Here is a 121,896-nt window from a genome sequence, read left to right as displayed (position 1 = left end):
GGCCTTCCCGTCCTTCAGGAGGTGGGGGGGCGCCGGCCCGCGGGCCCTCTGGTCCAAAATCCGGCTGCCGTCCTGGGCTCGCGGCTCCGCGGGGAACCTTGTGCTGCGCGGACAGCAGGAGGAGCCAGAGGGGAGGTGGCCTGGAGCTCGGGGACGTGCCGTAGTCTTTGACAAGGCATTTTCACCCTCTTCCCAAGCTGGGCACAGGAAGAATATACTTTGGCTCCGGCGTAACCAGTTTCAGAGAGGGGTCCTCGCCAGCCTTTTAAGCTTTCGTCCTCTTGCTGACGCGGTACTTCTCTCTACTGTGTATTTTTTGCAACTAAGCTTCTAAGTTAATTGCAGGGAGAGAGCAGGGAATTTTGTGACTCCCCTTTGCCAGGCAAAGCAGTAAAGCTGCTCATTTCTGGTTCTCCCAGCTCTCTGTCTCCGGGTCTGAATTCCTCTTTCGGGCACAGAGGCGGGTTTCCCAGCAACAGAAGGAAGTGGGGAGGGGAAAGATAGGGGTAGGGGGCTGAGAGGTTATACAATTACTGTGTATAAAATAAATAAGCTACGAGGCTATACTGTACAGCACGGGGCGGCAGCCGATAGTTTATAATGATTATAAAAGGATTGTGATCTTTAAAAATTGTGAATCATTATGTTGTACACTTGAAATTTACACAAGATTGCAAATCAACTATACCTCAGTTTAAAATGTATGTTCACTATGTATTGAAATATTTCTGATATGTTGGGCTAAATAAAATACGTTATTAAAATGCTACCCTTTTCTTTTTACTTTTCTTAATAGCGCCACGGTAAGATTTGAGGTTCACGTGTGGCTAGTGTTACCTTGGACGGCCTTGCTTTAGACTTTCAAAGAGTAGGACTGATTTCTGGGCTCCAGAGTGCATTCCCCTTGTTAAATTCAGGCAAATCCAACCATTCAGGGCACAGACTGATCAACGTGAAGTGTGTTTCGCTCTCCGTTTCTCAGGAAAATCGTCTCAAACTGCTCAGGCCTAATTGTTGTCAATTGTTGTGGACTTTCGAGGCCAATGAAAGGTTGTAGGACAGAGATTCAATTAATAATATTGAAGAAATGCAGCTGGGAGAAATAAAGGACTCAGTGAACAGACTCATTCTTTGGGCACTATTTCATATGAATTAAATGAAACCCATGAAGTCCATCCAAACCGACTCCCCGGCCTGGGAAAACACTGTCACCACAGAAGACAGAAAATACCATCATTATCCATCTCTGTGTGCTGGAGGGACCCGGAACCAGTCATCCAAACAGAACACTGAACTCTTGTTGTGCCCCAGACCATCAGATCTGAAAAAAAAAAAAAAAAGAAAAAAAAGAAATGCAGAACTGCTTCTGACGGTGGATTTCTTTTCTTTCCTGAGTGAGTCAGAGAACAGTCTGTGGTCTAAACCAGAAAGAAAGAAAAAAAAATCAAGCCTTCTGCAAACAGGCAGAGGCATGTGGAAGCGTGTGGAATTGCTCATGAAGCTGCAAGGAAGTGACCCTCCCTTTCTCTGGCTGGAAAGGCTGATGATACATAATGCTTGCAGGCCAGGTGGTCTCTAATTTGACAGCCGCCTTCTTAAAGTCACAAATAAGAGAAGCAATCGCTTGGCACAGTCTTTTTAATGCTGTTTTTAAATAAGAAAACTAATTTACATGAACACACAAACTAAAAAGTGATTATAAAAACTAAATGTCTATCAGTTTAGATAAGTCTAGACATTCCTGGGGTTACCATTTACCAGTATCTGATTATTCTGTTGATTATAAAGTATTTTGGGGTTCAGATGGACAGCTGAATGATCTCTGCATATTCAATAGCCTTCCTAAAACCATCCTCTCTTTTTAAGCTTGTTGAGGGAGGGTACAGCTCAGTGGGAGAGCATGTGTTTAGCATGCACGAGGACCTGGATTCAATCCCCAATGCCTCCATTAAATAAATAGATAAACCAAGTTACCTCCCCCTTCAAAAAAAAAAGTTAAAATTAAATTAAACTTGTTGAAAGTTAAGTGACACAAAACTCTTTCATCCTCCCCTTTAGAAAAACTGCTACAATTCTACTTGGAAGAGTTGGCAATGTTTTTAGCAGGATGTCAAAAATGACCTTGGGCCATGTTGGCAAAGCACAGAGGGGAAAAGGTAGCTGATCCAAGGTCAAACTTGGCCTTTTTAAAAAGTTGTTCTTCCTAAGTGCGCGGCAGAGCTCCTTTATGTAGGAACAGGTTACCCGGTAGGCTGTGGGGCCCACAGCAGTCCTAAATCTTACTAATCTTCTCTGGAATGAAACCAGCAGGATTCAAAGAGAAAAGGGCGTCTGGGACATTTCCTAATCCCTGAGTCCTTTCCCTTTTCTATTAAAAAAGGATTACTAGCTTAATGTCATTGTTTCTTTTTAAATTCCTGGCAGTGTTGCTAGATGTACGCAGGGTATGTCACTGAGTGATCGTAAAGATGTCATCAGCGCATCAGAAAGCACAGGCCTGTTGCACTGCCTGCTTCTAAGACCCTTGATCTAACGTGCACTCGAGGTTAGAAAGAAAATGCAAAATATGACAGATATCAAGCTACCTTTGTGTTAGTTTAATCTTTGTGCTAACCACAGGGCCACAGAAATTTGAGAACCAGACAGAATCTTTGTAAAGACCACAGTTCAGGGTAGTGACGCAGAACACGGGCGATGGCGCCCAATTCCCTGAGCCCTCAGCTTGGCTCTGTGACTCAACAGGCCGGTAATCCCAGGCGAGGTAGCCAACTGCCTGGAAACTGAGTTTCCCTCGTCTACAAAACAGCAGGAATCACAATAACTGACCCTGTCTTATGGGGGGCTGGGGGGGCTGGGGATTGAATGAGAGGATGTGCGCGTCCTGCCTAAAGAGGGGACTCAACAGCAATGGCCGGTTTACTGGATTACTGAGTCCCAAAGCTGAGGTTCCCGGGTGAGGGAACTGCACTGGGAGCCCCGCCGCTGTCCCTGCCACCGAGCTGCGACGCAGCCCGGCTCTGACGTCTCTCCTCCACTTCCGCTTTGGACTTCAAATTAATGTCCATCATCCTGTTGCAATTCTTTGTTGTGGACCCCAAAATGCAGCCGAATATAACACCTACAAAGTGGGAAAACAATATGCTCATTTCAATAATTCAAAAATTATGAAACTGGATAAATTGTAATAGATTTGTATCCTGAGACCAATAATTAGAATGAGTTCATCATTTTTAAAAATCTGAACATAATGGAAGGCTTGCTTGACTGCCAAACACTTTCTACATTTTCTTTTGGTTTGTCGCCCTCTGATGGATCAAAAAACCACTTCGTTTTATTTCCAGAATAACTGGATTATTTTGGATAGGTTTTGCTCCTGTTAGGAGCTTATCTGTTGTCAGCCTGGTTCATGTGAAATTTCTAGAAAACTATCTTTCCTGGATGGGAATCTCTGCAGAGGCTCAGATTCAGGGAGGGCAGAACATCGGCTCTCTGGCACTGAGAAGAACATGCAAAGACAGAGGAGGCGTATTCAGAAAGGGACAGGGGGTTTGGATGGCTGAGAATAAAGTACAAGAGACTGGGGGTGACAGGCAGTGGTCAGACACCAAGTGGAAGAGTGAGCAGCAACCCAATCACAGGGCCTTTTAAGTTATGTTTGAATCTCATTTTGTAGGTAATGGGAGTTGTATTAGTTAGGATTAGGCAGCAAAAACAGGAAACTCAAATAAGTGGCTTTTAAAACAAAAGGTTTATTTCTGTCTATGTAATAGAAGTCAGGAAGTAAGCAGTCCAAGGTCTGATATGAAGCTCCCTGGCATCAGGGATCCAGGCCCCTTCCAGTTCCTACTCCATCCCTAGGATGTGGCCTTCATCCTCATGGTCCAAAATAGCTGCCAGAGCTCCAGCCATCATTTGCATATATCCCATTGGACATGTACATCTACACACTAATCTCAATTTTCCCAGGAAATACACTAACTGATTTCTACCTCCTAGCCAGTATTTCCATTTTGTTCCCTAGCTCCCCATTTCACAGAAGAACAAGCAGTGAAATGAGGCTGAGGAGGTGCAGAAGACTCTGAAACTGAGGAGAGAGTTCAGAAAACACCAGGAGAGTAATTTAAAATGGGGCGGTGTCCGGTCATCTAAATGCTGCACAGAGCTCAATTCACACAAGCTTGGCAGGTTGGCTTTTATAAGAGCCAATTTTTTTTTCAGATGAGAGAGATGCTGAAGTGGGGGGGGGTGCCGCAGGGAGGTCTCCGGGGGATGTGGAAGATGGATCCAGGATCCAGGTGTGGGGCCTGTCCTGAGGAGCAGTAGGGACACCTGTTGCTCCAAGGCCAAGGGAGACAAGAGCTTAAATGAAGAAAAGTTTGCAGCTGATGGTGAATGAGATCTCAGACTAAGAAAGATTACCAACAGCATTACCTTAGATGAGAGAAGCATAGTTGGTTCTGATTTTATTCCCATTTAGGGAGGCCTTATGTTCCAGGCTACATGTGTTCAAGTTTCATACGCATGATCTATGTTAACTCACAAATATCTGAGTTAACTACGCACAGTCAAACCATATAGCAATTTAAATTTACATTCAGTAATGTGCCACATTTAAAACTGTTTCATGTGCATTTCACATGCATTACCTAATTTGATTTTTCTAGCTATTACTGATGTATCATCTCTTCAATTTACAGGTCAAGAAGCCAAGAGTCAGGGAGGTAAAAGTAATCAGAGTGGCAAGCAGGTTTGATGACTTTAGATCCCCAAAGGAGCTATTGTTTAATGAGTCAAACATGAAAACAGGTTTGAACAATCGGGCATTTAAAAGAGCTGCCGCATTAGCAGTAAGGAAGGGCTCTCTCCACCTGAGCTGGAGGGCAAAGCCCAGATGTATGCGTGTGGGAGGGGGCGTCCCGGGCTACAGGCCCCCAAGCTCGCGATGAAAGGAGGTTCATCCTGGCTGCTCACCCTTCAACCTCGTGTGGCTGAATCTGCATTTTCTAGATTCCTTTTTCTTCAATCAAAAAGTACAAAAGAGCGCAGTTCTAAGAAAGTTCTAATCAAATTGAAGTAAAATGGAGATTAGGACTGCTGCCCCTTGGAGATAGTTTTTTCTTGCTCTCTCTTGATTTTTCATACAGTCCAGTGAGTCCAGTACAAAAGGGCTCCCCATTTCATCTCGTGGTTATTTCTGGGGATTAAATCGTAATCCTCAGCCTTCATAAAGTCAGCTGTGTCATTACCATCGTTGACAGCCTATCAAATGCATGATCGCAGCCCCTCAGCGCTGGCCGTGAACAGGACTTTGCCGCATTTTGGAGGTGTTATTAGGCGATGCAGTTGCGTGCGTTACATTCACTGAGTGTAACCCCATGCCTGGCTCTAAGCTGAGCACTTTGCATTCGCTGACTTAATCCTCATGACAGCCCTAGCATGTGCAGTCCCCAGATGAGGAAGCTGGGGTCCCCAGGAGTGACTCCTGCCGTGGGTCAGCTGTGGGCAGGATTTCAAGAAAAACGCACCATCTTGGTGTAATACATAAAAGAACAAGAGATACCGCTTTGGGGAAGACCCCTGGTTCTCCTTGCTTGCTGCAAGTAATAAATCCTTCCTTCACACACACACACACACACACACATACACACACGCGCGTGCGCGCGACAGAAATCCCTCTTTTGTAATCTGGAGGTGGCTCACAGACAGCCCGTGATTCTGTGCAGTATTATTCCTTTGGCTGGAATTAAATTGGGAGTTTCTAACAGAAAGAATGAGAAGAGGGAAGTGAGGCTGGTGCTCTAAGAAGGTCCTCTTGAGAGTTCTGTGTGGGGCCTGGGGAGACGGGAGGCAGACAAGGCATGGCTCCACCTAGGGCTCAGAGTCTGGGGCAGGGTCTGCTCTTCAGGCCACGCACTGTCTGGTTCTAGTTCACTGGTAATTGTAACTTTAATTTGTAATATTTTAAACAATTGATTTGTAAATTTAATTTAATGACCCTTAATTGTTGTAATAGAATTATTTTTCCTTATTAAAAAAAATTCTTGTTTTCTTTGCCGAAGACACTGGGGATTGGGCCCAGGCCCTCACGCGTGCCAAGCATGTGCTCTGACCAGGGAGCTCGCCTCCCCCCAGCTCCTGCGGTTCCGTGGTTTCCCTCATTTTGAACCATTTAAAACATTCTCTCAGGGTTGGCCATTGGGAGCTTTTTCCAGTTGGGGGCGAGGGGGCAGGGGCTGCATGCTTTTTGGTTTACACTGAAATATTTTCCAAGAATAAATTTTTGTAGTGCAGTTACTAGGTCAAAGAATATGAGTATCTTCATGGCTCTTCCAATACAGTATCATGTTGCTACGTAGGCGGATTTGCTATTTACTCAACAAATATTTGCCGAGTGTTTTTTCTATATCAGGGCTTACACTAAGCAGGCGGGGTCCACTATGAAAGGGTGGGGTCCCTGCCCTCGAGAATCTCATCCATTTCTGTCACTAGAAATGTGTACTTTAAATTTTGATGCAACATCACCAGCACCAAAACTAAAAAGCTTTTTTTTTTTACTTGTACCTAATTTATTTTTTCACTTGCATTTAATGGCTGGATTTTCCATTCTATTTTTTCTGAATTATTTTTGTGTGTATTTTGTCCATTTTTATATTTTATTTATTTTATTCTTCTATTTGTAACTTTATTTTCCTTGTGTAATTGAAAGAGATCTTTGCATTTTCTGTCACATTTAGTGTATTTTTCTAGTTATTTACTACATTTTAGTTTTGGGGGGGTAATTAGGTTTATTTATTTTTAGAATTGGTACTGGGGATTGAACATAGGACCTTGTGTAGGCTAAGCATGTGCTCTACCACTTGAGCTATACCCTCCCTCCCCTACATTTTAGACATTTTGAACTATACATGTGTTTAAAATATTTATGTATTTTGAGTTTGTCAGTCTTTTCTTGCCATATTTTCTTTTGCTTCTAGACTTGATTATTTTCCCATAGATCTGATACATTCTTTTTTCTGATGGTTTCTCTATAATTTAACTTTAATATTTTTAGAGTGATTTTTAACAGTGACGTTTCGCACAAGTACTTTATCATCCATTCAGTTTTTCCATCCAGTTAGAATCAGTTCTGGTTTCCCTTTCCATCCCATTGAATACATTTCCATTAGCTGCCTTTTTGCTGTTTAAAAAGTAAAGCTGCGTTATGATATCTGCTTGAGTAGAGTCCCTCTCACTGACCTGGTTTTTTTCAGCATGTATTATTATCATTTTTTCATGTTTCAAAATCTTACTGGAATATTTTTAGAAACTGAGTGATATTTGACCATGCGCTCTTTGGAATTACACTTACCACCACTTGCTAGTTGCCGATTTTTTGAACTTTAAGTCTAAACCTCAGTCCCTCATCTGTACTGGGGATCATATTAACATGTACCTCGTAAGACTTTCAAGATTAAATGAGAAATTCCATGTAAGGCATTTAGCACCCTTCCCAACTCCGGGTTTTGCACAAGAAATACTGGAAAAGGGTGAATGTGGTTAACTTGGGGGCAAACAGCCATTTCCGCACCAAGAAGTCCTGGAGGTAAGGCGGTAAGGTGGACGACTGCTGGTTTCATCCTGAGGCTGGACAAGCGCGTCGCTGTCGCTCTCCTGGTTCCAGCACACCTGAAAGGCGCCGGGGATGCTCCGCGCCCGCAGCCCGGAAGGGCGGGGCCCGTTGCCTAGGAGACGCGAGCGCGGGTCGGGGCTCGGATCCGCAAGACCGGCGGCGCGCTTCCGGGAGGACGTGCGTGCGCGGCGCCCGGCAGCCAATCAGAGGGCGGGGCGCGCATTCAAACCGCGGGCCGGAGGCAGAGGCGTGAGCGGCGCGGGGCGGCCTGGGGGCTGCGAGGTGGGGCCTGTGGGGCCTGCGGGGCCGGGGGCGGAGCGCCGGTGCGGGGGTGGGAGCGGGGAGAGCGGCCGGGAGTCGGGGCGGGTCCCCGAGGAGGGACAGGTCCCCGCGGAGGGGCGGGGGCGGTGAGTCTGTGTGTGTGTGTGTGTGTGTGTGTGGAGGGGGTGCTCTCCAGGAAAGGCGGGGTCCCCGAGGAGGGGCTCCTGGAGGAGGGCCGGGGGTCCCCGAGGAGGGCTGGGGGCGGCGGGACCCGGGCCTCGCCCTCCGCGCGCGTTGACCCCTCCGGGCGGCCGGCCGGCCTTAGGGGCGGGTCGCGCGCGGTCCGGGCCCCGAGGTGACCGCTGGGAACACGTCGCCGCGTCTGCGCCCTCTTCCCTCGGGTCTGACCGCGACCCCCGGAACAAGCAGCTGTCTCTCTCCGCGGAAGTAGCAGACGGCTTTCAGCTGCGGAGCAGGTGCCAGGGATCTTTTCTTGCCCTCCTATTTCCACAACGGGAAGGTTGCTTGCTTTTAGTGGCGGGGTTGCCGGGAGATGCTTAGATCCTGGCGAAGTTTTTGGTAATGGTTGTTACTGATTTAGAACTTTAAAAGGCTTACCTTTTAAAGTGAACCTCGATTATTTTGTTCCTTCAGAGCAATAATCTCTGGTGTCGACTTTAAAAATACAGTAGCCACTTAATTATATTATCAAAAAGAGTTTAGGTGGAAATAGCAGAGGACTGCAGTTCAGGACCAGCTGGAGGAGAATGGGCGGCTCAACAGAAGAGGGGCGCCCCTGGATGGGCACCTCCCAGATACTGTGGGCTGGGTCCAGATGCCTGCAGTAAAGCTAGACACATGAATTTTGTTTCCCAGCGCATATAAAAGTTATGTTTGTTATATTGTAGCCTGTTGAGTGTGCAGTAGCGTTATGTCTGAAAACAATGTATATACCTTAATTTAAAATACTGTCTGATAAAAATGCTGACAATTATCTGAGCCTTCAGCGTGTCATAGTAGTAACATCAAAGACCACGGATCACAGATCACTGTAATGAGAAAAATACTAATGAAAAAGTCTGGAATATTTTGAAAATTAGCAAAATATGACACAGACATGAAGGGAGCAAATGCTGCTGGAAACTGGCACTGACTGACTTGCTGATGCAGGGTGCCCACGGACCTTCAATTTGTGAAAAACGCGGTGTCTGTGAGGGGCAGTAAAGCAGAGGTCTGTGTGGAGAAAAGGAGAGAACTGCACGGAAATTCAGTGAAGGAGAGGGACCGTTGGGGTGGTGGCGACCTCCAGGTGACCGGGTGCGTATTTCCTCAATGGCTGAGCCATTGCTGGGCGAGGAGGAACTCTTCCTTCCTCTTTGCCCTGGTATGTGAGGCAGGTTCTTCCCAGTCTGTAAAAAATGACAAGACATAAAACATGAGTGCTCCGTGTGGGGCCTCCCGACTCCGTTTTAAATGAGTTTTTCTTTATTTACTTTCACAAGGAAATAGTTTGATCAGGTGTCTCTTTACAAGTTAGAATCAGGTATGCAAGTTTCAAATCAACAGAACCAGTTTGAGAGAGAGCCGACTGGGAGCCCGCCCTCTTAGCTGTTACCGCGGTTCTCATTTCTTTTAAATGTTACTGCTGGGTAGGTATTGTTGACACACATTTGCATGTGTACCCGTCTCCCTGCTGTCTGCCTGCTAGAGGGCCGGCTGTCTACTTAACTAACGTTCCGTAACTGTTCTCAGCACAAGCGATTACTTACAGTGTGTTTCATGTTTACTGTCTGAGGTTCTTACGTGGGAACAGTCTGCCTTGTGGCGCCTCTCAAACTCCCGTCCACGAGGCGTTGCTGTGTGTAGCGTGCGTTCCCAGGTGTCACGGAGATGCTCCACTGCCACCTTTGGCCTCCCTGCTTGGGCGTCTGTGAGTCCCCATCCTGCTCCCCAGCTGGAGGTGCTTAAAAAGGGCTGCTGATGAGTACTCCTTTCTTTTCTCGCTGTGTTAAAATACACGTGACATTTACCATCTTACCCACTTTCAAGTGTACATCTTTAAAATATATTCGTGTGTTGTGCAGTCATCACTACCACCCACCCCCAAAGCTCTTGTCATCTCGTACGTCTAACTCTGCAGCTGTTAAACAGTGACTGTCCAGGTCCCCCCCACCCCAGCCCCTGGCAACCGCCAATGTACTTTCTGTCTGTATGATTTTACCTGCTGAGTACCCCAGATATGGGGAGTCATCTCTCATTTGTCTTTTTGTGGCCGGCTTATTTCACTTAGCATAATGTCATCAGAGTTCATCCGTATTGTGGCATATTGCAGAATTTCTTTACTTTTTAAGGCTGACTAATCCCATCGTGGGACTGTCCCTCATTTTGATAAGCCCTTCATTGGTCATGGACACTTGGATTGCTTCCCTGTTTTAGCTATTGTGAATAATGCTGCTATGAACATGGGGTACAAATATCTCTTTGAGACCTTTCTTTCAATCTTTGGGGCATGTACCTAGCAGTGGAATTGCTATGTCATATGGTAATTTTAATTTTTTGAGGACCGTCCATACTGTTTTCCATAGTGGCCGCACCATTTTACCTTCCCACCAACAGTACACCAGTGTCTTCACGTCCTTGTCAGCACTTGTTCTCTGTTTGTTATTTTTTTTGTAGCCATGCTGATGGATGTGATGGTGTGATGCTGATGGATGTCTCATGGTGGTTTTGATTTTTATTTGCCTCATGATTAGTGACATTGAGCATCTTTTTACGTGCTTATTGGCCATTCTGTGTCTTCTTTGATATGTGCTTTTTATATCTTTTAAGTCTCTTGGCGCCTTTGGTCTGATATAAGGGTCACCTGTGCACTCCTTCTAGGCTAACGAAATGAAAATGTCTTTGAAATTTTCAAAGTCAGTGGGCCTGGCACGTAGTGGGAGCCTGGTACGTCCTTGCTGGGTGACGGCTGTAAGCTCTCTAGGTCAGAGATCTGTCTGAGCACCTCGGGAGCAGTGTCTGACTTGGAGAGCGCCCTACCCTCATATATTCCTCTGGGAAGTTTCTGTCACAGTGGAAGTTTCTCATATTTTTAAAGCCTGTTTGTAGTCTGTGCAATGTAGATTTATTTATTTATTTTAGCAGATAATTTTGGAACCTGATGCATAAGAAATGGCTGGAAGTCAAGTGAACATCCAGAGAAGAGCTTAAAGTTTCTCCAAAAACATCCTTTCTACAAACACCGTGCTACCACGATGTCTGTACACACCGTGTGTGACCGGAGCTCAGGCGGTGACCTGGGGCTCCCTGCCACCCCGGGGAGGCTGGCGCTGAGCATCCTCGCCCGCAGCCGCCAGCTGCAGCCGGAGTCGGAAACGTCAGCACCTGAGGACGGGGCTGCGCTGCTGAGACCTGCGGGGAAAGCTGGAGGCATCGACAGCACTTACGTAATTTCTGCCTGTGAAAAACCAGAAGGTGCTCCCCTCCCGCCTCACCCTGCGGGCAGATTGACACTTCAGAGGAGAGTCACAAGGAGCAAAGACTCCTCCTTGCTGGGGGGCGAGCGGGGAGGCGCGGCTGAGAAAACAGCAGAGCCACGGCTGATGCCACGGCGTCGCGCTGAAGCAGCTGCTGCGGAAAAGCAGGAAACAACAGAAAGTAACCATTCTTCGCCAGAAACTAGTATAAACTGGAAAGTTGTAAATCATGATAAAACCTTTTTTGTTGCACCTTCTGTACCTCCAGCTGCAGACCCCAAAGACGCTGACGTGCAGGCTGCTGAAAAATACCAAGGAACGTTTCCTGCCCGCAGTGGGGCGGGCGAAGGCGTCGCCCTTGGGTCCTCGAGCGACAGAGCCCCCGTTGGCTCCCGGGGTCAGACAGAAGCTGTTAGATCAGGGTGCTCGGCCACAAGACCTGCTCAGAGCAAGCTGGATGTGAGAGCGTCAGAAACAGGAAACTTACATCTCAGGGGTGCCGGGAAGGATGTGGCGAAACTTTCAAATAAATATGAAAGCTTGGAAAAAAGAACGCCCTCGAAGAGCCTTACAGAACACAGGTGGACACCGAAGCGAGGCCTGCCTCAGCTTAAGAGCCCGGCTGCGTCGGTGCCGAGAAGCAGAGTGCCCAGCCTTCAGGTTAAACAGATGCCCAAAAGTTCCCTGCTCGCAAATAAGAGGGAAAGGTTGCAAGAAAGTACGTTCCTCCTCGAAGAGGAGCCTGCGCTTCGGAAAACCTCTGCAGAAACAGACCCCTTAAAAGTGGAGAACAGCCAGGTGACAGTGGCGGTCCGAGTCAGGCCTTTCAGCAGCAGGTGCGTCACCCCTGATTAACCCTGGGCCCAGCAAGTGGCTTGGGGTGTGTCTGGTCCCTCTGCGTGGAAGGTCAGCGTGTTGGTGCATCTTCAACCTTGGTGATGTTTTAATAGAGAGAACTTCTAGGTTTGGTTGTAGTATGTTGATTATTTTTGATGACTGGCTGGAAACTTAAAAAAATCACAGTCATCACATTGTGCAAATGGAAATTTCTCTAGGTATGTTGCTTTTAAGAAGTCTGAACGAGTTAAGTGCCTAACGCAGTCTGCTTTCAAATCTGTAATGCACAGCGAGATCTTCTAACTTTCCCTTAAAAATGCCGTAGCAGGTCCCTCGTTCCCCAAGATGTCCTTCCAAAACCCAGTCTGGAGTGGTGGCTGTCCTCATCGTCCCTGATACGCAGTGGTTATCAGTGCACTCGTTTATAATGTCAGATTTTTATGGCAGAAAAGTGTCTCCAAAAGTGCTTGTGGGTGAGACCGTCACAGGTTGTGGGTAGAGGGCTGAGAGAGAGGGGCACACAGGCTGTGAATATGGCATCTTTACATAATTTAAGAGATGACTGGAAAACGTCACAGTCAGTACGTTGAATCTGTTGTGACTCAGTGAGTGGCTGGAGGGCACAGTGACCACTGCCGTGCAGAGGGGCCTCCGGTTCGACCTGCAGGGCCAGCAGTCACAGGGTGCTAGAAGCCTTTTAGTGGAATGTGGGGTTGGTGATGAGGGGAGAGACCTCAGCAGGGGAACTAACCGAAGAGCCCCAGGCTGCGGCGGGAAGAGCGGAGCCCAGGACCTGACTGCCGGGGAGGACCACAGGCTGATCCCAGACTTCCGGGGAGGGGCACTTGTCACACAGATGAGGAAGGTGGTTTCCATGGTAAATTTTGATCTAACGCAGAGTTGGGGGCAAAGAGAGGGGTCTGGGGCCAGACACGACTGACAGTGTTTTTCTGCAGATCTCGAGTATGTGGAAGAGTTCCTCCTCAGTCTGAGATGGGAGGAGGGTGGACGTGAAGGCCCACGGTTTTAGGGGAGATGGTCTTGGGTGGGGGGTGCTGCGGATGAGCAGAAATATAACCAGTGCCAGAAGACACTTAGATTCAAACTTGTGACTAACCAAGTTTGTTGAAATTGCTTCTGTGTTTCTTGCCAGCTTTATGTGGTTTTGCACCTCTAAAATTTCTTTATATTAAAATAAGTTTCTGGGTTTGAACTGCAGAGACGGGTGGATTACAGTAGGCAGGATGGGGATCGGGGAGTCAAGAGAAAAAGGGAAAAATGGAAGAGCCTCTAAAAGTTGGGTGGATTTTCTGGACAAGGAATCGGGAAGTCTGTTTCCTCCGGAGTGGTGGCTCGGGAGCTACAGGGGGTGTATTTTGGAAACCTGCTGTGGTTGATTGCTGGTCTGCATTTTCCACATGAAAGGAGAGAGTCGTCCTCCCTGGGCGGACTGTTATGCATGAGACGGGAGCCAGTTTGAGGCCATTTTTCTGTTCTGTGGGGATAATACTCTGTAAGTAATTACAGCCGTTTGGTGTTTTTCTCTGTGCTGCTTTTGAAGAGAGATGACTGAAAGGTCCCCCCAGGTGGTCTTCATGAACGGGGACGAAGTCGCCGTGGAGCACCCGGGCCTGCGACAGGTCTACAGTTTCGTTTACGACCTTGCCTTCTGGTCTGTTGACAAGCGTCACCCCGGCTTCGCCAGCCAGACGGCCGTGTACGCGGCGCTGGCAGCCCCGCTCCTGCAGCAGGCCTTCCAGGGCTACAACACCTGCCTCTTCGCCTACGGGCAGACCGGCTCCGGGAAGTCGTACACGTGCGTTTCACCGTCAGCGTGATCATCCAGACATGTTCAAAGCTTCTCATGAGAAGCAGCATGGTTTGAGAGAAAGAATGTAGATTTGAAACCGCGCAGCTCTGGGCTCAAACCTCGACCATTTTACGTGCAGGTTCTGATAACTCGGGCAAGTTCCTTAATCTCTGGGCTTCTGTTTGCACCGGAAATTGTTTACCTTATAAGCATCATTGGCCCCATTTTACTGTAAATTATATTTCTTATGTAAACCGAAGCCCAGAGAAGGTATTTTGGAAGGATTATTGTGCGAGTTACAAGTAAGTCACGCCGTCGTGGTCTGGTGGTGGTGCCTGTCCTAGAAGGAAGCAGTCACATTTGATAGCAGCTGACTTTACCGAGTTCTCACTCTGCCCCAGTCACTGCCCTAAAGGCTCTGTTTCTACTTTTCCACAGCGACCCCCCCCTCCCCGAATCAGATAGCTCTGTTTATTCCCATTTCACAGAAGAAGGGATTGAGGCTCCCAGTATTGGTCCAGTATCTTGTCCAAGGTCACAGAGCTCGTAGGGGTGAAGCCAAGATTTGAACTCGGGCGGATCTGGCTCCAGAGCCCAGGTTCTACCCATGAGCTCTCTTCAGCTTGCCCTCCACCCTCTCCCCACCCCAATTCCCCAAAAGGAATTTAAAAACTGAATTAGTTTGACTTCTCCCCATTCATAATGTATTTTCCAGGATGATGGGGTTTAGTGAAGAACCAGGAATCATTCCAAGATTTTGTGAAGACCTTTTTGCTCAAGTGGCCAAAAAACAAACCCAAGAGGTATGTTCTCACCGTATCTGCAGACCTTCCTATCAGAATAGAAAAGTCAAGTTAGAACCAGAGTCATGGCCACTAAGGAAACACTCAGCAGGAGGTGCTCTGACTTCTGGGTCGTCTCCGTGGGACAGTGGTCTGGAGACGGGGACCAGTTCAGAATCAGTCCTCCTGGTGACAGAGATGGAAGGTGGTCTTTGCCGCTCCTCCAGCTCCACCTGGTTTATCACCTGGTGGTCGTGCGGGGCTCAGAGTGCGCCCAGGCCTTTAGATGGGCGGGCGGGTGTGCAGACCCCTCAGGACAGCAGGGTCAGCGTGGGATGGCGGTGCGGCGGGGAGAGGAGCTGCAGCCTGAACCCGGACTCAGGGTCCCCACCGAGCGAGCAGGCTTCCCTGCATCTGTGTCCCGAGCAGCCCACTTGGTCCTTCACGCGCTCAGCAGGTGTTTACTGAGCCTGCTGTGGGCCAGGCGGCCTGTTGGACCAGCCTCCCCCAGTTTGCTTGAGCCTCAGAGTCACCAGGAATGTGTAGGGGCAGGTGTGTGCGTGTATGTACACTTGCTAAGAATCTGGAGATCCTGATTCAGTCAGTTTGGGGGATAGCCTGGGAATTTATAAATTCCATACCTCTCCTCTGGTAATTCTTGTGATAAGAGAAACTGGGGAAATACAGGAGCGTGGAGTCAGAAGGCCCAGACCCTGTAGTTAGGAGAGTGATGGAGAAACGGCCAGTACACAGCCAAGTGCAAGCACGAGCCACTGAATCAAGTCCGGTAAATACTACGTTAGGGTGGGGGCGGGGGGAGGTGGGGTTCCTCAGGGAGGGAGCATCAGAGCTCGTTTTGAAGGAACATAACAGTTATTAGCCTGTGAAGCGGGGAGCAGCATGTGCCAAGATTTGAAAGCAGAAAAGTGGGGAGCCCTGGGGGATCTGTGAATTGTTTGCTTTGAGTGTGGAATTGGAGAGCGGAGGGTGATGAGGGGGAAGCTGGAGAGGCAGGACTCTGTGCGCCGGGGGGGGGGGGGGTTGGGGGGGCTGTGTGGGACTCGGGGTGGGGAAGGAGCACGATCAGGTTTGTTCTCTGACAAGAAGGCGCTCCTGCCGCCTTGAGGGGAGCGGCTGCGGGGATAGCCGGGGTCAGAGACCGGCCTGGGGGGCCTGTGAGCTGCGGGGGAGGGGGGCGGGGGGCGCCGGGTGGGGGCTGACACATCAGGGGCCTTAGTCGGTAGGGGATGGAGGCCGAGGGGAGGGGCTCAGGGCTCGCTGGCGGTGGGTGAGGCCCCGAGAGGGCGCTGAGCCCCGTCTTTCAGGCGGGCGTGGGCGCTCTGTCTGACTCTGGCCTTCTCTTCTGCCAGCCTCTCTCCTCAAGTGCTGAGGTGGAAGGTCGGAGGAGGAGGGGACCGACAGAAAAGGCTGCCTCTGGGTGCAGAGTCTGGGTGTAGAGCAGCCCGGAGGTGGTGGAAGCCTGGGGAGAGGAGGGTCCCCTGGTGGCTTCCCGGGGCCGGGGTGCCCGGGTTTTGTGCGGAGCGACTGCTGCTGGGAGGAGTGGGGCATGACGGTTAGGGGCCTGGGCTTTGGAGACAGGTGGGGTTTGAATCCAGGTTCCAGCACTCTGCTGACGTGCGGCCCCGAGCAGTTCCCGGGGCTTCTCTGCGCTTCAGCAAGAGAACAGGGCGCTGGCGGCGGGGCCTTTCTCACAGGTGTGCTGCGAGGCCGAAAGGGGTTCAGGTTTTAAACGGTGCCTGGCACGTGGTGACCCAGCCAAGTGATGTGGCTTGCCACCTTTGGGATTATTCAGGGTGGTAAAGGGGAGCGGTGTGGGACGGAGGTGGTGTGGCCAGCTGATGCAGGCGCCTCCGAGGAGGAGGCGAGGTGCGGTCCTCTACGATGTGAACCTCCTCACCTTTCCCACCTCCTCCCCCTGCATGCCCACCTCCCAGGCCCGGAGCCCATCACGCAATACACCATATTATGTTGTAAAAGTCATTAATACATGTCTGTTGGATTCTGAGCCCCAGTACCTGTGTCTCCAGCATTTGTAAGAAACCCTGTGACTGCACGGTGTCCCCTGTACCTGGTCTCTACCTGGAAGGGCTTCCTTCCTCCCCCAGGACACTAACCATTCTCCACAGCACACATGCAGTGCACCTCCAGTCAGAGGGGTAGCGCCCCGAGGATAAAGACGGGGTCCAGGCCACCTCAGACTCTCTGCCAGCTCCGGGAAGAGCACTGTGTACCGATTGGGCCCAGTAAACACTTGGTGCCTTGAACCTCAGTCTCCCTGAAGCTCGCTGGAAGCTTCTAGTCCTGTTAGTGCTGGCCAGTGGGTGGAATTTACTTCTCTAACAAGAAGCCATGCTCTCACTGTCACAACGCTGCATGGAAGCAAATTTTCCCTTTTTGGCCTTTCTGCCTGGTCTTTCAGAGTCAAAAGGAGGAAAAGCTCAGCCCTACGTGGTCTGATGATGGCTTTTTGCCCCACTTAGGGAGAAAAATGCTGATTTAAGGCCCTAACTTAGCAGATGGAGGGTCCGCACTCAGGTCCAGCCCACGTCTCTCATCCTTCGTTCCTCCTTCCCGTGTCTCCGCTTTCTGATTAGTCTTGTTAATGGTCATGATCTCTCATCCTGGCTCTGGATTTTCGGTTGCTCTGTCTTACCTGTTAGAAGGTGTGTCGTATCCTCTGAGGTGGAGACGCACGGGCAAGAGCCCTGTCTCACGTCTTCATGTCCTGCTCCTTGGCGCCCAAGGCCACGAATGAGGCAGGTTCCCAGAGGGCTGCATGAAACCTTACCTAGAAGTTAGTAAGAAATTCAAGGACTTCAGTCATTGAAATTAAACTTTTATTAAGAGAAAATTCACACACCATAAAATCAACCATTTAAAAATGTAAAACCCAGTGGCATTTAGTGTACCCATAATCTTGTGCAACCGCCACCTCTACTGGGTCTGAAACATTGTCCCCACCCTCCGGAAGGAGACCCATTAAGTAGTTACAACCCAGGCGCCTCCACTCAAGCCCTGCTTTCTGTCTCTCTGGAGTCACCTCTTCTGGACAGTTCCTGAACGGAATATCATGTAACATGAAGTCCTTCAGTGTTGTAGCGTGCACAGACCCTTCATTCCTTTTTCTGGCTGAGTAATAGTTAGTTTTGCTTATCTGTTCATCAGGTGGTGGGCCTTAGGCTGTTTCCATTTTTTGGCTGTTTCAAATAGTATCATTTTTTTTTGCATTTATTTGTAATTCCTTGGTAGACAGGAGGGAACTGCCGAGTTACTCGGTATTCTATGCTTAACCTTTGAGGAACTGCCGTCTGTTCTCCACAGCAGTTACACCATTTGACGTTCCCACCAGCAACATTGGAGGGTCCCACTGCCTCCACGTCCTCCGCAGCGTTTGTCGTTTCCCACGTCTGTGACTGTGACTGTCCTAGTGGGTGAGAAGAGGTTCTCACTGTGGTTCTGATGCACTTCCCTGATGCCTGGTGACGCTGAGCACCTTTCCATGTGCTTGTTGGCCATTTGTGTATCTTCCTTGGAGAAGTGTCTGTTCAGTCCTTTGCCCATTTTTTAATTGGTTGTTTGTCTTTCTGCTGAGTTGTAAGAGTCCTTTATATATTCTAGATACTAGACCCTTATCAGCTATGATTTGTAAAAAATGCGAAGACTTTTAAAATAAATGGTGTGCTCTGTTTCTGTTCCTGCTAGGTCAGCTATCACCTTGAAATGAGCTTCTTTGAAGTATATAATGAGAAAATTCATGACCTTCTGATTTGTGAAAATGGGCAGAGAAAGCAAACAGTAAGATTAAAAAATTGATACTTGTTTTTAATTTCTGTTTTTATTGATGCACATCATTATATTAACTCTCAAGATGATATATGGCTTAAAGTTTTACAAAAATGCTATTATATGCAAATGCTTGTGACCTACAGTCTAACAGTGTTATTTTATAAATAAGCTGAACATTATTGTTAGTGGACATTAAGCTAGTTATTAAATGTAACCTCATTATACTGAAGCAAGTATTAAGTAACAGTTAAAGATAAAACATTCCAAGATTTAGTTGGATCACTTACGTCAAATACCAAATTCCTAAAAGTCTATAAAGCCAAAGGGCAGTGAAGTTTTAAAAAACTGTATTGTTATTATAGAATATGTATTTCACTGGGATATTTTACAAATTGATGTCTTGTAGATAATATTTTCTGTGAAATGGAAAGCTTCACAAATGCATAAGCTTAAAAAAAATTCTGCTATTAGAACTTAAATTTTTAATTTTGAAAAGGACCGTGAGGGAAATATACACAAAATGTTATGATAAATCACAGAGAAAAAAATGTGACAATGAGTGTGTATATGTCCATGAATGACTGAAAAATTGTGCTGAACACTGGAATTTGACACAACACTGTAAAATGATTATAAATCAATAAAAAATGTTAAAAAAAAGAAAGAAAGAAAAAAAAGAAAAGGACCGTGGAGAGCGAGAAGCTGACAAGGTCACGCAGTCGGCTGTCGGCAGCGCCGAGAAGCTTAGCAAAGCCTGGCGTTTCCTTCTGTGACTTCTGTGTGCTTTAAAATCTCTGGTCACAGAGTTTAAAATGTACAGTGCAAACCTGAGAAAAACGTTAACTGTCTGAAACGGAACATACTTTGGAAAGCTGTTACAAGCATAAAAGGACAGCTCCGGCGGGAGGGCTGGGGAGACTGACGCTGCGCGCGGTGGCGTCTTAGTGCCTGCAGATCTGTCCTCCTGAGAACCTTTATATTCACTTCTGGGCAAAGTCGAGACAGATCTCTTTACCTTAGACCCAAAGTGCAGAGCAAAAGGCCACCCGAAGCCCCGTTTTATATGACGTTGTCCTGCCCTCATTGCTGCCGTGTCTGCCCCACAGCTGCGAGTGCGGGAGCACCCCACCTCGGGGCCGTACGTCGAGGGCCTGAGCACGTGAGTGGGCCGGGGGCGGTGCTGGGGCCCCGCGCGGGGTAAGGGGGCAGGAGCAGCGCCACGCCGTCCTCGGTGGCCTCCCCCGCTGAGTCTTCTACCCCGAACGAACGTTAGCCTTCTCTTCTCAGATAGAGTTGGCTGCCTGCTGTGTATTTGTTTATATCTCTCACAGCACCTGTAAAGTGCCTGGCGTAGAGCAGCCATTATCCTGAGTGTGAAATAGTGACCTTTCTCCCTCCCCCTGCGTACCCAGGAAGTTAAGCCTTCCCTCTCCAGCTGCTTTTTTATCTATTACTTTTAGCTGAAGGGGGAGAGGGTGCTAAATGAGTTCAGTGTTTAGAGTTAGAAATATGCTGAGAGTCATTTCTTTGCCTTTCAACACTCCAAGTGCTTTTCTTAACGGAAAGGGAAAGTCACCAGCTATGGTGACTTTTAGCTCCGTTTAGCAAATCTGGGCTCGCGCTGAGACCCGTACACACCAGCAGACCCGCACCCCTGTGCACCTGTGCCTGTGCATGGGGCTTAAAGTGTATCTTTTACGATGTTAACATGCTAAAGTGCTCATTACATTAAGGAAAATCATACTTCTTTTAATTTGGTAAAACTGAAACATTATTTTATTTCCTACCATTTAGAATGGAGACCATGAAAGATTCTGTAAGAGTCAGAATAATAGTATCTATGAATTATGCCCTTGTGGTCTTCAGAGAGTAATTATGTAACTGACAGGCGGCGGTTATTTTATGAGAACAAGAGTGTGATCATCATTAAAACTGATTTTGTCTTTTTACTTTTTACAAATAGGAATGTTGTCAGTTCTTACTCTGATGTCCAGGTAAGGCTGACTGTCTTTTGTCTTCTTTCCAGCAGACGGAGCGTAATTGCACGAATTCATAAGCATAGTTCTCCTTACTTGCTGTTTGTATAAATAAAGGTTAATTTCGTTAATTTATAACGGGCTGATTTTGTTTGTGTAAACTTTAATCAAAAGTTACTCTTTTAAAAAACTAAAAACTTAAACTGACCATCATGTCAGTTTAGAGTTATGGAAAGTGCCTTTTAAAGGCAATATTTCGTGATTCAAATTTCTGTGACAGAAAAGTAAAAATAGACAATGGGAATACAATTAAAACAATTTTTGGGGGGGGTGTCTATACCCCTCCAAGGAATACAAATTACTAAGTAAACATTTGTTGGTAATTTTATTTTATAAACTGGCTATAAATGTGTGTATGTTACCAGATGTGCTTACTCAACTTTGTTTATCTTTAGTTTGTTCCAGTAAATTGCAGTCTGCAGCCCTGACCCTCCCTCCCCCTCCTTCCTAGGTTTGGCTGGAGCTGGGGAACAAGAAGAAGGCCACTGCCGCCACCGGGATGAACGACAAAAGCTCCCGCTCTCACTCGGTCCTCACCCTGGTGATGACCCAGACCAAGGTGCGTTTTTGCGTGATCAGCTTCTTAGGTGAGATAGTAAATATATTCAGGTTTCATGTTTTCCTTACTAGTTCTTTAAATCAAAAGTAAAAGCACAGCTGCATAAATCCATAACCTGACTGGATTCTAGGAAGTACACACAGTAACTCTGAGCGGCTTTTGGCATCTGTGGCGGCGTATTTTTCTCACCGTCTTAGGAATCAGTGATGTAGGATCATTAACTTGTTATGATGGTGCTACTGTCATGTCAGTATATGATAATGCAGTGTCAACAAGACATGGTAGTTGTACAGTATTTGAAAAAACATACCAGAAAGAAAGATTTTAAATAATTGAGCCACAGGTTCCACTACTCAAACAAAGCCCCTCTACTCATTTTGGTATATAGGCTTCCAGTTGTTTAACAATCACACCTAAACGAATTTACAAAATCTGCAACAACTTTATGTTATTAGAATTACTTGCAAAATATTATTTTTCATAGCTGCATAACATTCCACTGACTATTAAAACTCCTCAGATTTTTCTCTGCTGTTGGACATTTATAAATGTTGCTTTTAAATACTTTGCTGTTTTACTTTTGGAATAAACAGCATCTTTGTACATTAAACCTTTTCTCTGTTTGTAGCTGCTTCCTTAGTATAATTGAGTAGTTGTGAGTTTTAGCCCATAAAGTTATTTGTTTTATTTTGACATAGTCCAAGCCCTGCTCAACGTATCCTTACAAATTATCAGATTTAAGAAGGATTAGTTTCAAAAATAAATGAGTGCTTTGTAATCTTGTGTAGCTGTTTTGCAGACTGATGTGATGGCAGGTCAGAATAGAGCTCAGGATGTCTTACTTAATATCTTCTGCTCCAGACGGAATTTGTGGAAGGGGAGGAGCTGGATCACCGAGTCCGGAGCCGTGTGAACCTGGTGGACCTGGCGGGCAGCGAGCGCTGCCCCATGACGCAGACCAGCGGGGAGCGGCTGAAGGTCGGGGGCTGTGGTCACGTTGGCGACACATTGCTGGGGCAGCATTTTAGGCGATGCCAAGCTGAGCATCTGTAACCGAAGAAGAGTCTCCCTTCCCCTGCACCTTGTGACTGTGTTGCTGTGGTTCAAAGAGCGATCTGTGGTTCTTGGTTATGACTGCTTTTTGAAGAAAATTAGTGAATTTTAAGTCCTAAGAAAGTTGGTAGTTTATGGAGGAAAGTATTCACTCAGTGATTGTATGAGGGGAGAAATATATTTGTGAAATAAGTTTATTACTGAGCAGTTACTTTAAAGTGTTTTCTCTCATCCACAGGAGGGCGTGAGTATTAACAAGTCCCTGCTGACCCTGGGCAAGGTCATATCTGCCCTCTCGGAGCGAGCCCATGGAAGGAGAGTTTTCGTTCCTTATCGCGAGTCAGTTCTTACATGGCAAGTAGCTTTGACGCATGAAGAATTGTATGGAATCCAGTGAGTGCCGTGGGGAAAGAGCACAGGTGACCTCCCGAGACTCTGGGCAGAGAGGAGTGGCGAGCGCATGAGTTCTAGGGCCAGGCTGCTGGGGTCGCTCAGCCGAGCTTCCTGCAGGCTTGTGACTTCGGGCAGATCACCTGGTGGCACTCCCGCCTGCCTCCTCGTCTGTAGCACGGGGAAGATCGGTGTCTGTCTCTCCTGGTGAGGGCGAGGGTCACGTGATGCGCAGTGTGTGCCGTGTGAGTGTCAGTGGTGGTTGTGCTTACCGTGCCCCGTCCCTGGTGCCTGCACACCTCTGGTGTCACCAAGCACGTCGCTGTGGGTGTAAAGTGAGATCGGGTGGTTTTACTGCTTAACACGCACTGGCTGGCAGGTAAGTGTTCAAAAAGTGTCTCATTAATGAATATGTGTTTAGCCTCAGACACGTTACATTCAGATTACGCTGTGTAGATTTCGTATCCTCTTCTGGCAAGGACTGCATCCCAGCGTGACAGCAGTGCACCCTCACCTCTGACGTAGGATGATGGAATTGCCACCCCAAAGCCCACAAGAGGAAAATCTTGATTTTTTTTTTAATTCCTTTTGAAAGTTAAGAATAATTCATTCTGCATTAATAAAGATAGGGTTTTTAGTCTCATACTCTTTTTTCCTTTAAAATAAGGCTTTTGCAATATCATAGGAAACAAAGTTTGTATTTATACGTTCATTCGTTGTTTCCAGCCCTTACTTAAATGTTGCGGCAGCACGGGAAACGTCCCTCTCCTAGAGTAGCTCCCAGTCTAGCATGGGGAGAGGAATTTTGCTAAATATTTGATAATTAACAATATTTTAAAATCACAAAACAATATAAAAAGTGTGAGAGAAAATAAAGTGCTCACAAGATCTAAAAATAGCTGCAAATACCAAAAAATTCTAACGGTCCTGGAGTGGAGAGCGCAGTGCTGTATCACGTCCCGTTAGCTTGCTGCGTGTTTCTAGATGATGACTGTTACCAGGTTGTTGGAGAAGCCGAGTCTGACTATGGCTTTGCTTCCTTGAAGGCTGCTGAAAGAGAGTCTGAGTGGAAACTCGAAAACCGCCATGGTGGCCACCGTGAGCCCGGCGGCCAGCAGCGTGGAGGAGACGCTGGGCGCACTGAGGTACGCCGCCCAGGCCCGCGCCATAGTCAACGTGGCCCGAGTCAACGAGGACGTGAGCGCCAGGCTCATCAGAGGTGAGAGTCGCCGCGGCGTGAACTTACTTTGAAGGGGTTTCGTCTCAAAGGTAAATTTCAGTCGTGAAAACAAGCCATTAAGGAAGGTTCAAGACTCCTCTGTCCTGCCTGTTTATGGTAGGTTCCAGTCACACTGCCTGACTCAGGAAGACAGACGGGGGGATAGAGGGACAGAGAGTGAACAGTGAGGGGAGAACAGTCAGAAAAGGGCGTAGAAGTGGGAGGGGAGCCGCCAGCACCGAGCGCCGTGTCCCGGCCGAGCCGTCCGCGCGGGGACCGCAGCCACCAAGACCCTGGTGTTGTGTCCTGTCCTCTGTGGCCTCTCCTTCGCCTGCTTGGCTTCATTCACTGGTCTGAAGGCTGTTTGAGCCCGGGTTCCAGCGCAGTCCTGCGTCTTTATGCGCAGTGCTCCCTTCTGCTTAGGATGGACTCAGCGCCCGCAAGGAGTCTCAGCTTGTCCGCTTTCTCCGCTTATGGGGAGCATTTTCCACACCCCTCTGTCCTCCGGCCTTTTTAGCAGCAGAAGGTGAATCGGTCCGTTAGGGGCGTGGGCCAGAGAGAAGCGAGCTTCCATGCCGTGGTCCATCTTTCCCTCTGAATTCCCTCTCTCTTACAAATGGGACCGTTTTCATTAGAAATAAGTATTCTGAACCCCACTTGAAACATCTCTGATCTTTGTGCAACGTGTCTTTATGAATGTGGTTTGCCTGGAACGACTCTGGTTCATGTCTGTCAGGCAAGTGTAATCAGCACTGCCCACTTCCCTTCTCAGAAGTGTCCCACTTTGGACAGTTTGTTACACCGCCATCCTATTTACGAAGGAGGAGAATTCATTAATACTGGAGCAATTTTTCAGGTTAAGGCTAGGTAGAGATTCGTAGGTAAGTAAAGTAAAATTTCTGTAAATACTCTGTTTTATTAATATTTAAAACTTCAAATAAAACAGAAGATTGGAGGATTATGTGTAGTGTGGAAATTACTGTATATTAGATGTTATTAATCATACATCTTTTTACAAATGTTTAGAGTTGAAAGCAGAAATTGAAAAGCTGAAAGCGGCTCAAAGAAGCAGTCAGAATATTGACCCTGAGCGATACCGGCTCTGTCGGCAAGAGATAACGTCCTTAAGGATGAAGCTGCACCAGCAGGAGAGAGACATGGCGGACATGCAGAGGTGGGCTCTGGCCGGCGCAGCAGGCGGCGGGGGCGCGGCCGGGCTGGGGGCAGGCTGAGGAGGCGAGCATGTCCGCCTTTCTCCCTGCCTTCGTGTGAGCAGCGCGTCCCCGGACGCTTACATTTCAGATGTTCCTAAGTGGTGTCCTGATCTTTACTGACTGTGTCTTGATTCTCAGTCTTACATGTCTGGATGTTTTTAACTCTGCTATTTTGTTTGTCTTTGGAAAGAATGTGGAAAGAAAAATTTGAGCAAGCTGAAAAAAGAAAACTTCAAGTAACAAAGGAGTTACAGGTATCCTTTCAACTCCCTAAACTGATCTGAAAATTTGGAAGAGACCTGCCGGTAAACATGCAGATGGAGTCTCTCCAGTACTCGCTGCGCACTGACTGCCCAGAGCACTGCCGCGGAGGGGCTGGTGTGCAGGAGCTGTGAGATCACGGCTGTGGCGGCCTAGCGCCTGCAAGCTGGTCGGAAAGTTAAAATATAAGCGAACTGTCTCGCTCCCTTCATGTTGGTTCAACAAATATTAAACGTTCACGCTGTGCCAGGTGTGGGGGAGGCCAAGGTGAAAGCAGTGCGGTTTTGGCCCTCAGAGAGCTTGAGATCCAGAGGCAGGTTTACAAAACCTGAGCACGCGCCCGGATGCTGCGGGACTGGCTAGGTGACGCCTGTGCCGCTGCCGTCTGCTGGGCGCTCGGTGGGTGCACACCGGCGGCGTCTCCCGGTGCAGCCTAACGCGGCGGGACGTGGGCAGTGGGTGGAGAAGCAGGAGGCGGGAGGGGTGACCCCTTTTGTTGGGGTCCCTGGGAGGACATCGGAGGGAAGAGTCTAGCAGGGTTTTGTACACTGTGTGGGACTTGCCGGGCTACCAAAGCTGGCATTTCTAGGCAGGGAAATTCCACATTTAAAAGCACGAAGGCACAACACTGCCCGACGTCCAGAGAATTGGGAAGTACTCAGTGAGTGTGGGCGACAGAGATAAGACTGGACAGAGATGCGACATTTGGATTGTGACGAAGAGAGGATGTGGATTTAGGGGATTGGGGCCACCGAAGGGTTTTCAGTGGAAGGAGAGGGACAGGAGCAGACTTTGTCTGAGTGGACTCCTCTGGAGAAGGTGTGAAAGGTGGAATTAGGGGAGGAAAGACGCTGGCTGGGAACGTTGTGCTCTTAGGGGGCTGTGGTTACGGGGAGAGGTGAGAGTGGCCCGTGGAGGAGCTGGACTCCAGGGAAGAGAGGAGGTGAAGCTGACAGGCTCGAGAGGTTTTGTTTTTTGATGTGTGTGTGGAGACACAGATGGAAGAGGCGGGAGTGATGCCAGGTTCCTGAGAGGTGTGCACTGTGTAGTGGTGAGAGAAGGCAGATGACACGGCCGGAGGAGCCCCTCCGCTGTGGAGGCGGCAACGCCCAGCACAGGCACATTGCGGGGACGCCGGGCGGTTTGTGTGGGGCCGGGGTCAGCGCAGCCCTGGAGCCTGAGGAGTGGTGGTCGCCCATACAGCGGGTGATTTTAGCGTTTGGCGCGGACCATTCACTTCAGGTGGATTTAACAATCCGTACCTGTAATTCAGGTTAACTACTTTTCTGATTTCTTCTAGAAAGCAGGCATTACGTTTCAAATGGACAACCATCTGCCAAACCTGGTCAACCTGAATGAAGACCCTCAGCTGTCGGAGATCCTGCTGTACATGCTCAAGGAGGGGACGACCACGGTCGGGAAGCACAGACCCAGCTCCGGCCACGACATTCAGCTAGCGGGGGTGCTGATCGCCGAGGACCACTGGTACGTTCGTCCTCTCAGAGAGGCACCTGTTCACTTTTCAGCGGGTTTCCAGGTCTGGGTAACTTCGGTTTCCTTCACACGAGGCATTCATTTGTACAGATTGTTCAGTATAACCCTTCAAATGCATGTTTCAGCCACAAGAAACCGACGGGGTGGCTGTCTGGTAAGGATGGCAGGTCCGTTACTCTGGACGCGAGGTTGTGATGCAGTCACGCTCTGGCCGTGACCGTTGGCTGAGGGACAGTGTCTCTCCTTGGAGTCACAATCATAGGCATGAAATGGAGCTTCTGTTCACCACGTGTGGCAGGAGCTCTAGCTGGACAGACAGATTAAGACGTTTCATTCACAGGAATCGAGCCAGACTGTGTGCATTGCTGGAATGGTAGTGTGTGTAAACCACTTCGGCTCCATGGTGTGTTTTCAGGGCTTACCTGTGTCGATGCTCTCTGGTCCCACTGCTGTGAGGAGCTCTGCTGTGTGAATTCACTTGTCTGCTTTGTCGCCTACTTCATGGTAGACATTCGGCGGTTTCTCATGTTTTGCCCATCCCGCTGCTCTGAGTCCTCTTGTTCGCGTCTCCTCTCCTGGTGCAAACGGGAGGGGTTTCTCAGGAGCAAGCTTCCCGCGAGAGGAACTCAGACGTGCCCTCGGGGCAGCCGGTGGGAACCGGGCGCCAGTTCCCTGTCTCCCCAGCGTGCTGTGTGAGTGTGATGAGTCCCCACCCTGTGGTAAAGTCACCTTAAAGTTTGGGACGCACTGTTCAGTCGTGCGTCTCAGAGATGAGTGGCATCAGGAAGTGTGCGTCCACCTCTGCGAGGCAGCTACACCGCGTCTGCAGGGCGGCTGTCGGTTCTGCTGCCGGGGGCACCTGCTGCTCCGCATCCCTGCCAGCACCTGGTTCTGTCGGACTTCGCGCTGCTTGGCTGAACAGGAGATGGTATCTCGTGGATGTGTTTTGCATTTCTTTGACTAATGGTCATCATATATTCATTGGCCATTTTAGCTGGTAAAGTAAAGAAAGAGGGGAAGTTCAGGTCTAGCTTGTGCCCTAAAGAAAAGCTGCTTGGAGTCTGGTGTTTGTCGGGCCTGGAGAGATGTCTTATGTTAATGGAGGACTCAGGTGGAGAAGAGAAGCAGACAGGCAGATCCAGCTGGGGCTCTTACGGGGAGACGGTGGTGGGTAAGGGGCTTGGTTGCTAAAGCCAGATTGGGGGTGTCCAGAATGCTAGGGAACGCCACGGGCTTTTGATGGCAGAGTAGGCAGACCAGGAGGGAGGAGGCTTCTGAACAGGCCGGGGCTGTCTCACCCTCCCTGGCTCGGACACGCCTGGTGGGAGGGCGCTGCGCCGCTCGCCCCGGGTTCCCTTGTCTGGATGCTCGCGCTGAGCTCCGGGTCTTTCCCGCGGCTCTCGGAGCCTAGTCTAGAGCGAGAGGCTTTTGTTGGGGACTCGGCTTTTGCTGCAGTTTGCTCTTTCTTTCTATCCAGTTAATCCAAAGATGAGCCGGACTTTGGAGTTGCTTTCCTGTTTTCTGAATAAAAAGACTCGAAGGGATCTGTAGCATTTACGGCTGATTCTCCACAGGAGCATCTCACGCGCGGGGTCCAGCTGAGCGGGTGACCCAGGAGTGTGTTTTCACCTCCGCGCTTCGCCTTCTGTGCTGCCCCAGTTCTCGCCCTAGGACAACGCTGCGTGCGCCATTGTTAGAGCTTGTATATAAAGCCAGGAATCAGAAAAGTAAAAAATGACGCCAGAAACTGCTTCATTCATAAGTAAACCACTGCCAATAGTTAATGTTTTTTTCCTTTAATTTTTTTCTTTTGGGGTGAGGGGAGGGTTTTTTTTTTAAGTAATTATAATCAAAATACAGACAATGGAAATTCTTCCCACCACTGGTGGATCGCCAGGCTTTTTCACCAAAAGTTCAAAATCTAGCTGTAGGAAAATAAGACAGTTTTCAGTTGTCACAGATTGGTGTGGACTTTACACCAAGGAGGAGCCGGGGCGGACTGTCCGTTTCTGCTCGTCCGTGCTGCAGCTGTAAGTGTGCCCCTGTCTCCACAGCACCATCAGGAATGTTGATGGCACCGTGAGCATCACCCCGGTGGGCGAAGCAAAGACGTACGTCAATGGGAAACTCATTTTGGAACCCACGGTGTTACATCATGTAAGTTGGCTGCTGCTAAGTGTGAGAAATTGCTTGACTTTGGGGATGGAGTCTAATTTTTTTGAGCCGGGGTCTCCTCTGTAAGGTCCGTAGTGAACCAGATGCAGGGCTTTGCAGCTCCTGCGGCCTCTGTCCTGGCGTCTCACCAGTCGCCTCCCTTTGGGCAGCGACCCAGGCCCTCTGGCAGCCAGCCAGTGCCAGGAGGCTGCCCACGTGTCTGGTGAGAGCGGGGCTTTGGAGTCAGGCCAGACCGGGTTGAAGCCCGGGCCCTGCCATTCGTTGTGACCTCAGTTATGATGTTATGATGTGAGGGCGATTTTGTGTCACACATCAGGACACTTCTGAGAGCATTTTTAGTAATAACTACATTAGGAGAACAGGCGTAAGCCATTCTGTTGCAGGCAGAGCAGGACATATGGTCACTTCGTGTGCGTCCTGTCTCTCAGGGAGGGGTGAGAGAGGAGGACACGAAAGAATCCAGAAAGTTCTTAATACAGTGTCTGCCAATAGTAAGTTCAGCAGGTGCTTATGGATTGCTGTTACTGCTAAGCTCTGTGCTTGATCTAGTTTCCTCGTTCCTAAAACTGGGGTGATAACACACGCCCCACTGCGTGGCTGTGAGCCGCCAGGGAGGCGGCGTGTTTGAGGGAGCCCCTGCTCAGTGCTAGCTGCTGGTCCGTAGGCCTGTCATGGGCGGCACTAGGTCACGCTCACTGCTGGGCGTCGGGGTTTGTCCCGTGCAAGTTCTGGTTCAGACTCACCTCAAGTCGTGCATTTCTCGTGTGCTTTAGGGTGATCGGGTGATTCTTGGTGGCGATCACTATTTTAGATTTAATCACCCAGGAGGAGTCCAGAAAGGGGACAGACCATCCGGTAGAGACACTCTTATGAGCGAGGGTGCAAAAGACTTTGAATTTGCAAAAAACGACTTGCTCGCGGCCCAGAGAGGACAGTAAGTATTATCGCTGGCGTGGAGCAGTGAGCATGTGGGAGAGGGCGCCGGGGTCAGGATCTCCCCGCGTTCGTTCACCTGGAACACGTTTCCTGAGCAGGTGCTGTGTACCTGCCCCTGTACCAGGTGCTCGGGCTGGAGAGGGCACTGGGGACGTAGCTCCTGCACTGGAGGAACCCGTCCTCTCTCAGGACAGACAGACAGACAGAGCCCTGCATCTTAGAGGATATGGATGATTACAGAGTTTTAGGCAGACGTAAGACAGACATGATCAGAATCCCATCTCCAGAGGGGCCGCCGTGCTGGGTGTGGAGAGTGGAGCCGAGGGGCAGGGCCCAGCCTGCAGGTGCCACTTGCGGGCTGTTGAGGCGCCGAGAACGTCCGCGTCTGAGTCGGGAGAAACGTCCTGGAGGAGGAGGAGCAGCAGGGCTGGGTGGGCGGGGAGGGCCGGCAGGGGCTCAGGAAGGACTCGGCGGGCCGGACGGATCCGCTTTGTCACCTTTTGAAAAAGTCTGAACTTGATTTGCCCTCTTTTTTTTAAGTTGTACAAAGTACTGACATAAAGTTCACCTTTTTAGCCATTTTAAACGACAGTCCAGTGGTGGTAAGCACATTCGCGCCGTTGTGCGGCCATCACCATGTTCCATCTCCGGAACTTTTTCTTCGCCTGACTCAACCTCCGTACCGCTGCACGGTGGCTCCTGCTCCCCCGGCCCCGGGCCCTGCTAGCCCCTGGCCCTCTTTCTTTTAGTATTCTTACTCTATTTTCAGTAAAATTGGGTATGGAAATTTCTTTGCAGTACAGCTGTTAAAGCATTGACTTGTTGAGAAGAAAGCAGCTTTCAGTTTCCTATGATCATCCACCCTTTTCCTCTTGTATGTGGAAAGGTGACAAAGCTGATTGCACGTTTTGACTTTTGTTACCCCAAAACTGGGTTGGCCTCCTGGTGAGTGTTGACCCAAAACACAACCAAACCAAAGATGGAGGAAAGAAAGTTTATTACGTGCAGCAAATAGGAAGAACGTGGGATCTTTCCCAAAGAGCGTCTCAGCAGGCCTGGGACTAAGCCAGGGGTACCTGCATGTTCCCGAAGGGGCCTGACCGGAGCCGAGTTCAGCGCAGCATGGGGCGCAGTCGGCAGCGTCGCGGCTTCAGCAGACTGAAGTCACGCGGGTCAGGGAAGGCCAACGTCCCCCTCCCCGAGGTCCCTGCTGACCTGGGGGTTGAGCCTTCGGGCCAGTCTTTCCCCTTGAAGCAGAGCTGGAGTCTTCACAGCTGATGTGTTGTCCTGTTACCTCTCTTGTCTGATGACCGTTGTCCTCTTGTTCCCCTAAGATCATACTCCTGAGAGCTGTCCTAGGCAGGCGTTGGGACCCGCCTTAGATCCCAGAGTGGCTTAGGCCAAAAATGGCTTCTCTTCCATCAGAAAGCCATGCCTGGTTCTCTCCCCAGGGCCTCTGGGGACCCCTACCTGCCCACAGAATGATTGCAGACGACTGCGAACTGTGTCAGTCTCTGCTTTGTCAGCTCGTGGGTCAGGCTTTTAGAGTCATTCCAGGACACTTGTAACTGGGGACCTAACCGTGAATTGAAAGATACTAATATGTGAAGTAACTTTTGCTCTAAACATTGTTAGTTTAACATAAAATACCCACACTTTGTGTTTACTGTAACGTCAACTGTAATATTTACTGCAGTGTTCACTATAACATCATTTTTATATATTTTTATAAATAGATATTTTATATTTTTATATAAGTCAAAGTACTTTTATATAACTTAAGCAGTAGAAAAAACATATTTGCTTAAATATCGGACATCTGCAGTGGTAACTAAATTAGAAACCAAATTTTCATTCTTTTATATTTTCTTTGTGTTCAGTTCTAAAGCTAGTAAAAATTTAAGAACACTGTTGACAGAATATCAGAAATTAAATTTTAAGAGTTGAACTTTGGTTTAATTGAAAACACCCTAATATGACTGAGAGCTGTTGTAGTTTAGGAAGAGTTCTTGACGATGTACCCTGTAAACATTTTGCTACCTTGCAGACTTGAGGCGGAAATAAAAGAGGCACAGTTGAAAGCAAAGGAAGAAATGATGCAGGGAATCCAGATCGTAAAAGAAATGGCTCAGCAGGAGCTCTCTTCTCAGAAAGCTGCGTATGAGAGCAGGATCAGCGCCCTGGAGGCCGAGCTGGTGCGAGGCAGCCGCGCTCTCTTCCTCGGCTGGTGCCCCGGGTGACGCGCTGGCCGTGAAGTTCCCTTTCTGCGGGGACGCTGGGGGTGTCAGGGCTCGGGCATGTCTGACTTCTCTTGGGAAGCATGCGGGGGGGAGACTCCGGGAGAGGAGGGCAGCGGGGGGGCTCTGTCCTGCTGGCTGTCCTGCACCCCCAGAACCCGCCTCAGGACGGGGTTCCGGAGGGTCTGGCTGGCAGCCGTCTTTAGTGGGTCAGTGGCCCGGACGGTGGGGGGGCCGCAGGGAGGGACCTCTTCTTTCAGTGAGTCAGTGTCTTGTGCGTTCGTTTGATAAAAGGGGCTTTTGTAATTTTTTGGTATTATTTTTGAAGAACTGCTCTGTGTTTTGCCCTATTCATTTTTTATTACTGTTCTTTAAAGAAAGAAGAATCTCAAAGGAAGAGAATGCAGGAAATAAATAATCAAAAGGCTACTCACAAAATTGAGGAACTAGAAAAGGCAAAGCAGCGTTTTGAGCAGGAAGCACACGCCAGCAGAAAGCGCTTAGAGATGGAGGCTTTGGCTACAAAACAGGTAACTTCATTTTATTGCTAGTTCGAGCTCTTTCGAGGAAAAGCTGGTTTTTTTTGGTAAAGAACTTACGGTATCTTGACAGGCGTCGGCCAAAGCCAGGTCCCCACGTGAGAGCCCGTCTGGCCCCCAGATGTGCTCACACAGCATCACACTGATCTTCTGAGGGACAGCTGTGCTTTCCAGCAAGTCCATTCATATTTTCTCTTTTCCGTGGTCAGCGGTGCTGGGGGACGTGAAGGAGAAGTGACACCGGGGCAAGGTGCGCGGAGGGGAGGAAGGCACAGCTCTCACACTGGTCACCTCCGGTGCCGGGGGGCGCCCCGTCTGCCTGCGTCTGCCGCCCCTGAGAGCTCATGGCCGGGCCTTGTCCCCCCAGTCCTGGGGGCTCAGGCGAGAACAGAGGCTCACAGAGCTCCTCACAGAGCCCAGTCAGGAGACAGGAGTGTGGAACCAGAGGCCGTTGGTTAACCCGGCGGCCGCCTTCCTGTCTCCGCTAGTGGTCCTCCAACCCCTGCCGGCCCAGCGGCCCAGCACCCCCGTGAGCAGTGCGGACCCTCGGGCCACTCCAGGACTGCCGCCTCGGGCCCAGACTCTGTTCTCACCAGTCCTGGAGGGGCTCTGATGGAGACCGAGGTTGCAGAGCCACCGTTTTAATCTCTGCTTCGGTTTCTTACATCTTAGCCTTCAAGCTTTACTCTCAAGTGAAGGAAATGCTCCCAGTCACCCCAGAGCCCTGGTGACACGGGACGAGCGCGTGTTGGCAGATCCAGGACGCAGAGTGGCCAGCGAGCCACCTCAGAGAGTTCTAAGAGAAACACAGAACTGTTTAAATCTTGGGAACAATTGTTATTAGTGGGCTATTATAAGGCTTATTGTCAAATGAGATTTTTTTGATGTGCTTTTTAGTCAACAAATGTTCTTGAATATGTGCTTTTTTGAGTAGTTTTTTTCCTTTTTTCCCCCTGAAGGTATTTATGCTCTTATTAATGGGACAGAAAAGGTTAATCTGTGCCATCAAAAACTCCTCATGGGTTTGTTGTGGGGAAAAAAGTCATTTTGTAAAAATACTTCATACATCATTTTTTAAAAGCCTTTTATGCTTACTAAAACACATAAAACGGGTTAAACCTTTACGCTTAGTTATAAATCAATAAAAAATGTTAAAAAAAAATCAACTGGCAAAAAAAAAAAACAAAACCTTTACGCTTAGTAAAACGTGCTGTGAAGTGAGGATTATGTTGTATTACCATTATCTGTCTTTTTCACAATTTCTCTCTTTGCACATTCCTGTGTGTGGCTCTGTATGAATGAACATCAATCAGGCTCTAGAAGACCACCGGATCCGCCACGCAAAAATTCTGGACGCTTTAGAAACTGAGAAGCAAAGAATTGCGAAGGAAGTACAGATTCTACAGCAAAACCAGAGCAGCAGGGACAAGCCCCTCACAAGTGAGTGCGCGGTGCTCTCCCCAGGCGTCTCCTAGGGCCCCGTGTCGCTCCATGCAGCGGCTGAGGTGGCAGCTACCTGTGTGTGTTCGAAACGTTTTCTTCTGGATGTTGCTGGGACTTTCATGAGTCTAGATAAATTTGTGTGAATGATTATTCTTAGAATATTCACTTTTTAGAACATTTAGTTACATAAGCAAATAGTAAACGAAATTCCAAGTATTATTTTAATGTGGATCATGCTTTTTAAAATGTCGTAATCTCATTTTATGAGAATTATTATCCAAATTGTGCACAATCATTGGGTGCTTTGTTTTCTTTCTCACTTGGAAGTTATGTTTTGGTAACTTGCTACATTCCTGTGTAGAACACAGCAAGTTTTTCACGTAAACTTTTTTTAATTATAGAAAATTTCAAGCAAACTATAGAAGTAGGGATATTACTGCAGTAAACCCTCAGGCAGTCCTGTCCAGCCTCAGCAGTCCCCACCCGCGTGCAGCCTTTTCCACCTGTCCTCCGTGCCTGCCTCCCTGGCCCATGTGAGCAGAGCCCGGACGCGCGCCCATCTGGCCCGGGCATGCTCACTCTGCGCCTCTAAGCTAGGGCCTCTCTTCTCCATCACTCTTTGAAGCACAAATTTCATGTTATTATCACACCTAAAATAGAGTAATTTCTTACACTCATCAAATATCTAGTCTGTATTCAGATTTCCTGGATTATTTCATAATTTGTTGATCTATTTGCTTGCTTGAATCAGGGCACAGACGTGGTCCACACCCTGTGTTTGGTAGGCGTGCCTCTCGGTCTGTCCACTCGCTCTCCCTTCTCTCCCTGTCTGTCCCCTTGTAACTCATTTATTGGTGAAATCAGGTGGTTTAGTGTTGAGTTTCCCAGATCCTGGGTCGTGCTGACTGCATCTCCCACTGTTGCCTGGCGGGTCCCTCTGCCCAGGAGCCTGTGACGCGCCCGTCATCCAGGGTCAGCGCTTTAGCGAGGACGTGCGTAGTCGTGCTGTGTACTTCGTGTAACTTTGAAACCATTGCTGCTCTTTATATCTGCTGCAAGAGGTAATACGTACATTGGATTAACATACCTTTTTATTCCTCTTAGGTCCGAAAACAGTGCCTTGCAATGAATACTTGATTTTTTTTTAATCCATATGAATAATGACTTTTATCTTTCCAAAAAATATTTTTAAGGTAATACTGGTTATAGGTTTGACTGAACAACATAGAAAATGTTTATGATAAAATCTTAAGTTTAAATTAGGGATATGGAATTGTGGTCTGAGATTTGTCTTTATGTCCTGACGTATCTCTGTCTGTGTTATCTATCTCTCTTAAAAATTCAGGCAAAATAAAAAAGATTGTGGTTCTATTTAAGTTAAGGCTATGGTATACTTGACCTAATACTTTGAATATATTAGAAACTAGAGGAAAAAAAGAAAGTCTTTAAAAATATTAGAAGGAGAAGCATTGTCCTTGGCGTTTCCTCTCTTACAAAGTCTTACCCTTTCTCTGTGAACTTCAGTTTTCTTCCATGTCTTCTTCTTTGAAGCAGCTTTTATTTCACCAGTGGGAGCTGAAGAAAACTTTCTCAGATACCCCTTTACCTTCTGTGATACGCAGTTACAACCATTCACTTGAAATCATTTTTCCTCTCGGAGCTGTCCTGCGGGCGGTGCGTGTTCACGTTCGTGCGTGGGTCCTGAGCCTGCTGTCTGTGCTTTCTGCCAGTTCAGCCAAACTGGGGCTCCATGAAACTCTCCCTGATGATTCAGGAAGCCAACGCCGTCAGCAAGAAGTTAGAAAAGAACTATGTTTTTGGCAGGTGAGTAGCTACCTTAATTGTCAAGTACTTCTCTGCTTTAAACTAGTTGACCTTCATATGATTTTTTTTCTTTTGGCTTCTCTGAAGGCACAGGGTCTACAGGGCTGGTCTGGGAATGAGCGAGCGTCACAGTCCCCATCGACACTTCAGGCCCCTGCTCAGGGCTCACTCTGGAGGGACCCAGGCTCTCAGCAATTAACACACTAGTAGATTTTATAAACAGAATAATTTTAGATATTTTTGGAATTTACTAATTTTCTTTTGAGTTGAAAATTTATCAGTATTTCATTTTTAAAAAATACACATTAGGATTTTTCATTAAAATCTTTTCATATGAGAAGTCATTTCAGTGTAATATGTACCGGACATGAGTGCCGCTCTAAGAGAAACACGTACCTGCAGGGGGACTGAAGCAGTAGACTGGATTTTCACGGGAGTTACTCTGATTCAGAAAACTGCATGCGTGTGTTTTAGGATAAGCACGGTTCCTTTGGTTTTTCTTTCAGACACGTTGTCCCGGATAAAGGAGGTGGTTCTGACACGTGTGTTCAGGTCCGAAACCTGCAGCTAGGGGTCTCAACTGTCTGGAGTCTGGAAAAGTTTGAATCTAAGCTTGCGGCAATGAAAGAACTTTACGAGGTTTGGAATATTATTAAAATCTCTATAAACTTTTTGAAGTAAAAAGGATAAAAGTGACATGTTCTTATTAAAGAAACTTTGGCAAGTGAAATGAAAGGCGCTCCACACTGCCCAAACCGACCGACACTAATGTGTACTTCCTTCCCTGCTGCCTGCAGAAGGGGTTTTACGGGTTTAATAGGGTTATGACTGTAATAGAGAAACTTAGTGCTGAATATATTCAGTTACAATTGTGTTTTAAAATCTTACATTTAAACGTAAGGGAAGAAGGACTTCGACAGGTGGCAGTGTGCGTCACGTGAGTTACCGCCAGTGCCCAGCACTGCGCTGTCACGTGATCACGTTTACCCCCTCAGGGCCGTGCGGCGTGTCCCTGACTATTTGCTGCGCTGAGAGTCACAGCTGCTAGTTGTGCGCAGCTCTGCACACGTTAGTTCCTAGTGTCCTAGTTCCTTGCCGTCTTTCCTAAAGTTGTACCAGAAGTATACATTTTCTGTTAGACTTTGCTCACTGACAGTTTGCCTGCCGGAAGTACTGCCTTTTACCAAAGTTACTGGTTTGTTTCACTTTATGTTTTAGTAACTAGTGAATCTGGGGGCTTGACTGTTTCCTCGTTGGTAAAGGATGTGTGCATGTCCTTTGAAGTTTTTGGCAAGTGAAGTGTGGGTAATGAGCTAACGTCTATAAGGTTCTTAACATATTTTGATAATGATCCTTTATTTTATATTCATTCTATACACTTTTCCCCTGGTTATATGTTGACTTTTCCTTGGTTTCATTTTGTTATGCAGGCATTTTTAATTTGGCATATTTGAAGCTACATATTAGTCTAGAAATAGTATCCGTTTCTGAGTCTTTTCTTCTAATTCTTTTTTTTTTTAACATTTATATCTTTGAATTGTAGAATTTGTTATGGTGTATTGTGAAGGGAATGAACCTAAAGTTAATTTTTCTCCATATTACTATGTTATTATCCCTAAAACATTTAATGAATAGTTGCAACATAAATTGTGAGATATCTCACCATTAAGTAATGTCACTGTGTGGAATTATAGTCTGTGCTACTTAGAATAATAACAAGAATGAAGACATTGTATATAAAAACTTGAAGAACCTGCCAAATTACAGCCTTAGTGCTTGAATTGTTTAACGGAAAAATGAAAATAAACTAAATGGTTAAGTCAGTCTAGGAAATAATAAACTAAAACAAAGGAAAGCAAATGAAGGAATCATTAAAAATAAAAGCATCTCCCCAGGCAACAGAAGTAAGAGCAAAACTAAGTGAGTGGAACCTAATCAGACTTACAGGCTTTCTCACAACAAAGAGCCATAAACAAAATGAAAAGACAGCCTAGGGAATGGGAGAAAATATTTGCAAGCAAGGCGCTGACAAGGGCTTAATTTCCAAAATATACAAACAGCTCACACAACTCAATAACAAAAAAACAACTCTACCAAAAAATGGGCAGAAAACTTAAATAGACATTTCTCCAAAGAAGACTTCCAGATGGCCAATAAGCACACGAAGAGATGCTCAACATGGCTACTTACCAGAGAAACGCAAGTCACAACTGCAGTGAGGTGTCACCTCACACCAGTCAGAACGGCCCTCATTAAAAAGTCTACAAACAATAAATGCTGGCGAGGGTGTGGAGAAAAGGGAGCCCTCCTACACTGTTGGTGGGACTGTAGATTGGTGCAGTCACTATGGAAAACAGTACGGAGATTCCTTCAAAGACTAAAAATAGACTACCATGTGATCCAGCAATCCCACTCCTGGGCATATACCCAGAGGGAAATCTGATTCGAAAAGACACAAGCACCCCAATGTTCACAGCAACACTACTTACAACAGCCAAGACGTGGAAACAACCTAAATGTCCAACGACAGACTGGATACAGAAGATGTGGTATATTTATACAATGGAATACTACTCAGCCATAAAAAGGAATGAAGTCATGTCATTTACAGCAACATGGATGGACCTGGAGATTGTCATACTAAGTGAAGTAAGCCAGGCAGAGAAAGAAGAATACCATCTGATATCACTTATATGTGGAATCTAAAATATAATTCAAATGAACTTATCTACAAAACAGAAAGAGGATCACAGACATAGAAAACAAATTTGTGGTTACCAAAGAGGAAAGAGGTGAAGGGATGAATTAGGAGTTCAGGATTTACAGATACACGCTAGCATATATAAAATAGATAAACAACAAAGTTCTACTGTACAGCACAGGGAATATCCTATAATAAACAGTAATGGAAAAGAATATGAAAAATATATATCTATAAACTGAATCACTGCTGTACAGCAGAAATGAACAACATTATAAGTCAACTATACTTCAATTAAAAAATAAAAGCAATAATAGGTAAATTAGAATTAAATTCAAGCTCTGGCCCTTTTAAAAGATGAATATGTGATTTTAGGAATGGGAAATAGAATTTAAAGATAACAAAAACATTTAAAAATTATCTTACATATAAAATTTTATGCTACTAAGTTTGATAATTTTCTAGAAAGAAAAAATTTTCTAGAAAAAGGGAAATTATGAAAGTTAATTTAGTAGATGAACAACCAGGCAATAAATTGAAAAGTTTTGTCAGTGAACTAGCCTGAAAAAAAAAACTGGAAGAAAAAGATGCTGATCCCAGTCAGTTTCATAGGTAAGCACTTGCGAACCTCCGGAGAACAGGTAAATCCTGTTTGGTTAAGCTGCTCTAGAACACAGCAAAGAACAGAACATGTCACGGTTATGATGCTTGAATAACTGGTCAAAATCAAAACAAAACCCACAAAAACTGGAAGGGTAGTTCAGAAGAGAATTCCAAAACCCTCCTGACATGAGCAGAGCTGTGGAAATCCCGAGGGAAACGTTTGAAAGCCAGACCTGCGGTTGTGCTGGGAGAACGCTTGCAGCACGAGTGCGCAGGGCTAGCTCCAGGGACGGAGGGTGTGGTCGCAGCAGAAAATACGAAAAGGCCGAGTGGAAGCACACCAGAGCCGACGGTGTCCGCCTCTGCCTGCCGGGTTTGTGATGGGTTTACCTTTTTTTCCTTTGTGTTTGTCCGTATTAATGCTTTCCAGGTTTTCTACAACGAATGTGAATTGCTTGTGTAATGAGAACAACAGAAAACTGCTGAGGTCATTTAATTCTTGCCTGACTTACGCGTTAGAACCTGGTAGATCAGTTGCCCTCATTTGTCACCTTCCATTCTGCTCTCAACTGTTGGTTGCGATGTGCTTTACTTATTTTTACGTATAATTACATGTTTCTGAATCAAGCTCTATACAGTATTTTGCTAGAACTTTAATTGGTGGCTTTCGATATTTAGATTAAAATATAAATTACTGTCAGGATCAGTAATACTCAACCAGGAAGTGATTGAATCTTAATGTTGTCAGATTACTCTTTTACTCCTCTCCTGAGGAGCCTATTCTTTGCTTTTATTATGTCTTCTAAATCCCAGTTTTGTTACTTCTAAATTATCGAGTGAGCTCTGCTGTGCTTCTTAGACTCTTACGATTTCCCAGTGTCATGTGATTTTTAAGCTTTTATTAGGAATGTGGTTCTTTCAGTCTTATCAGATAACCTGTAACTTTGCTGATTTTATAAATGAGACGAAGTATTTAAACTTTTTTCCTTGGTTGCTAAACATTTTAAACCCATAATTAATAGAAACTATGTGTTTTGTGTTTCTCAGAGTTACGGTAGTAACAGGAGTGAAGATGTCTTTTGTGACCCTGCAGACGAGTGGGAACCTGACATTACGGATGTACCAGTTTCTTCATTTTCTAGAAGGAGGTAAGGACACTCGGTTATTGGCTTTCTTGTTCTGGGTGAACATGTGTATCATTTCCTTTTTAAAGAACTGTCTGTTGTCATGATGGGTGTCTGTGAAGGGAGCCCCGCTGTGGCACGTTGCCGATCAAGGCACAGCACTTAGGGCATCACCCTGAGAACAGGAGGCAAAACCCTCAGTGTGTGACCAGGTGAGTTTCAAGAGTAATTTACAATACCGTAAGTCTCATTTCCTATAGAAGTGAACAGTGTTTATTACTTTATTACTTTATTTATTACTTTATTAATTAATTAATTAATTTAAGTGTTTATTACTTTAAATTGCCCTCTCACAGAAACTTGGCATATTCTATGATACTGTGGTGTAAGTTGTATGGTTTTAAATGCCATCGGGTTAGTGTGAGCACCACTGAACAAGACACCATGGCGATAGAGGACTTCTGCTTATTAAAATGTCACAGACTTCCACGGTGAATAGATGCTTTTCAAGTGAAAACTGGCTCTGCTTACAGCCCGCACACTTAGGTTACAAAGGGGCAGAGTGGTGTAACAGAAGGGCCTTCCTCTTTGATTTAGTGTTGCACCTTAGTTTGGTTTTTAAACAAATACTTCTTTTTAAATACTTCTTAGTTCGGTTTTTAAACAAGACCGCTGTCTGCCATGCCCAAGGGTACCAAGATGAACACAAAAGACTCCCTGTCCTTGGAGGCCAGGACTTGGGGAACGACAGGCCTGAGCCGTTGATGAAGCCCTGAGCTGAGGCCGGGCGGGAATGGAGGGGCCAGGTTTTGCCTGCACTCGGGAGGCAGAATCCACGGGATGTGGTGGCCAGTGTGGGGTTGATGGTGGCGCGGGCTCCAGGGTGAACTGTGGTCCCAGCATGGCCAAGCGGCTGGGGGAGCGTGGTGTTCCCTGAGCAGGGCGGTAGGAGGGGTTATCTGTGGACGTGGTGAGCTTGGGGTCCCCAGGGGTCATCCCGGTGTATACTGGGGTCTGAAACTTTGCAGAAGGGCTTAGGGACTTTTCAGGATATCAAGGTCAATGGCATTTCGTCCAGCAGAAGCCTCATTGGCAGGAGCGTCTGCTGAGCACGTGTGAGCAGTGTCTCCTGCAGTACCTTCCACGGAACCCCTGGCCCACCCCCACCTCACGGATTGGGTAGTGAGGGTGTCAAGGGGCTCAGGGACTTGTCCAGAGCCACGTGGCTCATCAGAGGGACCTCGCATCCAGGTCTGGTGACTCCAGAGGTCCTGGTTTCTCGACTGCTGTGTGTGCTGTCTCTGGCACACGGAAGAACAGCATTTTCTGGTGACACTTTTTTTTAACTTCGTTGCCTTCAGCTGCAGGTCAGAATCCATTTGGGTTTCTAAACCTTTTTAGTTCTTTCTTGTTTTTGACCAGGCTTATTGTAAACTCGTTTATATGAAATTTCCTCAAAGGTGGAACGACTTGAGGGCGACCTTTTCCCTGTTACTTTTGCTTTGTTTACTGCATCCTGACTGCTGAGCAGAGTAACAAATAGTCAAGACCGAACAAGCTATACATTTATGTGCTATACACGTAACAGCCAAGCATTTCAGGGTGGAAGAGATACAGAGCGTGCTCTTTACGCGGGTTCTGGCCTCCTTGAGTGCGCCCCTGCGGGGTGGTGCTGTGACAAGTCCCAGGCTCCTACAGAGCCCTGAGAGCTCATCCGTGCCCTGCGTGGCTGGGCCCGGATGTGGCGTCTCGAGGCTTCAGTTTTCTCATCTGAAATCAGGAGGCGGGACGAGGTCATCTGTGAGGCCCCGTGTCCTGGGAGCCCAGGGTCTGTAATGTGGGACTGGTGGTGGTGATGCTGTGAGGACACCTCCAGCCTTGTAGGGCTGTTCAGTAAGTGGCAGCTCATACTGTTGGGAGCCTAAGATGCACTGAATTACGTGAAATCTTGGAAAACAGAGAGGCTGTGATTTCTGATCCAACACCAATAAACCGTGATACCTGCAGGTGATTTGTCGTGAGTTGGGCTCTGGCACTAAAATGAGCTAAATGGTCCTTGAGTAGAATTGGGTGGGTGGGCTTATACTGAAGCCAGTGAGGTGAGCCTCCCCAGAATTCAAATCGGACCTACAAATTCATTGGAGTGTGATTTATAAATTCCTTTCGATTTAAAAATGACTAGTTTCTTTCTATTTTATTATGAACTTTACGTGGTAAGAATTGTGGATCAAACATGAGTGTTGATAACATGAAAGTTAGTGACTGACAGCTTGTATGTGCTGACTTTGAGGATAATGATTAAGGAATCAACAGATGTTTAACTTGCTACTGAAAAATCAAAGCTTAACATTTCCTAAGATTTTGAAATCAGGCATTTTAATTTGGCAGAGATATTTTTGACAACTTCCGTAATTTAAAAGTATCATTTTTTAAAAAGCTTGACTTGCTCTTGGTCGAAGCCTTGCGTGTGAAGGCTCAGCCTCAGAGGAGTGCCTGTGATGGGAGGTGGGTGCGGAGCCACTGCGGGGCTGGGCGGGGAGCGGGGAACAGGGAGCTGCTGTGGGGCCGGAATGTGGGGCTGCGGGCGGTTTGGCAGCCTGTGCATTTTGATACGCGCTGTTGACAGTCTGAAGTAAAATTTCCCCCGATACTAAGTAAGAATTCTTTGAGAGGAAGGTGACCGGTGTATTTTTATTTGCGTTTGAACACTGTTTGACTACAGTTGAAAGGGTGCGTTTTCCTGGTCCACGCGTGCTGTGACGACGCACCCGTCCCTGCCACTGCTGAGTAAGAGCTGTGGCCTGTGAGAGCTGATGTTTTCCACTCCTGTTACCAGTCGCATCTCTGCTTGTCCTGCAGGAATTCATGGGGAAATTTTACATTTGAAACATTTAGGCGACTACAGATAGAAAGCTTTTGTTTAACAATCTTTTCAACAAAGAGTTTTTTTTGGGTGGCTGGGGGTTCTGGACTTGGAACCGAGTCACAGCTTGGAAGTCTCTCTGACACACGGGGCTGGACCTGGAGTCGAGACAGTCGAGCACGGATGGTGACGGGGAAGCGGGCGGGTTCTTCCAGCAGCAGGAGGAGCAACGGCAGAGGCTGGTCACCCTCGAAGGTAGGGGGCTGAGTGTTTCACCCTCGAGCTGAGGGCAGGCGGCAGAAAGGATCTGAAGGTGAGGTCTTCTGTCCTCTCGAGCCACTGCTGCACCTCCCAGCACCACCTCTGCGCGCCGCGCAACTAGTGCCTGGACCCAGCCGGCCCCATCTGACACCCTGCCCGGCGCGGGGTGCCCAGGCCAAGCCCACGCTGCCTTCACTGGCACCCAGGGTCGTCTGGCCCGCACGCCCAGCCTCGGGCCCGCTCCTCCTCCCGGACGGTCCCTGCGTGTGCCATCCTTCCTTCCATCACCAGGTCTCCCCACATCCTGTGCCCGTTTCTGAATCGCTGCCTCCCCGTTATGGCTGACTGTCCTCATCCCCCAGCACCCTTTCTCCGGGAGGCTCTTCTGGCCCCCGGGCACTCGCTTGTGGAGCACAGTGCTTTCTCGTCGTCATTTGCCCAATTTCTCTCTTTTCCTGTGGACCTTATGCCGGTGAGCCTGGAACCCACGTCTGCTGTGTTTACTCCGCCCAGTGTCCAGAGCCTTTGAAGAACAGGACCGCTGACCCTTGAACAACTCGGGTTTGAACTGCGGGTCCTTGTCAGGCGTAAATGCTGCAGGGTGACTGGACTGGGGGTTGGACCTGCGGGCGCAGAGGAGCCTGGTAGCAGACGGCTGGCTCCGTGAGACAGATTTCCGTGCTGAGGGTCAGCGCCCCAAGCCCTGTGGTGTTCAGGGCCAGCTGTGCTCTGTGAATGTGTATCCGACTCCCCTGGTTAACTGTAGGCTTAGAGTAACACCTGTAAGGGGTAAGATTCTTACTCAGTGAAGCAAATTGATTTAGCGCTGGAGGACAGAGTTTCCCTGGAAACACACGCGTGGGCATCCGTGTTCTTTAGAGAACGTGAAGCACACGTCCCGAGCGCCGTCCCACCTGGCGGGTGACCGCTCTCACGGCTTCTCTTCCAGGAGCAGGAGTCTGATGAAGAACAGAAGGGTTTCCGGCTGTCTGCTCGACATCGCGGCCTGCTCAGCCCAGGACGCCCGTCCATCACGCTCGTCAGGTACCTTCTCACCCTGTTTTGTTGGGCCCTGAGAGAAGCATCCAGCCCTGTCTCTGCCACGGCCTCGTTTCACGTCCTTGTGCAAGTAACTTCGTCTCCTGGAGGCGCTGGTTGTCCGCGGGAGGGGGAAGCGGGGCAGGACGGGAGGGAAGACTTCCTTTTCACAGCGTACCCTTTGTTTTCTCCTGAATTTTACATAGTATGCAGGTGTCATTCATTACAGTTACTTTAATAATGAAGTTTAAAAGAAAAATAAGGCACTGTTCCACTGAGTAACTATTTTATGCCAATATTGACTATAATGTTAATTTTCATGAGAAGAGGGGGTGCACTGTGAGTCTGCGCGTGTAAGCACCTCTAGTAGTTAACGTCACCACCCGGTGACAGTGACTACCGCACAGCAACAGAAAAGAGCCAGCTGCCGATCCAGCCCAGGTGCGTCCCAGAAACACTATGCTGAGTGAAGCAACTAGATGATGAGGAGCGTGTAGAGGGTGAATGTGCCCGCAGGAAGTTCAAGGACAGCCAAAACGCAGAAGCCAGAGCAGTTCAGAAAAGCACGGCTGGTCAGGCGGGAGCCTGCTGGAGGGGCGGGGGTCACGCGGCATGCGCGTCTGTTGGGGGAGCCCTGCGCCAGAGGTCTGCACACGTCGCAGAACATCGCCCGCGCCTTAGTGAACAGGGCTGCACGGTCGCCACCAAGCAGTCTGCTTGGTCAAGGCACGTGCGATACGAGTGGCCGTGAAAGAAACTGCGTCTCGTCTTGACTTTAAAATAAAGGCACTAGGGTTTCGTTTTTTTAATCATCAAAGTATCTTTTAGGAGGATCACTGTTATCCTGTTACTCGTTTAAGGTAAAACAAAATATGCTATAGGCTTCTTGTTCACCAGCAAAATCAAAGGCGGCGTGTCTGTGGGAGCAGCTTCCTTTTTCAGTGTTGTCTGAGAGCAAGGTGCTTTATGAAGGCACCTTTTCCAGACGACTCAACCCGTCTCCTCAAGGCTCATTTTTAAGGGCCCTTTAAAAAAGTCATGCTACTGAGGGGAAGTCGGAAATAGAAGAGGCCTTTGCTGGCTTGTGGGTCCCTGCAGAGGGAGCCGGAACCCCATCCTCCTGCTGCGGGTGTTCAGTGGGCGCCTCCTGGGCAGCCGTGAGGTCGGGGAAGGGAGGCGGGGGGTGTGCTGGGGGCACCCCAGCTTTGGAGAGTTGACCACGTGTCTGAACAGCTCACCTTTGGGGCCCTATTTTGAAGCTGAATTTCTGCACATCTTTCTGCAGTGGGGGTGCTGGATTTCAGGGTGCGTCAGCACAGCTGTCTCGTCAAACAGACGCTGAAAGCTGCCTGTCCGCAGTGACGAGAGGACAGTCATTGCCATCGTGGTGCTGCTGCGTCCCCGGCAGCGACAGGGCTTGGTGCCCGGCAGCCTTTCTTCCTTCTCTGCCCAGATCAAGCTCTCACCATGGCTCTGGACTCCTCCTCGTCCCCACCCTGTGCCTCCATTTTCCGTCCTTCTCAGTCTGTTGCTCCTTGTGCGCCCCTGTAGTCGCCTCGCGCAGTGAGTGAGCCCGTGCTCCCGTGGCAGCGTTCTGGGACGAAGCCGCCTCCAGAGGCCGCAGGCGAGCTTTTCCAGCTCTTCCACTTGCCTCTGGTTTGGACAGAGCTTAGAAAATCGTGCTGGAGGTCTGCCTCCCCAAGATATGGCGGGTTGGCTGTGGAGGGCCCTTGGCTGCAGCCTGGCTGGCTGTGGTGTCCCTGGAGTAGGGCCTGGGGCCGAGAGGCGCCTCTGGGACGGCCCTGTCATCATGCTCTGCGCTGTCCCTGCCCTTGTGCCCAGCTTGTGGGTTGATTTCATTTATTTCACTTGTATGTATTGTGTTTCTGTTCTTTCATGCTCCTGCCATGGGTTTCACAGCTCGCAGTTCCTTAGGTGTCACCAGAGAGTGAGTGAAGAAGATTAAGCCAGTGGTTACGTGGGACATTTGGATTCCCCGTTATCTGTATCCACAGCTACCAAGCTAGGGACGGACGCTGGTAGGGGGCTGCCTCCTCCGTGGGACTGTGTCTTCCCTCCGGTGTGCAGAGGCGCAGCCCGCTGTGGGCCCACTGGCCCGTGTTTCCAAATCACTCGTGCTAACGCCTCTGTTTGAAAGTGTTGTCCCTGGAAACGAGGCTTAAGGTGGCTGTCTTCTGTCGACACAGGCTTAGCGGGGAAATCGAGCACCGTTTACCCTGGTTCTGCAGAATCGCCTCTTCCCGGAGTTTGCAGAGAGTTGATTGGTTCATCGTTAGAGCTTCTGGGCCACAGTTACGATGAAGAAAACACCGTGGCAGACAGCCTGATCAGTAACCTCCTGAGAATCTGCGAGGGCATCCTTGCCATTTCCAAAGCTCACAAGGAACAGGATGAGGACAGTCAGTGTGACGGTGAGCAGCCTGCGCCCGCACGCCCCCTCCGGGAAAGGGCGCGCCCCGCCCTGGGCGGCTGCCGGCCTCGTCTGAGTGTGTCACGTGTTCTCATGGCGAGCGTGTTGAGCTCTCTTATCTGGAGCTTATTTCTTGGAATAACTCTCCTTCTTCTTTCAAAGTGTTCTCCGACGGGGCCACCCAGTCGCTCACCGTCCGGGTGGCGAGCGCTTTTGAGCAGCTGGTGGTGCTGACGAGGCTCTGGCTGAGGGGTGAGCTCCCTGGAGGCAGCTCCGCGGCTCTGCCGGATGAGCTGAGGCAAGAGGTGGAAAGACTAGGAGGCTGCTTACAGTTATTTCTGCAGGTAAAGTGACTTGCTGAGCATCTCTAGAAGAATTTGTTGGCTCAGGAAGTATTTATTAACTGTCTCCTGTTCGCGTCTTGCCCCGAACTAGACCAGCGCCCCGGGCGCGGGCAGCCCTAGTGACGCACGCGGTAGCTCCTGTAGCCCCCAGCCCAGCCGGCGGCCGGCGCTGGTCTCCACGCCCTCAGGGAGGACACTGAGCGCCCGGCCAGGGTCGCACGGCTAGTGAGGCAGGTTTGGCCGAGCCCCAGGGCGTGCCACCCGAGCCCCAGCAGGGCTGCCGGCAGGACGGGGAGCCCTGCCCTGCGTGTGGGTTGGGTTCCGCTGGTGCTGAAGGGGTGCCAGCCTGCAGACCCAGGCAAGGAAAGGGGCTTTGTTGTCGTCCCTCCCTCCTGTCAGGTAAGATGAGGTCGGGCAGCCGGGACGTCAGACCACAGCTCACATCTCAGCAGAGTCTGGAGTCGGCTGGGTGGTCGTGCTTCCCCGAGTCCTCGGGGCCCAGGCTCCTCCTGTCCCTGCGCTGTGCCTGGAGTGTGGCTCGGCTCCGTGGGAGCTCAGGTCACACGGTGGCAGACGCAGTGGCCAAGGGCAGCCCTTGGGCCGCCGGGGCCTCTTAAGGGAGGTGCCTGAAGTTGCCGTTGACATTTCCACTTACACGTCTCAGCCAGAACCTCCGCGCAGCCCCACCAAGCGGCAGGCTCGCTGGGAAGGTGGTCTCTATTCTGGGCAGTGTGCGCCGGGGCACCAGTGAAAGACGGCCACTGTGGAGGGAGGGGCGGACCCCGGGGGCCTGGTCGTCTGCTGTGGCCCAGGCTCCCCTGAGAGAACGCCTGTGTGCGGGAGACCCGACGCCAAAGCCAAAGGGGGTCGGGCTCACCTTTAAAAACGAACAGTCAGGCCTCCTAGCACAAGGTTCCAGAACACCTGGGCGGGCCTTCTCGGGCCCACCACGAGCCCTCCCCGGGCTGGGCCTGCAGCGGAGCTCAGTCATACCAGCCGCTTCTTTCGAGGGGGCAGGGCTCTGGTGTCGCCTGGCAGACGGGACAAGTGGGGACGTGCCCCGTTGCTCTGGGGCACCCGAGACCTTCAGTTTGCATGTTTCAGGCACCCCTCCCCACTTTTTCCTGGTAACAGAGCGTCTTTGTTCCCCGTCCTCCAGACTGGGCAGACCCGGGGGGACCCAGGAAGGAGCTCGGGCCACCCTTCTCCCACTGAGCGCCGGGCAGGCCCGTCTCCGTCAGGTCACCGCCTTCTTGCCTCCCAACTCCTGTGTGTGGAAGGTCTTGGGGGCCTGTATCTGAGTCATTTTTGCCATGGCTGTCGTGTTGCACGTTTCCTGGTTCTGCCCAGACTTGGGTGACGCGCAGTCGCTGTCGCTGAAGCAGGCTCCGTGTTCCCCAGGTGGGTCTCGTCTGTGCCCGCCCTCGTGACCGCGTGCGTCCGGTACCCTGGTCCTTCTGTCCTGCAGGGCTGCTCCTCAGACATTTCGTCAATGGTGAAGGAGGCTCAGAAGCAAGTGACGCAGACTGTGCTCCGAGCTGTGAAGTGCGTGGGCCAGTTGGCAGCCCTCAGAGGGACCGAGCTGCACCCTCCAGAGAACAGCGACAGGAGGGCGGCTGGGGGCCAGGTAGCCAGCCAGGCCGGGCCGCTGTGAAAACTTCATCCGATAACGGTGTCACTAAACAGGATAAGTTTTCATTTTCCAAAATGGCACATGCTTTTACTAGTTCTGCAGGAAGATCCACAGCTGTTACAGGCTAAGTGGGCTGAGCGTGCCCGATGGTCTGGGTCCTCTCCGCACCTTCGGGGTCTTTGACTTGATGGTACCGTGTACTCTGAGGGTTTGCTCAGCCGACCGACACGGGAGGAATGAAATCACATTCTCATGTAATTCTAGAGAATGTGTGTTTGCTTGCTTTAACTGTTCATGCTGCTGCAAACATAGTGTGATATTAAACGTGACCGTGTTCCAGCGGCAGCAGCACCCTGTGGTGAGAAACATTCCTTCCAGCATGTTATCTGTGGGACGCAAAATCAGAGGCTTGCTGACTTTTTCCCTTTATAGACTGTTAGTTCTCTTACTCCAGCGTTAGTTGAATTAATAAACTTGGAATGTATTACAGTCCTAAAATAAGCAGAAAATATAACTTAATTATTTGATAATTTTTTAAAAATATAAAACTTGAATTTGCCAGTTAACACTTGGAACGTTTCTCTAGGATGATTTCATGGACGCCCTCTGTGATGGCGTAGGCTCGGGGCTGGAGCATCTGCTGGATTCTGGACTAGAAAAAGCAGAAGAGTTAGCGCGTGAACTCCTGCGGCAGGACACCCCCAGCGAGGTGAGAGGGACAAGAGAGGGCTGTGCTCAGCACCGGAGGTGTCTAAGGTTGACTTAAAAATAATTTAACTCAGCGAATGAGGTTTCTATAAATTTATCTAGTTTAGTTTGTGTTGAATTATTTTTTATTGATAAGGCCAATGACATTTCCCGGTTACACCTGAGCGCTGCGGCCTCTCCGGGCAGTGCTTTGCTGGACCTGCCATGGCTGGTGTCAGCGGGGATCCAGGAGGACAGAGTGTGTCAGTGACGCCTCGTGTCCACCTTCTGCTTGTGTTTTTCCTCCTGGTCTTTGTCCACATGAGAGTGGAAACGACCATTCGTTGATCCAAGGGGCTGTTGAACAAGGGGTGTTCACATCAGTTGTTCCCTGTCAAGATGCAGAACCTAGGAGACTGTGGGGGACTTCCTAGACACGCCTGCCCGCGCCCCCGGCTAACTAACATGAAAGCAGAGAACCTGTGCTGTCCCCGAGGTGGCCCCTGGGGACGGGCTGGATTTTGTCATTGAAGACCTGTGTGTATGAACTGCCTGTCACCTTCCAGCGGTCGTTTACCGAGTCACTCAGTGTCCTGACCCTGTTTCCTCACCTGTCCTGAGTGAGGACGCCTGTGTCACAGGCTGTGGGCTGGTTGTTTATTAAATAACTCCTGGCAGGGGTCCCTGGGCGGGTGCCTTACGCAGAGCAGTGCTGACCTCCCTCGGCACCCTGCAGCGTGGGCGTCACTGCCGCCCCGTGGTCTGGCTGAGCCGGGGACCCCGCCTGGTTGCCCCGAGTCAGGGTCTGCATGCTGCCTGCCGGGCTCCCAGACCGCCTGCCGTGTGTGTCCTGTTAACAGTACCGCGTGGTGTATGTGAAGGCCGCTGAGACGGTCAGTCTTAAAAGCTCTGATCTCAAGAAAACATCTTGTAACTATGAGGGGACGGACGTTAACCAGACTCACCGGGTGATTATTTCATAATAGGCAGGTTTCGTGCTGTACACCTGAGACTAACACGGTGTCACGCGCCAGTTACTTCTCAGTAAGGCTGGTAAGATGCGTGTGTAAAGCTCTGAGGGCGTAATTTTTGCTTCATGTATTAGTTATCTCCCCTCCTTCCAAGGGAGGTTTCGGAAGTTTCATTCCTATAGATATTTAAATAGGCAAATGCTATTACCAATGCTGTAGCACACAGCAGAGGGTCTCCGTATTTAATGCAGAATCAACGAGCAATTTACTTGGAAACTGCGCTTCTGTGAAGCAGGCGCTCGCACTGTGCGATCGCAGTCTCAGGGACGGAGCTCCAGGCTCGCTCTGGACTAGAACGCCGCTCCCCGGCAGGGCCCACGGAGCTGACCGACGCGTGCGCTCCGCATCGTGCTTATGCGGTAACACGCTTCACCGTTCTCTGTAGGTCACCAAACAGATGAAGGCCAGTGCCGTGGGGTTGATCGGATCCCTCGAACACCTCTTTGCTGAGTGGAAAACAGTAAGAGAAGCTTTACGCTGCTTCTGTGTTTTGTGCTGTTTAGTGTATTTGCGCTCTTGGCTCTGGTGGGGGGGCTCTGCTCGCGGCCCGCCGGCCCCTCCGCGCAGTGCAGTGGGGCAGGCGCGGGGGTCCCTCAGGCGTCTCTCCGGGATGTCGTGATTACGTCTGAGTGATGACGACACACTGCATAGAGATGGGCCAGCACGTGTGTATTCTGTCTGCGTCTTACTGCTGCTCAAACTTTGCTTGAATAGTCAGTGTAGGCTAAAAAATAGTGTTTAATAATCAATATGTTCAAAGGTTTTAAGACACAGAAAATTAGACATTATCTTATTCTCATGTCATAAGTAAACAGAAAAATATAAACCAAGTATATAATCAATGTATTAAAAAGAAGAGAAATTTCTATGGCTTGAAAATGTTTAAAATGAATGGGAGATATAAAGTTAAGCTCTTAAAAACGAAATAAATTTTCCTTCTATGATATTGGATAATAATAAATGGTATTGTTGTATTTCATTCTCATGGAATAGGATGATTGGACTTTGCGTTAAATTAATTAAAATGTTTAATTTCTTCTGGAAACAGTAGCTGTTAACGCTGTAACTCGGGCTGGCCTGCAGAAGCAGCGTCAAGCGCTGTGAGGAGGTCAGACGCCCTCTTTCTCAAGGACCCGAGTCTGGCAATTAAAGTTGCTCTGATGAAGACTTACTGCCACGTAGCCTGTTACGCATTTTTTAAAACATTCACTCTATTTACACAGAAGAGTTTCAGAACGCAAGAAGAAAATCCTGAATACCAAGACTTGAAGAAGATGGTTAACCTTGCCCCAGAGTTCTTGAAGTTAAAACGTGGCTTAGAGCAAACCATTCAAATGACTGTTTCTGCAATGAGAGGTGCGTATCCAAGTGGGATTTATAGTTCACCACAGTGTGATAGTTTAAGTCTCAGACGCCTTTCATTTCTAGTCTGAGTCTTCAGCTGAAGCCTAATTCATCGGCATGAATTACCTGTAGGGGCTTGTGGCTGGGTCCCCACTGAATAGACATAAGCCCCTCGGCCTAAATAACTAGAGCCTGAAACCCGGGCTGCTTACTTAGCAGCCGAACGGGATAATCTTAAGCAGCTTGAAGCTGTCTGGAGAGGGTGGCTTTGGCTTAAGTGCCTCTCGGGTCGGCACAGCACTAACGCCTGGTGAGAACCAGAAAGGCTGATCTCCCCCTCCTCCTCCCCCTCCCCCTCCCCCTCCTCCTCCGTCTAGGCTGCCGCGGTGACGTGAGCCTTCTCAAGAATTGTATCGAGAGTCTCTGCAGCTCGGCCAGAGCCGTCCAGGCTCGGGGCCCTGCCTCTGCCCAAAGCTCTGCGGGGAGCGGGGCTCGGGGGGACCACGGGGCCTTGGGGTCTCTGGCCACCTCGCTCCTCTTGTGTTTTGAATCTGAAGAAAGACCGGATCTGCTGGAACCTTGGGACGCGTGTAACCAAGGCCCCGGAGCAGAAGGCTGAGCGCCGTCTGTGTGGGCAGGCCCGGGCCGGGGGAGCGGGGGCGGGTGCCGGGCGTGGACGCGCAGGTGGCGGAGGCAACCTCAGCGCCCAGCGTGCGCGCAGGAGCCTTCAGCCGCCGCCTGAAGCTGGCGCTCACCGCACTGGGAGGCTGTGGCCACAGAGCGAAGGTGGATGGCCATCTCTCTGGCTGTTCATGCTTACATTTTAAATGTCTTTAACCCTGATGTGCAATCTCTGGTTGGTTCATTACCCTGTTTCTAAGTGGATTTTATGGTTATCGTGGTAGTTTTAAGTTATTTTCTTGTGAGTGGAAACCTTTGTGTCTGTGCCTTCTCTCTGCAAACCATCCAGAAATCTCATCACCGCGGTGTGGTGAGATTTCTGGTGAAGTGGCCAAAACAAGTTTAACTAAGGCAGCTGAACTTGCCTGGTTAAATCTGAGTCTTTTCTTGAAGGATTGATTGGGTGGCATTTTGCGTAGTGTGTTCAGGGCAGTTTCCTGTTTCTTTCCAGATGAGAAGTAGCTGCCTGCCTAAGTGCAGTGTGATGTATGCTAATGAGACGGCTTGTCGGCACAGTAGTTTACTGCATCGTCTGTGGGGGTTCCATGTGAGAGGCTGTGCGAATGTGGTTTAAAACCAGGCAAAGACTGCAGACTCACACTCAGCTGCTGGGTGGGGTCAGGAGAGCCGAGGCTGCGTCTTGATAATGCTTGTTCTGAGGAAGGTGTGAGGAGACAGCTTGTGCGTGGCCTGACGCAGATTAAAGGTCCTTGTGACATCCCACAGCTTAGAAATACCTTTATCTCCAATCAGGTAATAAAGGTAACATTCTACTTTGGGGAGCTCCCATCGAGGAGATGGGTTGACATTTTTGATAGCAGGAGGGTGTGCAGTGACGGCTCGGTGACAGGAGCAGCTCGGGGAGGGACGCATCTAAACCACCTGGTCCCCCCGTGCCCTCTTCACTCGCAGATCCCACCGCACACCTGGCGGGGCTGGTGGGGGCGGCCGTTGGCGCCAGGGATGAACTGGATGGTTTTCTGGCTGGGGAGCTGGTTCTGATACGGTGACCATGTTTATTTACGAAGTTAACGACCCATGTGCTGTGTTGAAAATGGTGCAGTGTAACGCGTTCGCTTTTGTTTTCTTGTTTTCTTTTCTTTTTGGCGTTTGAGCTCGTAGTCTTGCTGAGGCTCTGCGTTTGTAATGGTCGGTGCTCTGCCGAGCGGCACTTTTGCTGTCAAGTTTACGAGCAGGTGTACTTACAAGGTTTTTTCCTGAAGGTTGTTCCTCTTTGAAGAACTTCCTAAAGAATTAGTGTGATAGTTTTTATCTTAATGTTCAGTATTTAATCTCTACTTTGTTTTCTACACTCATGACTTCACTGCTCAGAAGCTTTTCAGTCTTTGTAAAATGTGTGTGTGTGTGTGTATATATATATTTATACTCTGGATTGTTCCACAATATTTGAACAATGGTGGAAAATATATTTGCTCTTAGAATCGTGTGCTAGTAAGACATGTCGTAATAAAGAGAATGCTTTTCTTAAGTCTCGTCTCTGGTCTGAGGTCTGACTCCTAGCAAGTAGAAAATCGTTCATAAAGCCCGTGTCCGCCCCCTTCCCCATCACAGGCACAGGGTCCCATCATTACGCCCACGCGGTCGCCCTCACGGTCTCACGACATTGCTCCTCTTCCCTCACGCCTCCCGTCACCCAGCGGGACCAGTTCCGCGGACTCCTCCTCCAGGGAGGCCACCCATCTGTCTGCTGCTGGCTCCCTAGCTCCCTGGCCCTGTCCACCTCCGGGAGGCTCTTCCTAAATTTGAGCTTATCTCCTTGCCTGCTTCTACACAAGAGCTCTCAGTGCGCGCTTCTGCGCACAGACCAGCACCGAACAGAGCTCGGCGTCCGACCCCTCCTGCCACAGCTGCCAAAGCACGGCCCGCTCAGCGCCTGCCGGCAGCCGCAGCGCACCCCGGCCCCAGGTGTGGCTGAAGTAGGCGTACCCCCACCACGCCGCCCGGTCCCGCCCGCCCTGCACAGCCTGTCGTTATAAAGGCTCAGTCTGCTTAACTGAATGCTGGCGCCTTCTCGGACCTCCTCCTGCTCGGGTCCCTGCACGATGCCGGGCGTGGCTGGCGCCCTGACGGGACGGGCGGGGGGCGGTGGGGGGGCGGGCATCGCGGCACATGCCTGTCACCGGCAGGACCACAGGGCGGGGCCTGCGGCCTGGACGTCCTCGGAAGGACATCCGGGGAGGCCTGAGCCCAGGGCAAGGCCTTGGACGGGTTTAGGCCAGGAAGTGATCTGGCGTTTGGGTTCCAGGAGGATCGCTGCACGTCGGGTAGTGGATGGAGGGGCTGGTCGGGTGCTGGGAGGTGCTCATGGAAGCGGGAGGAGACGGGAGTGGTTCCCAGAAACAGGAGGGGAAACGGACCAGATTGGTGATGTGGTGACAGGAGGGTGATGAAAGAGAGGAAAAGACTGGTATCCAGACGTTCGGCCAGCGGAGGAGGGGTGTGGGGGTCACTCGTTCTCACAGCTGCCGTCACAGCGTCACAAACCTGAGGCACGATCTGTCTTGCAGCCTGGAGGCCAGAAGCCCAAGGCTGGGTGTCAGCAGGGCGAGGGCGGGCCTGGCCCAGGCCCCTCCTGGGTGTGCAGGCGCCCGTGGTCCCGCTGCGCGGCTGTCTCCACACCTCGCCCACCTGTTAGGACGCTGGTCCCTGCTTCATCTCATTGTAACTTGATTCTCTCCCAAAGACCCACCTCCAGACAGGTCACACTCGTGTTCTGTCTGCGCCGGCCTCAGACTACCTGGCGCGCCCAGTTCTCTTCAAGTCAGCTTTTTAGCTGAAGAGTGACGAACGCATCACGTGTCCTGCAAGGTCTTCACTGCGTGTAGACAGCAGGGTGGCCGCGGCCCGGAGGAAGAAACAACGTGACAAGCCCCCAGGAGCCCCCGCCCGATGTCTCCAGGCCGTTAGCTGTACCTGCGTTTGGACTGTGCACGGACGGGCCGCACCTGGGAGCTCCATGTCTGACCTGCTGCGCGGGGTTAGCTCGTGGGTGGAGCTCCGCCGGGTGCGGGTATCATGGTTTACCGTGTGCCTGTGGATAGACTGCGCACTGACCGCCCTCCCTGCCCCCGTCCCTGGGCTTGCCACCTTCCAGCGCTTCCCCGCGAGGCGGGGGCATTCCCTGCCCGCCTCCGGCCGTCGGACGTGCTTCGGCTGAAAGGAAGTGAGCAGGAGGGACGCAGACGGCCGTGGAAAAGTGCACTACTAGCTGCGAATCCACCGTCGCCACAGGCAGGCTCGTGCAGGCTGGTCCTCAGGGGGACGAGACGCGTGAGGCCAGGGTCTCGCTGGCAGACGTTTAATTCCCCGGGTGTGGTCATTACGGTAGTGCTGACACGGACGTTCCTGAACGTGCCTGTCGGTGCACACGTCTGCGGTGTCCCAGGTTGCTCAGTGTTTTAGCATTTAACAGGAAGGTTCTCCCGCAACTTCCTTTAACAGTTTCACTGTGAAAACACACCCTACCCCCTGAGTAGAGGTAACATCTGTTTGCTCTTGGTTTCACCCAGGCCTCTGGAGAGAGTCATGCTCGCAGATAAACCATCCTGAGGCAGCTGTGGCGAATCACCCGCTCCCCGCCGCGCGCGGCTGCCGCCCTTGGCCTCGTGGGGCTGGCGGGGCGGCCGCGGAGCATGGCCGCGCCTCTGCCTGTGCGGGCGAACCAGGGGGCCAAGTGTCACGCGTGCCCCTGACGACCGTTCGGCGCCACATCGTCCCGTGAGCGGGGCCCTCCTGAAGCTCTGCCTCGCACCCCTGGCCCGTCGGCCTGACTGACAAGCCGGCCATCCAGGCCCTCCGGCCAGGCGGGCAGTGCAGGCTCAGGTTGGACTGACGTGGCCGTGAACGATGCTCCACGGTGGAGAGCGGACCCGATGTAGAGTAGCTGCGTGTGGCTCACGGCCCGGGTGCGGCTGAGGCGGCCGCGGCAGGCCTGCAGCTCTCGGGAGGTGAGATGTATTCCAGGGGTAAATGATCCTCGCATTTCATTTTGCAGGATGTCAGCAGGGGCACCAGCAAACTGACCTTGAGGAAAGTTTTGCACACAAAGAGCAACCGGCTTGTTCTGCGGCGGCTGCCAGGAGATAGTGAGGGTGGGCAGCCGCGGGAAGGCGCGTCTGTCCTCTCTGAGCGCCGGAGCTGCGTCCTCAGAGGGTCTTGCTCTTGACCTAACGTTTAGGTAACAAAGCAGCAGATGCAACGCCTGAATTGTCAGCAGCTTCTACAAGACTGGAGATCAGGAGAGCAGCGGCGGCAGAGGCACAGGGCACACGGTCCAACGACCGGGGCCAGTAGGTGGTTCAGGTAACTCGGCCCAGATCGGGACGTGTAGCCGCCTCTGCTGCCCAGGAGAGAGGCGGCTCCGTTCCGTCCACAGATGCAGTGCTGACCAGACGAGGAAGGGAAGACTTCCCTGGTGACTCTCAAGAGTTGTCCCTGTCATTTCAACATAAAAACCATGACCAGTCATCGTTAAAGACTCACTCGTTACCTCAGTCCTCACAACAGCCTTGCGAGTTAGCTACTACCATTATTTGTATCTTAAAGTTGAGGAAAATAAAGCACAGAAAGGTTGGGGGACTTGCCCAAGGTCACACAGCTGGTGCCATAATGAACACAAGCGTCAGGACGCAGACGTTCTGACCCTGACGGAGAGAAGAGGCCCCAACACAACTGCACGTCAGCATCACCCGGGGCTCCTCGAAAATACCCCCCCGCCCAGGGCCCCAACCCCCAGGGCCCCGACCCCCAGAGCCCTGACCCCCAGGACCCTGACCCAGAGCCCCGACCCCCAGAGCCCTGACCCCCAGGGCTCCGACCCCCAGGGCCCTGACCCCAGGTCCCCGACCCAGAGCCCCGACCCCCAGAGCCCTGACCCCCAGGGCCCCGACCCAGAGCCCCGACTCCCAGGGCCCTGACCCAGAGCCCTGACCCCAGGTCCCTGACCCACAGCCCTGACCCCAGAGCCCCGACTCCCAGGGCCCCGACCCCCAGGGCCCCGATTCCACTGGGGTGGGGTGGGGTGGGGACGACCTGTACGTTTCTAAACCTCCCCAGACATTTTCGTTGAGCAGGTGAAGTAAGAACCACCAGCTTAATACCTTCCAACAGATGGTCCTTATTTTCACGATGATATTTTAGGGCAACTGCCCCCAAAAAAGAGCAGAACCCACTCTTCAGTTACCTCCAGGGAACAAAGCACATGAGGGCCCCAGGCTGCAGACTTGCCTCTGGGTCACGGGCCGCTCGTGGCCGACACCGTGGGTGAAGACACCCAGAGCAGGGGTACCCGGGGGGCACTCAGGCCACCGTCATCCCAAGGGACCTGCCGGCCAGCGGCCACACAGTGCCCTGAGACTCTGCCCCTTTTCAGAGTAGGAAGGGTTTTCTTTTAAACCTAACACCCATTTTGGGGAAAGATTTAAAAAGCTACCCCTTATCTCAGAGCCGAGGGGTATCCTGTGCCAACTGCAATGCCTTCCACGGTCTTCCCAGTCCTGAGAGACGGAGCTGTGTTCTGTCCTCTCGCGCGGCGGGGGCGGGTCTCAGGGCCGTCCCGTCCCGTCCGGGTGGGGCTCCCTGTGCTCCGGGGCCCTGCCGTCCCCGTGCGGGAGTCATGACACGGCGTCCGCCCTGGTCCCTGCTGGCCGAGGGCTCAGATGGAAGGCAGCCCAGGACGGCTCACCCACACGTCCTCCGAATCTGCGGTGAAAATCAGGGAATGTCCGTTCTCCCGCGGTTTTCTGCTTAACTAGCCCAGGACAAGAGTACAAACTAACACCCAACAGTGCAAACTCTTGAGTATGTTAACGTTCCTAATGTAGCACAAACATATGAAACCACCAGAAACTGACCACTAAACTCCTCAGCGCTGATTCCGACTGTAGGTGCTTCTGAGTAACCGGAGCGTTTGCCCTACTGCCGTTTAAAGGCTGAACGGGACTATAAAATTCGTGTGGGTGATTCTGGAAACTGAACCTGATTAGCTTTTTACAAATAGGATTGAACTGAATAAATCAAAAATGTTCTTGAAACCTTAATTTCCTCACAGCCATGTGTGTTACACACCGCAGATCTGTACACGGGATCAGCTAACAGTAGCGCTGCAGGGAAGTCAGATCGCTGACGGGCCTCTGGCAGTGCTGAAGCCAGGTCCAGACAGGGGAGAGGGGTCTGTTTTCACCCTGCAGACCTGCTCCCTCCTGGAGGCAGAGGTGACTGGGGAGGGCAGGGCCGGGAGAGGCGACAGCCTGTCCCTCCTGCCCTTTCTGCTCCCTGAGCGGGAGTTGGCTGGCTGTCCCCTGGGGTGCTTCTTGGCATCTGTGGGGCCTCCCTGCTCTGCAGGCGCAGCCCCTCACCCTCAGGGACGTGACTCGGCCTCTGGGTCTCCCAGCGGGGAGACAGCAAGGACTCCACCCCAGGCAGCCTGCCAAGCCCTCGGTTATGGGGTCTTCAGCCAACTAACAGGCTTGCTGACAGGTTAGAGAGCCCAGCTCATGTCTCACTTAAACCAGCACCGATGTGTCAATTTGTTTCTGAACGCTTGCGATCACCTCCCGGGTGGGGTGCCCAGGGCAACCTTCCAGCCCCTGCTGCTTTGTCCCTGTCACGTCAACAGGCCTGAACTTCCTGCTGCAAACCCTAGAGGATGGTGGTTTACCGGGTCCAGGAGAGAGAAGGGTGACCCAGGGCCCGAGAGCCTGGCAGGGCTGCCCAGAGGGGTAACAGAAGTAACAAGGCGCCTTCTCACCCACCCACTGCCCGGGACGGCCCTGCGTGGGGAGAACCACCCGCACACGACGGGACACGCAGGCCCTGTTCATTCCTCCTCGCGAGGTTCCCGCTAACCTTACCACCTCCTCCTTGGAGACGAGGGCCGGGCCACACGGCTCCCGCCTGGCAGGACTGGGGTGTGCACCCTGCACTCTGGGGCTGGGGGAAGCCTCCTGCGCGACTCTGCCTCGGGGAGGGAGGTGGTCGGGTGGCCAGACTGGAACGGAACAGCGTGTTCCAGGCACACGCAGCTGCTCCGGGTGACGTCCCACCTCCACGCTCATCCCGGGTCGTCATGGTAACCGCTCCCCGCCGGCCACTCGGGGCCCTCGGGGACTTCAGGTGTGAAGCAATGCTGGCAAAGAAGAATGCCTGTCACCCTTGAAGATTTAAGAATCTAAACCACACGCGCAGCTTGGAACAAGCTTCATCACCGTCAGGCCCCGCCAGCCGCACGGCTGCCCGAGAGGTCAGGCCACACCACCTTCCGATCTTTCAGGACAAAGGAGACCCCACACACTGGACCTGCTTCCCCTCCGCTCTAACAGCACGTGGCCTGTCCCTCCCTCCTGCCACCGCGTCCAGGTCTGGTGCTAGTAGGGGAGCTTCGCACCCAGGCGCTGTTGGTGCTTTAAGTTATGAAGTTTGTTTTTTAAAAATCTGGTCTTCTGCTGACTCTTGCTGTTCCTTAAAGGGGCTTTGCCCATCTCTCCTTCAGAACTTGAGGCGGGGTTGAACCGCGAGGCAGCCAGTCTGCTGCTCTGGACTCGGTCCTCCTTGTTTGAATGGTGCTGCCTGGTCCCAGGGGCGAGGACAGAGCAGGGGCTGCCCTGGGCCGGGACAGCCACTGGCAGTCACTGATCCACGTGTAGTGTCCCATTGTGTATACAGCACAGCTCCTCTACCAGGCGTCTGTGGGTGGACGTCGGGCTGTTTCCGTGTTTTGGCTGTTGTAAACAGTGCTGCTGTGGGCACTGGGGTGCAGGTGCCTTTTTGAATTACAGTTTTCATCTTCTCTGGATGTACGCCCAGGAGTGGGACTGCTGGATCATATGGTGAGTCTATTTTTAGTTTTAAAGGAATCTCCATACTGCTCTCCGTAGTGGCTGCACCGAATTACACTCCCACCTAGTGCAGGAGGCTCCCTTTTCTGCACACTCGCCCCAGCATTTATTGTTTGTGGACTTTGTAATTGGCCGTTCCGACCAGTGTGAGTGTCACACACTCTACCCCTTCCTCATTAGTCTGCGATTTAAATAATAAAGATAAATGCCCTGGTACCTTAAATATTTGAGGACCCATTTTATAACCACTGCTCTATTTCATTGATTGGTATTTGTTCTCATGTCATTACCCCATTGTTTTAATTAATGTGTCTTTAAATTGGTTTTAATTAGGCAAATCCTCCTTCATCCTTTTCTGCTAAAATTTCCTATTCTCGACTGTCTATTTTCTCAGATACATGTTAAAATAATGTCAAATTTTAAAGGATGGAATTGTATTTGAATTTTATAAGCCTGTACGTCAATAGAAATACAGTGTTTCTCGGTGGATTCCCCCCCCCTCTTCTGGGGGCATTTCTATTTCTAACCCAACACGAAGACGCCCTGAAAGTGGCTGGCAGGTGACAGAGGAAAATTGGAGGCAGGTAGCAGCTCTCTCGGGGGATCCATACCGAACGGGACGTATATCCTTGTCAGAACAATTAGAAAGGGAAAAAACATCGGCAGATGCCTTGAAACCTACCAGTTAGGTGGGCAACTGCGGAAGGAGAAGCTACACACACACAGGGACATCAAAGAGCCAAAGTGGCTTTAACTGTCAGGACGACGCTCAGGCTCAGAACCGCCACGCGCCGAGAGGGCCTGCATCTCCTAGGAACCCGGAGGGCTCCCGCCTCGGGTGTGGGGGCTCCGCGGTACGGACACAGCCTTGCGTTTTGCACTCCCCCCTTTCTGTGGTTTGGCGCGTCGCCTGAGAAGTCAAGCTCCTCACTCAGCTGAGTCAGGGTCAGAGCCGGCGATCTTAGGAGCAGGCACTGCTACTTAGAGCAGCCAAGACCTGGAGGCAACCCAAACATGCATCGACAGCTGACTGGGGAGAGCTGTGGTGTATTTACACCGTGGAGCACTGCTCAGCCATCAAAAGGAATGAAATAGTGCCATTTGCAGCAACATGGTTGGACTTGGAGATCATCAAACTAAGTGAAGTAAGTCAGACAGAGGAAAGACATATCATATGATGTCACTCATATGTGGAATCTAGAAAAAGGACACAGATGAACTTATTTACAAAACAGAGACAGACTCACAGACATAGAAAACAGACTTGTGGTTACCAGGGGGAAGGAGGTGTGGAGGGGTAAATTGGGAGTTTGGGATTAGCAGATGCAAACTACTATATATAAAACAGATACACAGTGAGGCCACTGCAGAGCACAGGGAACTATATTCAATACCTTGAAATAGCCTATAATGAAAAAGAATATGAAAAGGAATGTATATATACGTGAATGTGCATAACTGAATCACGATGCTGTTCACCAGAAATCAACATGGTGTACACCGACTGTACTTCAATAAAAATTTTTAGAAAATTAAAAAAAAATAAAGATGTGCTGGATGCAGCTGTTGCTTGATTTCACGGAACATGCCACCTTACAGGTGCCCTGAACACCGATGGAACTTGAGCATTTTAAGCCACCTCGGAGCCAGCGGTTTCTCCTTTGGGCTCTCCCAGCTTCCGTGGAAACCCCAGAAGGAGACAGAGAGAGAAAATCAACTCTCTTTAAGTTCTCTCTGATTTGATGAAGACTCTCCCATGAGGGTGTGAATTAATTATAAACGTAAAGCTCCAGTTCTTTATTCCGTCGTGGGAGCCTTAAGTTAAAATGACAGCCACGCAGGATGTCTTTATTGTACAGAAGAGCAGTGTTTATAACTTCAAAGGGTCTGCCTCGGAGTTGGCCTCGGTGGGGCAGAACCGCTGCTGGGGCCCTTGACTGGTCACTCATGCTACGATCCGGCGAGGGTGGGGGGCTCTGCTCTACGCAGCCACTCAGGGTCCCAGCCCCCCACCTTCCTTTAGTTTCTTGGAGTCGCCTGCTTGGCTGGCAGAGGGGAGAAAAGGAGGCTCCCAGACAGGAGGTTTTAATCGGCCAGGCCTGGACGGAATGTTCCAAGGGTGGAGCTTGGTCGCATGGTCACGTCAACTGCAAAGGGGACAGAAATGCGATCTCATTGCGCCTGGGAAGAGGAGACAGAGTTTGGTGGGCGCCGGCAGCTCTTGCCGCAGGGCCTATTCATGCATTCATTCACGCGTCCACGTTTGTGGAAAAGACACGGGGTTGCACGGAGCTGTGTGTTCTGAAGACCACATGGGATACCACGTGTGAAGCACCCCCCACGCTTTCCATACGTGTAGCAAGTGACCTGCGCCCTGCTCATCACATAGTACCTTGTCAATGTTTATTGCTAGCTCTTTCTGCGAAGTCACAGAATTCGCCCCCTATGCGCTTTCCTCTCAAATGTCAAGGGTGGATTTGTAGTTCTGCTTTTCATGTTTTCAAGTTAAAAGGCTGTATCTTTTTCTGCCCATTTATCCAAAACAAACAAACAAGCAAGAAAACAAACAAAAAGACCCCTTAATCCTTCAACGTAAGTCGTTTCTGGGTTCTATTATGGCTCATTTGTACTATTCACACTGAAAGAAAAGATTAATTTGAGGGCTGAGAAGCGATAGCCAGTACAATTAGTGGAAATATTGGTGAAAGGAAGCTCATTGGTTTTCCAAAAAACACCCAGAATTTGAGGGGCAGTCCTGTCATGCCGGTAGTGCTCACACCGGCCACTAGATGGCAGCATCTCACAGGAATTTGATAGACTTGTCTTGGCCTTGAAGCCCTTACTTCCAAGTAACTGAAGACGAAAGTGGGGCGATTAAAAGTTTTTTTGGTGCTTAATATAGTGAAAAGAAGTATCTCCAAACTCTCTCAAAAAGTCCTCTTGTGACATTTTATACCCACTCTTTCTACCTCGAGGCCAGGAGGAGTAAGTCATTGACGTCAGGAGCGCGCTGCGAGCACGCGCGCGGGGGGGGGGGGGCTTCCCGAGGCGCCTCCCGAGCGCCCTCCGGCCGGACTTCGGTCCTTGGCCCTCCGGGCACACGTGGGAGCCGGTCTCCCCTGCGGCGGCTGAGAGGAATGCTCATTTCTCCCTGGTGGAGCGTAATGGAATGAGGCAGTCGTGTGGCGCCTTCCCGCGAGCCTGGAAGCCAGGGGCAGTTCCGGGCAGGCTCTGTCTTCAGCGATGGTAGCACTGCTCCTCCTGGCAGGGAAGCCAGGGCTGCTGTTCGCTTCCTTCTGTGAAGTCTCGTAATGCTGAAAATATCTTGCCACCTTGTTTATTACTCCTAAGAAATGAGCATCGTCAAGGACACTGGACTCACCGAAACCAGGGCTGCGGAGAAGCCTGGGCCACTGCCTGAAGGGCGGCCGCCCGGCTGGGAAGCTGGCTCTTTGACCAGGGCCGCGTGGAAGGCCGGAGCCGGCCACCTGCTCTGCTGTTTCTCAGGTGGAATTATTTCCACGGAGCATTCAGCCTCCCCCTTCTCCCCTAAGTTCTCTGTTTAAACTTTCTCACTCAGTCTCCACTTTAATGAGACGCAGCTTTCAGGGTTTCAGCCACTGTGCTGGGGCCTCACCTTGAGGCGGGAAGCCCCATAAAAACAGACCAGCAGGACCTCCAGGCAGGGCCACTGCTCTCCTGCCAGCACCACCCGGTTTCCTGGCCCAGCGGCTTTATCTCACTTTTTGCCTCTGAAACGGCTTACTTCTAGGAAAGTGGAACTTACCGCTAAAATTCTATTGGTTCCGTAAGCTAACTCCTGATTGGTCCATTTGTACTGCTTCATTTGCATGGAGCTCACTCCTGATTGGTTATTTCTCTCCCTCCTGATCGGTCCATTTCTACAAAGTTTGTTCTAATTAGTCAACTTTTGTTATACCTTATTTACATATGATGTTGCAAAGTGTAAACTGGCAGCGTATAAAAGCCTGTGTAAACCTTCCGAGGCGGTTCAGAGCTTGGAGTGTTAACTCCTCTGGGCCCGCTGGCGTAATAAACGTGAGTTCTCCAGCCCTCCGAGTGCTGCTTGGTCTCTTGCCCGGATCCAGGTTGCTGTCACGCCTGAGCTGTAGCACGTTTTTCTGCAACAGCCCCGCGGCTGTCAGGCATGTGGGTCTTGCTTTGTGTGTGATTGGAAAGTTTCCCTAAAAGAGCATTGATGTTGCTGCAGAAAAGGGCTTTGGTCCCACCTATGGGATCGGGCAAGCTTGTGCCAGCAGAGCCCATCTGAGAGCTTAGGGTCGGGCTGGGCGGTTCGCTGTTGCGCTGGCTGGACACTGGTCTTTATTCTGTACTGTTAGGTGGTAGCGACTCCCAGCGAAGATGAGGCTGCTGCGAGCAACATGGCCCATAAAACACTTATGGCGCCCCCGGCGGCTGTGATTCTGGAGTGCCTCCGTGCTGGGCTCCAGGGCCACCCTGCAAGTCACCACAGGGAGCCTGACTGCCAGCAGGCTCTCCCTGAGGAAAAAGCACTAGCTCCTGGGTTCTTCTTCCACATCTCCTCTCCCCCCGGCCCCCGGCCCCACCCCTTCTGTCTCCTTCATCTTTTCACCAGAGACAAGAAACCATCTCCATGTGGATTCTCTCTTTTTGGGTCCACCATAAACACATCTCTCTTCTCCATGGTCCTCAGTATTTTGAGGGAAATTCTCCAAAGGAATTTCACCATGCATTGGCATGTTTCTGTGACCGAGAGCTGTGTGTGACATACGGCAGCGTGGCCACACACACTGGTAAATGAAATAACCGAGGCAGATGTGTTTGTGAAGCAAAGGAAGCATTTCAATTTCTGCTCGCGGCTTTTCCCTGCTTCGTGGTCGAGGGTCCCACTGTTGCCAGAACCTGTCCTGCATCACTTTAGGGAAACTGCCCTCCTGCCGCTGGGTGTGGGAACACACCCCATCTCTGACCTCCAGTTTTCGTGTCTCTGGATTCTCCAAATTTTGGGGCTCGTATTTAATAGGCCTGTGTTTGAGTAAATCAACACCTGTAAACTGTTCACTTGGGGACCTGGAGCTGGTATTTTTGGTGACCCAACGGACAGCAAAAGCCGCCTCCACGGCGGGCAGACTGAGTGATGAAGATCCTGCTAGAGCCATCCCCGGCCCGAGGTTCTGCACACCTCCGCCGCCTGTGACCCCGCTAGTGAGGAAGGAGCTGGGATGAGCAAGCTCCCCCAACGATGCCGGCACCTCAAGTACCCGCGCCATTGGAGGATCAATCCCAGTTCCTGTGGCCTGGGAGGGCGGGAATGGGGGGTGGGCTGGGTCTGATCGGCTCTATCCCCAAATGCGTCTTTTGCTGAATCAGTCCACTTACTAACAAGCTCTGATTTGCTCCTGAATCTGTTTCTAAGCAAACGCAGGGACAGACACGTTCCTGCATTCGTTCTTGTGAAGCCGGGTCAGCAAACCAGACCTGGCCCCGTTGCTGGTGTTTGTCTGGCCCCACGCTGAAGGTGGTTTTATACTTTTAAATGGTTAAAAAAAAAGAGAGTATCTTGTGATGTGACAATTATGGACATATGAAAACCTGAGTTTCATGTAACCAGAGGCCATCTGGAACTCGGTCTCCCTTCTCGTGCGTGCTGTCCGGCTGCTCTGGGGCTCCTGGGAGCGGGGTCCTTGCCACAGAGACACGTGCAGCCTGCGAAGCCTGGAACAGGCCCCCTCCGGCCCTTTGCAAAAAACTTTGCAGGTTCCTGCTCTAGAAAAACAAAGGCTGCTTCTTTGTTCACAAGTAATTTCTCAGAATGCAAGTCCCCAAGGCCTGGGGGTCCCTTCACGGTGGTCCCTTCTGAGCTGGGTCTGGCCTACTTTTCCTTCGAGGGGCCTTCAGACTGGGTGGTTGTCCCCTTGAAGACCTCGCTCTGGGAGTATTTTTGCCTAAATGTTACCTTCCGATGCGGACACACGCTCTTCATTGGAGGAATCCGCAGTCAGTCCCTGGCTGTCCTTTGAATCATCCAGGAGTGTTCATAAATCAGTCTCTGCGTGTGGGGCCATGCGAGTCCAAAGTGAAAGTTCAGTCTACAAAGGGAGAACCTCCCTCTGCTATTTTATAAAGTTAAGGTTTCAGTTGTGAGAGCCAGTTCCATTGGGCGCGCGATTCCTTTCCACACGCGTTTGTTGAATTCCAGCAAAACACTGACCGCTCAGGTGAGGAGGGTACAGCTCAGAGGGAGAGCATGTGCTTCACATGCATGAGGTCCTGGGTTCAATCCCCAGTACCTCTGCCATAATAAATAAACCTAATTACCCCCCCACCCACCCCCCAAAAACATGCAATTACATCTGAATAAAACTGGATGGAAAAAAAATTTTAAATGCTGTTTGCTTTGGACACTGTGTCTCAAAAAGGAATGAAACAGTTTTCTGCTTTCGGCGATACAGAGGGACAGACCATCAGTGCTGGACAGAGTAACACCCCCCCCCCAAATGCACTAGTATCTCAGCCCTCAGTTCTGGGAACTAGTTAAATATGCAGATCTGGTGCGCAGTTCTGTGGAAACCAGAAAGCAGGGACAAATAAACCACTCGCTTTAGTGCCACCTCATGCTCCTTTTGGAAATGGCTCCATTTCTATTGACTAACATTTGGGGGGTGGGGGAGGGGCCTTCAATCTTGTTTTTCACTAGAAGGAGCAGTGTCACACGGAGGCGTGCTCCCACCTCTCCCCCAGTTCCTGGCCTCCCGGGTCTCCGTCTACACTGCACACGGGCGCTGGGATGCAGAGCCGAACCCACTCAGCTCCCAGTGGAGGGGCGGCTTTAGAAACCTTAGAATATTGCAAACTGGTTGACATTTTGTTCAGACAACATTGGAGCTAACAGTTACCACTAGAAAATTGTCACACACAAGTGGGACAATGTCTCAAGAAAAACTACATATTTTGGCCACATCTACATCCTATTAGACATCATGGAAAGGTGTTACTTGGCCAGTATAGTTCCTGCTGGGGAGCAGGTGGAAAGTTAAGTGATTACACAAACCTGCATTGTGTTGATCAGTTACAGGAGGACGGAAAAATCCCAGGAAAGGTCTTGGTCTGTGTCCTTCACGTATTAACAGGACAATGAGAACAGACCTTTTTTGAGAAAAGGATCGAAAAACCCACTGACAGCCTCAGAAAGCCTTCTGATCTCATCTTGCACCTCCAGGCAGCTTTTAGTGCTGTTTTGATGGCCACAAACAGAGAAATTGTTAATTAATAATTTGTCATTAAAACCTTACAAATGCTGCATGTTAGCAAATGTGAGACGCTGCAGTAAGATGCCTAGTAACTCCGTGCACCACTGAGAACAAACGTCTGACACTTAAACTGTGCCGTGCCTTCGGTTGTCTGAAGCATTCTGACTCCACTTAAGTGAAAGTGTTCAGACGCGTGCAACTTACAGCCAATAAAACCCATCTCTGAACTTATTATGCAAAAAATGATTAGTCTTCAGCCTTAATTTGAAGTGAAATCATGGGGCGTGCGTGCACCTTACTTGCCCAGCTGGCTTTCGTCAAGCCCTGAAGTCCCTCCTCCTGGGATGTGTCTTCTGCCCTCCCCGCCCATGAAGACAGATGCAGGTGGCAATGTCACAGCCACGTCAAAGCTGCCCATGGGAACTGCCTTTTTAAAAATTCTTTTTAAAATAAACGTTCTTTTATTTGTTTGTTCTCATTTTTTAATGGAGGTACTGGGGGTTGAACCCAGGACCTTGTGCGTGCCTGTCACAAATGTTGAATTACTTTCACTTTAAAGCCTTACCTAAGCAGTACGTGAAGTGGGAAGCATGTCCACCACTGAAAGGTATAAAATGAAAGGTGAGACTCTTCCCTCTCTGCCCCCTCCATCGCCCCTCCTTGGCCACATAGGAAGAAAGTCCGTCATTAAACACTCCTGCCGTGGTTGGCAGCTTTCCAGCCGTTTCCGTAACAGCGCGCGGATTTCTGCGCTGGGCGCGCGCCACTCTCCACGCTCCCCTCCCGCGCGGCCGGCGCGCCCCGGGCGGCTGTCACCACGTTCGCTCACCCGGCACCCACTTCCCCGGGTGCCTGGGATCCACATGGGGGCTGTCTGTGGTTGTTTCCCCTTGTGGTGAAGCCATGTCTTTACACGTGTATTCTTGTGTGCTCGTGTGTGATTATTCGTAGAGCACAGAGCCTTAAAAATGGAATCTCCGGGTTTAAATGGGCGTGTGATCTGAGTCTGGGTAGGTGTCGACGAGGCCCTCAGGGCTGAGGAGCGACGGAGTAAAAGGAGACCCGGCCCTCCTTTGTGCCCTCGTGCTGCTTTCTTTTTGCCCCATCATATCAATACATTTTTCTTTTGAAAACTGAGGGGTGACACTTGACAGCCCATGAGGTCTCTCCTGGCTGCTGTGTTCTGTAAGCCTGTGATTCCGAAATATGGAAGCTGGCTGGTCACACCCAGGCGGCTGTCCTGGTCAGCGTGTTTCAGGGCTGCGTCCCACGGTGGGGACGTGCTCGTTCTGAGACAGTGAGGCCTACCTTGAAGTCAGAAACTGAATGAGACAGAGGCACTTGTAACAGCCAGCACGCAGCCACGTCCGTCTCAGCAAGTTGTCTCCCAGTAATGGGTGGAAGGACATACAGTCTGCAAAGACATTTAGACTTTCTAGAGCAGTTTTAGGACATGAGCAAAACCAAGGAATCAACACATTTTGGAATAAATTCTTGCAGAGATCTGTGCTGTTGAGAGGACATTCCTGAAGGCGCCTCCAACCTCCCCGAAGTCCTGAGGCTCCTCTAAAGAACCGACGGGTGTTTATTTCTGAGAGACGCTGGGAGACCCATAAACCCACTCCCTCACTGAGACAGGGCCACAGAAATGTATTTTCCAAGGGAGAAGGTTAATTAAAAGGGTTTTTAAATTTTATTGAAATTTTTTTAAAAACTTGAAGTGCAGTTGAGTTACAGGGTTGAGTTAGTTTCAGGTGTACAGCGAAGTGATCCAGTTATACGAACATTAACTTTCAAATAGACCTTTTCAACTTCTAAATAAAGAGAAAGACACTTCCCTTCACTTTTATGTATAGGATGCAGATTCTTGAAAGCAAGGTGACCGAGGAGGTTTCGTCTTAAACGTGCGCTGTTTGTTTATTCTGCCGTCGCCTGGCGTGTCCGCGGGGCCTCATAGTGCCTGGTGCCACATAAAAGCGAACGGTCATGTTCCACTCACGACCGGGCTGAGATCAGACAACAGACTGGCTACAGTTCTCTGCCCCCTTTGCTCTAAGAAAACGTGACCCTAAATCCAAACCAGCTTTGGAGTAGAAGACCCCACAACGATGACACAGCGACAGAGCTCATGCCATATGCAGTTGGATTGTTTCAATGCTCTCTGTCCGTCCGTTTCCATTTCACCGGCTATTTATCCGTGGTAGTAAAAAGTCAAGTGGAAAATCCACTCTTTGGTCTGTTAGGCACAGCATTCATTTGGCCAGCACTTCTGGCAGGATAAAACTAAACTCAGTGGAGCCCCCTTTCATAAGCCTGGCGTCTGAAGCTAGAACTAACCCTCCTGGCAGTGTAATTGTAATCGCAGGCCTTTTCCGTGTGTAGTCGCGTTTCCCCAGTGAGGCCTGGGAACCGATCTGCATCCAAATATCTGACCAGGCATCCCAGGAGCCCTGGGTTTTTAGCTACACACACTCATAGGGCATCTGGTACTTGCACTCACGGAGAACCCGCTGCCTGGAGCAGAAGCAAACCTTGGGTTCGGGCTGTTACTTATCCAAACGGTTCAGTAGAGATTTTCAGTAAGCGCAGCAAAACACTCCCATGTCAGGGAGGGAGCACTAGTGGACGCTAGCATCCGTTCCACGGAGAGTGACAGTCCCAAGAGGGGGGCGTGCCCCGTGTCTGTCCCGAGACCCGACAGGGCTGTTTCAGAGGCTGGATACAGAAGACGTCTCCCGTTGGGTCATTTCCTTCAGAGCCAGCAGTTTTTATTCTTCTCAGCAAGTGTTTAGAGCAAAGTGTTGATGCTCATTAATCTGTTTCTTGTCTCGCAGACGTGCGGACGTGTGATTGGTGGCAAGCCCGCGTGTCTGACGGGCCTCAACGTCGTCTGCGGGGCAGGACGAGATTGTTACACTGAACAGATCTGTTTGGCGTTGTTATTCTTTGTAATTACCTTCATTAAGTGAAAGCATGTGTCAATCAACTTTGAACTTTAAACATACCAGTAATTTGCGAGAAAAATGCATTTCTCTTTCCTGTAGGCACATGTGTGCTTGGACACAGGAATGCACGTCGGTAGGTAGATGTTTGCTGTATCAGAAGCGTGCTTCTGCCGCTTTCTGAATATGTGATTTCACCCTGGTTGGCATTTGAAACTTTAAACAGAAAGTGCATGCCTGTGTTACATGCCGACTGCCTGACTCGGATGTTCCAGTTAACACTCCCTGGGTTCCCCACGATTTGTAAATCTGATCATTCCAGCAATCACAGTTTTCTGCCGTGGAAGCACGCATTTTATTTTTAACAGCTTTATCAAGATACAGTTCACATATCATACAATTCGCCGATTTAAACTGTACAGTTCACTGGTTTTTAGCATATTTGCAACCATCACCACGATCGATTTTAGAACATATTTTCCACCCCAGAAGACCCGTGCCCACTAGGTACCCACTCTCCCCCGTCCCGCCCCCGGCCCCGGCCATCTCTTACCTTCCTCCTGTCTCTCTCGATTTTCCTTTTCTGCACGTTTCATGGAAATGAAGTCCTACAACACGTGGGCTTTTGTGACTTTTCACTTCACAGGTGTCATCAGGGCTCATCCAAGTTGCACCACGGACCAGAACTTCACTGTCTTTTAGGCACGAGCAATATTTCACCGTAGGGGTGGACCACGTTTTGTTTATCGGTTCATCAGTCAGTGGATATTTGGATTGTGAATAGCACAGCTGTGCACGTGGTGCACGAGCTCCTGTGCAAATATGTACTTTTATTCCTCTGAGGAGCACATCTCAGGGTGGGTTTGCTGGGCCAGACGGTGACTCCTTGGCGAACCTTTAAAGAAATGCCAGACTGATTCTCACAGCAGGGAAGCACCCGAGTCTGCAGCAAAGCAAGACATTGTAGAAATGCCACGGCCTTTTATTCAACGAGTTCCGCTTTTCACCCAGACCTTCTCCCAGAGCTGCTCCCTGTGGCTGGAGGCCTCCTGGGTGACTGGCCAGCCCAGGTGCCCGGGCAAGTGTCCCAGAGGCCCATGGAAGACAGCAGAGGGGGCGACCAGGGCAAGGAGAAGAGACAGTGCAGGAGAAGAAAGGAAGAAGAGAGGGTCCAGCCGCCTTTGAGAGGCTGCCCGCTCCTGAGCCTAAAATCGATGAATCTGCTTGTGCTCAAGTTTTCTGACTAATTCCAGCAAGTGCTTAAAAGGGGGGTGTGTCTGAGCTCCACGTGGGAGGCAGAACACCACGTCATCAGCTGCGGCCTGCTCGAGGGACGACGCCCGTCCTGTGGGGAGGACAGGTGGCAGAGTGACACCTTGTAACCAAACGCACATCACGTGCCCGGCGTAGAGAGAGGCAGACAGAAATGTCAGAGTCTGGCCCGAGGAGGGCGCACTGCAGGCCGGGCAGGAACCGGTGGCCCTGCCCCCAAGTCCCCGACGTCCCAGAAGGGTTTCGGCTGAGCCTTTTTAAACACCTGCTGAGGAAGGGGCGTCCCCGGGTGTGAGAACCACCGTGCGTAGTTCTGGTTGGTTGATGGGATTTGATGGGCTCAGAGCCCCTTGGGAACCAGAGGGCCTGGGGGCTATGTGCTCAAGATCATCTGTTAAAAACCACACCAAATGGGAGAACGCAGCATCTGAAAAACTCAGGAACAGGCCTGCGATGCTGCCCTCTGGGTCCTGCAGAGAGGAGCTCCAGAACAGGATGTAGGGGAGGGGTCTGCCCCGGGAGGGCCCCGCAGGACCCCCTTTTCTTTGATGCTCCTTAATCTTGATGAGAACAGGTGCTGGACAGGAAAGGAGTAATATTCAGGAGGGAGAGGTTCAGCACAAACTCGGCAGAGGAACTTGGTTCCAACCTCCAATCCCGTTTCTTCCTGCCCCAGACCTTTCAGGGCACAGGGCGATGACCGCTCTGGCTACTTCTTGCTGAAACGGGGCGTGGTCCCACCTCCACGCGGGGAAGGGACACCAAGCTGGAAATATTCCTGAGTTCCAAGTCCTGGATCCGAGTCTTGTATGATTAAGATTTCAGTCCCTTAGTCCACCTTTTTGGTACCAACAGACCCAATTAGACAACCAGAACTTTAAAAGACAAAACCGATCCCAGCCCTGAGGTGCTCAGGAGAACAAGCCTGCAAGCCGCCTGGACCTGGTGCTCTGGGGGAGGCGTCGCCAGCTGCCTACTTTTACCTGAGTAGGTTTTTACTTTCGATATGTTATTAACATAGCTAGTGGCCACCACACGGCTCCTTTTTTCTGCCAACATCTGATCTATAGCACTGTTATTGCCTAAAATTTAATAGTTACAAGAGGAGACCTTGAGGTCCCAAGGGTGCGGCTCCCAGCAGACACTGCTTTGGGAATGGCTGGTGGCGTCCCAAGTTTGACACAGCTCAGAGAATTCAAGTCCTCGACAAAACAAGATGTGTCTAGAATTACGCCCCCGATGGCCACCTGTTTTACCTTGAATGTCTGAACCACAGCCACTCCATTCTGACTCCATTCAAGTGAGTGCCCCTCCTCAAGGCCAAAGCAGATGGACCACGCATGTCCAGCAGGCCATGAAGCAGGCCGACTGGTCCGTACGGTAAACCAGGCCTGAGCCAGTGCGACCTCCCTGCACCTCAGCGTGCGCAGGTTCTTCCGTAGTTCCCCTTTCGATCGCAAATCTTTCAGTAAAAAGCGCTGATGACTGAAACGCCTGCCCTTCGATGCTGGGCTGGTGGCTCCCGCCCTGGTCCAGGTCCCGCCCCTCGGTGCGAGGCTTCCTTTCTACCTGCCTAGCTGTCCACACTGGGGGAAGCGAATCAGACCCCGTGAGCAGGCGCAGAGGTATGCGGATGGGGAAGCACTTCGCAGGCCACGGATCTGACCCCTTGACACCCAGCTGTTAGGTGAGCATCGCACGTGTGCTTCAGCAGCAGACTTAAAGCCAGCACCGATGCACATCCCAAGTAGTTGCGCTCGGACTCCATTAGAGAGTTCTCTTCCTAGCTTAAACTTTGGGGGCAAAATTGATAGGGAGATAGAAATTTGGTAAACAGTCCAATTAAAAACCATAGATCAAAAGCCAGTAGTAGTTCAGACAAAACCAAAAAAACTACAACCACATTCATCAGTTTCCCCAATCCCACGTAGTCAGTCCCTGCTACCAACAGTTCCGTGAAGTCAGAGTCTCTGTGACACCCCTTAAACATCTTGCCCAGCTCAGCAGTGCGGTCTGAAAGGAACCTGCGCTTGCCAAAAGTCCTCTTCGATACAAATCGTCCTGAAGACGAGGCAGTCCCAGAAAGGACCAGGAATGACAGAAGAGCCACCAAGGCCAGGCAAAGGATCTGATCACCATGTCCTGGACAGAGACGCCTCATCAAGTTGCTGTGACACACAGCACTCTAGGGTAACGGCCAGAACCACGACGGACAGCCTTATGGACCCAAATTTCAGAAACTTGTACATAGTTTCTAGAATGTCTGTATTAATAACATTTACCCGTGCCATTTAATCTGAGCAGGCTTGTCGCTCATTTGACATGTTTCCCACGTAATTTAACACACCGAGCAATCCTAGTTAGCTTAACGTTTTCCTCTGAGATGCCTCCGGGGCCCTCTGAAACATCTCAGAGTTGGCTGACATCAATGGACTTCAGTTAGAATTTGATAGGAAGTCGGTCAAAAATATCAAAAAGTTTCACACAGTCTGTCATCAGAAGCGTCCTCAGTGAACTTGTTTCCTTAACTGAAAGGAACCAAATCTAGCCCTGCCCCCGCCCACTGTGAGTAATGAAACCCACTCACCCAGTCAGGGCCCGTCTAACCGCAGCCCGACCATGCACAGGACCCCATTGTTAGGGCTCCTTTCTGTAACCTTTCCATGACTCCCTGCTCCCATGTTAGTCTGTCCCTTATTCTCCCATCTAGAAACACCATCTCTAGGACCAAATCACTTTCTTTTCCTTTAATGAAATGTCATTCCATTCCTCCCCCTCCCCGTTTCTTTTGCTCAAAACATATATCCTGTTTTTCTGTTGTATACTGAAATGTTTCTTTATTATTTTTAGCAGCTTTAATTATATATTTAAATTAGAACCATCAACTCTTAAAAACCTCAATTCCCAGTGAATGTTTCAGTATCTTATTTTGTTTGAGAATGAGCCAGCTGTTCAACTATTCAGTAAACGTCCATCATTTAACTTAACTTAGCCCAAGTCTAAAATTTCAAGTTACCAAATATTTGGTGAGGTGATTTTTAAGTAGACATTCCTAAAATACAATTATTTCTAAAGGGTTCACCCAAAAGCTCTTATCTTATTTGCATTTAATTCACGTATAAGGATCTCATCACACCAAATTATGGTTTTCCTTTCTGCTGACAAACTGCGACAGACACAACATGACCTCGCTGACCTTCAGGGACAACAAGGAACATGTGTGTGCTGACGGCACCACCCAGCTTCAGCGAGCTTTCATGTCGGGTATCAACTCAATGTCGAGTATTTCCTGGATCAGGTAAACCTGAAGTTCGTTCTGTCTAGCTCCTTTTATATTCCGAAGTGTTCAATTTGTAAGCACTTACTTTTTAAGTCAATTAAATAGAGCTCATTTAAAGTTAATTTTTTTAGGTAAAGGCAGAACCAGAGATTGCACAGTTTCTCTGCTTGAGTTTTAAAAACCTCTTTTTCCTCGAGAGCCCAGGAAGATCACCTACATCTCAATGACGCAAATTCCTCCTCCAGCTGCTCTTACAAGACCCACCGTCTTGGCTGTTTTCAGGGATTTTTCTCCAGGTCCCATAATGGCACTAGACTATACATACGTTACGCCTCACATTTTCATGCCTCACCTTCAGCAAAACCAGGAAGCGAAGCCAGGATTTGGACGCAGCTGCTAAGACACTCGCACACACAGCCCCAAGGTAAAAGCCAAGTTGCAAGAGGCCCACTTTGGTGCAACAGCAGAGCCACCGGGGCCGCTGTTCTCCAGGTCCCCGGGAGTCCTGAGGTCTCCCCGTCTTACAATAAAAATAACATTTCATTTCGTTTATGGAAGCACAGTTGAAGACCTCCTAGTTTTGCAAAATAGACCCTTCGGGGACTACAAGGCGGAACAGAGCTCTGACATCCACGCTTAATGACTCACGGCTGATGCTCCCAAATACCAAGCAAACAACGATTACGACAGCCTCTCAGGGCCCAGCCCCCAGGCCCCAAAGGGAGACTCCCAACCAGCGCTCCCTCGGTCCAGACGGGGAGCGCCCCGACCGGCGGCCCCGCGGCGAGCAGCGGGCGGACGCCCGAGGGCCGGGGGGGGGGGGGGGGGGCGGCCCACAGCGGCCCACAGCGGCGAAGCGGCCCCGCGCGTCCGCACACGGGAGCCCCGCGCTCACGCCGCCGGGCCGGCAGCGCAGGTGCTGAGGCGCGCGCGCGCACGCACCGCGGGAGCCCGGGCGGCTCTGCCGGGGGTGGGGGGGCTTCGAGCCGCGCGCGCCGGCGCCTCGCTGCCAGTGACCCGCGTGTGGGCCACGCGGTTCCGCTCCGGCCGTTTCCAAACGGCCTTGGGCGGGGCGGCCGCGCCTCCCAGGCAGCCCCTCCCAGCTCCTGGAGCGGAGTGAGCTGGGCCGTGCTGGGACCCAGGGAAGGGGCCGCCCGCCCCCGCCCCCGCCGGGCCGACCTGCCACGCGTGCAGGCTCCTCGCTGGCTTCACCACAATTCATGCGGAACACGAGGTTGTGTGCCTGACACACAGTGAGGCCAAACAAACCAAAATGTCGGAGTCTGGACCAGAGGGAGGCTTACTGCAGGGCCGAGCAAGGAGAACCAGTGACTCACGCTCAGAAACCGCGAGCTCCTTGCAGGGGTTCAGCTGAGCCTTCCCACAGGCCGGCTGAGGGAGGGGCGTCCCCGGGTGTGCGACCAGCTGTGACCACTTCTCTGGTTGGTTGAGCGTGATCAGTCCTTAGGCGCCAGGAGATCTGGGGGCCACGTGCTCATGATCATCAAGCAGATAATTTCTTCCCTTTGGTGGTGGTTTTAGCATCTGAAAAATTCAAGAAGCCTGCATGAGATACTATCATCTGGGTCCTTCAGAGAAAAGCTACAGCTGAGGACATAGGGGAGGGGTCTGTCCTGTCCCGGGAAGGCCCCAGAGGTCCTGCTGGGTTACAACCTCACCTGCGGCAGTGCTTCGCCCCTTGACCCACGTGAAAACCACCAGGGAGCTTTTCAGTGTCCCGATGCCCGGGCCTCTTGCCAAGACCCTGACAGATTCGATCTGGACTGGGCCCTGGGTGCAGGTGCATTTGAAAGGCTCCTCAGTGCTTCCTCCGGGCAGCCAGGGTTGGGTGCCCCCAACATAGATGCGTGCTTTTTATATTTCAACAAACATTCTGAAGACAAAGCCCAGTGGTGCTCTCAGGCTGCATCGCAGAGCTCGTCCAGAAGCTCCTCAGAGCCCGGCGCCAGGCCTCTGGCGCGCACTGGCAATGACCGGGTCTGACAGCGGCGCAGACTGGCCTCCCTCTGCCTCTCCGGGGGGAAGCCGTTCTCTCTGGGGTCACAGGGCATACCTGTTGGGACCCACACTCTTAGGTGGGAGGGCGGGGTGCCAGGTGGGCTGAACCAGGTACGTCCACAAGCAACGTGGCCTCTCCAGGGCCCGTGAGCCTCTAGCGAGTCCCCATCTCAAATCCGGGAGAGACCCTGTTCCCACAGCCCTTCAGACACAGCCCCGGGGCCTTCGGAGCGCCTCGTGGAGAAGCAGGCCTGGTGCCCTGAGCGCTGCCCTCGGACCTCGGAGCCTCAGGACCATCCCAGGCCCCCTGATCGAGGTCACTGTCTTCCCCATCAGGGCCTCAGGGCCGCTCTACCTGCTTCTGGCTCAGCCTGTCACAACCCGTTCTCAGGTTAGAGGGATCATTAAAAGAAAATCACGGGCCATCATTCCCCTCCAACAAGCCTGCAAACGGCTTCTCGTCAGACTCAGAATTACCTCCCAGCCCCTCAAGCCTTCCAGGGCCTCGCCCGTCCCCACCTCCCCGCCCTCCCCCTGCAGCCCCGTGGCCCCCGCTCGTTCCTTCGTCAGGTACTGGAGACATCGCCCCCAAGACGCTCAGAGGGTGCTTTTCTCTGCATCCCCATGGGGGGACGGGCTTCTCTCACGCCAGGACCCGGTGCTGGCCGCCGAGGTGTCCCTGCTACCTCCCGGGAGTTCCACTGCGTTGAGGGGGCACCACACACTCAAGGATGCCAAGGGACAAACCGGAAGGTGTGTGCCCCAAGTTCTCTGAACAGGTAACTCAGAAGAGCCAGGTCAGCACATCAGAGTCTGAAGCGGCCCTCCCGCCGGGCGGAGCGCGGCCGAGATTTCCGCTTGTGCAAGCAGGTTCTGGGAAAGAAGTAATTCTCTCTTCAGGAGGCGAGCCGCGCACGGGCTCAGCAGTAAATCCAGCGTCTTTCACCAGAAGATGGAAAGGGAAAACCACACGGGAAGTGCTAACCGCACGCCGGCCGCGCCCGTCTCCCCCCGTTAGTGCTTCGGGGCCGTGATCGCTCCGTAACCGCTCTCTGTCTCTGGAACGCTCTCAGCTCTGGAAAACGCCTGGTGCTTGGTCTACACAGCAGGAAGTAAACCAGTGGTGGTCTGGACAGACCCGTTTTGACATAGCACAGGTCTGCCCCCCACTTTTATGTCTCTCAGATATCTTCATGTAAGTTAAACTAGATACAGTTCTAACTCCACATAATGTGGACACATACAGACTAGAGAAGGAAGCCACCCGTGGTCCCACCGCTCAGAAAAGTGAATGACTTTTACATTCCTGTGTGGGAATACTCAACAAAATTTAAACTTCTTTTCATGTTTACGAAAGAAAGCAATGCATCTTCACCATAGACATTTTGGAAAATGCAGAAAACTGGAAAGAAGTAGAGGAGGAAACAGCTCATAGCACAGGTTTGTGGATAAAGAGTATTTCACCCCGACAGACGTGGGCCACAAAAGCGGCAGGCTAGCTGAGAAACCCCCAATAAAAAACCCCAAATGCAAATGTCCTCCTGGGCCTGAAAGGAGAGGCACGCGTGGCCTCTCTGCTTCCGCTGTGTCTTCTCGCTTCCAGAAACGCTGGGGTGACTTCGGGCCAGGAGGATGAGCTGAACGGCTCAGAGTCACAAGAGGTGACGGCCAGCGGCGTGCGTGTGCATGTGTGTGTGTGTGTGCGCCTGTGCTTGCGGAGGGATGGATGGGGAAGGGAGGGGGCATGCTTGCACAAGCATTCAGGGTGGGGGAGGGCAAGGGGAGGAGAAGGGCGTGAGGGGTGGGTGCAGGCTACAGCGGTGGTCCCGTGAGGGGTCCTGGCTGGTGAGAGGTTGCTCTCTTGGGACATCTTTCAGGCACTGAGGTCCTGGATCTGACCTGGGGCCCCTGGGGTGCAGGACCATCTGGGCCATAAGTGCATTCTCGTGAAAATTGTGAAATGAACTCCCAGTTTATCCCTTCCCACCCGCTTTCCCTGCTGGTAACCATACGGACGAGATCTGAGAGACCAACTACTAGATACAAAATAGATAAACAAGGTCCTACTGTGCAGCACAGGGAGCTATATTCAATACCTGTAGTAAGTAACCTAGAATGAAAAAGAATATGAGAAGGAATATATGCATGTGCATGTATGACTGGAACATGACGCTATACATCAGAAATGGATGCAACATCGTAAGCTGACTGCACTTCCATTAAAAAAACTGAAATGATCCCCAAGCACGTACGTTATTTTGTCGCTAAGTTCTTGGCCTCACTTCGTTCTAAAGGAATCTAACGAAGCACCTAACACGTTTCTCTGTGATGCTAACGCTGTGTCTCACACGCACCTAGTGGGCATTAGAAGCATCAATATCAAATATCAAGTATTTCCAGCCTTGCCTTTTAGCCTTAACGGCCCTGCACTGTAAAATCAGTAGCGTGCTTCTCGAATCTTAGAAGGAATCTTTGCAGGAAAGAAACAAAGGTTTGGATGGGTGAGAAAACAGTAGTTTGTATTTTCTGGAATTAAATATTTTTCACAGAAGGAGATGTTCGTTGGCAGTTTTTGCGAGCTGACCCTGTTGGCTGCTCTTGGGGCATTCTTTCTGCACGGCCAGCCCCCCTGCTTTGTCCCTGTGTGTTCATTTAGTAGCAAGAAGTGTCCTCTCCAGCCGAGTACCGGGCGTTTCAGGTCCAGGTGCTGGTCATCTAACAGTCAAAAGGACGCTTGGCTCCTCCTCCCACGCAGCCCTTAAAAATCAGTGTGTATTTCAAAGACTAGAACGCTCCATCATTCCTAGAAATTCTTCATTTTTAGTCTGCAAGCTTAAAAAAAAATAGCCGTTCAAAATGAAGAAAGAAACACATAGACTAATTTCATCACCCACAAGAGGGGAAAAAAGTCTGTTCTCTCATAATAATGTTTAAATTTATGTAGAAATAATAAGCTTTGTCCTTTGTCTACAGAGAACAATAACACAGCCTGTGGTGAGCAGAATTTCTCTCTTGCTAAACCGTCCTAACTGTTTATGACGGCGAAAAGACGGGTATCATTAACCTTGGGTGCTGACAACTCAGAACTCAGGGGCATGAGGCAGAGAAATGGTAGACGTGCCCCACCCGAGTCTGAGGGTGGATGAATCCTATAAGCCGTCCTCACGAGTTCCTCCTGTCACCGGGAAGGGGTTCCCCTTGCATTTTCACAGAGAGGGTTTGGTTTTATGTCCCTTCTCTCTGAAGTTGAAGTCAAAATTGTTTTTTAGGAAAAAAAAAAAGATCTATATACCAATTAAAGTATTTTCCAAGGTCCTGGAAACCAGTTTGTAAATCTATAATTTACTGAACCGTTTTACCTCCCTTGTAAGTGATTCCTGTATAAATTAGAGATGGAATCCTGATTAATTTATTTTTGCTGCTGTTCTCGGAGTTTAAAAGCTTTCATTCCTCAAGATCACCCTCTTCATAAATACTGCCAATAAATTTCAGCACAGACGACAGCTCGAACTCGTTCCTCCTTTACAGGGGGATACAATCGGGCATTCTAAAGCAAATAAAGATTCGGTGACCCCAAAAGTGTATCAGATTGAAATCTACCAGTAAAAAATGCAGTGCTACCAGAGAAAATGCTCTGCGGCTGTTCTCTGCTTTGGACGCACAGAGCACCACCACGAAGGTGGGGCGAGATCCGGCCTCAGGGCGGCATGCATTAATTCACTTAACATTGTTTACATATGTTGATCTTCTCATGAGCACACTGCTGAACTACATTAGATCTACTCAATTCCATTGAGAGTACTGATTTGGGGGGTGGGGGTGGGAATCAACACAGTGAGACGATCTCTTCCCCTCTTAGAATGCCCGTTAAAGAAACCCGAACTGCGCTGACGTAAAGGAGGGTGCTTCCTAGCGTACACCACGTATCGCCATGATTCAGGAACCTCCACTCTCGTCGCAATCGAATTACCTGACCTCATCAGGCTTGAATGCCGGTCCAGTCCCGTTCTGTGCAGCGATCACGCCTCTACCAGCTTAAACCCCCCTGTTTAGTAACCAGACGTGGCTGGAAAAAAAAAGGGACTAATCAAAACAGAACTCTCTTGATGATATGTTACCAAAGTGGTAATATTATAATCCAATAATTAAAACGTGGGTGAAAATTTTCGTAAAGATAATTTTCAGTTGCTATGGGACTGGCACTTCAGACTGTTTGAGCTAGCTGAAATATTTTAGTAAAACTCGGTAGATAAATCCAACACCCTGAATTCCCTTAATAGCTGTTACGATTCTGACATTATCTTATTTTAAAGAAATTGCTGAAGATTGGCGGAGACGAGCATGGATGGCTATCATAGAACCTGACAACATCTATGCGGGTGGAGGGGGGAGTCACTATATTTAGAAACGAATGCTGCCCCCCCAACCCCATTCTCAGGTGAAATGTGTGCGTCCCGGGAGCCGGAACATCTGTTTTTCGCTTTTGTTCCTCTTCGCTGAGTTTCAATTGGATTTCCTCGAGCAGGTCCCAGGCCTGTCACCGCGGCCAGGCTCTGTTAACCATCGCCTCTGGTCCCACATTAAGGAGGCGGTTCAGGGCTAAGCTAATAACTCGCCTGCCTCTCTGACTGATCACAGGGATGCTCTCCACGGCGGCTCCATCAGCTCCTCTGGGAGGGTGCTCCTCTTTGTCTGCACCTCTGGGGGGAACTGGTCTTGTCCCCCCTGTTCCTGGAGTCACATGTGAGGAGGCAGAGCTCACTGCTGCTTCCGTGGCCAGCCAAGGGAGGCTGCGCCTGTGTCCCTACCATAAGAGTCGAAGGAACTGCGGGTCATCTGTCAGTGTGTCCTCTCTGCAGGAACCCCAGGTGTCACCGTATGTGACCACCCCCTTCTCTCTTCCCCGACCCTGAAACAAAGAAAAGGACCTGCCCCCGAATATGATCTAAAGGGGGCTACGCGACTTTTAGAGGGAACAGGACTTGAATGTTCTGAATCGTGGTTATGATTTGGCATAAAACCACAAGTGGAAAAGGCCTGCTCCTCCCAGGGCAGTGCACGTGCAGCCCGCGTCCCTGGAAGTGGGCTGGGGACGGTGTTGGAAGGAGGCAGACAACGGTCAAGATGCTTATAAGGTCTTTTATACAATTCGATGGCCTCACTCTACACGCGTTCCAGGCTGACCACAAAAAAAGGGGATGTCCACATTCAAGGGTAAATGAATGGCACTTAGGAAGTTTGCTAACTGGCTAGGGGGAAGCGTTGAATTTCTTCCCATCCCTACTTTCCAGGTGGCTTCTCAGACAGCAAAGACGCCTGGGCTCCATCCGGCCCGGCAGCCTGGGCGTGACACCACCCTGGCGTGACTCCGCAGCTCGGCGCTGGGAGAGGTGAGGCCCTCGGTCCAGCCCGGACTGCCTTTGACCCTGGCAAGGATGCTCTCGGGGGCGGGCGTCTCACCGGGGGTTCTCCCTGTTGCCAGCCTGGCCCTGGTCCCCTTGTGGCTCTGTGGCTAGGTTTCACCTTGCAGGTCCTGGATGAGTTCCCACCCTAGAGCAATCAGGTGTGTTACGGAGCAGTGGAGATGGCGTTAGAACGCAGGGTGCTCTGACCACGTGGCGGTTCTCTCCTGGGGAGGGGGGGCTGGCAGGGGGAGAGGGCGTTAGCCAGATTCTGACCACTGAAGTCATGAGTGACCCATGCCTGGGTCTTGCTGAATGTAACAACAGACCTTTGCTCTGCTTTTACTGCCCACTTTGTATACACATTTTATAAGTACTTCTGAAAAAGAACTCACTTTAGGAATTAAAGTGTGAAAATCTTCTCCTTAGCTGGGGTTTTAAAGCCCAGAATTACATTGTTAAAGTGGTTTAAGCTTTAAAGAGAAAATAAGTCAGCAACACAAAGAATCATTGGAAGCAGCACTATGTACAGTAGCCACGAAATGGAAACAACCCAAGTGCCCATCGACAGATGACTGGGTAAAGAAGCTGTGGAATATTTATACAATGGAATACTACTCAGCCATAAAAAGAATAAAATAATGCCATTTTCCAGCAACATGGATGGACCTAGAGATCGTCATTCTATGTGAAGCAAACCAGAAAGAGAAAGAAGAATACCATATGGTATCACTCATATGTGGAATCTGAAAAAAGAAAAGGAGAGGACACTAATGAACTCATTTACTAGACAGAAACAGACTTGCAGACATAGTAAACAATCTTACGGTTACCTGGGGTGGGGGAGGGTAAGGGAGTGGGTGGGAAGGGATAAATTGGGAGTTCAAGATTTGCAAATATAATCTACTATGTATAAAAATAGATTAAAAAACAAATTTCTTCTGTATAGCACAGGGAACTATATTCACTGTCTTATAATAACTTTTTTATATCTTGTAATAAGCTTTAATGAAAAAGAATATGAAAACGAACATATGTACATGCATGACCGGGACACTGTGCTGTGCACCAGAAACTGACACATTGTAACTGACTAGACTTCAGTGAAAAAAATTGCCTTTGGTTTTACAAAGATAAGTGAAAATCATTAAAATTCTTCAATAGAACGAATTATGCAAGGATTTTTATGTTCTTTTTTCATTAAACGGTGAGCACAAAATAACTTACTGGAATGTACGGACAGGCCCTGGGTGAGCATGCCACTGATGGGGGAAGGGGTATTTTCACAGAACCAGCATTTCCCCATCCCATCTCCATCTGATGTCAATCAAAACATACCATTGGCCATTCAGTTTAGAAAAATGCAACATGCTTGTTCACGTACACCAGTTACTTTATGTCAATAAAGGAATGGGGAAAGGGAAAATGAAAGCAGAGGAAACTACTGTAGCAGCCAGGATGTGGTGGAGCCAAACGAGGTTTTCTAACTGAGAACGTCTTCCTGGTCTGGAGGAGCAGGATTCTGGAGTCAAGGGGCAGGTTCCCCTTTCAGCAGACACCTCCTGTCTGCCGCTGGAACACATCCATCGTGTCTTCAGCCTCCATTTCCAGCTGTGCCGCTGTGTCTGTTTCACTGATTGGCTGCCCGTCAAATCGGAATCCGCTCTGCCTCACTGATAGACCCTGTCTGTCGTCCACAACAGGCTTTCCTCAGTTTACTCAGTGGTGTGTTCCTCTTGATCCGAAACTGCACTGCAGAACCATCCTGCCCCACCGCCTTCAAACCAAACGATCGTTGCTCTCGGTCTGGACCCCTTCCTGGGGCTTTTGGGGGACGCTTCACAAAAGAGGTAGCAGGTCCACGCAAGCAGCATCAGGACCGGCGGAAGCAGCCCTTCCTCCATTAAAAAAATGGTTTTGTTTGAATGATTTCCAGAACGACACACATCATTTCATGAACAATAAATGAGGGGAACTGGTAGCACTTTCTGCTTTGAGAGTCATTTTCTTCTTGTTTCAGGAGTTTGTTTTCCTTTGACACAGTTCTCCGCAGGCACCAGTTCAACGTGCACCCTACTCTTTCCCTCCTTGGCACTGCATCTTAAGCGGAGCGTTTGCTATGGTCTTAAATAAGACTCAGAGGCAAGACTTTTAGCGGCTCTGTAATGTGCCGCCCGGCGGGTGGCCCAGGTCACCCCACAGTGCGTACTCTGAAGTTGTTGCCAGTGTTTCGCTGGCAAAGATGTTCATATGTGGAAACACTTTAATAAGTAGGATTTTCTCCATGTTACTGTCCCAGAATCACTGAGTTAAGGAGCGTACGAAGTTGGAGAAGTCTGAGACTCTTTAATTTTTCAGTAACAGAAAGAAAGCTCTCTTTCGATGTTTTAGTTTAGCAGAGGAGCTAAAACCTCTCCTATGGTGAAGCGGCCGATCTGACCCACATCTTATTAATACATGCAGTGGTTCCTGGCTTATTTCAGAACCACTAAGGTGGCAACCACAAAGGAAACTTAAGAGCGAAAAAAAGCACCATCTCATACTTTGCGTTCAACACAAAGTCCCCAGGAGAAAAAAAGCCTGATTCATCTCCCCAGACCGATAAATTTGGCCTGTGAAGACATCGTCAGGAAGGCACGTGGCGTCGGGAGGGTGCAAAGTCAGAGCGGGTGTATTGATAGGTCTGTAATGATATGGAATTTATTCTGGGGGTGAGGTAAAGGTTAATGGCTCGTAAATAGCAGATTCATTATATTTTTAATACTCGGGTTGTATTAACACCATATAACATCTTTATGGTACCATTAGTAGCATTTAAATCCTCGACTCGACTTGACAAACAAACATTTCCAAATCTTGGCCGTGAAATGATTAGCCAGATAAAATGTTTTAATAAATATCATTGAATTAGAACATGGTTGGGTCATAAACTGTCTTATAAATGTTTTATGTCATCTGTTACACTGCATTTTTAAGTGTTAACAAATTAATTTGTTTTAAAGGCCACATCAAGGTGAAAACACCTTGTTTTCACTGAGGCATTAGGCGGGGACAATACATCATGAAGCCATTTCTCATTCAGTCATATCCGTGGCAGAAGAGATGTTAAGATGTAAAATGTGGCACGGTTTGTTAAATATTCACTTATAATTTGCATTCGTTATTAAATTATGTGTTGGGCCAATCTGTAATCTTACAAATACATACAGTGTCATAAAGCTCTCCGAGTGCACAGTAAATATTTTATAATTCAGTGTTACTGTACGCTTTGACGAGAACGCACAGATGCTCATCAGTAACGCTACTTAATTATCCGGGGGGATCTGATCTGCATTGCTGTTGACCTGGGTGACTCATTCCAGCCTTCAGGTCACTAAGACGAATCCATCTGGGGACACCATCGCTTCATGCCCAACGGGGACCCAGCTACTTACCCAGGGAAACAGCCACTGACTGCATAAAACCACGTCCACACAGAGTGGTGACTCTGGGCTTACTTCTGGGGGGTCTCAACGACTTCACTTTCGGTTTGGAAGCTTGAGAGTTGAAATCCTCTAAGAGTCAGACTTCGAACAGACTTCCCCAGAGTACAGCCAACCCCAGGCTAAGCACTTCCCACGCTCCGATAGCCACGTGCTTGATGAGGCCTTATCGCCCTGATACTCAATTTGCATTTGGTAACTGAAAAAGGGCCTTGTCCCGAGCAAGCTGGAAGTGGCGGAGGGGTGATCTGTATTACAGTAGCCTGGTAGCCGCCCAATGAACCATGTAAAAACAGTTCATTAAAATGTTTATGTGCTTGGCTGGTTAATGCAAAGAAAGCTTCACTGCAGCCTGACAAACCTTGGTGACTCCGGGATGGAGCACGATCAATGCCGCACCGGACCTCAGGCACGCGCTTCGCCTCTCCGCCGGGAAAGGAAGACCAAGAAACCTCCCTTTCCTCCTCGTTTCTGTGACTACGTGTTGCAGGTTTTTGCAGCTCATCTGGACCCTTTTCCTTTTAGCTCCTTTTAAGGCAGATGAAATATTCCAACTTCATTTGTAGGCAATCTGTAGTCATTTTTGGCATCGGACCATGACGTGTTGTTTGTAACAACAGTGACCACGTGACGTTTCTGCACATCGGCATGCCGACACCTCTGTCTTTTGTTTGGAATTTAAACTTTCATGGAATGTCAACTATACTAACCATCAAAAAATAATTAGTGTTGGTGGAGGCAGGGTGTAGCTCAGCGGTAGAGCGTGCACTTAGCATCCTGGGTTCAATCCCCAGTACCTCCGCTGAAACACAAAATAAATGAATCTAATTACCTCCCCTCCCCCAAACAGACAAAAAATAATTGGCATTAAATTGGAAAACAGATACGTTAACTTGTTGACTAGCTAGTTCCTCCTTTTTGCTGCAATAGTTTGGGAGGCGCAAGGACATACTTTAAAATTTTATTCTTATTTATTTATTTTTGGGGGAGGTAGTTAGGTGTATTCATTTATTTTTAGAAGCGGTACCAGGGACTGAACCCTGGCGTGCGCTGCGCCCTCCCCCGGGGAAGGACATACTTGAAGCCCAGGAGGGTAGAATGAGAAGACTGCAACTGTCCTTTCCTCTACACTGACATTGAAGAAGAAATACTCAGAAGCCACTGGGTCTGTAACAAGCAACGATGTTTTTAAAAGCCTCCTGGTGGGGGCGCTGTAGCTCTGTGGTAATGCTCATGCTGAGCATGTACCAGGTCCTGGGTTCTCTCTCTAGTACCTCCATTAAAAAAATAAAATAACATAAAAAAGAACTTCCCTAAAACTAACAAAACACCTGTTTTTAATGGGAAAGTGATCTACGCGGACATTTGCCGTTACAAGATACACACAGCTAGACTTTTAGAGGGAAAACAGTGTTTCCAGTTCACCTACACGAAGCCTGCCAGTCAAAACGGTTTATTCACTAGTCTGGTCTCCAAAACAAGCACGAGAAGGAAATGTGCTTCCAGGAGCAAAGCCAAAGGCACGGAAACCACACACCAGCGTCGCACTAAGAACCACGTGGCCGCACGCTCTCTCCTCTTCCCCTGCTGCGCAGCGCCGTGGAACACGGCAAGCCAACACGCGGCGGAAGAGAATGCACGGTCCGCTGTTAACGCTCAGAAGGCGTCAATTAAGATAGATGCTCCTTGCGCACAGCAGACGGCCTCAGAACACACTTCACGTTCTGTGCGTCGGTCAAGCCGCGGCATCTGAAGAGTGTGCTGTGAACACCCAGATCTGCTCCCACCCTCCCGCCTGCTGTGAAGGCGCGGACTGGACGGCTGCTCCCACCTGGCACTGGGAGCGACGTTTTTCTGATTCCCAGGACTGCTCCATCCTTTGATTAGGGAGTTCTTTGGGGATTTGGTGCTATAGCAAATAAAGATGAATTTGACTCCAACACACTGCATAGATGCAAAATTATTAGTGACCCCTTGAAGCCAACACGGAGCAAAATTACACATGGCAGTCACTCAGCAAACATTTGTTGAATGAACGAATGAAGATTGAAGGAGTGGTCTTTTAAAATCTTTGAGATCCAGTGGCTGCGTCCTCTTATCTGAGAGTTTGAGGCCGGAGGGAGGGAAGGGGAGGGGAGAGTCCACGAAGTTAAATACAAGAAGCCAAATCTGTACCTGCTTTGGAGCCCTGGCCTGGTCTTCAGACGGACACGGGACGTCACTTGACACATCTCTCGGCACACTGCTGGGCGTCAGACAGTTCTCCTCCCTGCGGATTTTTAAAGTAGAGTTTGGGTTGTTGAGTTGGGTCTGAAGCCACACCAGTTCAACAGCACTTCACTGAGAATCTCCTCTCAGCATCTGCGATCGCACATTCCACCAGCCTGCATATGAGATTCGGGAAGAACGTGGGCAGGGGCGCGGCCCCCGCGTCAGCCTCCGGTTATGGATGGGACACTGACACCAGCGCTGCTGACGGACGTCAGTGGCCATACTTGGACTTGGATGGCTGTTTTGGCTTTAGATGAGACTCAAAGCAAGTTAAGAATCAATTTTCAAAATGAAAAAGGCTACGTACGAAAAGGAGTCTATGTCTGCACATGGATGACTGAACCATGACACTGTGCCCAGAAACAGACGGATTGTAAACTGACTATACTTCAATTAGAAAAAAAATAATCAATTGTCACCAAGGATGTTTGACTAGAACCTGCGTGTGCACGTGTGCATGTGCAGCTATGGCCACGTGACGACAGGGGCGCGGGGACAGCATGAGACTCGGAACCCGCTCTACCTAAGATCGCGGCTTTCGCTGCCCAGGCCGGAAAAAAGGGATCTCGGATAAGTTTAATTAAGCTTCCTCGTCTCTGGCAGCTTCAGAAAAGCCCGAGTGGGGTGGGGATGGGAAGGCCTGAGAAGCCTGGGGTCTCAGGTTTCCCTGCGAGCGTAAATGACCCCCAGTCCTGCAGCTTCTCAACTTGATGTGTGTAATTGATCGCCAAACATGATCTCCAGGCTGCTAAACGGTGAGGCCCCAAGGAAAGGGATATACTGTTGATTAAAGTGATTTTTGTACGAAAGGGTCAGAGACATTAACAAGTTGAAAGAAAGCGTGAGCTCTGTTCTTATTCTTCTAACCTTTGTTCGGGTTTTTTCCCATAATTGACACCACATGTTTACCACGCCTGTTTCGGTCAGACTGGAGGCTGTACCGTGCGTGTCAGAAGCGCTCCGGGACGCGGGTGCTCCGAGAGCGCGGGGAGGCGGCCGCACGCGTTACTGCAGCGCGGGGAGGGAGAAAGATTTAAACAAACCCGTACAGCGCGCCGTGTGTTAAACTGTGTGGCTCACGACGGCAGACTAAAGGAACAGCACCTCTGTGAGGGATTCAAGCGGACACGTAAATGATAATTACCGGGTAATTTTGTTTTGGTTGTAATTTGTGGTGTTATTTTTACAACTGACATGAGACATAACGTATTTTCAGGGCTCTGCAAGAGCTAAGCAGCAAATGAAAGCTGTCAGGGAGTATTTGGAGGCGCAGTTACTGAAGAAGGCTGTGAGGTCGCCGAAACGCCGCCCAGGCTGCGTTTTTAGCCCACACATCCGCAGAATACTTTCCTGAACACGTAACAGCTGAGGACACGTGCCGTCCAGCAAGCCGTCTGCCAAGGCGCTAACGAGCCTCTGATGTTCATGAATGCAAAACCCACAAGGTGCCTTTCAGAATCTTGCAACATGTCCTGTGTTGCTGTGTAAACATCACCGGGCACTGGATGCTGGGGTGCTGGTCACCTCACCTCCTGATCCCTGGACCCGCCCCTCTCCTTTCCTCGCTTGGCATCTCTCCCCATCTCTCCAAGGACACTGCAGGGTCTTTAGCTCTTGGTCCTCAACTGGCAGCCCTCAGATCTGCTGAATTTACTGACCTCTGCCTGAGCCATGAACTGAGACCGACGAGCAGACCACCCAAACTCCCTGCACTACCAGATGGCAGCCACACCTCGCCCTTCCAGCGCGGCGTAATTTCGTGGAATTGACCTCTCTGCTCACATGGCTCTGATTATTTGCTGACTTGTAATTTTAGTTATTTGCGTGCAAGTCTGCTCTTCCTCGCCCAACTGTAAGCCCCGGACCATGGGAGCGACGCTCGGTGCTTTCTGTGTGTTGTTCCCCGAGCTTAGCCTGGTCCTCTGCACAGTGTGGAAACTCAGTGGAGACACGGGGTGTCCTAAATATAATTGTGGACGCCCAGATTGGCCACGTCCCTGGCTGAATCTGCAGCTATTCAAAGTATGTTTCCAGAATCTTATTTCTAGAGATAGGAAATCAAGGAGGGGGCAGATGTTTTAAAATTTCCACAGTATCTTGTTTCCAGAGATTTGAAATCAAGATGTTCTATCTTCTTCCACGGAGCAGGAAACAGCTCTCGCGCCCTGCGGTGGCAGCACAAGGCTGGAGGAGTTATAATGATCCCTGGACTCGGAGCTACTGATAACACATTTTATTAACTGGCTGGAGAGCAGAGTAAAACTTGTGGGGGAGAGCAGCATGTCCTGAGCAAGTCTAACTTCCCGGCACAGAAACTATACTTTTATTTGAGGAATGGCTTTACTGGGGGAAGTTCAACCAATCATTTAATTTCTTTTTTCCCTTAAATTATAACAAAAGGATAGCTCACAACCTCAAGCGCTCAAATACACTTAACGCTGTAACAGCAGACCTACCTGCGCTGCGCTCCGTTTGCTTAATGGCGACTCGGGGGAAGCACACAAGAAGGTAATTGACCTTGTTTCTTTATGAACGTTTCTAACTTTTCCAGTTTTTCTTGACTGTATTTTTTTCCACCCATAGAGATTTAAAACAATAAAATCAGCCATCGAAAACAGGAAAAAAAAACCCCAGCGCTTTCCCACTATTATCTTCCAGAAAAAGAATCCTTTCATTCCTAATTCCATTTTTCCTCCATTTCTCTTCAGCCCTTGATATTAAATTTTAACTGAGATGAGGTATTTTTCAAATCACAAGCTCAAGAGTGCAGATCAGGTATTTCTAATATGTTATAAGAGTGAAAATTCAACAAGACTGAAGTTGGAAACACGTTTGTGTCTTTTTTTCCGTGCCTAACTCATGTCTATTCTCTATGAAATTGATGTCAAAAAAGTATTATATATTTTCAGCGGGAAATGGAAGGCTGCCCTCCACTATCCTTGTCAGGACGTCCTGTCCCTTTAATCATACTTTTCATTTCAGTACATTGAAATTTCCGTTACCAAGGACAACATCATAAATAAAAGTGTTTGTGAAATTTTACCTGCAGCTCCCCCAACTTTGTGCATTAAGCATGAGACCAGCAGAGAGGTGGTCAAATGTGAAAATTTATAATCATTTATTACGTACGGCTGAAGCTAGGAGGGAATAAAAGCGTGAAGGCATACATCTATAAACGGAAGCCGAAAAGCTTAAATGAAAAGTAAAGTGAATTTCTGTGTCTTGTCATAAAGTAATGAGAAGCTAGAGCTTTTATTCATAGCGACCCAAGGTGCATTTACTCTCAATCTAGCTTCAGCAGTAAACGCTTCCCTGATGTATTGCCTGGGACTTACAAAGAAATATTTGTGCTCTACATAATAGTATAGTTAGGAGAATTACTGCATGGTTGAGAAGGTTCTATAAAGCTTTATAGCTGGTGGTGTTACTGCGATTTAATCACAATGTAGCTAATGTAGTGCTTTAATATCACGGGGTACTTTTTTATTTACCATTTATTAGTAACTGACAGAGTCAATCATCTCCCCATCATAAACAAATCATGGAAGGCTTCCACGGGAACCTGAGAATCCCGGAGCAGAGGCACGGCGGCAGCTTTACACTGCCATGTTTCCTGTAATGAGCTAACCTCCAGATTATTATTCAGATCTGTGAAATGCAAGTCTGTACCCTCGTTCTCAGCCCAGCGGCCAAAGGAAACTCGGGAGCATCTTGCGTCCTGAATACAGTTAGCACTGTGCGTCCTCTGTGCATGGAAATAAGCCATTGATCCAATTCGAGCAATGATAAGAAGTGATTTCTGAAGAGTCTTAAGGTATTTAGCGAGAGACTTTTTCTGGCTGCTCTGTAAATATTTTCACAAACATTACCATAATATTAAGCTTATTTTTTAAATTGAAGTATAGCTGGTTTACACGATTGTGTTGGTTTCAGGTGTACAGCATAGTGATTCAGTATTTTTGTAGATTACACTCCATTGTAGGTTATCACAAGATATAATGGGTATAATTCCCTGTGCTGTAGAGTAGATCCTTGTTGCTCATCTATTTTACATACGCCCCTGGCAAGCTGAAACAGATGCTTTCTCATTAGAATTTTCTATAAAAAGGTTTTTTTTTTTGAAGGGGTTGGTGTAGCTCAGTGGCAGAGCACACACTGAGCGTGCACGAGGTCCTGGGTTCAATCTCCAGCACCTCCGTTTAAAAATAAATAAATAAACAAAACCATTAAAACCCTAATTACTTCCCCTCCCTCCCAAAAGAACCTAAAAAGGGTTTTTCTTTTTTTTTACATTTGAAAACTAAAAGCAATTGCTCTTACACTTTCCGTTTATTACATACACTCCTCTTTCGATAGGCAGATAGGCAGGTGGGACGACGGATGCCGACGGTCATCGTTAGTGCTAAGTAAATCAAGTCGCGTTAACTGGCTGATGCAAGGAGTGTCAATCCAGACTAGTACACGGACGGTACCCAAGGTCCAGCCGAAGGGCCCACTCCTGTATTCTGTCGCAGTGATTCTCACTTACAATTCTGAAATTCTGCTCATGTTACAGTTACGTCTGTCATCGTTGAGTAGCCGTTACGTTTTTCAGAGCAAGAGCCGCTGTCTTCACCTTTGAGCCCCTTCAGGCTTTTGGGGCAAGGCCTGCATCAGGAGCCAACCAACCAGCCACTGAAGCTCATTCCGCTGCTTAAGGAAACCGTTGGATGCGGGGATGCGACAACATCAGGATTTTTAAATACTGGCAACTTCAAACATAAGCACTAAGGCTATTCTAGGCATTATAAAACAGTGGTATATTGATCTCATTTTTTGATGAAATTAATTTCAAAATATCACCTGTCTACTATTTAAATGCAGTCTAACTGTATTTTGTTTTTCTCCCTTGTGGTTAATTTTAATTCTTCATTCTGTGCATTCATGGCATACTCTGTAGCGACAAGCAACACTACTTCCCACGGTTTTTAGAAATGGGTACAAAAGGGACTCAAGAAAGTAGATGACGAGACAAATTCCAGGAGCCTAGGTGTCTGAGAATCGTGACAAACCCGAGGGGCCAGCCCTCCATCGAAACAGCACACTGTGAAGAGCACTGCCAGGTGGGGCCCCGTGGGGCTGGACGCAGATGGGATCAGAGGGGGACAGCGAGGCGGGTGAGGAACGCGTCCCACCTGCCCGGGCTCGCTGCGTCTGAGGCACACCCTCTCCGCTCCGGAACGTGCAACATTCTATCCCAGGATGAGCGAGCACAGAACTGAGCAAAATAGGACTGATAAAATGTGCCCAGAGCCTGCCTGCTCAAGGTAATTTTTAACCATTTTCTAAATACATTTAGCGTCCTGTTACTCCAAGATGTAGAAATAAACTTAAATATTTGTGTTAGTGATAAAAGAAAATCACAAGTTAGTGCAAAAAAACAACCTCGGGAAGTTCTGTGTCTTGCACCAGCTCTCAGGCATACCCTTCAGCTCATGTGAATATCTGTGGTCACCCCTGTGCAAATAAAAAATTAACTTTTCAGTGTGTGTTTCATGTGAAGTGTCTATTTGTACCTCTTAAAATTAGAGACTAAGTTAATTTAGTTCAGTTTAACACAAGTTTTGAAAGTACTCTGCCAGTTGTTTTTACCAAGAGGATGTGTGTGTCTGCGTGCATGTTGTGTGTACAGGCATGTGGGCCAATGTTTTAGAGGATGTTGTGAAGTAAAAGATAAATAAGACTGAGGAAGGGTAGAGCTCAGTGGTAGAGCGCGTGCTTAGCATGCACGAGGTCCTGGGTTCAACCCCTGGCATCTCCACTTAAAAAACAAAAACAAAAACCCAACCTAATTACACCCCCCGCCCCGAAAAAACAGTGAGGATTCATGTAAAAGGTAGTTGTACCTACATTTCTTTGCATTTCTCTAAATAATACAGATTCTATTTGAGTGATTATGAGTGTAATGACTCTACATAATCAACACACAGTGTTAGGATTGCTGATGTTTAATGACAAGATTTGAAGCACAGCAGTTACACCATTTAATGTGGTTATTTAGTTGCCTAGAGAAACGTGCAACCAAGTAAAAACAGGCCATCAAAACTTTACCTCAGGTAAATCGTATTCATTCACTCTGTTACTCACTGAACATCTGCTTCGTGCCAGGCACTGTGGGTGCAGCCAGCAACCGCTGTGGGCCTTAATCCTGGGAGAGGCAGACGCGACGCTGGACAGCTAACCACAAGTAAGGTCTTAAATACGGGGCGGGGCGTGCTTCAGCGGAGATGCACAGGAGGCTCGGGGGTGCACGATAGGGCCCCAGGTGGAAAGTTGGTGGATGGGGCATTTTGGAGATGGGGTCACAACGGAGACACCATCAACTCATCACTGACCAGATCCAACCTCTCCTAAAGGAGTGAACATCTTCCTAAAGTAGAAGGAAGCAGCCGCTAGTGCAGATGGGTCCTCGGGACCCACTGTCCTCCCCAGTTGATGGGGGATCTCATTGCCAGTGGGGGTGGGGGGGGAACTAGTGGAAATTCACTCAGTAGGAAAAACACAAAGCAGAAGGTCACAACTGGTGTTTTCCCATGGACTTGAGTCCGCAGACTCCAACGCGCGGGGACTAGTTTAAAGGGGGCACTGGGCTCCCTCTGAGTGCTCTCAGATGAGGTCTCTGATAGCAGAGGCAAAGCTGAGAAGACCTAGAAGAGGCAAAGGAAGTGAGAAAATGTAAGAGAGACTTAGGAAAATTTGGAAAAGAACTGAGAGGAGAAAGGGGAAGTATATGACGACACTTCAGGTTACTATGGGACACCTTATGGTTATTCAAATGAACGTGCTATGTCTTTTTGTGGTGAATATTCAACTGAGTGCCTTCAAAGCGCTAGGTGATAACGACACGTGCTAGGAACATAAGGGTGAACCAACCAGACGTTACTCCTGTTTTCATGGAGTTTGCAGTCTACATGTCGCAAAATAAAACAAGGTATAGGAAGAAATGTGTAATTAAAATTGGATTCGGCTAGATTACATTGGACGAATGCTGTGAAGCAAAGGGATGCTCAGCCCTGTGGGAGGATGCTGCAGCGAACCCCACCTGGTCCAGCCCCAGGGCCCTAGGGAAGTGACACCTGGGCTGAAAGGTGAAACAGTTAAGGGTTCACTATTGGGGATGGGGCGCTCCAGGGAGAGGGAACCCATGTGCAGAGGCCCTGTGGCTGAGAAGAGCATGACGCACTGGGGACACTGAAAGACACTCAGTGTGGCTGCAGCTGACAGCAGGCAGGAGCACAGGGAGGGAGGGCGGAGGGCACAGCGGGGTCAGGCTCCACAGGGCTTAGCAGACCAGGTTCAGCATTTGAGTATTTGCCCCAAGAACAATGGGGGTATATTAAAGAACGATAAACAGTGCGTGATATGATCTGAATTTTGTAAAGACCGTTACTATTGCTTGAGAAGAACACACCAAGGAAGGGCTTGAATGGACTCAGGAAGACCAGCTGGATGCTACTGCAGTGGCCTAGTCGAGGGACTGTGGAAGTGTGAGCTAGGGCGGCGATGGTGGAGGTGATGATGGTGATGGTGGTCGCGTAGCGGTGGTGATGGTGCTAATGGTGGTGGTGATGGTGGTGGTGATGGTAGTGGTCACGGTGGAGGTGACGGTGTTGATGATGGTGGCAGTGGTGATGGTGATGGTGGAGCAGGTGGAAAGAAGCAGACAGACTAGGCACATAGTTAGGAGGTAAAGTTGTCAGGATTGGGACAAAGTTCCTGATTCCCAGAAGTGGGTGGAAGGTAGTGTATGTCCTGACAGAGGGAGACCTGAAAGAGGACCAGCTGGATGTGCTTTGAGACAAGCACACAGAGATGTCCAGCAGGGAGCTTGGTGTCTGTGTCTGGAGCTCAGGTAAGTGATCAGGGTCAGAGGTAAAGATGTGACGGTCATCGGGCTGTGACAGCCTCAAGGGAGGTTTCAGGGTGAGTAAAGTGCAGTGTTTGGGACGAGTCTTGAGAAGTCCCAGCATTTAGCGCTTGGGGGAGGGAGAAGGAGGCTGAGAAGGAGCCGGAAAGATAAAGTCTGGATTCCAACTCCAGCTTCCTGAATTCTGGCATCCCAGGATACTGCGCTATTTCTTTTTATGGAAAAAAAATGATCTCATTTTCTACAAACTCTGATCTGAGTCATTTATGTCTTGAGACAAATCTAGATGGTTACATACTGTTCTAAAATCTTTAATTGAACAAAGATGTGTTGATTTGCAAAGCATTTAGACCACTTCTCTCTCCTGTTCAAAATCCTTCCAAAGGTTAAAGTATTGCTATTTTAGCTCCCGTTTCCTGAGTTACAGTGAGGGTGATCACTGCTTCCTTTTCTTACATAACGAGGTAGATGGAAGCCCCCTAAAATTTAGGGTGGGGGGAAGAAGAGGGTGATGGGGGAGGAAAGTTTCTAGGCTCCTTTCCCAGCCTCAAAACCTCTCTTCCCTCTGCTGCAATCTTCGGGGGCCTGACCGTGGTTTACCAGTATTAATTCTTAACATAGAAACAGTCATCTCACCCGGGGAGAAACCCACGGGGCAAGGACAGCTTGGGCTCTGGGCTTTTTGGATGGAAGGACATCTGAGGATGCAGAGGGGAAGGAGTGGTGACCATCTGTCCCCTCCTCTGAGCGTGTGAAGTGAACACCAGGATGCTTTTGTGGGTTTGCTCTGGTACCGAAGGAAAGGAGGGGGCCTGGTGTCACTGAAGCCGAGGAAGATGTTTCAAGGAAAGGCCAAGTAAGACATGACCTCAAATGTGGCCACGAGCTTGAGGAGATCGTGTTCAGTGGGAGCTGCCTGGGGGTGAAGGGATGGAAGCAGTGCGAAAGTGAGCCAGGAGTGAGTGGGAGGTGAAGAAATAAACAAGAGGACAGATGACGCCACAAATTCAGCTGTAAAGGGGAAGAGAGGAAAGAAGGGCGGTCTAGGAAAGGCTTCCGATTTGGGGTTTTTGTTGAGATGAGAGAAGCGAGCATATTTAAACCTCTTTGGCAAGGATCCAGGGGAGAGTGTGAGGTGAAATGGTGGTGGCGGCGGTGGTGGCGGTGATGACTGCTGACTGAACAAGTGAGTGCCTCCCAGTACTTCTAGGCGTCCTACACCTGTCTCCCCATTTCAACAATAAATGCAGGGCAGGGTCTGTCTCCCCCGCACCGTCCACCTGTCACGCTGCCAGGCGTCCAGCAGGCAGGCGTGGGTACTTGCTGATGAGCACGTAGTGGCATAGTTGTCATCAGCGCTGAGTTTGCCTTTAACTAGTGCTGTCACTTTTCGTCCATTTTCTTTCCTTAATTTTGGCTCCCTTTTTTCCTCTCCGTATTTCGGTCAGTTTCCCTTCCCTTGCCTTTTCCTGTGTATTTTTGGTTAGTAGCCCTTTCACAGCTGTCTTTGCAAGTATATTTTGGGATTAGACCCTTCATGTTCTGCCGTCTGACTGTACTGGATGGACTGGGTAAGGCAGCCTCTTCTGCCGTGAAGACCCACGGCGTCAAGGGTTTGGTTAACGCAGTCTGAGCGGCACCACATGACCCAGTATGACACTGAAATACTGACATGTCGTCCAGGATTTGTCAGCTGAGGTCCCTTCAGTGTGTGTGTGCGCGCGTGTGCATAAGTGTGCACATGTGCGCTCCATCCACACCCGGTCCCTACGGTCACGAGCTAGAAACACGATCCGCCTCTCCTCTGCGCTTTGCTGTCTCCCTCGCCCTGGTTAATAACGACACAGCCATCACATCTGTGGTTCCCCATGTCTCAGCTTCACTCGCTTGTTTAATCACCTGAAAAAGCAGTTCATTATGTTTTATACCCTACTGCCATGAGCATTATTTCTTAAATATGTTTTGGTTTAGCTCAACGAGGTTCATTGGTTTTTGCAAAATACAGTGACAATTATGAGGTGTTTTGATGGGGAGAGTCCCAGCCTCAGAGTCAGTCTTGCCTGCACATCCAGACACGACTATGTTTTAGGTGGGCTCCACAGCCAGGCTTTGAGTTTGTCTGGCATCTCAGCCGACCGTCATCCCCGTCACAGTCACCACAACGCTGTCCTGAGGGCTGCCCGCTCCCTGACAGTATTTCCCTTACACTGTTCCTGGTCATCACTGCTATCGTGCAAGCTCCCATCCTCCTTACTCAGACGAGGAAACTGAGGCTCGGCAGGAGTGGACTACTTGCTTAAAGCCACTTAACTAGTGGCTCAATTTATAAAGAAGGGACCCTTCCTCAAGTTTCCAAAGAGGAACCCGTGTCCCGAGCAGGTGAAGGGAGGCGGGAGTGGGCGGGGATGTCTGGACCCAGCAGACAGCGGGGGAATTGATCCCCCGGCACACGACTTGCTCTCGTGGCTGCTGGGACCAGACTCCCACCAGGAATTCCTAACGCCACGGCTAAGGGAGGTCGGAAGCTGGGATATAATCGTGCCCCACTCCAGGGAAAAGTGACAGCTGGCACAATGCGTAGAGAGAAAACAGGCACGCGGGGGTGAGATTGAGAGGTTTAAGCGTGGTTCGTGTTAGGCAGACCACCTGGCACCTGCGCACGGTCACCAGGCGTGCCTGTTAAGCATGCAGGTTCCCGGACCTATTGCAGACCTACTTTGGTGAATCCTGGACCGGAGGAGGCTGGGGCGTGCTGGGGGCCATGGACCACTACGATGGGGAACCCCTAACTGAGGTAAGAGCCAAGAGGCTGGGGCCATGGACACTAGGAAAGGAGATCGTAATAGGAAACACGGTAATTTAACGTGTCCAGCTCAGGCTTCAGAGTTCACTCTCAGCACTTGCTTCGTTAGCACACGTACTAAAAATAACTTACAAACCAGACACCTGAAGAAATACAACGACTTACAGGCTGGTGGGATTATTTTTGGAAAAAAATTAGGAAATTTGGGAAAATAGAAAGAAGACAATGGACATAACAGACAATTCTACAACTAGAGAAAGTCCCCACTGCTGTTCTGACCACGCCCTTCCCACCTTTTCCAGTCTCAGTATATTCATCTAACTGGGGTCACACTCTCTACTCTCTTTTGTCCTAATCCCTTCTGCCTTTGTATCTCTCCAAAGCAAATTTTCAAGTTGCTAAAAATTCTTTGAAAAATTAATGACTGCCTAACGCTACCATTTGGGTGAAATAACTCGTTCAATGATACTTTCATCACTGGACGTTTAGTTGCTTCTGGTTTTTCCCTGCTACAGCCAGTGTATAGACACAGCTTTTGTTCCAAATCTAGACTTGCTAAGTTCACTGGTCTTTTCCTTAGCGAGCTCACGCAGGTCCCACTGCAGGGGTTCTCAAAGACATGTGTTCCAGTCTGTTTCAGTGTCTTGCACCCCGAGGTGCACGTCTGTCTAGCTGGGGCCCAAGGGGACGTCCAGCTCTGGACGCACAACAGGGACTGGGCGATGAGTCTGGCTTAGTAATGTTCGGTCAGAAAGAATGAATGAACAGTTATCTTACTAAAATCGAAATCAGGGGATTTTGCTGAAGCTGCTTTCAAAACATGAATGACCCAGGCTGACATAAGGAAAGAATAAGGATTGCAAGGTTTGGTTTCTAGATGATTGTTTTGGAGTTTTTCCAGTTAAAAAAGTGTTATTTGCTAGTACTAAGAGTATGCCAAAAAATACGTCTTCAAATGCAGAAGAGAGAATCAGGTTTCACTGTCCCAAGTCAAAAGGAAAAGAATTCCTTTCTATCCAATCTCTGAGGCTCTGGCCACCTGCCTGCTATTTCTCTTCGATTTCACACTTTGGCCTGGCCTCCAGGCAGACACTGTCAGGACCCGGACAAAGAATAAAGCTGCCCAAATCACCCTTTCACCTGCTTTTCCAGGCAAACCAGCCGTCTCAAGTCTATATGTAGAGGATCCCTAAAATTAACCTTTGCTTATAGGAATTATTGGTTTTGTGTCACATTTCTTACAGGAATAGCTCTCCCTGATTATAAGCCAACAATATTCATGGAATGTACAATAAATAGAAGCTAGCTCCCTGAACCTTCAAGCTCATAGAATTTTAACACAATTGGGTTCATTTCTTGGCAAAACCAACCATAGGCAAATTTTAGAAAAAGACGAAATGTGGCTCTGGATGGTCTTGCATTAATGTTCTGGGGTTCTTACACATCCTTCCTTCTCTCTATAAACGGGGAATCTACATGGTTAGTAGGAACTTGGGTGATCCCGAAGCAGGCGACAGACACGTGAGGGCAGGAAGCAGGGAAGGTGGGGTGTGAGTGCCACGCGGGGGCCACGGGACTGTCGTGCCGAGGTCGGGCTTTTCCTGTGCTTCCTGCAACAGAAGCAGGAGGCCCACGGTCTGCCTCCAGCCGGGCCACGTCCACTCTCCAACTGGTCAGCCACTCACCCACCCGCCCATCCCTCACTCATTCACCCAATCATTTAATAGATCTTAAATAGACACTCATTTAGGATATTGAACCATGGCGGGGTGAGGGGTGGGGAGCCCTCAGGGTGGAAAGGACTATATATTTGCCCACGAATTTCTAGTACGGAATTTGGGCACATTAACAAGCAACCACAGTATGACGTAAAATTCAAGAAATACTAAAAGATAAAATTTTTTTGGAATTTTTTTTTAAAAACTTACTTGCTTCTACCTCATTTGGTTTCAAAAAATGATTAGGCGTGGCTCCAGAGACACATATGACACAGCAGAATGCAGGTAAAGCAGGCGAGGAGGCCAGAGGGGCGGGACAGCAGGAAAAAGGATGAAGCCAGAGCCAGCCCCGCGCACAAAGCATCCGTCCTAAGCACACGTGTGAGTAGAGGTGGGCTGCACATTTGGGCCTGAGCTTTCTCGGCTGCCAAAGAAAAACGCATCCCGCTCTGCGGCAAATTCACTGTACGCACAGATACAAAGGTGCTTGGAATCAAGGCCTGGGAAAAATCTCTTTCATGGCTCTTCATTTAGGCTACATTCATGATGTAGTGGACACTGTTCCCAACCCCACTCCTTCCAAGCATACAGAGTTGTGTCCACAGAGCCGTCTCCCCTAATGCAAACAGTGCTCTTTGGTGAAAGCAGCTCCAGGATGGCCGCCTGCAAAAGAAGGAAGCTGGACCTTCACCTCACACCAAATGCAAAAATTAACTCAAAATGGATCAAAGACCTGAAAGTCAAGAGCTCGCATTAGAGAACTGTTAGAAGAAAATGCAAGGTAAACCTCTGTGACCTTAGACTCGACACCGGGTTCTTCTACGGGACAGCAACGCACAGACAACGACCACCCATCAGTCACTGGAGTCCGCGGCAAGGAGAGCTTCTGTGCTTCAAAGGAAAAGTGAAGAGCAAAAAGCCTGCCCGGAGAACGGGAGAAAACATTCGCAAACAGAAGGAGCTTTTCCTAGAACTTGTAATGAACTCCTACAGCTCAGTAATAAAGAGACCGACAGCCCCGCTGGAACAACGGGTGAAGGATCAGAACAGGCGTTTCCCCAAAGGAAATATGTAAGCAGCCAGCAGCTCATGGAAAGATGCTCAGAACCGTCAGCTGTCAGAGAAATTAACACGGAAGCCCCGGCGAGGCAGCACTCACCGTGAGCAGGATGGCTGCGTCACCGTCAGATGATCGCCGTGGTCAGAGGCGATGGCGGGCTGGGGCCTCGGACCGCTGGGCAGACACACGGGGGCCGCGGAAAATAACCGGCAGCTCCTCAAAAATTTAGACATAACGAGACTATTTGCAGTTCAACTCTGAGCCTTACATGCAAGAGAAACGAAAACATATGTCCACACAGAACCTGTACGTGAACGCCTCTGGCTGCGTTATTTACAATACCCAAGCGTGGGAGGCACCCAGGTGTCCATCAGCCGGTGGATGGATAAATAAAACGTGGACTGTCCACACAGTGGAATATTCTTCAGCCACTAAGAGGGGTGAAGTGCTGATACGCACTACAGGCTGGATGAACTTTGAAAATGCCATGTCAAGTGGTGAAAGAAGCAAGTCACAAAAGACCACGTATTCCATTTGTTTGAGAGGCTCAGATTGGGCAAATCTGTAAAGACAGAAAGCAGATTAGTGGTTGCTTAGGATGAGGGGAGACAGACCGGGTAGAGGTGACAACTACAAGGTACGGTTTTGAGGGGGTTTGGCGGGGGTTAGGTGATAAAAATGTTCTAAAATTGATTTTGCTCCTGAATGTACAACTCTGCATTTTAAAAACGAAAACCATTGAATTGTACACTTTAAATGAGTGAACATTTACGTCTCAGTAAAGATGTTATCAAAAAAACAACTTAAGGAGCTGTCAAAGTGTTGTAATCAAGTATGTGGCCCCCTATGGCCTGGCTCAGCCCGAGACAAGCGAGAACACCTAGAAACAGACAGGCTGCCTGTCTTCCTGGACGTCCCCCGTTCCCAGCATCTCTCACGCGTGGGCTCTGATAAGAAGGGGGCACCACAGAATTCAAGCTACACTTTCTGGCAGGATCCTAGGATGCAGTTACTTTTTGATGATTAAGGATAAATTCACATCCCTTGCGATCCAAAACCAGACTTCCTCCACAGGGCCTGAAGGTTCCAAGACACTCTGTTGAAAGCGCTTTGAGGTCTCTGGACCACGGGACTGGCTCAGGACTGGAAGCAGAGATAAAACGTTCAGAGCGACGTCAGCCAATGACCAGGATAACTGCGTAATGTGGAGTGAACAGCTCCCCTGGCCGTGACCCCACGCACCACAGCGAACCGAAGTGATACAAATGGGAAAAACGGTATCACTCATCTGTGGCATCTAAAAAAAGACACAAATGAGCTCATCTGTAAAACAGAAACCAATTCAGACATAGAAAATAAACATGCCTACCAGGGGGAAAGCGGGTGGGAAGGGATAAATGGGGAGTCTGGGATTTGCAGACACTAACTACTACACATAAAACAGATAAACAACAAGTTCCTACCGTACAGCACAGGGAACTATATCCAATATCTTGTAGTCACCTATAGTGAAAAAGAGTATGAAAAGGAATACATGTCTGTTCCTAGATGACTGAAGCACTGTTCTGTGCACCAGAAACTGGTAACATTGTAAACCGACTCTACTTCAACTGGAAGAAAAGGAAAACGTTATGTTATACACCTTAAACTTACACAATGTTATATGCAAATTATAGCTCAAAACTGGAAATGATTACAGTTAAAAAATAGTGGTATCTGCTCTGGTTTCTTAAAGTTCGTAGGTGAAAAAGCCACAGTAACTAAACAAAATAAAAAAGTCTTTGGAAAGACGGATGTTCAGGGAAAACAGTGTCTCACAAGCTCTGGGCTGCTCACTGGCACCTGCTTCATGTTATTTCGTGTGACGTGTAGAATATACAAATGCCTCTATTCTTCCACCAAAAATAACTACGATAAAAAGGTGGGGGCAAAGGCCATCTTGCTCCAGGCGTCACGACCTTGGATAACTCTCCGCTGTGAACCACTCGTCTGGTCAGAAGGGGCGCAGGAGAGGAGCGCTGGGGCAAGCAAGATGGTCTTGTCCGTCCAGAGGGCCCCGCTGGCTGTGTCGGCCCTGCCTGGACGCAGAGCCCGGCCCCGTCCTCACCGGCTGGCTGGCTCCGGGTGCCTCGTAACACGAGGCTGGATTCGGTCACAAACGTCACACTGGAGGAGACGGCCCAGGCCCAGCTCTGTCACCTGGAAGCTCACCTCTCTGCGTCTGCCTTCTGCAGACAATTCTCCCTTGGGTTCGAGCCTCCTCCCCAAATCAATTATTTTGAAGACTTCTAAAAAGAAGCCAACACGACCAGACTGCCTGCTGCCTGCAGAAGATGTGCAAGGTGAGCGGACAGTGATAGTGAGTTCAAGGTCTCAAGATGAGTTGTTTTCAAAGTGACTTTTCTTAAACATGCAGGAGAGTCGCCTTATCCGCATATCCCAGCAGAGGCTCGAAACTGCACACCAAGGTGGGGTGACGGGGGGGCCCCACCGCTGCTACTCACCGCTGGGCCCACTAAATCTCTCTGGGCCCAGTTTTCCTCATCTGCAAAATAAAAAGGCAGGGCTATTTTACAGTCACTGGGAGATGGTATTTAAGGCGTTTTCTAGCTGCAGCATGTATACCCGTCTTAGCTGATCCCATTCATCAGATGTGGGAGAGATCAGACTTGAGCCAGAACACAGAATTTTGTCTCCACCAAGAACGGCCTTGGCACTGGGAAGGGTGGCTGAGCATGATGCCCAGCTGGGATGCCAGAGCCTCGGCAGGAAGTTCAGCCTCGGACCCCGGTCCTTGCGCTGGGGTTACGGCTCCTGACGGAGGAAGGAAGCCACCCCAGCTGGCCAGGGCCCAGCACGACTCATCAGCGGTCTCGCCCAGCCTGAGACTACGGCTCCGGGCATCAGCCACTGCAGGGTTCTGCTGCTGGAACGAGACACCTGCTCACTCTCTTACATGTCAGCTACTATCTTATGAATATTCACGAGTGCCTGCTATGCACCAGGTCCCAAGACTATAGCAGTGACCAGACTGACAAGCTTAGGAGAGGGGAAAGGAAGGAAGAAATGAACACTTACGATCATGATCAATATGGGAAGAGCTGCCCTGGGGGTAGGGAGGACGTCTGATGGATGCAGTGGTGGAGAGCTAGGGTGACCGTGACCTCGAGAGTCAGGCCAGCAAGGGCCCCCCGGTGGAGGTGACGCTGGACGTGGGACCCGCGGGCTGGAGGAAGCTGGCCTGGCGAGGACAGGGCAGCAGGAAGAGGACACAGTCCCTGGTCTGGAGAGGTTTGGGGTGTTGGGGACCCACAGAGCAGGGTGGTGGAGCCAGGGAAGCGGAGGGGGTGGAGGGAGAGGGGCGGGCAGCAGGTGGAGAGAGGCTGGACCAACTTGCCAGGGCCCGGAATACGAGCAGGAGTCTGTCTGGACTTGACTCTGATGCGGTGAAAACCACTGAAGGGCTTAGAGGAGTGAGGTGGGTGTGACCACGGGTTTTCAGATTACTCTGGAGGTTGTGAGGAACATGGGCCAGAGAGGGTGGGAGTGGAGGGAGTGGGGGTTATTCAGAACTGATCAGAAGGAGTGGGATGGGGGTTCAATCCAGTTTCCTCAAAAATCATTAGCCAGTTGCACCAGGTTGTTAACGAGCTTGTCTTTCCTTGATCCTTCTTAATTTACGTTCGACATCCCCCACGGACACCGATCTGTTTTCAGGCTGTTTCGTCCATCACTTACCTCCGTGCCGGCGCCAAGGTGTTCCAACCGTGGTTATTTTCTCACGTTCTGGGCTACGTGGCAGAGCTCACGCCCATTGCCTAGCAGTTGCAGGGGCGTCTCGAGCGCTCTCAGGCCAGCATTTTCAGACTTTGCAGCACATACGCTCCCAGGTGATTTAACAGGCAGCAGCGCTTGGGAATTGCTGACTCACGTGTTTTTTTCTGGATGAATTTTACCAGGATGTTGTCAAGCCTCGCCCCCTCCAAAGTCTTACTGCTGTTTTCACCGGGCCTGACCACGTCTTGCAGCTTAGAAATAACTCAGGGAGAATCAACCTCTTCACAACGTTGCGTCTTCCTAAAGACACACGTCCTTACCCGACAAGCGTTTCACGGGTTCTTGCCCCTTTCTTTCTGTTACGCCCTTCAGGGCTCTGTCTCGTCCAGGACGGCTGCGGCTGCGAGCTTTTCTCCCACCACGGTGTCAGCCCTGCTGCGTACGGACTGGCGTGCTGGTGGTTTTATTTTTTAACCTGTTTTTAACCTACCGCTCTGCGCTTTGTGTGGTCTCCATCACTTTTGCACAAGTAAATGGGATTCCCTTCTCCCATCCAAATCATATTTATTAATTTAATTCTTTTAATTATGATTAGAAAAGGCAGACTTCTGCCTCCCCTTCAGTTCACCCTCTTCAGCTCCCGCCACCGTCACTTCTGCCCAGCAGGGAAACTGTTTTCACGTCTGGGAACCCTACCACCACTTTCTCCGGACTCCTCTTGTGGCCTCACGCAATACGGCGCTCCTGCAGCTGAGTTTCCCATAAACATCATGCCCGTAGCCCTTATCTCAGTAACTTCTCAACATACTAAGCACACAATAAATTTTGTGAATAAATGAATAAAGGAATGACAGCTACCTAGAAGAAACAGGTGAACTGATAAAAGAACAAAATTAATGACCCTCTGACTTAGCTACAGTTGGGCCTCCATGTCTGTGGGTTCCATAGCCATGACTTCAACCAACCGCAGATTGAAGTATCAAAAAAAAAAAAATCAGGAAAATTCCAAAAGGCGGAACTTGAATTTGCTGCACACCAGCAACTATTTGCACAGCATTTACATTTACTGCATTTACAACTCTTGACGTGGCATTTACAACTCTTGACGTGGCATTTACATCGCATTAGAGATAATTTAAGGTATACAGAGGGAGGGTAATACTGCAGTGGTAGAGCGCATGCTTAGCACACACGAGGTTCAACTCCCAGCACCTCCATTAAAAAAAAGGGGGGTATAGCTCATGCCCAGCACGCACGAGGTCCTGGGTTCAATCCCCAGTATCTCCATCAAAAAAATAAGGAAACCTAATTACCTTTCCCCTGCAAATAAATAAATACTATTTTTTTAATTAAAAAAATAGAGGTTTGCGGCAAGGACATGGATTATCAGGGAAGATTGATTTTCTAGTCAAAAAAAAACAAAAAAAGGTATCCGAAGGATGTGTGCAGGTTACATGAAAATGCTGCGTCACTCTGTACAAGGGACTCGAGCATCTGCGAACCCGGTACCCCCAGGATGGGGGAGGGGTCCTGGAACCAGTCCCTCTCGGATACCCCGAGGTGACTGTACAACCACAGTTATCTGATACACTTTGTGCAGAAGTTCACATACGCTAACAGTCAGGATCTAGTAGCGTGCTGTGGGAAGACGTCCTGGGTCCTGAGTTGACTCCTTCAGTCAGTCACTCATTCCTGCAGTCGTAATGCCCTACAACGTGCCAGGAACTGTGTCGGGTGGGTGCACACTAGTAAAACTCAGAAGCATTCATCTTTGCTGTCCTACAGACTCTGCGGGAAAGCAAAGAAGTAAATACAAAAAGAATGCTCGCGAGCTACCACGCTTTGCCGTAGAAATCTGAACGCGGTGAACTAAGGACACAGAGAAAAGGGCCGTCAGTCCCAGGCGGGAGGAGGGCGCCCCGGGACAGAGACAGTAACCCTTGACCTGAGTCTGATATTTTATCACCTACTCAGATTAGGGAAGAAGGGGTGTTTATCACACCTACAGATAATGCAGAACCTGGAGTGACACACCAGACGGCAAACTCAGGGAGTAAAAGAAAATTGTGAGCGGACTCCTTCTAGGAATTTACACAAAGGAGGTGACTGCACGGGGGGGGGCGACTGCACGGGAAGGGGGCGACTGCACGGGGAGGGGGGCGACTGCACGGGAAGGGGGCGACTGCACGGGGAGGGGGGCGACTGCACGGGAGGGGGCGACTGCACGGGAAGGGGGCGACTGCACGGGAGGGGGGGCGACTGCACAAGGAGGGGGCGACTGCACGGGAAGGGGGCGACTGCACGGGGAGGGGGGCGACTGCACGGGAGGGGGGGCGACTGCACGGGGGGGGCGACTGCACGGGAGGGGGGCGACTGCACGGGAAGCTGCTCATCCTCGTCCTGCTCATAAGGGTGCGGCGACCTGGAAACCCGCGTCACAGACGTCACAGGACCCTCCAGAATCGTTAAACATGACGTTGCCTTCTCTGTCTGTCCCCTGCGAAGACGCACACGGCAAGAGAAACAGCGTGCTGCAAAACAGAACAGAGCGTGGCCCTGTTCTAAAAACGTACATTCGTATCAATATGCATGGAGTTTCTTTCTGTAATTAACAAAAGAGGGATCATACAGTTTGGCAATTTTCTTTTTTATGTGTTATGTCACAGACCTCTTTCTACACTTAAAAATGACTAAACATAATTGCCATTGCAACTGTAAACTGACTGATAAATAACTGTCCTCTTTGATACTATTACAAACAAATTTGCATACTTTTTTAGAAGGCGCTCACTCCTAGAGAGAAGAATTTGGGGTGATTTTCACTTTCCCCTTTGTACTTTTACCACCTGAAAATGAACATTTTTTAAAAAAGCAATAAACTAATCTTTCAATCATAAAAAGCTGGTCTACATACCAAAACAAAGGTGACGCTCTGATTTCCTATCTTCCAAATAAAGCACACGAGAGGGAGGGGAAAGTGACAGTCTGCGTGAACCACGTCTGGGGTTTCAGTTCATCTCACGCACAAGCTCAGCCTCGGTGCAGAACCCCATGGGATGCTGTCGCGGCCAACATCCTAAAGCAACTTTAGGCGATGTTAACAGAGTTAGAACATGCTGACCACTGCTCTGCGAGCTTGTCCGGCCGCTTGCGGATTCAGCTCCAGGTCTGCACTACAGTCAGAGACACTACAATCCAGGGCGTGCCCAACCAGGACAGAGATCGGAGACACTGGCACAGCTCAGTGTCAAGAGGACACCCACCAATTAGCCTGGAAAAAAGATGCAAGAGGGCACACGCCTCCGTGAGACAACATCTCCGTGAGCTGTCCATGGAAGACAGCACAGAGTTCTTCTGTGTTGCCCCCAAGAGCAAAACTAGGGCGAATGAGTGGGATTCACCCAGAGGCAGAGCTCCACCCTGTGACACACTACAGACCAGAGCGGGCTGCCCACAAAGCAGCCGGTGCGGAAAGGTCCCCATTGCTCTAAGTGCTCCAAGCGGGCAGGCGACCCCCGACACGGAAGTGATGGTGCCGGGGGATTGTTCCCGACGACATCCAAGGTCCCTTCTAATTTTGAGGCTATAAGGCGTGTTTTTCCTCTGTGAAGACACATCCTCCTTGACCCCATTTTCTGCTCACTTCAACTACAGCAGAACGGAGTGTCAGTGGGAGTGTCATTCTAACTAAAGCCAGAAAGAGATAGAAGAACACCATCTGACACAGCTTACATGTGGGATCAAAAAAGGCCACAAATGAGCTTAGCTACCAAATAGAAACAGACTCACAGACACAGAGAGCAAAGTCATGTCATCAGCGGGTAGAGGATGTGGGAAGGGGTAAGCTGGGAATTTGGAAACTGCACCTCCCGGGGAGCGGTGGAAACGTGCGCTCCCCTGACTGCGGTGCTGGTTCCGTGGGTGTGCACCTATCAGAGCTCATCAAATCGTTCATCGCGAGCACGCGCACTTTACGGTACAGGAATCGTCCACAGTAAAGGTGGTTTTTAAAGTGGGTTTTTCTTCAGAAAAGGCAGTTCTGGAAACTCCTAGTCATCCTTTGAAACTTGCATAAGGCACTCAGGACAGTGCCAGGCATCTCCTTCAGAAACCGTTCCTGGCTTGTCCTGGCGCTGTGGAGCAATGACTGATTCCCCCCGACAACCTGTGTGCTCTGTGCCCATCTTCCTGTCTCCCCTCCCCGCTGGCTGACTCCTCGAGGAGGGCCTGAAGCTTAGCGCTGCTGGGCCCCACGCCTGGCGCCAGCTGGGCACACCGCCGGCCGTGATGAACGCTCCAGAAGCCGGCTGGAGGCTCGGGGCTCCCCCGACGCCCCATCAGCTGCCTACAAAGGAGTTGGGTCACTTCTCCTTTCAGGTTTCTCCCGCCGACAGGGTGGACTCCGCGGTGCCGAGCCGTGCTGGTGGCCACAGAAGAGAGCCTCAGAGGAAAGCTGTCTGCTCTGAGGGACAGTTACTTTCACCCCTTAAATCCCAGTGTTGTCTCCCTTCCATTTCAAGCTCCCAAAGAGGAGTTCTTTATGGGAACAGCTGACTTTGGTGCAGTCGTTTCTGCGCGTGTCCGTCCCCTATCCAGAGCCCCGCAGAGTGGCATCCTTGCCTTTCTGCACAGGGATCCTGTCCTCTGAACCTTGTTTACTGTCCTGAACTATAAAAAGGAGCCATTATCATTACGTCTGTTATTCAGGATAACCTATACTGATGCTGACGAGATGTTATAAACCAAAGATCAGAGCCTGTGTTCAGTGGTACAGGGAAACACTGGGATGAGGCAGAAACTGGGTGGTCACAACTAACTGGGACATAGTGTCTCTGGGTGTCACCCTCTCCTCCCCGAGTAAAGGGCTCCTGAATGTTGAGCATGTCTCCACCCTTAAAAAAGGACCCGGGGGAGGAGGAGGGCATAGCTCAGTGGTAAAATGCGTGCCCAGCATGCACGAGGTCCTGGGTTCGATCCCCAGCACCTCCATTAAAGATAAATAAACCTGATTTCCTCCCCACCCCTGCAAAAAAATAACAAATAAAAGAATGAAAAAGAGCCGGCGGTTCACAGAAGCATGGTGCCCCACTATGTTTCACCCCATTCCGTGGGATGGAAAACGCTCCTGGCCCTGGGTCTGAATTCCTGGCTCCGTGACCTACTAACCTGCAACCCTGGGCAAGTCAGCTGACTTCTCTGAAGGATGTAACACGCCCAACACGTGATACATGCTAGGCCCTCTCCTGCTTTCCTCAGCTCCTGGGAGACACTGAAACGATCACTTAACAAAACCGAACCAAACTAAACCAAAACAAGATAAAAGTAACTCTAAAAAAAAAAGAAAAAGACAACAGGTTTAAAATAAATGTTGGCTTCCAAATTCCTGAATAGTTCACTCCAGGAAGTGTGGTCACCTGCAGAATCGGCTGGGTCACACCTGGCCTGGGGGCCCAGGGCCCCACTGTGGGCGTCAGGACTGGACGCTGTGTGTTTCTTTGGGTCAACTTCCCTGAAGCAAGTTCCCCACTTAGCTCACACTCGGCAACGCTGATTCAACTTCTGACACGTGTGCTGACGGACGCCCTCCAGAATCCAGTTCAAACATTGTCGGAGCCATGCTCTGTGTTCCCTCAAACTCAAATGCTGAAGCTTACGGATGACCATTCCCGGGAGAAACCCAAGTGCTCTGCAGATCTGCTTATGTGAACGTTTCGCAGCAAGTAACATTGTGTAAGTTCACATTTGTCCAACAAGGGTTCCTTGTTTCAAAATCAGTTTACTAGTTTCCTTAGAAATGTTTTTTAAGTTCATTCTTGATGGTTTTTCCCTAAATTTTTCCAAGCTATTAAAGGAAGGCTGACTAATACGTTACGTGCAATGTAGACAAAGCTCTAAAAGAAAAACAGTCTAGCTTAAATTTAATGACAATGAAATATGTCTGTGATGTGAGACTATGTGGAAACAGCAGGGTCTGAAGCCGAAAGTACAGGACGCTCTCCTCTCCCTTTTAAACAGAATATGTGCATATATTCAGGTATGAGAAAGAGACCAGAACAGTATATACCAGGCTAATAACCCTGGTTATCCCCAGGTTGCAAAATTACAAATGACTTAAAAATTCTTTTTTCTAATTTCTAATTTATGCATCACCTGTCACGCAGTCTAAAATGAGCACGTGTCCCTTGCTTAATAGAGGGTGAAAAAAAACCCAAAGTTATTTTTTAAAATATATTTAAAATATGGTTTACTTTAATATAATATAAAATATAATCTATTATTAATATGTTCATAATATATATTTTATAAGCCATGATATAAATGTAATATTTAAAATATCTTCTAAGATCTGACTTTTAAGCTAATGAGCTGGATGGACAATTACGTTAATGTTATTTATATGTAAAGAGCTCTTACAAATCAATAAGACCTCAAGCGCCTTTGTCGGAATGTTTTACAAAGGGCCTGAACAGATAGTTCACAGAAGGAGAAATTTCAATGTCCAACACAGGTATGAAAAACTAGATCTCAGTCTTAATCGAAGACGTTCAGTTTAAAGGCAACACACCTCATCAAATGTTCATTAACTGTTGGATGCTGTGCAGAGGAATAAGGCAGTAATGAGAGTCACCAGTTTTTGAGTGTTTACGGACAGTCACGCACTGAACTAAGCCTAAAAACTTAAGTAACCTGTAAAAGATGAATCTGAAACCAAACTGGACTCATTTGACTAGAAATTCCAGGCCATCTGTTAGTGGGGCAGGGAAGAGGGACATTAAGTTGCTTTCCGGGAGTTTGCTTCAAAACACACCACTGGCTAACTGGTCAGAGCCTCCCTCCTGAGAAGCTACTGCCCACGGAAGAAAATAAGCAGAGAGCAAGCAAACCGAAGTACAAAGTGTGCAAACTGAGATGTGCAGGCAGAGGGTACAGCTCAGTGGGACAGTGTGTGCTCAGCATGCACGAGGTCCGGGGTTCAGTCCCCAGCACCTCCGTTAAACAAATAAATGAATAAACCTAAGTACCCCCCCAAAAACCCTTAAAAAATTGTAAATAAAGTGAAATGTGTAAATTAGAGAAATAGTGAAATAAACTAACTTATACCCTAACTTATAGCCTTAAACATGGCTGTTTTGAGGAAGTTGTAACGATCTAGAAAAGTGCTCGTGACAGAGTATTTTAAGCCAGTGAAACACCCCAGCCAGACAAAGATTTGGTGAAGCAGACAGTTGATAAGCCTCCAACCCTTGGGACAGAGCTTCCAGGCAACTTTTGTGTCCTACTCTTAAGTATACAGAAGAAAAAACTTTAAAAAAAAAAGAGCCCCAAATTTTATAAATAATAACATTGGTATCCATGCAATGAGAATAGGATACTGGTAAAAGAAAAGAGAAAATTCAGAGAACAAAACAGAGTTTTTGAAAATTAAAAAAAATACGGTGTGGCAAATTAAAACCTCAATAAAAGATAAGGAGATAAAGTTGAAGAAATACTGAAAAAGCAGGGAAAAAAAGATCAAAAAATGGAATGGGAAGAAAAAAAGGAAATTAATGATTCTCTCCAGGAAATCCAACTTTCCAATAATAGAGTGTTTAAAGGGGGAGGGGACGGAGAAATTAGAGGAAGGAAAGGAAATTATCAAAGAAATAATTTAAGGAAATTTCCCAAACATGGAAGATAAGCATTTCCAACAAGGACCTACTGTGTAGCACAGCCAAGAATATACGCATACACCTACACGGCCATTGCGTACAATGTAGACAACATCTGAAAGGAAAACAATTTATCTTTAAGAACCTGTCATGGAAAAGCCATCTACACACATATGTATATAACTGAATCATTTTGCTGTACATTTGAAGCTAACACAATATTGTAAATCAACTATACTTCAATTTAAAAAAAGTTTTTTAAAGAGAAGGAAAAAAAGAGCTCTCAAACTGAAAGGGCCTCCCATGCCCCACTCGGTGAACGAGTCTTCACCTACACCAAGGACATCATTAATATGTGGAACTAACATAATACTGCAGATCAGCTAAACCTCAATAAAAATAAATAAATAAAATAAAGTTTAAAAATAAATCAATTTAAAAAATCATCAAGCACTGGGAATAATGAGGAACAAGCCCACATATAGAACGAAGTAGGTTTCACGAAAAGGGTCCGGTACAAGTCTGGCATTCAGGTCCTCAACAGCAGCCCTAGAAGGTAGAAGACAACTGACTTGATTTGCCTTCAAACTTCTGAGGGAAAACCACTTCCAAACTAGAATTCCATACTACCTACTGCACAGGAGGGAAAAACAGAGACATGCTGAGATATGTGGGGTTGAACTTTGCCTCGTGCTCACCCTCTCTCAGAAAGCTACTGAAGGATGTGTTCCAACAAAATGAAGGGGTAAACCCAGAGAAAGAAGAGTGAGGGGTCACTGAGTCGAGCGGGGCTAAAGAGAGCCAAAGTTACATTTTCCAGTGTGGAAAGGCCACAGATGGAGTGAAAACTGAAAACTAGGAAGCAACAATATAAGCATACCATTTAGACATATTGAGTTGAATACAAACACACTCAGATAAAAGAGTAAAAAAATCAGTCACTTCTGGGGAACGGGAAATTAAGAGGTGGAGGTCAACGTCTGGTATTACAGGTCTTGCAGAACCATTGGACTCGATAAGCCATGTGGACATATAACTTTGAAAAGAGCAAAAATTAAATTTAAAAGTTAACACAGTGTCATTCCTCGCAGAAGGGAAGCATGCTACTACGATTTGAGTATGCCGCCTTCTGAGGACGTGAGTTTATGCAGAAACAGCACCCAGAGAATCTAGGAACAGTTGACAGACATCCCAGATACCATCTCCCACAAATATCAGGCGTCTCAGAGAGGCCTCTGGGGAGTGCTGGGCTGCAGTCAGCGGATGCCTGAAACCCTGTCAGGTGCTTGGAGAGCAGGTACTCTGGGTTGTTGACGGAAGGGCTGCCAAAGGGCTCCGGTGCCAAACACGTAAGGCAGAGCCGTCTTTCCTGTGTCACACCCAGAACTTCTGTGCTGCTGCAGGCTGTGTGTCAGCACCCATGCACACGGATGCGGGGGCGGCGCACACGCAAGAATGCTTCTGGATATTTTCAGAGCTGGATCTGGGAGCCCAGAACCTTGCTGCGGTCACACAGAAGCCATCACTTCGGCCTGAAGAAGCAGCCCTAACAGAGCTCTCGAGAAGTCAGCCACAAAGGCACTCCCAAGGGTCTGAGAGTCATTCCATCCCCGTCTCACGGCTGCTTGAACGTTAAAGCCGTCCCCCCGGACACAGCGCTCCTGGCAATGTACTCGACGCCACGTGGCTGCTTCCTGCTCTACGAAGTCAGTGAGGTTTTTTTTAGATAGTTTAATGTGATTGTATCATATGTAAAAACACTGTTCTGGGAAGGGACCATGAGCTTCACAAAATTGCCAGGAGTCCACAGCGGAAAAAAGGTCAAGAACGCCTTCTACCCGGGTGGGAGAGAGCTGTCCAGGCCGCCAGCCGAGCGGCCGAAGCTGACTCGGTTCATGGATCAGCTGTTATTTCATTTGACTAGAAAGCAAACAGAAAACGAGGACCCTACCACGAAGCCTTATACCCTTTAGGAACGAAGGTTCTTTCCCCGATTTCAGCAGTGGCGTTACACCACAAGATCTGAAAAGCAATCGTGAACAGTCCAGCACTCAGGGGCAGGCGAGCCACTGTTTAAAGAGCCGAGGACCGGACGTCTGGTCGTGCCGCACAGATTCACACGACCGTCAGCTCTTCCTGGTGAAGGAAAACGGGATGCAAGCTATCAGGGAAACACTGCTCTTGAAAGCTCCTTAATTTTCTCACAAGATTTGAGGTTGAGCCCAAAGATGTGTTGAGTGAAAAATTCAAGACACTTGGCAGAAATGGTAGACTTAGTTCCACCTTTTAAAAATGGGTTAGATGAGGTTGTAAGTCCATCTTAGGAATTTGTAATTATATACTATCTTCTGTAAGAAATTCACCATTAGTTTTTGGTCGGCCATATAAAGTAAGTGAAGATGATAACTTCATGTGTAAAAGAAAGGGGGAGGGTCCAGCTCAGTGGCAGAGCACATGCCTGGCATGCACGAGGTCCTGGGTTCAATCTCCAGTACCTCCATTAAATACATAAACCTAATTACCACCCCCGACCTAAAAAAAAGCAAGCAAAAAACCCCCTCAAAACAACAAAAAAAATTTTTAATGAACAACAAAAAAGTAATTTACAAAGTATACAGTACTATGAAAATGTCTACAGTGAGGAAATTGCCAGGAGCTGGAACAGGGAACTTACATGGGCCGGCCTCAGGCATTCTGGCTCCTAGAGACACTAGGACCAGGGCGAGGTTTATGGGGGTTTCCAAACAGTCTGGACTTGGGCCACCTTATTGCTGATTTTTTAAAATTTCATACTTATTCCTTCCTTCAAAAATTTGTTTTCTTTTTGGTATATGTATAATACACCACCAGATTTTGCACTGTATGGGTCAGGGGGGAGCCCCTGATGGGCAGGTCTGGAGACTAGAAATCTCCAGGCAACTGAATACCAGGCAACTGAAGCATCAGCAAAACATGTTCACGGCACGCGCATAACGCTGTTTGTTTAAGGAGCGTTAAGTCCTGCCTGATGGAGTCCAGCCTGAAGGCTACCTCGGGCCTGCTCAGCACCTTGAACTGAGAATCTACTGAACTATATACTCCAAGTCCAAGTGGTGTGTGTTCGTTCCCAGGACCACAGCTGGCTTTGGCAGACGATATGATTTGATTCAACGTGCCAATACTTTTAGGTTTTCTTTGTTTTTCGAAATTTTCAACAGACCATGGCAATTACTCAGTGAATTTGTTTGCCTGGAACAATTTACCCGAATTTCACGAAAGAGGTGACTGCTGCCTTCTCTGGGTTTATATCAACAACTCGTCTCCTCCATGTTCTGTCTCCAGACGGCACAGTAGCACAATCCCCATCCTCCTTCGATGGTCCGTGTCATTATCTTCCAGACACAACAGGAAGTGTGGACAACGTCGTGAGCTCTGATCTTCTGGGAGGTTCTGGGAAACTTAGCAGGTTGTGAGTTTCTGCAAAAATGTTAAGCTACTTTTGCAAGGATTCGTTCCTGGAAATGTCTAGTGACATCTTCAAATGAAAGTGGATTTGTAACAGACATAGTCTACAAATCATTAGCAGGGCAGTCACTCTGGGTATTTCAGATTCATTAGGTTTTTAATGTTCATGGGGCCATTTTTATATTATTTAAAGGGGCAGTTCTGATTTTAAAAGAAACACAAGCCTACTGGCGAAACAAGACAAGGAAAGAAAAAAAAATTCAGGAAAAGGACATCTCCTTAAATTTTACCACAGAGTAGAAACATCTAGCTGTATTTCTGCCCAGTTTTTCTATGTGTATTATTGTATCATTGTGATTATACTGCGATACAAATTTATTTGCAGATTTTTGTCATTTAACAGCCGAAAATATTTATTGTCCCATACTATTAAAAATCTTTTAAAATCTATTATTAGAAAAGGTATTTCTGAGAGGGGGAGGGTATAGCTCAGTGGTAGAGGGCCTGCCTAGCACACACAAGGTCCTGGGTTCAACCCCTCGTACCTCCATTAAAGTAAATAAATACATGAACAAATAAATAAACCTAACTGCCTCTTCCCCCAAGAAAAATTTAAAAAAGAAAAAAGATATTTCTGATAAGAAAAATAGAAATTTGGGAAAGTATATGGTAGTACACAGAAAGCAAAAACTACCTGTGATCCTACAGCTCAAAATAATCATATTAATACTCTGCCATAGTCCCTCCCTTTCTCTTTAGATGCGTTTTCTCTTCCATAGCTGAGAGAATGCATTTTTATCCTGTTTTTCTTCACTCAGGTATCTTGAGTAGTTTCTCACATGATTAAAACCTTTTCATTAAAATTATTTTTAGTGCCTGAAAGCGTTCCATCATATCAATACACCTGCACTGAGATCAGTCTATCACATACCAACAGACCACAGTTGGCTTAACCACTCCTCTCCTCAGGGAAGGCTTTTCCTGACAGGTAATTCTTTCCTTGAGGAATACAGGAGTTTTGAATTTTATGTTAATTTTCAAGAAACAACTACATAGCTTGAGAAATTCACATCAAAGCTACAAAAGAGAAAACAGGTCGTTATAAATACGGGGTCAAGACGCAGTCATTCTAAACCACAGTAACGTGCTCAGCTTTAAATATCTGCCGCGTCTACATGTTTCCCACCTTTTCCAAAGAGGGCCTGAGAGGGTTTACAGAGAGACTCAGAAACTAGGACAAAGGGAGAAGGTGCCAAAGGCAGGCCGCACATTTGATTCTGAGCATCCAGCAGCCAGAGCAAATTAACTTTGAGTCACAGTTTCCTTACAATGAAAAGCAAGTTCAGCACAGAAAGGCAGTTCACCTGGTATTGGGACTGAGACCCAAGGGAACTCTTTTCTTTTCTTTTTACTGATAGCCTTATGCTTAGCCTCTTTTGGGGTTTTTTTGGGGGGGGGTGATTAGCTTTTTAAAAAAAATTTATTAATTTTTTAATGGAGGCACTGGGGATTGAACCCAGGACCTTATGCATGCTAAGCTTTGTCACTAGGCTATACCTTACCCCGCTAAGGGAATTCTTTATAAAAGAGTCAGGATACAGGCATGGTGCTGAGTCTAGGAGACAAGGGGGTCTGGGTCCCAGATTTCGCTTTACTGCCAACCAGCAATACAAATTGGGTAAGTCACCATACGACCCAGGAAGCCCACTCCTGGGCTTATATCCAGAAGGAGCCCTACTTCAGGATGACACCTGCACCCCAATGTTCATAGCAGCACTATTTACAATAGCCAAGACATGGAGACAGCCTAAATGTCCATCAACAGGTGACTGGATAAAGAAGCTGTGTTATCTTTATACAATGGAATACTACTCGGCCATAAAAACCAACAACATAACGCCATTTGCAGCAACATGGATGCTCCTGGAGAATGTCATTCTAAGTGAAGTAAGCCAGACAGAGAAAGAAAAATACCATATGAGATCACTCATATGTGGAATCTAAAACAAAAACAAAAAAACAAAGCATAAATACAAAACAGAAACAGACTCATAGGCATAGAACACAAACTTGTGGTTGCCAAGGGGGCGGAGGGTGGGAAGGGATAGACGGGATTTCAAAATTGTGGGATAGACGGGATTTCAAAATTGTAGAATAGATAAACAAGATTGTACTGTATAGCACAGTGAAATGTACACAAGATCTTGTGGTGGCAAACAGAGAAAAAAAGTGACAATGAATATATGTATGTTCATGTATAACTGAAAAATTGTGCTCTACACTGGAATTTGACACAACATTGTAAAATGATTGTAAATCAATAAAGAATGTTAAAAAAAACCAAATTGGGTAAGTCATTTACTCCTACAGCCTTTATTTCTGTCATTTAATGGTCACTTTTGAGGACCTGCTATGTGCCACTGAGATTACAAAAGCGAGTAAGAAGTCTGTGTCCTGAGGGAGCACAGACCCTGGAGGGGAAGACATGCATTGAAGCTGCTTGTTTGAAAACTTGGCAGAAAAGTTATAGCAAAAGTGTAAACAAGTCTGTGAACGTCCCATCTCACGTCGCTGATGTTCCGGTTAATCCAGACACCAAATAGCACCTTCTGTAAAGTTCCATTCTGCTGGTCAAGATCAATGTCCCGAGTTAGGGCATATTAAAATGCTAACAGGACTGAATTGGCTAGAGAGTCAGGAAGCTCCGTAACTGGGGCTGCTAACTGCATCACAGAGAAAGCTGAGCATGCACGTAAGAGAACAGCCAGGTGTTCTCACTCGCTTTTGTAATTATAATGTGGGTTGTTTTGCAACATCTGTTCCATCAAAGAGTTATATGCTTTGTTGGAACACCAGTCCTCTCTATTTCTTTCTTTCCCTCCATCCCCTCATGTACTTTTCCAGCAAAATAGTCTGGCGAAGCTCTCTTCTGTGTCCACACAATGCCCCCACCATCCACATTGTTGCAAACCTTCCTTCCCTGTTTCTCCCTCAAGTTTAAAAGTCCCATTCCCTTGGCACTGATTTTGCTTTGGTTCCCTGTGTCTGGTCAATAACCTTTAGAGCTTTTTTTCTGAAGAACACGTTCAGGCTTTTTGCTCGCCTGTCCTCACTGACAAGACTTGTCTGCATTCCGGGAAACGCTGGGATTTCCTGGTGTCTTCCTCATGTGGTTCTCTGCTTGTCTCCCCCACCCCCCTTCTAATTATTCATATGCATCTTTACATTATTAGCTTCCCCCGTGATGTAATTCTTAGAATTCCTTTAGTGACTCTGCCATTTTTCCAGAGTAAACAACTACTTTGGACTTAACGGAAAACTACAAAGACTCTAATCAGGATTTTCCGTCCAAGGAGGTTTTTTCACATAATCTTTGTCTCTTGGCACGAGACCCCTCGTGGGTCACTATGACAGTCCCTCCTCTTACAGGACTCAGACTCCCACTTCACCAGGGACCCTCGGACACTCGACTTTGCACGCCCTGACTCCACGGTGCACACTCACCGTGCTCCTGCACTTCCTGCACAGAGGCAGGCGCATTCTGCTCTCCCACTGAGCTGTCAGTCCTGGGGCGAGCGGCCATGTCTGCAGTAAACCCTGTGCGGGGCAGCCGGTGACTGTTTCTGACCGACCCCCTCCCTCCTGGCTCCGGCCTAGGGGTCTGAATGGAAGAGGTCCTCTTCTTCTGCAGTCTTGCTTTTCTGGCCACAGGGACAGGCCTGTAAACCAGTGCAAGCCAATCACAGCAGCCCGCCCCTTAGACCACTGGGACTGGGCCACCGAGGGACACGTGACACAAACAGGCCAGGACCCTCTCTGATGGTTTAAGGCAGAAAAGCCATTTGCCCCTTGTGTGTGGAGCTGTAGGAATCGGAGCCCGGACCTGTCGGGCACAGCGTCTTCCACCAGAGGAAGATGATCTGGGAGAAGCTGAGAGGCAGGCAGACAGAGAATTCTTCGCATTCCTGAAATTTAAATATTCAACTATTTACTCAATTCTGATAGCTGCCCCAGCATCCATTCAATAAACCTCCTCGCCTTTTATGTGTTTCATGTGGCTTGAGCTGGGTTTCTGTTATTTGCGACCAAGAGGGTCCTGAGTTATATAGTATTTAAATAAATTCTGAAGACCCTGTAGCACAGATCTGTAAAATGGTAACCTGCACATATGGCATATATTCTACCATCTCTGGCCAGTCATCTTAACTTCAAAAAAGCTTCAGAAGAAATTTTTTGTTGCCAAAATTCTTTAAATTCTGCCCTGAAATTCTTCCTAATTTGCTTACTCCCTACAGCCTTTTGGTTGTAACATCTGAAAATCATCACAAGATAGAATTCAGTTGGTCTTCAAACAAGGCGGACTCCATCCTCTCTAAAGTTAAACAGACTCTCATATTTGCTAATTATCCCTTAACACACCACCTACTATGTACAAAATAAATAACCTGCAAGGATATGTTGTCCAAGGAATACAGCCAATAGGTTATAACTACCAATGGAGTATAATCTATAAACATTTTGAATCACAATGTTGTACGCCTGAAATGAATACAATATTGTAAACCAGCTATGCCTTAAAAAAAAGTGGTTTATTTTACATAACAAGTATGTACAGAATGCATGCTTTGAGCTAGATGTGAGCTAAAAATTTAGCTCATTTGATTCCCTTAACAAATCTCCAGGGTAGGTACATTGTTATCGCCATTTACAATGAAGTAATTGAAACACAAAGAGATGGAGTAATTTGCCCTAAGTCACAGATGTAGTGCACTGTGGAGCTGGAATGAATTCTTAAAGTTTATTGTGCATCAGAACGACTGGGGTGTGTGCTAACAGTGCAGATTCCTGGGACCTATTTACTAATTCAGAACCAGACCAAGAAAAGTTCAGACAGCTCTTCAGATTTTTTTACATTTACCAAAACATTCTGATCTCTCCTTGGCAACCTTTAGTGATCTCAAATTTGGTTGAGAATACATTTCATCTTCTTTGAATTTTGTAGTAAAATGCGATTCTGTCACATGTGGATCTGATATTGAAATCACTGGGGCAGGGCGTA

At 49.1% G+C, this 121,896-nt stretch overlaps 1 protein-coding gene, 1 long non-coding RNA gene and 1 pseudogene across 7 annotated transcripts; 1 reads left to right on the top strand and 2 right to left on the bottom strand.

Moving 5' to 3' along the window:
* Positions 1-1,127: 1,127 nt before the first annotated feature.
* LOC140688814 (uncharacterized) lies at positions 1,128-7,655 on the bottom strand. Its single transcript, XR_012063653.1, has 2 exons — positions 7,568-7,655; positions 1,128-1,321 (listed from the first exon to the last, which is right to left on the bottom strand). It is a non-coding gene; the product is annotated as an uncharacterized lncRNA (long non-coding RNA).
* Positions 7,656-7,801: 146 nt separating this feature from the next.
* KIF14 (kinesin family member 14) lies at positions 7,802-54,192 on the top strand. 6 transcript variants are annotated; one of them, XM_072948796.1, is made up of 31 exons: positions 8,105-8,346; positions 9,041-9,187; positions 11,012-12,182; positions 13,745-13,999; positions 14,709-14,796; positions 18,499-18,591; positions 19,689-19,741; positions 20,546-20,576; positions 21,070-21,177; positions 22,039-22,155; positions 22,469-22,584; positions 23,667-23,839; positions 24,866-25,013; positions 25,244-25,307; positions 26,615-26,799; positions 28,863-28,965; positions 29,757-29,917; positions 31,967-32,114; positions 32,534-32,686; positions 34,009-34,135; positions 35,869-35,962; positions 36,469-36,601; positions 40,314-40,414; positions 44,464-44,558; positions 46,760-46,984; positions 47,146-47,327; positions 48,796-48,954; positions 49,547-49,669; positions 51,064-51,138; positions 51,902-52,034; positions 52,400-54,192. In XM_072948796.1, exons 3-31 carry the CDS (start codon positions 11,125-11,127, stop codon positions 52,639-52,641), a joined length of 4,743 nt encoding a protein of 1,580 aa, XP_072804897.1. In that variant the 5' UTR covers positions 8,105-8,346; positions 9,041-9,187; positions 11,012-11,124; the 3' UTR covers positions 52,642-54,192. The 6 variants fall into 6 exon arrangements, with proteins under 6 accessions (XP_072804896.1, XP_031531743.2, XP_072804900.1 ...); XM_072948795.1 differs by lacking the exons at positions 8,105-8,346; positions 9,041-9,187 and adding an exon at positions 7,802-7,891 and having other exon boundaries at positions 11,015-12,182; XM_031675883.2 differs by lacking the exons at positions 8,105-8,346; positions 9,041-9,187 and adding an exon at positions 7,819-7,891.
* A 30,083-nt stretch (positions 54,193-84,275) lies between these two features.
* On the bottom strand, positions 84,276-92,874 carry LOC107034447 (small ubiquitin-related modifier 3-like; annotated as a pseudogene).
* Positions 92,875-121,896: the final 29,022 nt, after the last annotated feature.

This window comes from Vicugna pacos, chromosome 23, assembly GCF_048564905.1.
Source record: "Vicugna pacos chromosome 23, VicPac4, whole genome shotgun sequence".
Lineage (NCBI taxonomy): Eukaryota > Metazoa > Chordata > Mammalia > Artiodactyla > Camelidae > Vicugna > Vicugna pacos.
This window is presented reverse-complemented; position numbering and strand designations above follow the sequence as displayed.

Excerpts from the sequence above, each read along its gene's own strand:
- KIF14 (XM_072948795.1), top strand. The coding sequence starts at position 11,125 with ATGTCTGTACACACCGTGTGTGACCGGAGCTCAGGCGGTGACCTGGGG. Across the intron at positions 20,577-21,069 it reads GTTCTTACTCTGATGTCCAG|GTTTGGCTGGAGCTGGGGAA; the intron begins GTAAGGCTGACT and ends CCTCCTTCCTAG. Across the intron at positions 51,139-51,901 it reads TCTTTGCTGAGTGGAAAACA|AAGAGTTTCAGAACGCAAGA; the intron begins GTAAGAGAAGCT and ends CTATTTACACAG.